The sequence below is a fragment of the Nicotiana sylvestris genome, chromosome 1 (assembly GCF_000393655.2).
Source record: "Nicotiana sylvestris chromosome 1, ASM39365v2, whole genome shotgun sequence".
NCBI lineage: Eukaryota > Viridiplantae > Streptophyta > Magnoliopsida > Solanales > Solanaceae > Nicotiana > Nicotiana sylvestris.
This window is the reverse complement of record NC_091057.1, coordinates 120222402-120344862: the sequence shown is the minus strand read 5'-3', so window position 1 is coordinate 120344862 and position 122461 is coordinate 120222402. Positions and strand designations below refer to the sequence as shown.

Sequence of the window (122461 nt, the reverse complement as noted above, 5' to 3'; positions counted from 1 at the left end):
GCTCTTGGGGTGGTATAAATTCTTGTAAGCTAAAAATTAAATGATTCTTTATGCACTTTTTGGCTTCAAGCTGAGGAGTGTCATCTTGCCTATACGCCTTCGAAAATTTCTGAATATAAGGCTCATCTACCTCTTCTGTTGACTCCTTTGTATGCTCGTAAGGATCCATTCCCATTTCACATCAGAACACAAGGTAGAGAAGTGTTTGGAATGAGGTCCAATGTGCTCAAATACATGAACGTCAAGATTTTCAACATCCTCAACACAGATCACATTAGAGTCAACTAAATTTATATCATCAATGTCCTTGGTTGTCTCTAGTATCATGTCTTCAACATCGGCACCCTCAAATTATAATTGGTTGATTTGGTCATATTCTACTCTAACTCCTCCATTAAAATGTCAATTTCTGCTAATTCACGCTCTTCTTGGCTACTATCCATAATGTCAGCTTTACAAGGTTCAACTAGTTGACTTATTTTAGCCTCCAAGTTACGCATAGTTGCCTCTTGCCTTTGTATCTGCAGCGATTTCTCATCATATTGTTCCACAAGACACTTTAGCATATCATTGATCTCCTTTAGGTCAGGATCCCCAGGTTCTTTATTCCTAGTAACTTCACAAATAAAAGCAGAACCATCATAATAAGGGGCGGGGTATGATAAGAAATATAAGCACAGCCATAAAAATGAACATCTTGACTACCACAATCATTACATACATTCAACATAAGATTGAGTTGGTGCACATAAATCGCTCTCGAAAATATTTTGACCATTTTGCCACATGTGATTTTTTCCACAATAAGCACAAGGAAGATCAACGGTAGAAGTTACCAACATCGAAACTCTCATAGTTCCAAGATGTCATGTTTCTTAAATCAACAAGTAAAACTAAAATAAAAAATATCAAACACTAAAAAAAGGTTCAAACCTGAAACTTAGCAATATATACAGCTACAACAGTACCGTTAGATCCCCAACAACGACGCCAATATAATGATCACGCCCAACTCTAGTCCTAAAAATGATAAGTAGTCGCTGCAGATATAATCCGATCTAAAAGTCTGGAGTCGAATCTCACAGAGAACTAAGGCTTAACTGTAACTGTTCAGTATTGCTAAGAAATACAAGTTCAAATAATTTTGTAGTTATAAAGATTATAATTTTTGTTTTAAACTAATTAATTAACAAATACTAAAATCAGTAAAATTATCAACTAACAAGATTAAGGGTTGGATACAAGATTAAGGAGGCCTAGAGTTATGATTTTCTCAATTGTCGGATTCCTTTCTTCTATGCCTCCTATAATTTCGCCTAAGTATTCTCTACCAATCGTGAGTATTTTGAGTGTCGTAATTTTCTTCCGAATAATTACCACAATTTACTAGAAGTATTCTTTCGAACTACGCTAGCTAGCACTAATTCACCGATAACTAAGATCGCACCAAAGTTTCGTTATTCCTAATCCCACTTTTAAACCCTCCGTATTGATTCCTCATATACGTTAGGAGTGATGTTGTTCAACAACTACCTAAATATGTACCCTTTCCCAAGCAACACATAATAAATAGGCACAGTCAATTGAGAGCTCTTCAATCAACTGAAATAAGCATGTAGTTAAACACGTGGAGAAGTCCAACGGCTCAATTATATAAAACATAAAAAGAATTTATCCTACAAAAGGTTCCATCAAAATCCTAGACAACAAATTAGCTATTCATAATAGTATGCACAACTACGATACTAGAATTCATAATCAATAATGGAAATAGAGGAAGAAAGAGGGGAAAACGTGAAGTTTAATCCTTCTCCTTCTTCCTCCTAGTGTGTTCTTGCCTCCCCAAAGTCTTTCTCCTTCCAAAGTAGTGTCTCTCCATCAAAAGCAGTTTTTAGGATATATTTATAGTGTCTAGGGTTTGTATGGGGCGAATTTTCCTTCTCCTAATCCGAATTGGAAAAGATGATTTTTTTTGTTTCGGTCCCGGTCTGGCGAAGTGAACCTCGTTCCGCTGTCCGGGACTCTTTTGGTTTCTTCAGCTGCGGTCCTGGTCTGGCAAAGTGAACCTCGCTTCGTTCCGGGACTTTTCTCGTCAGCTCTATTTTCACCAATTTTTCTCTTATTTGATCCTTTTTCGGATAAGTTTGTTCCTACACATAAGAAACACGTAATGAACCTATTTTCACTTTAAAAGCAGTGTGAACTTCTGTAACTCACACAAAAAAATGATATACAAACACACTCAAAACATGCACTTTTGCACCATTTATCACTGCTTATTAGTTTCCATTAATTTCCGTTCCTATTTGCTTTGAAGACTTCATATCTAATCATTTACGTAAACAAGAAAGAAAAAGTTGAAAGTAATCTAAAAGATTGAATGTTGCTTATGAAGACAAAAGGCTGCAATGTAACCAACCACAAGCATATATTTTTCGTGAAAAGAAAAAATGGATGGAGTACGTATGCATTCCTTTTTATTCGTTAAAGAACGTAATTGATACCGTTATTGCATACTTAAGTAGCTTCATTATCAGTCTATATATCCTTAGTTTGATAAATAAGTCCAAGTATATGTCTTTAACCATAACAGTACCAACGACTTTAATTTTCTTAAAATATTATTATAGATTATAGATAATCGGTATTGTCCATAATGAATATATTAGTAACTTAGAAAATGAAAGCAAACAATTTGTTACAACATAGTATTAATATATATATATATATATTAACACAAAATTTATTATTATTATTATTATTATACCTCTGTCTCAAACTCATGGTGATTGACAACTAACTAAAATTGCACCAAAACTTAATTTTAAGCACTGTTGTTGTATGTATTGTATTCCTTTGTTTCTTTTGCATGGTGATGGTAGTTGAGGAGTCTACTTCTTCCAACTTCAAAATCCCTTGTAACTTAACCTTCAAACTGCAGTATCTCTATATCCATCTCTTCACCAGCTAGCCATTAGAGTACTGGCCTGGCTAGCGTATGTACATATCTACGACCCCTCACCCTGCCTGCACCACACGCACTAGATCAATCCCCATTTCAAAATCTCTTCTGAATATTTGAAGTAAAAGCAAAGAAAACTCTCATCAAACCAACCTTATAGCAATCATGATCTAATAATATTTTCTCCTTCCATTTTCACCTCACAGAAAAGAAAAAAACACCAATATGGAAACACCAAAAAAAGAAGCTGTGGATTTTCATTCCAACGTGGATTCTTCACGGCCTTTTCGTTCAGTCAAAGAAGCTGTAGCCATCTTTGGGGAGAGATTCTTGGCTAAAGAAATTTATTCTCCCAAACCTTTCACGTTTCCAACTCAAGAAAGTCCGTGGAATAATAATTTTTCTCCAAGTCCTCGAAGTGTTAATTATTCCCAAGAAATTATTACCACCGCCACGTCATGGAAATCTGCTTCATCACCAAGTCCTCAAGATTTCAACAATGATCCTCTTGTTGTGGAAGCACTGAAGAAACTTGAAACTGAGCTGGAAGAAACAAAGACAGAATTGAAGCTTTTGAAAGCAAGAGAATCTGAGACTGAAATTGCGTTAGCTTCTTTAAACGCGGAGCTTCATAAGAACATGTCGAAACTAGCACAAGCTGAAGCAGCTCATGCAGGTTAGAGGCCAATTCATGACTTTATCTTAATTTAGTTTCAAGTTTTGAGTTTTCTGAAAATATGAGATCATAACGGGAGTATATATGACTGGAATTTTTCATTAAAGGAAAATGTTGTCGGTAAGAAATTCATTTTTTGGAGTTTCGTTGCTAGAAAATGTTCTTCCTGCAGGAGTTATTTTTCTTAATTATTTTGACTTGTAATTTCAGATTACTTGCTCTTATAATACTTTTAGCGGAAGTCGTTTTTCTTAATTATTTTGACTTTTAACTTCAGATTAATTGTTCCAATATTTGATTTCACCAAAACGTTCCAAGATGCAAATATTACTATTACTCATAGTTTAATATATATTTTTCTAAAAATATTTTTCACGCCATATCCTTCCTTTTTTTCCGAAAGAGAAGTGGGGTCCGTACAAAATTGATGAGGAAGAAATCCTAATAAATGGAACGGACAAATTAAAGAATAAATTTCAGTGCTCTCACCTTATTGAGACAAGCTATAACAATATTAATACTAATAGTCCAATTTATGATTAGAGGATTGTTTATGTTACACACTAGCCCGTTTGGACATAAGAATTTTTTTTACTTTTTTCTGAAATCAGCGTTTTATAAAAAAATTAATTTTCACTTGAAGATGCATTTTGAAAATTTTCGAAAATTTGAAAAATTCCACAAAACTGATTTTCAAAATTTTCAATCAAATCACTCTTAAAACTTCAAAAACAACCCAAAATTATGAAGCCGTTTGGACATAAGAAATTTTTTCCTTTTCTTATTTTCACTTTTTTTTAAATCAGCGTTTGTTCATAAAATTTTCAATTTTCACTTGAAGATGCATTTTGGAAATTTCGAAAACTTGAAAAACTTCAAAAAACTGTTTTTCAAAAATTTCACTCACAAAACTTCAAAAACAACCCAAAATTATATTCATGTACAAACACAACTCTAAATTTCAAATACCATTTTCAATTGAAAATTTTCACCTTGTTTTGAAATTTTACAATTCTTATGTCCAAACGCCCACTATATTCATGTCCAAACACAACTCTAAATTTCAAATACCATTTTTACTTGAATTTTTTTCCCTCTATTTTGGAATTTTACAATTCTTATGTCCAAACGCCCACTAAAAGACATTGTTCACAAAATAGAAAATATTATAGGGAAACAACTTTTATGAAAATGACTTCTATCGCACTATACATATACATAAATATATATATATATATATATATATATATATATATATATATATATATATATATATATATATACATTTTTTTTTCTTGTGGCACTCAATATTTGTACTAAATTTTAAGATTTATCACACATACACTTTAATTTTATTGTCTGGATTAAGAATTGTGAGTTCACTTGACTACATCCCTGCTATTAATGCAGGTGCAATGGCGGCGTCAAGATCAGTGAAAATTAACAATGAAGATTATTACGGTAATATTAATAATCATCCTAAAGGGGAGGATAATAAGCTGAAAAAGGAAATGAAGGTGAGGTGGGAGTCATCACCAACTTTAGCAGAGATGTTAACAATTGGAGATACAGATCTTGGGTTGTTTGGATCATCTGGTAAGAAAAAGGATAAGAAGAAGACAATGAAGAAGAAGCCTATCATTCCTCTTGTGGGAGACTTGTTCTCAAGGAAGAAAAAATCTCCAACTACTATGGATAATCCACTCTTTTCTTCTTCTCATCTCTTCTGAATTGAAAAAAAAAAAAAAGAGACAACAAAACAGAATAAGAACTTCATCATTTAAGTAACTTAATATTTTTTCTATGCTCTTTCTGCTGAGATTTAAGAACAACGGACCAGCTGCTTGTGGGTGTCGAACATCATGAGAAAACACCGTCTCTTTAATTCGTGTGTATGTGTGATAATGCTAGTTTTTTGTTTGTTTTTTTCCTCTCCAAATTTTTATGTATATTTCAATGTTCAATATTTCTGTGTCAATGATTTTACTTACGTTATTCTAGTATTATTATTAATTACTGTGAGCACGTAATTTTTCCCCTATATGAATTACTCCTACAGAATCCTAGAGAAATAGATTTTTCTTTTAAATATTTGTCATTTTAGGAATTTTTGTGGAATTTTCTTAATTATTAGCATTTTTCTGTGCATGTTTATTTTTTATTTAATTCATGAAAATACAAAAATACTCTGCATTTGTATTTAGGAATTATTTTTACATTTTTAGGTTAATTGGTAAATTAGTTGTTTTATAAAAATGAAAAATCACAAAAAAAAAATGATTCACTTTGCATTTTAAACTTTTTAATTTTTAATTTTATAGTTCTTCTTTTAATTTAGAAGTTAATTATTTTTTGTAAATACTATGACGAGTAATTAGCTTAATTGGGTAAGTTAATTAATTTAAGAGTTAATTTAGGTTTTAATTTAATTTGAAAAGAAAAGGAAAATTGAAAATTGAAAAGAAAAGAAAAAGAATCAAAAGAAAGGCTGTGATTTTAGGCCAATTCATCACAGCCCAATTGAATTTCCCCAAACTCGTTCAGATCCGGCCCAAAACCCACGCCAATTCAAACGACGTAGTATGGGGCCAATACTACGCCGTTTGGAGTTCGTTTGTTTTAAGTCAATCCTGGCCTTCCGTCTCATCTCATCCAACGGCCAGGAACACTTCCCCCATTTTCATGTATAACTGTCCCCATGCCATCAGATCAAACCTAAGATCAAACACATCTCTTCAGTCTCTCTCATCTCTTCACCTAAAACCTAGCACCGCCCTCAAAAACTTCCATCATTTCCACCGGCAACAGACCTCCAAACCCTCTCAAATTTCGACCACACAGCCATCACTCACCCCCAAGTCCCAAACCATCGATATATCTCCCCAAAACCTTACCAAATCTAATCAGTTCTGGATCTTAAAAAAAAGGAAAAGAAAATCTTCCAAATCTCTGAGTTTTCCTTGAACGATTAGGGTTAAAATTGGTATAATTCATCTGTTCTCAACGAGAACACACGATTAATGCCAATTTCGGCTCAAAATCGAAGGCGTTGGAGGTCCAGTCAAGTTCGCTGGCAACCCGCCTATTCTAGGTATTTTCCGGCCATGTTTCTTTCTTTCGTCTTTCACTTTATTCTCATCTTCATCTCCTTCTGATTCTTTCTTTTTCTTTCTTATTTTTCCTGTTTTTCAATCGTTTTGTGTATGTTAATTTCAAGTTTACCTTAGTGAACATGTCTTAGTTCTTTTGATTTTATTGTTTGATTTTTGATCAAATTTCCTCGTGCTTTTGTCTTCTTTGGAATCAGGGCTTCAGGAGTTTTCTATTACTCTGTTGGCCCAGTTTCTTGATTGATTTTCTGTTGGTTTTGGAATTAAACTTGGGTTCTGTTAGTCAAAAGCCCAAAGAGGGAAAGGTCAATCCGGGTTCGCAAGCTCAGGGTCTGTGGTTTGATTTTTGGGTCAGCTTGACCCATGTTTGGTTCTTGAGAGTAATTAACAGGGGCCTAAAGGGTAGTTTAGAAAATTTAACAAGGGAAATCTTTATTAACTGATAGGGAAGCATCCAGAAAAGTGGGGAAAGGGGCTAGTTTAACAAACGAGTTAAAACTTGGGGTTTGAAATAAAAGAATGAAAAATCAGGGAATGGGTAAATGGAAAAGCTTAAAATCAATTTTGCTGCCCTAGAATTTGTCTATAAAAGGCCCATTTCCTGCATTTATTAGGCAGAGATTAGGGTACTAAATATTGAAAACGGCTGAAAGAGTTCCAACCTCCTTTTCTCTACATTAAACTTCTGAAAAGCCCTTGATATTCTAGAAAAAATACTGAAAAACAATCCTGCGTCCTTTGGTTGACATTGGTCTGGGTCTTGTTCTTCAATTTAAATTGGTAGTCAGATTTTAAAAGTTCCAAGAGATTTCTGTGCTTCTGGGTTTTAGAAATGGTTTAAAGTGAGCTGAAGGTTGTTATTGATGAGCTGATCTTTATTGTTGCTGAAATCCTTATTCTCCTTGCTTTATTTTGATTTTCAGGTATGCTTTGGGCCCTGAATGACATGTTGAAATGCCAATATGTAGTCCAACATGGAAATCTAATAATAATTGATACCCATTAAATCCTCAGTATTTTGTTTCTTTAAGTTTAGCCTGTTGTAATAGTTTAGATTTTCTATGTTCATGTGCATCACTGATTCGAATCTTGTGTATAAGTTGGGCTCAGTACTATACTCTGGTAGTTTGGTTGTGAGTGAGTTAAAGCTATATTTGTTAGACATGAAGAATGCTTGATTTCAGGTAGCATGAGTCCAAGTTAGACTGAATATTTCTCTTTTGGTTTGTTTAAGCTTGTCAAAATCAGTGTGAGATTTCCAGATTCAGGGGTTAGTCATAGGACAATTTCTGGTTTATTTTCTTATAAAGTTTGACTCGAGCATGTTGTTCTTGAAGGGTTATAGGTTGAGTGATAAATTGTTATTTTGATAAGTGTCGACTATTCCCAGCTGTGAGCATTTCCATTGTTGTTTATTAGGTTGTAATCGAGGTTTGAACCTCACACAGTGTGTTTATAATTTAGCTTGGGTAAAAATTGGGATTGGGATGCTGCTTCATATGATTTATTCAGTTAAATTCAAGTAATTGTTTATATTAGATAGGTAATATGATTATTTGGGTCTTGTATCATTTGGGGCTTTGTATATCAATTCACGCATGTTGATCATAGTTAAAGAGCTCTGTTCAATTCCTTGGGTTGCAGATGTTCCCTCTGTTCTGTGGGGACTCGATGTTGAGTCCCATACCCCTTAAACATTTATTCTTTATCATATTTAGCCTATCTTGAGCTTGGGATGTGAGGCCTTTTGGAAATGGGGAAATTATTTGCTTTACTGCCCTTTGGGCCTGCTGTCGAGCCCAAAACCATCACTTAAATGTTGCTGCCCACTACGTCTATAACAGGCGTGCTCCGAACGCCTGAAAGCCCAGCGCGCCCTTTAAATTAATAGTTGTGCAAATAAAGCTTTAGATTTCGTTTGGTTAGATTAATTTTTTTAATTATAGTGAGGTGTGCCAATAGTAAATAAGACTTAATATTTATGGCCCTCAAAAGACTAGATCAAGAAATTATTTTAAGAGAGAGATTTGGGGCGTGCCATAGGCCAATTAAATCATCTATGGTCCTCACAGATGTTAATTTAGATATTAAGAATGAACTTCGTAGTGTGCTTTAGGCGCATTAATTATATAATTATCACAACTATTTCTAAAACCCGGGGGTACATTTCATGTGGCCCGGTTCTAATTTTCAACAAGGCTAAATAGAACGTGTCATGAACCACGGGTGGATTTCATGTAGTGTGGCTTACGATATGTTTTAAATGACCTTAAATTAATTTTTAAATAAATAAAAGCAGTATTAAAGCTGAAAAGGCACATAGGTTTGAAAGTGTTTAAAATCAGATAATTAGGCCAATAATAACAGTTGAGCAATCGTGCTAAAACCATGGAACTCGAGAATGTCTAACACCTTCTCTCGGGTTAACAGAATTCCTTACCTAGATTTCTGTGTTCGCGAACTGTAAAACGGAGTCAATCTTTTCTCGATTCAGGATTTAAACCGGTGACTTGGGACACCATAAATTATCCCAAGTGGAGACTCTGATTCTTAAATAAATAGTCTTGTTTCGATCGTCACTTAAATTAGAAAAAACTCCCTTATACCCCTTCCGGGTATGGTAAAAGGGAGGTGTGACAGCTCTGGCGACTCTGCCGGGGATCGAACCCAGAATCTCTGGTTCATGGTTCAAGAATTCGAGCTTAGAATAATTATTATATTTAGCTTTATTTATTATGTGGTTTTCTTCACATGTTTGAGCCTAATGTGCTAAATATTGCTTTTTACCGCTTTGATATTGTTGAACTGTATATAAACTGTTGCGAAACCCTCCTCTCTCTGAGTCTTCTAAATTATCTGGGAAGTGTGCACTTCGTGTGATCTATTAGAGTCATATCCAAATTTAGAACGAGGTTCGGACAAGTTGCAAAGTTGGTGAAGCTTCTGTATTCCCGGTACGCTGCCCCCTCCCTCGGCTCGAGCTGTCCGCTCGGGTAAGCCAGGTCTAGAACAAATAAACCCAGTTTTTTCAAACTTAGTATAACATAGCCTCGTGCCGGATCCCTAGTAGGAATGGTTGTTTGCATCACGTGCATTTGACTTTGGGGACTCAACACGGGAGTTGGGTCTGTCTAGGACAGGTACACCCAAATTCAAAAGATCATCCTGATGCATTTTACTTGCTACTTGTGCATTTATTCGACTCGGATTGCATGTTGACCGACTTCTAGAATAAGGGAGAAAATTGAGAAAAACCCAAATTGAGGTGAGAGAGAGGAAATTACCCGCCTGTGAAAAACCTGGTGTCCAAAATACCCCGAAACTCTGCAGAAATTTTCAGAAAAAGAAAAAAAGTAAAAGAGCTATTTCAAAAAGTTTGTGTTTTTTGTTGCGTCAAAATTGATCGAACTACGTAAGTTTGATTCTCACCGGATGTGGGATACATAGGCAACCCTCATCGGGTCCAACTCTTTTTGCAAAAATAACCCAAAAATATGAAGTGTCACTGTTTTGTCATAAATAAATTAGGTGGCGTCATTCTTGTCCAAAATAGCCAAAAATGCCCCAAAAGGCGCCAGAAGGCTATTTTGCAAGAATAGCCACTTAGGGTCATTTTTCAAAATTTTGGCTGATTAACAAAAACAACCCTAAAATTTTTTTCTCTTGAGGTGCTGAGGGGCTGTATTCACGAAAGTGTTTTTTGTGTTAAATTTTGTAAAAATTGGTGTTTTTATCTTGAGTTAAAGTAAATCACAGTCTTTTAATCAATCACCTTAAACAAATATGCAGGATGAGCACAATTGAAAATGAACCTTTCATAGTCCTTGAGGAAATCCCGTTAGAACTACATATGTGGTGGAATGACTTGGGAGAAATCAGTAGAAAAAACTGTGATAAAAGCTTTGGGTGGTCTTTTTGGGCCTCTGAAGATTAAGCCGAGGAAGGATATAATTGAGGCTTTGATACCCTTCTGGGACCCAACACATAATGTGTTCTATTTTGCTGATTTTGAGCTAACTCCTACGCTTGAGGAAGTAGCGGGCTACGCTGGTTTTAGTAGGAATATCATAAATTAATACCCGGTGGCACCTAGAACAGTGAATCCTCACAAGTTTCTAGATCTTCTAAGCATTAGTCGGGAAGTTCAAGACTCAAATTTGTCCAAGGAATTCTGCACATTCTACTTCTTGTACCGACGTTATGGGAATTCTCGCGGTTTTGAGATGCCAGATATTGGTCTTACTCAATCGGGGAACAAAGATAAGTGGGAAGCTCGGCGGGGATTGGCTTTCATAGTGGCCTTCCTGGTGTTTTGATTTTTCCAAGAAAAGATGAAAACATAGAATTGGGGCTTGTGGGGATAGCCGACTTCATGACTAAAAAGGAAAATGGCACCATTGTACCGATGATCTTGGCGGAGATCTACCGAGCTCTAACTGTTTGTCGCGAAGGAGGAAAGTTTTTTGAAGGATGCAATATGCTTCTACAACTCTGGATGGTGGAGCACCTTTGCCACCGTCCGGGGTACATGAACTGCGGTATGACCGGTCTTCAATGCATTGAAAAACATGAACTATGGGTGGAGAACTATGAGTTTCCGGATGGTACGGAAGCGTGGTTTGCACACTTGAGCTCCCTTACTGCAAACAATATTGAATGGACATTCGGGTGGCTCTCGGTCAGTGAAGTCATTTATATGTCGACTGAGGTGTGTTTTCTTCTATTGATGGGTCTCCAGAGCATTCAGCCTTATGCCCCACATAGAGTTCTATGCCAGTTAGGCAGGTACCAGACCATCCCACATGATGAGGATTTGAGTCGACAGGTCATCGAATTGGAACCAAAAGCTGCTTTCCCAGAAGAAAGGGTGCGTTGAATTTGGCATCAATGCAGGTTCTTAGAGCCAAAGACTCAGCTACGAGATTTATCCAGAGGCGAATTGGAGCCTAGTTACACAACTTGGTATGGTAAAAGGTCCCAAGTCCATCAAGAGCTCGAACGGCCCGCAAAAAGGCCCCATGCCCAATAATTCACTGATGGAGCGTAGGAGCAATGGGATTGGTTGGCAAAAGAGGCAAACTACAGAGCCACCATAAGCAAATTGGAGGGACAGATCGGGGATCTTAAATTTGACAAAAGTGTACAGGTCGCGGCCGATGAAGGGAGAAGAAGAAATTGGCTCAAGAAAACAAGGCCCTTCGAGCACGGATCCAAGAAATGAAAATAGTTGCTGAGAATCAGGAAAGGAGCCAAAAGGATGAAAGACTCATAAGTGGTCTCAAGATGAAAATAGTTGAGGAAGGATGATCTGGAAAAATCCGAGGGTAGTTTGGCAAGGGCCCGGGCACAGTTAACAAAGAACGCAAAGGGACGAGCAGAGTTTGTCCGGCAACTAAAAAATAAATATGAGGGAGAAGCCACCAAGTTGAAGAAACAACTAACTACCCTCGAAAATGAGATGGCCAAGAAAGCTAAGAGCTTTAAAGCAGAAAGGGAACATTGCTATCCATTAATGTCCCAGCTGGAGGAAGATATGCAACAGTTGCAAGGTCAAAACCATCGTGATGCCCAAGTGCTAGAAGCTAGGACTCAGCAAATAGGGCGTTTGCTCCAAGAAAAGGGTATCATCAGGGAGAGTGTTAGAGCCATTGCTGACTACATCGTCATGAAGTGCCATGAATGTGAAGACATGACTAGAACCACCTTCTTTAATGCGGTAATGACCTTTGTTCGCCAAATAATGAGTGACCTGGAGCATTTTCAAGGAGATCTTGCGCATAGGCCCGTGGCGAGACCGACTGATGTCCCACGGGCCCCTGAAGCAGTTAAGGCATTGATATATTCATGATTTTCATTCGAGACTATATTTTCATTTTTCTTTGTTGGAGTTTTGTTAGTCTGTTTTTGAGTCAGTATTTTCATCTTTCTGTTGGAGTCTGTTAGTCCCCCTTTTCGAGTCTATTAGCTTTTATGATTAAATTCTATAGGATAAGTCGTTGTAATCAAGACGTTTTTATTTTATGAAAATTTGAAAATCCCAAAATATTTTTTATTTTTATTATTTTTATTTATTCCCAGAACTACGCTTGGTCTGATTCATGCGGCGTCATGATACATAGGCAATCCCCATAGGATTCGATCATAACCATGAAAAAAAAAAGAGAAGAAAGAGAAAAAAAAAGAGAAACAAAAGAAAAGAGAGAAAAAAAGAAAAATCGGGAAAGAAATAATGGAAAAACAAGAGAGGAAGATGAGAGAATAAAGAAAGGCAAGAATCAAACAAAGAAAAGCAGGAATGAAAAAACGAGAGAGAAGTTGCAAAATGAAAATTAAGTAAAGTCGGGATGACGCAAGCAACCAGTCAAATGCATAATAGAAATGGTTAACTGCTTAGGTGCATCGCATCTCCAACATGTGGTTACCTATCTGTCAAGCCCTAATCACTAACAAGTTTGTTGTTGTCATCAAGTTCAGGCAGGTGGTTAGTTTGTTTGGCATTCTGGCAACTCATCCGTACAACACTAGGTCCAAAGACAAGTTGATCATAGCTAACCAAGAACTGGATGCAAGTGTTATTGACCCATCAAGAGAGGGGGAGGAGTCTGATGTTAACCTGAAAGAGGAGTTGTATAAGTTGAAACACCAGATGGCAGAGATCTACCAGGCATGGGTAAAAGGGAATCCACCACTATCCTACCCCGCTAACCCTGCTTTCGTCCCGCCGCTGGCTCAATCCCAAGAACCTCCCACTATTGATTCATCTCCAGGCTTCACCATTTACCACCACTACCAAGGCACCACTTCCCAAACACCACAAGCTCCACTACCCAAACCAGTTCCATACCCTTCTCCTCCACCAGCCACCCTTGTTTTCGTGGCACCCCCACCCGCAAAACTCCATCGATCCTCCAGTGAGCCTTTATTCCAGACCCAAGATAACCAATACTATCCCCCGGAACCTTACTCCTACACTCCTCGTTTTGACCTCCCTGTTGAGACTGAAAAACCACCTAAAACCCAGAACATGAGGAGATGTTCAGGAAGGTTAGAAGCCTAGAATAGTCGTTCAGAAACATGCAGGGATTGGGAGTCCAGGTGAGCATGGCCTACAAAGATTTGTGTCTATTTCCTGATGTTCAGTTGTCGGTGGGATTTAAGATGCCGAAGTTTGATTTGTATGATGGGCACGGAGACTCAGTGGCCCACTTGAGGGGATTATACAGTAAAATAAGAGGAGTCGGCGGGAAAGATGAGCTATTGATGGCATACTTTAGCCAGAGTCTTAGTGGCTCAACATTGGAGTTACACTCGTCAGGATCACAGCAGATGGTATACCTGGGATGATTTGGCCCAAGCATTCGCTTACAATTTCCAATACAACATCGAGATCGTCCTAGATCGTTTGTCTTTGACTAAGATTGAGAAGAAACCTAGTGAAAGTTTCAGAGAATATGGTTTTCGCTGGAGAGAACATGCGGCAAGAGTTAACCCCCCCATGGAGGAGAGCGAATTGGTGGAGTACTTTCTGCAGGCCATAGAGCCCACTTAGTTCGGCCATCTGATATCGGTCATAGGCAAATCGTTCAATGAGGTAGTAAAGATGGGTGGCATGGTGGAAGAAGGGCTTAAATCAAGCTAAATCATGAGTTACTCGGTTATCAAGGCAACTACCCAAGCCATCCAAAACGGTACTGGGGGAGTGATTGGAAAGAAGAAGAAAGAAGATACGGCAACAATTGATTTAGGATAGTGGTTTGGACCCAGGGGCCCGTCACACCAATATACCCAGCCTCGACCCCATCATCGAACCTACTCCCAAACCCCATATATTCCACCCCAACACTACTTCCCATCACCAGACCCTTATATTTCTATCCACCACGCCCAGACATATACTCAACCTCCTGACTACTCACAATGGCGTGCCCCAGCACCACAAAACACCTACCTAGTTCCACAAAATGCTTACCCACCCCTACGATCCTACCGAAACCCTACCGGCCCAAGTTTCCGACCTAATCTAGCATTCAAAAATGAGAGGTTACAGCGGAAGAAAACTTTCACCCCGTTGGGAGAGTCTTATACCAACTTATTTCATAGATTGAGGCAGTTGGATATGCTGAGGCCAATTGAGTCAAAATTGCCAAACCCTCATCCAAAGAACCTTGATTACTCCGTGAGCTATGAATATTATTCTGGTACTCCGGGGCATGTTACAAAGAAGTGTTGGCACTTGAAAAATGCCATCTAAGAGCTCATTGACACAAACCAGATTGAAGTCCAGACTCTAGAGGCACCCAACATCAACCAGAACCCATTGCCAACCCATCAAGAAACAAACATGATTGAGATAGTACATAAGAGATGGGAACCCAAGAAGCCTTCACAGACTATCATGATGATTCGGTCCAGTGAGGTCAAGCCAGTTAAAAAACCAACAGTTGAAGGACCAGTGAACAAGTTGAGCAGGACAAACGGTGAACCATCTACGGTAGTCAAGAGAGGATCCCCAAGTGATGTTGCGGCAAAGAAGGAAAAGTCAAAAGTGGTTGTGCTAGGAATGGCAAATAAGCCTATCATAATTGTAGAGGGTGCCCGTACGGATCCTGTTGTCATCAAACCTATAACCCAGTTGCCGTTAGTCAGCACCAAGGCCATCCCATGGAATTATGAACGGGTGATAGTGACCTATAAGGGAAAGGAAGTGAAAAAAGAAGTCAATGAGGCCCAGAGATTAACTCGTTCGGGAAGATACTTTGCCCCGAAAGAGTTAATGAAAGCTAAAAGATCCAGAGATAACCCAGTTCTAGTGAAGAAAGTAGTGACTGAAGAAGACGCGAAGGAGTTTTTGAGAAAAATAAAGGTACAAGATTATTCCATCGTGGAGCAGTTGAGAAAGACGCCTGCTCAAATTTCATTGTTGTCATTGTTAATCCACTCAGACGAGCATCGTCGGGCCTTGATGAAAATTTTGAACGAGGCTCATATTCCCAAAAAATTTCAGTAAACCATCTGGAAAAGATTGCCAACAAAATATTTGAGGTGAACAGTGTCACCTTCTCTGATGATGAGTTGCCTGTGGAAGGTACTGAACACAACAGAACTCTCTATCTCACGATAAAATGTGAAGATTTTGTGGTTACCAGGGTATTAATTGACAATGGTTCCAGTGCAAACATCTTCCCTCTCTCTACTATGAACAAGTTGAAAGTGGATGATGAGAGGATTCACAAGAACAACATCTGCTTTCGGGGATTTGACAGTGGAGGGAAAGATTCGGTGGTGATATAGTGCTTGAGTTGATGATAGGACCGGTGGAATTCACCATAGAGTTCCAGGTGCTGGACGTAGCTGTCTCTTACAATTTGTTGTTGGATCGACCATGGATTCATGCCACCAAGGCAGTCCCATCCACTCTGCACCAGATGGTCAAGTTCGAATGGGATAGACAGGAGATCGTTGTGCATGGAGAGGATAATTTGTGTGCTCATAGTGATGCCTTTGTCCCGTTCATTGAGGTTGAAGATGACAAAGGGCCTTAGGTCTATCAAGTTTTTGAAATAGTGCCGGTCGAGAAGGTTCCAGAGGGGAAATGTGTTCCAACTCCAAAGATAGTCTCTGCGTTAGTCATGGTGGCTTTTGAAATGCTGAAAAATGGCTTTGTGCCCGGTAATGGTCTGGGTGCATCTTTGTAGGGTATCATATAGCCAGTTTCCCTCCCTGAAAATTTGGGTTTGTTCGGTCTTAGATTCAAACCTACAGCGGTAGATGTGAAAAGGGCTATAAGGTTGAAATATAAGGCATGGTACTTCCAACGCCTATTCCGCGTCTCTCCAGGTCTTTTGTCAAGCCCGGCGCTAGGAAATGCCCAGTGACGACAGTTCCAAGTTCTGTGGTTGACATTGATGAGGAATTAATTGAAAGGTTCCAGAGGTTATTTGATGATGTGAACATGGTGGAAGTTGGAGAAGTTTCTAGCAAAGCGGATGTGCAGTTCGTCGGGCCAAATGCAAATCTTAACAATTGGAAGGCTACTCCTCTCCCTACCCGGAAGGAGTCTTGGCAGTTTGTTTTGTTTCCCTTTCTATCAGGGTCATTCCAGGGTTGTGACCCAGACTTTTATCTTTCGTTTGTTGATGTACAAACCCTGTTATCCTTTATTTTAATGAAATGCAATTTCCTTTTCCATCACTCCTGATAGTTTTATTTTTGTTTTTTTTTCTTCTCTGTACAGTTCTTTTTATGCCAGTTCCAATGACATGACATGCATGAGGAATCTTCGGCCCAGACTTAAAAGTCAATCTAATTCTAAAATAATAATCCAAGAAATAGAGTGTGATGATTAATCAGAATATGATGAGGATGAGGCCTTTGAAGATATTAGTAAGGAACTAAGTCATTTTGAAGGAAAACCCAAGCCTAATTTGAATGAAACGGAAGCAATCAATCTAGGGGATCCCGATAATGTCAGAGAAACTAAGGTAAGTGTTGTCGCGCCCCCTTTTTCTCGCGAAATCGGGTTTATGACATTTGGGAGGACAATTCGTTCCCTTTTTGGGAATTGGGTTTGAATTGAAGAGTCGCCACCTAATGATTAAAGTGTATTAGGACACTAAGAAGGGTTTGATTTAGAAAACCAAAGTTTGGGTAAGGGCTAGAAATTATCCTGAGGAGAAGGTGTTAGGCACCCCTCAGGATCCACTAGTGTGGTTCCCGGCCATGCTACAATTGTGACTTTAAGTACAAGTAACAAGTAAGCAAACAAAGGTTTCAAATATGAGGGATTGTCACATTATGGCCGCAAATAAATTAAAGTTTGAAGAAACAAAGAAAGCTGAAATTTTGAGGAAATAGTTTGAAAATTCTGAAAAGTAATAAAATAAACAAGTAAAGGGAAGGGAGTCCTAGGTTTACAAATAATATGGATCACATCAATGCAATACCCGATAATCACTCCTCAGAATAGGGGTTACACGTGGTTAGCGCACCGGTCATCATATCCATATCAACCATTTCCCACCCCGTTAAGGTATTAAAACGCGAAATAGTTTCGTTACTTATTGCATGCTCTTACCCGTCTTAATCCTATCAGTCCTGGAGGCATTTGGGACTACTAGTCCTAAAGGGAAGGGAGATTGGGCTTTTATGGTTTAAAGGACAAAATCTAGGGCGACAAACAAAACACATAGAGCAGATATAGGAAAACACATAACATTTAAAGGCTCAAACATGCCTCCTCAACTTAAAGACATATTGTTTAGCATGTCTTGCATGTACTGGTTATGGTCTGAATTAAACTTAAAAAACATTAAAGCAGGCTAATTTATCACGTATTTTCAGATAAAAAGTCCGAATTAGGCCTGCCCGCTGGTTGTAATTATCAAAGACTGGTGCAGTTATAACCTTTACCCTAAATCTTGACTAGGTAAAACCTATAGGCATGATATCTATGCATAAAAGAAATATACTGATTTTAAAGAAAAGGATTTATTAATTGCAGGAACATAAGTTCTGCAAATATTAAGCAACGTTACTACTGATTTTTAGACTTATAAGCGAGATAGACGATTCAGATTCAGTTGATTACTCCTATAGGCATGCTTTCTAACCGTTATTGATTTAAAAACGATTATAGTCGAAATAAAAATGCAGGAGTCCTATAGGCATGGTATCTAAAATGTTGCTTGTTATTAAAACCTGTGAACACGTTTTCCTAGTGATAGATGCATATGCAGAATTCAAGAAGTCCTATAGACAGGTTATCTATATGATATGCAGCGTTATGAAATGTAGAACCTATAGACATATTTTCTAGATAATACAGAAATGCAGAAATATATAGACATGTTTCTATATGAAAATGCAGGACCTGTAAACATGATTTCTATATGAAAATGCAGAACCTATAAACAAGATTTCTATATGAAAATGCAGAACCTATAAACAGGATTTCTATATGAAAATACAGAACCTATAAACAGGATTTCTATATGAAAACGTAGAATTGAAAGCAGGACATGATTGAAGAAGTATAATAAATACCTATGAACATGATATCTACCCCTTTTGCATGCATGGTTTACCCTCCCCTTTTCACTAAAATCCCATAAGTTATTACAAATTATTACAGCCCAGAATGAATAAAAAAAGCAAAATTACATCAGAAATTAAAGTACAACCAAGGGGAGCCTAATTCAGACTCCAGGTCTGAAATATGAGATGAACCAACTTTAAAGATCAGGATCCAAAGCCTTTCTCTTATTTGGATGTGTTAGAGTTCCCTAAGAGACTCAAATGGACTCCGGGCAGTGCTCACACCCAAACACATATAGGATTAAGAACATAGTGCAGTGTGGAAAGGCCAGCCCTCAAGTATCCAAGTTCAGAGGGAACTCAAGGTCCCAAGGCAAGGCTTACAGGAGGGGGCAGAGCTTAGAATCTAAGAGTAAGTGTAAGTGCAGAGTTTGAAAAGGGGAAAGGGGAAGTGGTAGAGAAACAGGGACTGGCTAGTGGGCATACCTAGCAATGGGAAGTGCTGGCACACCCCACAAGCCTATTAGAACACATTATTTTGGGAGTCAGGATCCTCTAAGGGATCAAGTCCAGACATGAACAATAACTTGCATATTGTCATGTCATGAACTTCAACTCAAACCACATAGAGGGGAATAGGGGTACAGGGATTCATAGCAGAAACAAGTAAAAGAAATTAACATGCTAATTAAACATTCAACTCTATATAGACAGTAAAATGGGCATGGATGTAAAGGCTATAAGTGAACACATTGAGATGATTCTGAAGCTAAAACTAGAACATACCAGTCTCAAAGAAACAAGTGAAAGAAAGCAGTAGTCTTGCAAAGCCAAAGTGCACACAGGCAGTCAGAATGCTATGATCTTAGAAAAGAATCGTGAGATTGTAAGGGTGAAGTATGAAGTGTAAAAGTGTTGAACTGAAGGTGTGTTAAAGTGCAGAAGGGTCGTGCCCTTTTATAGTGTAGAAAGCAAGCAGAAATAGGTAAGAAAATAGTTTGAAAATCAATTACACAAGGTTTCCCACTAATTAAGGGATTCTGATTTCAAACGGGCAAAACTAATTAAGGAAAGGGATTCATCAAACACTTTTTCAAAGCAGCATAAAAGGGGTAAATACATAAAGGTATACTTAAGGACAAGGTCTTGACAGCACACGGTTTGTGCAAATAAGGAAAGGAAATCAATTAACAACCAGTAAATCACAAATTCTGAATTTTAGTATGAATGAATCCAATCAGAAAAGGTGAAGAAAGGTTTTACTTAAGGAAGTGTGAGCACGTGATTTTTGCCCTAAGCCAATTATTCCCAAAAATTCAAACAAAATGATTTTTCTTTATTTTTATAATTTTTGTGCATTTTGGTGCCATTTTCTGATAATTGTTGCATTTTATTTGTGCATGTTAATTCATATAAAATACAAAAATACGCATTTGCATTTAGGTTTTAATTTCATATGTTAGTATTAATTAGGGATTAATTTTTTTTAGAATAAGATATGAAGAAAATGACAAAAATAGTTCACTTTAGCACTTTTATTATTTTAATTGTGAAATTGTCGCAAAATAGTTTTTAAAGTAATTTTAGGCATTAATTAGTTTAGTGTAATTGTTATTTTAATTATTTTTTTTGCCCCTTTATAAAATCAGAAAAATAATAAAAAAATACAAAGTGGAAAAACAAACAAAAAATAAGGAAATAAAAAGAAATAAAAAGAAAAGCTTTTAATTAAAAGAGTTGGTCTTGCAAAAGACCAATCTTGGGCTGGTTTGTGAATCGAAAATTGCCTTGGCCCAAATTAAATTTGTCCATACCCAGGCCCAATTAGTTCCCCTAACCCGGTCCGTTCTTTAAGCCACTAAAACGACGCCGTTTCTCAGTGCACCAGATCTCAGCCGTTGAGGTTATTAGATCGAACGGTCCAGAAGCCCCCACTCTTAACTATATAAATGTCCGAACGTCCCCCCCACCCCCATCTCGTCTCCTTCGTCCCCCCCCATCTCTCAGAGAACAAATGAAACCCTAGTTGCGCCGACGCCAATCACTCCCAAATTTACACCCCTCGTCCTCCACACTCTCCTTTATCCATCCGTGATAATGGCTTTCTTCGAATCAAACCCATGCCTCTCGAATATGAGTTTGAATTTCTGATCTCAAAACACAAGTCCGTCCAAATGACTCCAAATCTTTACCAGACAGTCCCCTCGTCTTCCTCTTCACCATTCTATGGGTAATTTCTTTCGAAGTTCACCAGGCCGCCTCCAAATTCAGATCTAGGGTTTCAAAGTCTTCTGCTGCTTAAGAGCTTCACTCTCGGAGGATTTTGATTAATATTATGAGTTTATTTTGGTAAAGATAAACCCATAATACTAATTAAAATTCATTCCAAAAATTCAATTAGGCTTGGATTAATCAGTAAGTTATTCTATCATTTTAGTTTCGATTTAGTGTGTCACGTTCTATCTTTTTAAGCATGGTTCTAATTAGAAATTTGTTTGTGATAGAATTATGTCCGTTAATTGTTAGTTGTAGGTCTAGGTTAATCTCAATTCTTATTCTATTTTATTACTTAACTGATAATTGGTAATTAGATTTTTTTTGTGTCTTGGTTCTGTTCATATGAAAACTGGATCGGGAATTTGATTGGGAATGATTTCAGGTATCAGTTTGATTAATTGTTGTTCAATCTTAGTGTTAACTGAGGTAGTTTGTTTGGATATAGCTGAATAATTCTTTTGTTAGTTAACTTCAGTTAGTTCTTAGCTAAGGGTAAATGGTTTGGTGTAGTTAACTGGGGTTAGTAATTTCAAGAGGTAATAGGGGTAGTTTGGGCATGGGAAAAGGGTAGTTTCTTTAAGAATAGTAATTTTTAAAGTAGGGAAAGGCTAGTTTAGGAATTGTAGTGGGTATAGGACCTTCTAGAATGGGGTACAAGTGTAGATTTTAGTAGATGTGATGCATTTACTTGTTTAGCAAGTCAAGAATAGAGGGACTAAACTGAAAATAAGGGAGGGACTAAAAAAGAAAACCTAACATCTGATTTACCCTCTTTTGTCACCTATAAAAGGGCATCAAATGCCTTGAGGAGGGGTCTTTTTTTCAACCAAAAATTCACTATTTCATAGCTAGTTTAGCTTCCAGAAAATTTTCCTTTCTAGTTCGAGATTCAAAGTAGAAGTTAGAAATTCAAAAACCAAAAAAAAAAGCAAATAGATTCATAAAAATTCAAAAACATGTACTGTTTCATTCAACTATGAAATTGATTTTCTAGTTTTAGTAGCTGAGTTACAAATCTCAGTTCCTTTTCTGGTGATTTGAGTATTCAGAGAAATTTCTGGTTGTTTCAAGTAATATTGGGGTTTCAGTCAGTCTGTTTTGGTTCCATTTGTTGAGTTTTCGAGTTTGGGGTGTTCTGGCTATTTAAAAATTCAGTGTTGAGTCAAAATTTTGGATTCTGAGTTGCTGGGTTGTTGATTCCTCTGTTTGGATTGCTGAATTTGCTCCTGAACTACACTGTTGCATTGCAGCTTCTGATCCATTCTTCTTCTGTTTCCTTTCAAATCTCAGGTACACGTTCTCAGCCTGTGTTGATGTAATTTGAACATGGAATACAATTGAAGTTCATGGTTGTCTTGGAATTGCAATACAAAAACGGATTAAGTAGATATTTCCACATCTGTTTGATATTCACAGTTCTATTAATTGAATTGTATATTCGAGACATTTGACTGGGCTGTATAACTGTATAGTTGATATATGGCATATAGACATGGTGTATTGTAATTGAGTCATCATGATGGCTAACTTTAGTTTTAGAATGAATGTTGTTAGTATAGTATATTATGGATTACAGAAAAATAGGAATGAGGCATCGAAACAGTAGTATTTTTAAACAATGTCTCTGTTGCAATTGTTAATTTTAACAGGTGTTTGTTAATGACTAGTTTGTGAGTTTTAGTGCCTTAGTGACATAATTTGAATCAGTATGATAAGTTCAGGATTACATTTGGCTTAACTTATCATTTTAATAATGCTCAAGGTGACTCAATAGTTGAATAGTTAAATGGTTGCCTGCATTTCGTCATTTGTAGTATAATAGCATGTTAGTTCACTGGGGGTATGTAATATGGATTTAATTAAGAGATGAGTCCAAATTGGTGGTCTGTCAATCCAGGGAATCGATCCCCGGACCTCCGCAAGCTCAACTGCTATGGGCCACTCCAGGACCAACGCATGCATTCACAAGAGTCTTCGTCCCAATTGTGTTGGGCCCTTTGAGGCCCAAAGCCGGTTGTCCGTTCCTTCTGTTTTGGATATTTGGATCCGGGTTTGAATTCGAAGCCCGAGTTCGGATAATAATCAATTAGGATTTTCTTTTTCTTTTAGAGACAACCAAAAATAGAAAATTGTAGTTACTTTTTAGGTTGGCCTTTTAACAAAAATGATGAGACGAGCCTCGCCGAATAAAACTACAAATGTGGGGCCCTCAATAAGTGGTTATTAAAATACTTAGAATTCGGGAGGGCCGTTTAGTGAATTTCATGGCCTTCCCCAAAATAATATTGCGTTAGACTCTTTAGACGCGATTTAATTAAAATTTAATTCCTTAAACTCGGGTGTGCATTGATGCGACCCAAATCCAAGTCTCGGCGAAGTCGAAATGTGCTGACTACCATGGGTGCATTGATTGCGACGTGGTTCGAAGTGCATTTTCACGACGACGCGATTCTTTTAAAATAAACGATGATAAAAAGAGGCTTACGAATAAAAGGCACATAAGCTAGCATGTATTAAACTCAGATAAAATCAAATGCAACAGTTAAGCGACCGTGCTAGAATCACGGAACCCAGAAATGCCTAACACCTTCTCCCAGGTTAACAAAATTCCTTACTCGGATTTCTGGTTCGCAGACTGTAACAGAGTCACATTCTTCCTTGATTCGGGATTCAACCGGTGACTTGGGACACCATTAATCTCCCAAGTGGCGACTCTGAAGTCTTAATAATAAATCTCATTCCGATTGTCCTTTAATTGGAAAAACTCTTTTACGCCCTTCCGGGAGTGTAGGTAAAAAGGAGGTGTGACAGGAAGATCAGTAACAATCAATCAAACCTAAAAAAAGGATTCTGAATCAATCATAAGTTGGAAAACCTTTTCGGAAGAAAGAATTCATCATACATATAATAACATACGGCCATGCTTAAGCACGAAGAGCTATCATGCTAATCAATAGAAAAGTCTAGCATAGAAGAGAAAGTTCAGAGTCGTAAACAAATAAATTCAAACTTAGTTCACAGACTCAGGATGAATCTGAGAGAGTAAAGGGTTCCAAAATAGAACCCTAGTCCAAACACAAGATCAAAACTCGCCAAAACCCCCAAATTCTAGGGTTTCCCAACTCGAATCAGACACAGAGACGAGGAGGCAAATAATTGAAACAGGCTCAGAGGTCTCTTTCAGAGACTCATGAGAAAACAAACAGATACAATAGCGAGTTTGAAGCAACAGAGTGAAGAAACTGATTCGAAGATAGTGAGAGTAGAGGGAACATGTTTAAGAAAGACCTTGAAGGGACTTAAACAGGGTTCGAAGGAGAAAAGAGATAGTATAGCATTTAAGAAAATAGTAGAAGAAACATGTTTAAAGGGAACTCAAACAAAGGTCCGTAAAAGGCAAACAAAGAACTTAAGAACTCAGTAGGAAATACATACAGTAGGAGAACACAAAATATCAGAAAAGTATATCAACAAGACATATAGGAAAACACAGCAGGATGAACATGCGAGCATAGTGTAGAAACACAGTAGAAAGACAAGGCCTAGAAGAACATATATAGCAGGAAAAAAAACATAAGAAAGCAGTAGAAGCACATACGTGACAAATACACACAAAGAAAAAGGAACAGAAATGTCGGAGAAACATTTTGAACTTTTTAGAAACCCTAAATCGATGAGAAAAATTGGGGAAAACGTTTAAGAACTCAAGTAGAGCATAGATATAGAACTGATTTAAGAAAATAATCAGAGAAAAACTCAAATAGCTAGGATTTCAGAGGAACCCTAAAGCAAGAAAGGCTTGAAAAAGGTCCGATCTGAGTCGGATAAGTCAGACATAGGCTCATAATGCTTGGATACACCGGAGCAAGGCCGGAGGGGCCATAGAACCTTGAATCGGAGAATATCTGAACGGACACCATCGAGGTCAGACCTCGAAACTTCTAACACCAAGCGTTTAAGAGTTGAGGGAAGTGAGTATAGGCCATCCATTGCCTGAGAGGCCATAGATTCAGGTGAGTTTGAGGTTGAAAATGGTAGAAAATGATTAGGGTTTCAAGAACCTTCGAGAGAGTTTGAGAGAGGGGGGTATTCAGAGGCAGATGATAGAAAGCAAATGAGGTAGGGTTAGGGGTGTGGGCGGATTAAAAAAGGAAAGGGGAATTCGTGGCCGTTGATCAAAATGATCAAGGGCCTAGATTAAAAAGTGGTCAGGGGTCGGGTTAAATAGAAATTGGGACAGTCCGTTTGGGATTCAAAATTAGGTCAATTAGGGGGATCAATTTGGGCTATAATTGAAATGAAATAGGGCCAAATTTTAAATAGCCAGTTTTCCCCTTTTATTTTATAAAAATAGTAAAAATGACTTCTGAAAATAAATTAAAAGTACTAAGTCAATTAATAATATATAAATATTAATTTAAAAATATTGAAACCAATTTCATAATTATAAAATGCTATTAATCTTAAAATAGGCTAAAATTGCAATTATATGCAATTTAGATTTTAAAATACCAAATAAACTTGTAAAAAATGTATAAAAATTACCCTAATAAATATGAGAATAAAGTAAGTTATTCACCTAAATGATAATTTTGGGAATAATTATTGGTTTTTGTACTGCTAAAATGGGCAATAAATAAGTTTAAAAATCTTTTAGAAATTAGAAAAATTATTGAAACACTTGGACATACTTATATATGCATATATATGCTATTTTGAAAGTATTTGCATGTAAAAATACATAGGAAAAATTGGGTATCAACAGTTGCCCCTCTTTACCCGGGAAGGATGAAAGAGTTGTCGGGTAAAGATATGATGGCCAATTTGACCGAACGAAACAGTTTGGAGAATTTGACCATGCTCTGGTTCCTGAGCTGCCTATATATCCTTGGACTTACAAGAATTATGCCATATGTAGTTCAGGATCCGTCGGCGGAATATGCCGATGGAGATTTCTTCAAAGACGGGCGCGATATTTAGGTTGGGATGGATGGTTAAAGTCTAACAGGGCTGCGGGAACTGGAGCGAGATCGCTCCTGCTGAGACGGTTGTTACTAGCCGGTTTACCTGCAAATAAGCAACACAATTGTATGGTGTGCGAAAAATTAAACATGATGCAAGTTCCCGTCGAACCATGAATGTTGTCTTTGGACGGTTAGGATGACGTTCTCATACCATGACGTCCTGGGCCATGAAGCGTATGATAAGGATTCGCAGGCCATGAAATGATGTTCTAGGGCTATGAGAATGATGCCTCCGAACCATGATGCCTTTGAATAATGATATACAAAAGATAAAAGGGGTCCTCAGGCCATGAAATGGAGTTCTCGGGATATGAAAATGGTGCCTTTGAACAATGACGCCTTTGGATAATTTGCCGATCTTTCAGCCTATGAGATGCAATAGGTGGTGATCTTTCAGCCAATGAAATGCAATAAGTGGTGATCTTTCAGCCGATGCAAGGTATAAATGAAGCGGCGATCTTTCAGCCGATGAAATACAATAAATGGCAATCTTTCAGCCGATGCAAGGTATAAATGAAGCGGCGATATTTCAGTCATGCAGATGTAAATAAAGCGGCGATCTTTCAGCTAATGCAAGGTATAAATGAAGCGATGATATTTTAGCCATACAGATGTAAATAAAGCGGCGATCTTTCAGCCGATGAAAGGTATAAATGAAGCGGCGATATTTCAGCCATGCAGATGTAAATGAAGTGGCAATATTTCAGCTATGCAAGGTGTAAATGAAGTGGCGATATTTCAGCCATGCAGATGGAGGTAGAGCTTAACCTCGGAAGGCAGAATGGTAGCCTTATGCGATGCAGAGAATGCAGATGGAGGTAGAGCCTAACCTCGGAAGGCAGAATGGTAGCCTTATGTAATGCAGAGAATGTAGATGGAGGTAGAGCTTAACCTCGAAAGGCAGAATGGTAGCCTTATGCAATGTAGAGAATGCAGATGGAGACAGAGCTTAGTCTCGGAAGGTAGAATGGTAGCCTTATAATGCAGAGAATGAAGATGAAGACAGAGGTTAGTCACGAAAGGCAGAATGGTAGCCTTATGCAATGCAAAGAATGCAGATGGAGACAGAGCTTAGTCTCAAAAGACAGAATGGTAGCCTTATGCAATGCAAGATAAAAAGTGAATAGTAGTAAAATTTCTTAGCTGATTGCGATATTGTGGTTGCTGGGGATGTTGTGCGCGGATAGCAAACTGTGAATAGGTGTGACGGTTCTGAGGGTTGTATTCCTGAAAAGTATGAGTGTATAAATGTGTTTGATGATTTCGCGACTTGGGTGCCTGCATCCAAAGAAAAATCGTGAGTTTTGTAAAGGGGGAAGGTTAGTTCGTATTCCTGTTGACTTTGCTTGCCCTGCTTGGCTCTGTTTCGGTGATACTGTATGCATCATTGGGGCAGCGTTGCTAAAAAAGCAATTTTGATAATAGACATGCATGATTTAGTAAAAATATAACATAAATAGTTTTCTTTAGATGAACCGATGACTGCGACATGGTTCAAGACATTGCAACCTCTCTTGCTCCGGAATTTTGAGGGTCCTCCTCAAAATTCTGCCCTATTTTACTGGGCTGGTACTTCTGACAGATGCCTGCGGTAAATGGCTGAAATCAGCTTCAGAATTTTGAGGATCCTCCTCCGAATTCTGCCCCAGTTTCCAATTGTGGGAGGGAAATGAAAATTTTATTGCATTGTGGCCGAACCCATAGGGATGCTTACATATCCCCTCTTAAATGGGAATCAGGTCAGGCGTAGTTCAAATTACATCATAAAGGAAAGCATAAAGGTGACACATAGTATCGCTTGACTGCGCCTGAATTGATCGGTTTTGGCCAAACTTCTTCGTCCATTTCTGCAAGTATGAGGGCTCCTCCTGTTAGAACCCGATGAACCATGTACGGACCCTACCAGTTGGGAGAGAACTTCCTTTTGGCCTCATCCTGATGCGGGAATATCTTCTTTAACACCAGCTACCCCGGTGTGAATTGTCTCGGCTTGACTCTTTTGTTGATGGCTCTGGACATTCTGCTCTGATAAAGTTGACCGTGGCAAACTGCATTCATTCTTTTTCCATCTATAAGGGCCAGCTGCTCGTAACGACTCTTTACCCATTCTGCGTCGTCACGTTCTGCTTCCTGTATGATCCTCAAGAAAAGAATCTCTACCTCGGCGGGAATGACCGCCTCTGTACCATAAACCAGCATATAGAGAGTTACCCCGGTTGATATGCGAACTGTGGTGCGGTACCCCAATATAGAAAATGACAACTTTTCATTCCACTGCTTATGCTTCTCTATCATTTTCCTTAGTATCTTTTTGATACTCTTATTAGTGGCTTTTACGGCTCCGTTCATCTGAGGTCTGTAGGCTGTAGAATTCTTGTGTTTGATCTTGAAGATTTCACACATGGCTTTCATCAAATCACTGTTGAGATTGGAATTATTATCGGTAATGATTGATTCTGGAATTCCGAACCGACAAACGATACGGTCGCGGACAAAGTCTGCCACGACCTTCTTAGTCACTGCCTTGTACGATGTTGCTTCAACCCATTTGGTAAAATAATCAATTGCCACTAGGATGAACCTATGCATGTTTGATGCGGCAAGTTTAATTGGTCCAATAACATCCATTCCCCAGGCGGTGAACGACCACGGTGAGCTTGTTGCATTAAGCTCGTTCGGAGTCACCTTTATCATATCTGCATGTATCTGACATTGGTGGCACTTTCGGACATACTGGATGCAGTCCGTTTCCATAGTCATCCAAAAATAACCAACTCGGAGTATCTTCTTGGCTAAGACAAAGCCGTTCATATGCGGACCGCAGGTTCTGGCATGGATCCCTTCTAGCAATTTAGATGCTTCCCTTGCTTCGACACACCTTAGTAATCCAGATCCGGAGTCCTCCTATATAGGATTCCTCCGTTGTGAAAGAAATTGTTAGACAACTTTCAAAGTGTGCGCTTCTGAGTAGTGTTTTCAAGTTCTAGGTACTCTCCTTTTGCCAAGTATTCCTTGATATCATGAAACCAAGGCTTTTCGTCTGCTTCTTCCTCGAGATGAGCACAGTAAGATGGCTGGTCATAGATCTTTACCAGAATAGGATCAATGAAGTTCTTGTCTGGATGCTGTATCATGGATGATAGGGTAGCCAATGCATCGATAAACTCATTTTGGACTCTGGGAACATGCTGGAACTCTGTCTTTGTGAACCTATTTCTCAACTCCTGTACGTGATGCAGATAAGGGAGTATCTTGGAGTTCTTGGTCGCCCATTCTTCTCGGACCTGATGTATAAGCGAGTCTGAATCCCCGATCACTAGCAACTCTTGAATGTTCATGTCAATGGCCATCTTGAGTCCCAAAATGCAGGCTTCGTACTCGGTCATGTTGTTGGTGCACGGGAACCTAAGTTTAGCAGACACCGGATAATGCTGGCCAGTTTCTGATACTAAGATTGCTCCTATGGTGACTCCTTTGAAATTAGCTGCTCCATCGAAAAACATTCTCCAAACGTCACAGGATTCTGCAATATCTTTTCCTATGAATGATACCTCTTCGTCAGGAAAATACGTCTTTAGGGGTTCATATTCTCTGTCCACGGGATTCTCGGCAAGATGATCTACCAGAGCCTGTCCTTTTATTGCTTTCTAAGTTACGTAGACAATGTCAAATTCGCTCAGCAGGATTTGCCACTTGGCCAGCTTGCCAACGGGCATGGGCTTTTGAAAGATGTACTTCAACGGATTCATCCTTGATATGAGATACGTAGTATAGGCACAGAAATAGTGCCTCAACTTCTGAGCTACTCAAGTCAGAGCACAACAAGTGTGTTCTAACAGAGAATACCAGGCCTCGTACGGGGTGAACTTCTTGATGAGATAATAGATGGCCTGCTCCTTCCTCCCTATTTTATCATATTGCCCAAGAACATAATCGAACGCTCCATCCAGTACTGCAAGGTAGAGTAATAGGGGTCTACCCGACTCGGGCGGGACCAAAACTGGCAGTGTGGATAGGTACTCCTTGATTCCGTAGAAGGCCCTCTAGCATTCATCAGTCCATTTGGTAGCGGCGTCCTTCTTCAATATCTTAAATATTGGCTCAAAGATGACAGTAGATTGAGCTATGAACCGGCTGATGTAGTTGAGTCTCCCCAAGAAACTCATTGTTTCTTTCTTGTTCTTTGGCGGTGGCAGTTCTTGAATAGCTTTGACCTTTGATGGATTCAGTTTTATTCCTCGGCGACTCACAATGAACCCAAGTAGTTTTCCGGCAGGAACCCCAAATGCACATTTCGCGGGATTCAGCTTCAAGTTGTACCTTCTCAATCTATTGAAGAACCTCCTCAAATCTTCCATGTGATCAGTGGCTTTATTGGATTTGATGATGACATCATCTACATACACTTCGATCTCTTTATGTATCATATCATGGAAAATGGTAGTCATGGTCCTTATGTATGTGGCCCAGCATTCTTTAACCCGAACAGCATCATTTTGTAACAATACATTCCCCACGGCGTAATGAAAGCCATTTCTTAGCGTCTTCTTCATCCATTCAGATCTGATGATACCCAGCAAAACAATCCACGAATGACTGCAACTCGTGCTTGGCGCAATTGTCAATTAGGATGTGTATGTTTGGCAAGGGGAAGTCGTCTTTTGGATTGGCCCGGTTGAGATCCCGGTAGTCGACACAGACTCTAACATTACCGTACTTCTTTGGCACTGGCACGATGTTGGCTAACCATGTCGGATATTCTACTACCCTGAGAACCTTAGCTTTGACTTGCTTAGTGACTTCTTTCTTGATTTTCAAACTCATGTCACGCTTGAACTTTCTGAGCTTCTGCTTTACCGGTGGGCATGTCGGATCAGTCGGCAGTTTGTGTGCCACAATAGATGTACTCAAACCAGTCATGTTTTCATATGACCAGGCGAATATGTCCTCATATTCCCTTAGAAATTCTGCGTATTCTTCCTTTTCTGACGGTGATAAATGAACACCGATGCGCGTTTCTTTGACATTTTCTGCATCTCCCAGGTTAACAATTTCAGTCTCGTCCAGATTGGACTTAGGTCTATTCTCAAAATTTTCAACCTCTTTAACAATCTCTTCCGGTATATCATCTTCCTCTGAATCTATATCCATTTGTTGCGTTGTCTTATTGCATGTCACAGTCATCGATTCATCAAGATAAGTAATAGTAATGTTGTATAAATAAAGTAAATGAGAGAAAGTAATGAGAGTAAGATTTATAAGAAACTGAAGTGCTTTGATAAATTTCATAACTGTTTTGAACATTGGAGCTCTTTTTTTTTAAAAAAATGCGAAAAGAAAGTCAACTAGCAAAAATAAAAGATAATGCATGGTGCTTTATTCAGCCTTGCTACCCTGAAGCTTTTCGGGCTCTAGTGGTTCTGATGGTCCAATTGTTGAGGCAAGATCCTCGGCTTACAGCTTGTATAGAAGGGCCTTCCTCCCCCTCCTCCTCGAAAATGACACAACAATCCATGTCATCATCTTTCAGGAACAAATTCCTCATCGCTGCCAGTGCTTCCTCTTCTTCCGACCCATATATGACATCGGATGGCTGGAAAGTCTATTCCAAATGCGGTATTGGCTACTCCAGTGGGTATAAGGACTATGCCATGGTGGCGACCAGTTGTTGAGCTCTTCCCAAGTGTACTCGTATCCCAGACGAAAGTGGTGCCATATTTCTTCAGCTTGATAGGTTTGGTGATTCCTTGGAGGTTCTTTCCAAGTCCCTTGCCATGTTCATATCCACTCCAGTTCAATATGCTTTCAATTTTGTTGCCCCACCATTTGTCTTTATCAACGGTGTTGACTCGCTCGATGTGGTGGTAGGTTTCCCCGCCTATCTTTCTTCTACCTCTAATCGCTGAGATGGTTTGGTGACTACATATGGGATTGCTATCGTCGCCATGAAATTATCACCTTTTGGTGATTCCACTCAAACTTCACTGCTTGATGTACGGTTGATGCTACAGCCCCAGCGGCATAAATCCAAGGCCGTCCCAAAAGCAAGTTGTAAGATGTTGGCACGTCTATTACTTGAAATTCAACATCAAACCAAGTAGGCCCCATCTGCAAACACAAGCTAATTTCCCCAATAGTGGACCTTTGGGAACCGTCGAAAGCTTTGACATTGATGGCCCCATCCTTGATCTCATGCAGCCCCTTTCCCAATGTCCTGAGTGTTACCAATGGACAAATATTGAGGCTGGACCCTTCGTCAATCAGGATTTTGGTGATGAAATAATCCTCACATTGCATAGTGATGTGTAGCGCCTTGTTGTGACTCAACCCTTCTGGTGACAACTCATCTTCATGAAAAGTGATCTTGTGACTCTCCAATATCTTCCCTACCATGTTTGCCATTTCTCCTCCAATGATGTTGCTTGGTACATATGCCTCACTCAGCACCTTCAACAAGGCGTTCTTATGTGCATCGGAGCTTTGCAACAAGGCTAGGGTAGAGATCTGTGTCGGTATTTTGTTCAACTGATAAATGACTGAGTACTCCTTTGCTTGTATTTTTCTCCAGAGATCATCGGGCCCAGCTTCAGTGATGGTCGGCCGTCCAAAGGTCTGCTTGCTTGATTCAGCCAAATGTTCCGGGGTGTATACTCTGTCGGTTCTTGTCATACCCTATGTCGCGACTGCTTCTTCGTATTTGGGTTTTCCTTTCCTTCTTGCCTCGGCTGTGTAGTCCCAAGGGATGGCCTTTGTATGGAATGGTGTTATAGCCGACATTGCTACTGGAATGGGCGCCTTTACCCCAAACGGAGCATGTATTTTGGACGGTAAAACCATAACTTTAAACGGCGCGGGTGTGTTTGCTGGAGACCCAAACTCGACCTCAATTGGTGTTGGCATCTTTGTGGGGGAAGGCACTTCAAACTCAAGTGGTATGGACATATTCACCTCGGTGTCCCCAGAAGGCTGGATCTGGACTACAACCGAATTAAGGGTGACTGACGGTCTCTTTAGATCGTCAACTTCCGCGATCAAACCGATCGATCCCTTGGGGTCCCAATCATCTTCCATCTCAATCATGTGAACGTTTCCACCCTTGTGATCGGGCATAGGGTTGTTGTGGACATCCGAAGCAGGCTCCTTTGCCATAATAATCTTGTTATCAATCAGTGCCTGGATCTTATCTTTCAGAGAATGGCATTCATCAATGGCATGCCCTTTCATGCTGGAATGGTATGCACCGGATTTATTTGGATTGACCCATTGGGAAGGGTTTTCAAGGTTTATAGCAGAGATGGGGTGACATAACCAGTAGTTTTGAGCTTTTCATACAGCTGGTCAATTAGTCCAGCAATGGCGGTATATTATTTGGAAGGTCTGCGGTCGAAATTCGATCGGGGTCTAGGAAAGTTTTGGCGAGTGGGAGGTGATTGATAGTGAGAGGGTTGAGCATTGTAGGGTTGGTAGACATGTGCGGGTTGGGAATATTTGGGTGAAGTAGGCTAATATGTGGGAGGTGGAGGTGATTGGTAAGTAGGTGGTGGAGTTTGGTAAGAGGGCGAGGGTGCTTGGTAATTTGGAGTAGGTTGATATGTGAGTGGAGGCATCGGGTAGGTTTGGTATTTGATAGGGGATTTGGTTCTCTGTGTAACCATTACGGCACTCATGTACTTTTTCTTGGACGTGCCACCAGAATGTAGAGCCTTGTTGGTAGCCTGCAAGGCTTCAAAGTTTGTGACCATACCACTTTTGATGCCTTCCTCGATCCTCTCACCTAGCTTGATGAAGTTAGAAAATTTCTGGCTTTCAATCAGCATCAACCTTTCATAGTACTGTAGGTCTTGAGCTCAGATGAAAAACCTGTTCATTTGTTCTTCTTCTAAAGCCAATCTGACCTTAGCAGCTTCTAATCTCCAGCGAGTAGCATACTCGCGGAATGTCTCCGCGGGTTTCTTCTTTAGGTTCTGGATGTAGAACACATCTGGCGCATTTTCTGTGTTAAACCTGAACCTGTCCATGAAATCGGACACCATGCTTACCCAATTCAACCACTTCTTCGGATCTTGGTTAATGTACCAAGATAGAGCATCTCCCTTCAGACTCCTTATGAAAAGTTTTATGTGGATCCTTTTGTCATTTCCTACTCTGACTAGCTTGTCGCAGTATGTTCTCAAATGAACTCACGGATTTCCTGTGCCATCAAACATCTCTAACTTAGGAGGTTTGTACCCCTCAGGCAGTTCGACATCTGGTTGTATGCAGAGGTCTTCGTAGTTCAACCCTTCAATCCCCTTGCTTCCTTCGACGCCCTGAATTCGGCTAGTTAGTTTCTTGAGTTCCTCTATCAGGTTCCTGAAAAGTGAGTCTTTATTATCAGACTCGGGCGTGCTTGAGATGGGTTGGGTGGAGTGTGGCATGGTTTTCACATAGATGGGGGTGTTATGGTGAGTGTGGAGATGGTCGTTTGTGGGGCTCAGTGGTTTAGGGATAAGCAGTGGAATGTTGTTGGAAGTGTGGCAAGTATTGCAGTGATAATGGGGAGCGGGATGGTTTTGTGGTTTCGGAATATTTTGTGGAGGTGGGGTTCTGAGCGTTAGGAAAATTGACGCCTGGGGTGGTGAGGGAAAATGACAAGTTTGCCAAATTCCGGACCTAATCAAGTTCCTCTTGAAATTTTAACAGTTTCTGCTCGAGTTGGGATTCACTTTCTTTGGAGGCCTGAGTACCCTGAGTGTTTTCTACTCGTTCAACCGAGTTTTCCTTTCTGATGCTGCTCAAATCTTCCATCTTTCCCTTGTTCCTATTTCTGACGGGACTAGGAGGAGGAGTGGGTGGAGGGCCCTTTGATCTTGTGGAATATGATGATGAAGCCAGAGTGCACGAACTAACCTTTGCGGAGGGGAATAAAAATGAAAAATAAAACAAAAGGTAACAAGTTAGTGAGGATTATAAGGAAAAGATGTTGCGATATTTAAACATATAGTGTAAGAATGTAAATCGTGTCCTAATTTGGGAGCCTCATTGTGCCCGAGGTAGGCCTAGCGACAAATTGATTTGGAGAACTTAGAATGCTAAATGCTTCATTTTATTGATAAAAGTAGACGAATCCCAAAACGACACTAAATAACAAGGAATAAAATGTCACTAGTGGCCATTGGCCTTATTATATTTCTTAGAGCAAAAAGAAAAGATTCCTATCTACTTGGTCCCTGCAAAACCTTCCTCAGGTTGAATGCTCTCATTAATCAAATCCTCTAGCTCGTGTAGGTTCACCAGTAGAAATGCCTTTGCCATGTATTCTCCTTCATTTCCTTTAGCGTTCTGGCAGTCGGTGACTCTCTTCCTTACTTTCCCTTTAAATTCCAGCAGATTGTACTCCAGATATTCCAATTTTTCGCTAGCTTTGGCGGCCCTCTCTTTCCACTCATTGATTTAGTCATTTGATGGAAGACTCCTCCACCAGTCCAGCAAGAGTGAGGGTGTGTTAACCATATCGAAGTTGGGGACCTCGTGCCTCATGTTTCTGCAAGACAAAAGGGTTAGGCCCTTACCCCTACCAGACTCGACTATTAAATATCAATAATCGGCATAAGAAGCATTTAGTTCTCCAAATAAATGCACAGAACGTGGTAGTGTCCGTTTGGGTTTCAAGGAAACCCAGTGGACTTTGGACAAGGCTATCTTAAAGAGTCATTATGCGGACAACATAACTGACTCGGCTAGGTTTGACAATGATGCATGCACAATTAAACAGAGTAGGGTTTCTATGGGGTATTAGACTGGTACCCTTGAGCGGACAACTCAAGAGGGAAAGGCATTGAACCATCGAATACACCGTTGATCGACTAGTTTTACCGCAAATATAACTTTGCTGGATTTAAGGGGTGATAATATCGGAAGGGTGCAACCACTCATTATAAGCGTTGCTATGGTATTTTGTTTGGCACGAGTGGAATATGATGTTGAATATGCAGTTACAATAGTTAAACAAATTGTCACGTATTTGCACATTCATAAAGTAATAATTATAATAATTCCTCAGAATTTACAACGGTAATGAAGGAAAGCAGTAAAGAAATAAAGGAAAGAAACAAAGAGCCAAGTCAGTTTCGTAGTAGAAGAAGGGAAGTAAATATTTAAAGGCATTAAATAAAGACATGTAAAGTAGCATAAAATCACAAATAGCATGAAATGGTAAAAGCCTAAAAGGTATCCCCAGTGGAGTCGCCATGCTGTTGTGCCCCCTTTTTCTCGCAAAATCGGGTTTATGACATTTGGGAGGACAACTCGTTCCCTTTTTAGGAATTGGGTTTGAATTGAAGAGTCGCCACCGAATGATTAAAGTGCATTAGGACACTAAGAAGGGTTTGATTTAGAAAACCAGAGTTTGGGTAAGGGCTAGAAATTATCCCGAGGAGAAGGTGTTAGGCACCCTTCAGGATCCACTAGTGTGGTTCTCGGCCATGCTACAATTGTCACTTTAAGTACAAGTAACAAGTAAGAAAATAAAGGTTTCAAATATGAGGGATTGTCACATTATGGCTGCAAATAAATTAAAGTTTGAAGAAACAAAGAAAGTTAAAACTTTGAGGAAATAGTTTGAAAATTCTGAAAAGTAATAAAATAAACAAGTAAAGGGAAGAGGGTCCTAGGTTTACAAATAATATGGATCACATCAATGCAATACCAGTAATCACTCCTCAGAAGAGGAGTTACACGTGGTATTAGCGCACCGATCATCATATTCATATCTACCCTTTCCCACCCTGTTAAAGTATTAAAACGCAGAATAGTTTCGTTACTTATTGCACGCTCTTACCCGTCCCAATCCTATCAGTCCCGGAGGCATTTGGGACTACTAGTCCTAAAGGGAAGGGAGATTGGGCTTTTATGGTTTAAAGGACAAAATCTAGCGCGACAAATAAAACACATAAAGCAGATATGGGAAAACACATAACATTTAAAGGCTCAAACAGGCCTCCTCAACTTAAAGACAGATTGTTTAGCATGCCTTGCATGTACTGGTTACGGTCTAAATTAAACTTAAAAACGTTAAAGCAGGCTGATTTATCACGTATTTTTAGATAAGAAGTCCGAGTTAGGCCTGCCCGCTGGTTGTAATTATCAAAGACTGGTGCAATTATAACCTTTACCCTAAAGCTTGCCTAGGTGAAACCTATAGGCATGATATCTATGCATAAAAGAAATATACTGATTTTAAAGAAAAGGACTTATTAATTGCAGGAACATAAGTTCTGCAAATATTAAGCAATGATACTACTAATTTTTAGACTTATAAGCGAGATAGACGATTCAGATTCGGTTGATTACTCCTATAGGCATACTTTCTAAGTGTTATTGATTTAAAAATGTTTATAGTCGAAATAAAAATGCAGGAGTCCTATAGGCATGGTATCTAAAATGTTGTTTGTTATTAAAACCTGTGAACACGTTTGCCTAGTAATAGATGCATATGCAAAATTCAAGAAGTCCTATAGACAGGTTATCTATATGATATGCAGCATTATGAAATATAGAACCTATAGACATGTTTTCTAGATAATACAGAAATGCAGAAATTTATAGACATGGTTTCTATATGAAAATGCAGGACCTGTAAGCATGATTTCTATATGAAAATGCAGAACCTATAAACAGGATTTCTATACGAAAACAGAACCTATAAATAGGATTTCTATATGAAAATACAGAACCTATAAACAGGATTTCTATATGAAAACGCAGAATTGAAAGCAGGACATGATTGCAGAAGTATAATAAATACCTATGAACATGATATCTACCCCTTTTGCATGCATGATTTACCCTCCCTTTTCACTAAAACCCCATAAGTTATTACAAATTATTACAGCCCAGAATGAATAAGAAAAGCAAAATTACATCAGAAATTAAAGTACAACTAAGGGGAGCCTAATTCAGACTCCGGGTTTGAAATATGAGATGAACTAACTCCAAAGATCGGGATCCAAAGCATTTCTCTTATTTGGATGTGTCAGAGTTCCCTAAGAGCCTCAAATGGACTCCGGGCAGTGCTCACACCCAAACAAATATAATAAGAACATAGTGCAGTGTAGAAGGGTTAGCCCTCAAGTATCCAAGTTTAGAGGGAACTCAAGGTCCCAAGTCAAGACTTACAGAAGGGGGGCAGAGCTTAGAAGATAAGAGGAAGTGTAAGTGCAGAGTTTGAAAAGTGGAAAGGGGAAGTGGTAGAGAAACAGGGACAGGCTAGTGGGCATACCTAGCAATGGGAAGTGCTGGCACACCCCACAAACCTGTTAGAACACATTGTTTTGGGAGTTAGGATCCTCTAAGGGATCAATTCCAGACATGAATAATAACTTGCATATTGTCATGTCATGAACTACAACTCAAATCATATAGAGGGAATAGGGGTACAGGGATTCATTGCAGAAACAAGTAAAAGAAATTAACATGCTAATTAAACATTCAACTCTATATAGACAGTAAAGTGGACATGGATGTAAAGGCTATAAGTGAACACATTGGGATGATGCTGAAGCTAAAACTAGAACATACCAGTCTTAAAGAAACAAGTGAAAGAAAGTAGTAGTCTTGCTAAGTCAAAGTGCAAACAGGCAGTCAGAATACTATGATCTTAGAAAAGAATCGTGAGATTGTAAGGGTGAAGTATGAAGTGTAAAAGTGTTGAACTGAAGGTGTGTTAAAGTGCATAAGGGTCGTTCCCTTTTATAGTGTAGAAAGCAAGCAGAAATAGGTAAGACAATAGTTTGAAAATCAATTACACAAGGTTTCCCCCTAATTAAGGGATTCTGATTTCAAACGGGCAAAACTAATTAAGGAAAGGGATTCATCAAACACTTTTTCAAAGCAGCATAAAAGGGGTAAATACATAAAGGTCTATTTAAGGACAGAGTCTTGACAGCACACGGTTTGTGAAAATAAGGAAATGAAATCAATTAACAACCAGTAAATCACAAAGTCTGAATTTTGGTATGAATGAATCCAATAAGAAAAGGTGAAGAAAGGTTTTACTTAAGGAAGATCATTAACAATCAATCAAACCTAAAAAAAAGGATTTTGAATCAATCATAAGTTGGAAAACCTTTTCGGAAGAAAGAATTCATCACACATATAAAAACATACAGTTATACTTAAGCACAAAGAGTTGTCATGCTAATCAGTAGAAGAGTCTAGCATAGAAGAGAAAGTTTAGAGTCGTAAACAAAGAAATTCAAACTTAGTTCACAGACTCAGGATGAGTCTGAGAGAGTCAAGGGTTCCAAAATAGAACCCTAATCCAAACACAAGATCAAAACTCGCCAAAACCCCCAAATTCTAAGGTTTCCTAACTCGAATCAAACACAGAGACGAGGAGGCAAATAATTGAAACAGGCTCAGAGGTCTCTTTCAGAGACTCATGAGAAAACAAACAGATACAATAGTGAGTTTGAAGCAACAGAGTGAAGAAACTGATTCGAAGCATAGTGAGAATAGAGGGAACATATTTAAGAAAAACCATTTAGAAGGGACTTAAACAGGGTTCAGAAGAGAAAAGAGATAGTATAGCATTTAAGAAAATAGTAGAAGAAACATGTTTAAAGGGAACTCAAACAAAGGTCCAGTAAAAGGAAAACAAATAACTTAAGAACTCAGTATGAAATACATACAGTAGGAGAACACAAAATACTAGAAGAGTATATCAACAAGACATATAGGAAAACACAGCAGGATGAACATGTGAGAATGGTGTAGAAACACAGTAGAAAGACAAGGTACAGAAGAACATATATAGTAGAAAAAAACATAAGAAAGCAGTAGAAGCACATGCGTGACAAATACACACAAAGAAAAAGGAACAGAAAAGTCGGAGAAACATTTTGAACTTTTGGAAAACCCTAAATCGAGGAGAAAATTGGGGAAAACGTTTAAGAACTCAAGTAAAGCACAGATATAGAACTGATTTAAGAAAATAATCAGAGAAAACCTCGAATAGCTAGGATTTCAGAGGAACCCTAAAGCGAGAAAGGTTTGGAAAAGGTCCGATCTGAGTCGGATAAGTCATACATAGGCTCATAATGCTTGGATACGCCGGAGCAAGGCCGGAGGGGCCATAGAACCTTGAATCAGAGAAGATCTGAACGGAAACCATCGAGGTCAGACCTCGAAACTTCGAACACTAAGCATTTAAGAGCGGAGGGAGGTGAGTATAGGACATCCATGGCCTTAGAGGCCATAGATTCTGGTGAGATTGAGGTTGAAAATGGTAGAAGACTAATTAGGGTTTCAAGAACCTTCGAGAGAGTTTGAGAGAGGGAGGGTATTCAGAGGCGGCTGATAGAAAGAAAATGAGGTAGGGTTAGGGGTGTGGGCGGATTAAAAAAGGAAAGGGGAATTCGTGGTCGTTGATCAAAATGATCAACGGCCTATATTAAAAAGGGAGTCGGGCAGGTTGGATAAATGGGTCAGGGGTCGGGTTAAATAGAAATTGGGCCAGTCCGTTTGGGATTCAAAATTGGGTCAATTAGGGGGATCAATTTGGGCTATAATTGAAATGAAATAGAGCCAGATTTAAATAGTCAGTTTCTCCCCTTTTATTTTATAAAAATAGAAAAAATGACTTTTGAAAATAAATTAAAAGTACTGAGTCAATTAATAATATATAAATATTAATTTAAAAATATTGGAACCAATTTCATAATTATAAAATGCTATTAATCTTAAAATAGGCTAAATTGCAATTATATGCAATTTAGCTTTTAAAATATCAAATAAACTTGGAAAAAATGTATAAAAATTACCCTAGCTATATTTTGGTATAAATATGAGAATAAAGTAATTTATTCACCAAAATGATAATTTTGGGAATAATTATTGGTTTTTGTAATGCTAAAATGGGCAATAAATCAGTTTAAAAATCTTTTAAAAATTAGAAAAATTATTTAAACACTTGGACATACTTATATATGCATATATATGCTATTTTGAAAGTATTTGCATATAAAAATACATAGATAAAAATTGGGTATCAACAAGCGTCCATCTTGAACCGCAAATCAGGGAAGAAATAATTGAAGCATTGTTTGAATACAAGGATATTTTTGCATGGTCGTATGATGACGTGCTAGGTTTGATTACCGATTTGGTGGTCCATAAATTTCCAATTGATCCAGCATTTCCTCCCGTTAAGCAGAAGTTGAGAAAGTTCAAAACCGACATGAATGTGAAGATTAAAGAAGAGGTCACAAAGCAGCTTGATGCAAAGGTTATATCGGTCACGCGATATCCCACGTGGTTAGCCAATGTTGTGCCGGTGCCAAAGAAGGATGGTAAGACCAGAGTGTGTGTTGATTACCGTGATCTCAACAAGGCAAGTCTAAAGGACAATTTCCCACTACCAAATATCCACATTTTGATTGATAATTGTGCCAAGCATGAGATTGGGTCTTTTGTGGATTGCTATTCTGGGGTATCATCAGATTTTAATGGACGAGGAAGATGCGGAAAAGACGGCATTCATCACGCCGTGGGGAACATACTGCTACCGGGTCATGCCTTTTGGTTTGAAAAACGCTGGGGCAACTTACATGAGGGCAATGATGACCATATTCCACGACATGATACACAAGGAGATTGAGGTTTACGTGGATGATGTGATCATAAAGTCCAGTAAGCAGTCTGACCACGTCAGGGATTTGAGAAAGTTTTTCTAAAGGCTCCGCAGGTACAATCTTAAGCTCAATCCTGCAAAGTGCGCATTTGGTGTTCCATCGGGGAAATTGTTGGGATTCATAGTCAGCCTGTGGGGGCATTGAATTGGATCTGTCAAAGATCAAGGCTATCCAGGAATTACCACCGCCAAAGAACAAGACCGAGGTGATGAATCTGTTAGGGAGGCTGAACTACATTAGCAGGTTTATTGCTCAGCTCACGACAACTTGTGAGCCCATTTTTAAGCTGCTAAAGAAGGATGTTACGGTCAAGTGGACTGATGAGTGTCATGAAGCATTTGATAAGATAAAGGGGTATTTGTCAAACCCACTTGTGTTGGTCCCACCGGAACCAGGGAGACCTTTGATTCTTTACTTGATAGTCCTGGATAACTTATTTAGTTGTGTGTTAGGTAAGCATGACATCACTGGCAGGAAAGAGCAAGTCATCTACAATCTCAGCAAGAAGTTGACATCTTACCTTGAAAGAATATATTGCGACCTGACTTGGGTAGCACAGAAGTTGAAGCATTACTTGTCATCCTACACTACTTCCTCATCTCTCGTCTGGATCCTTTGAAGTATATCTTTCAGAAGCCCATGCCCAAAGGAAGACTCGCAAAGTGGCAGATCTTGCTCACGGAGTTCGACATCGTATATATGACTCGGACGGCGATGAAAGCCCAAGATTTGGCTGATCACTTGGCCGAGAACCTGGTGGACGAAGAATATGAACCTTTGAAGACTTATTTTCTTAATGAAGAGGTAATGCACATTGACAAGGTCGAGAAGGAGGAAAAGCCCGGTTGGAAACTCTTCTTTGATGGGGCTGCTAACATAAAAGGCATTGGGATAGGAGTTGTACTCATTTCTGAAATAGGGCATCACTACCCTGTTACGGCTCAGCTTCGTTTCTATTGTACCAACAACATGACTGAGTACGAGGCATGCATTTTGGATTTAAGGCTAGCTGTAGATATGGAATCCAGGAAGTTTTGGTCTTGGGAGACTCGGACCTTCTGGTGTACTAGATTTAAGGAGAATGGGAGATGCGGGATTTAAAGCTTATACCGTATCGACAATGTCTGCATGATCTCTGTCAACGGTTTCGATCAATAGAATTCAGGCACATTCCAAGGATCCATAATAAGGTTGTCGATGCTTTGGCTACCTTGGCATCGATGTTACATCATCTAGATAAGGCTTATGTTGACCCTTTGCATATTCAGGTCCGGGATTAGCATGCTTACTGCAATATGGTTGAGGAGGAACTTGATGGTGAACCATGGTTTCATGAAATCAGAGAGTATATCAGGATGGGGGTGTATCCAGTGCAAGCCACAAGTGATCAAAAGAGAACAATTCGTCGTTTCGCAAGTGGATTTTCTTTAGTAGAGGAGTTTTGTACAAAAAGACTCCAGATCTTAGATTGTTAAGATGCATAGATGCTAGATAAGCCACGGGTATCATGACCGAAGTGCATTCCGGAGTCTGCGGACCGCATATGAGTGGGTATGTTCTGGCAAAAAATATTCTCCAAGCAGGTTATTATTGGCTCACCATGGAGCGAGATTGTATCAGTTTCGTGCGCAAGTGTCATCAATGTCAAGTACACGGAGATTTGATTCATTCTCCGCCATCTGAATTGCACACAATGTCCGCACCATGGCCGTTTGTTGCTTGGGGTATGGATGTCATCGGACCAATTGAGCCAGCAGCATCTAATGGACACAGGTTTATTCTGGTGGCCATCGACTATTTCACTAAGTGGGTTGAAGCTAAAACTTTCAAGTCTGTGACCAAGAAGGCAGTGGTCGATTTTGTTCACGCAAATATCATTTGTCGGTTCGGAATCCCAAAGGAGATCATCAAGGATAATGGTGCTAATCTTAACAGTTATTTAATGAAAGAAGTGTGTCAATAGTTTAAGATTACTTATCGCAATTCCACCCCATACCGCCCCAAGGCGAATGGAGAAGTCGAGGTAGCCAACAAGAACATAAAGAAGATACTTCGAAAAATGGTGCAAGGTTCCAGGCAATGGCATGAGAAGTTGCCTTTTGCGCTGCTAGGTTATCGCACTACCGTTCGCACTTCAGTAGGTGCAACTCCTTATTTGTTGGTGTATGGCACTGAGGCAGTGGTACCCGCGGAAGTTGAAATTCCATCCCTTCGAATTGTTGTTGAAGCCGAAATTGATGACGATGAGTGGGTCAAGACCTGTCTGGATCAATTAAGTTTGATTGATGAGAAAAAATTGGCAGCGGTGTGTCATGGCCAGTTGTATCAAAAGAGAATGGCGAGAGCGTACAACAAGAAGGTGCGTCCCCGGAAATTTGAAGTGGGTCAGCAAGTATTGAAACGCATCCTTCCACATCAGGATGAGGCGAAAGGTAAGTTCGTCCCAAATTGGCAAGGGTCGTTCAACGTAACGAGAGTGTTGTCCAACGGTGCTTTGCATTTAACAGATATAGAAGGCAAATGTGTAGACATGGCTATCAATTCTGATGATATCAAAAGATATTATGTATGATTTATATGGTTTAAATTGTGTTTGTTTGTACTTGGCATGTTTTGAAGATTGGAATGACGAAAGCATTTTGTTCCGTTATCTAAACACTTTATCCTTTGTTACCCCTTTTGAGCCTTATTTATTTCCTTTCATACCCCTCTTTTGGAATAAGTAGCGAAATTCAGAAAATACGAACGCAAAAGGTAAGTAAAGAAGTAAAAAAGGAAAGAATAGAGAAAAGAAAAGAAAAAATGGAAAAAGAATGAAAAGAAATAAAGGAAGAGAATAGAAAAGAAAAATAAAAGAAGAAAAAAAGAAAAAGAAAGAAAAGAAAGGAAAGAAAAAGAAAAAAGAGAGAAAGAAAGGAAAGGAGAGGATTAACAACCACAAAGCAATTCCTATAACATGAACTATGTTCGACCTGATTCCTTTTAAGGATACGTAGGCAGCCTCACGGTTTGGTCCCATCAAATAAAAAGTCAAAAGTCCCCAAGCAAAGAAACTGGGGCAGAAAGTTGTGGTTGTTGTAGGAAATCTAATTCCCAAAAGTTGTAATTTTGAACTCATTCAAGCTGTTTTGAGCCTTTACTATACTTTTTCTTTCCAACCCTTTCCAAAAAACCACATTACGGTCCAAAGAAAGACCTTCCGATCAGTTTTCGAGAGATGCCAACTCAAGTAAGTAGGGGTGATTCATATCGGGGCAACACTCCGTTCTGAGCAGGAAAAATGAAAAAATGAGAGAGTCTTATTGGTAAAAACCCTCACGGGCACTGTAAGGCGATGGGAAGCTGAGAGAAATTAAAATGAGAGTCTTATTGGTGAAAACCCTTGTGGGCACTGTAAGGCGACGGGAGTTGAGAGATAAACAAATGAGATAGGTTTGTTGGTGAAAACCCGTCAGGGCACCGCAAGCCGAACAAGGTCAGTGATTTGGCGAAGAAATTGGGTTATGGAGATCTCGGGGCATAAAGTATGACAACTGAAAGGCGATTGGTTGAATAGGTTGGGCTAATTAATCTGAAATGCATGTCATGATCATTGGCGCCAGTTGTTCCACTCAGATAAGTCTATTTTATTTTTCCCCTTTTAAACAGTCATCCAGTTTTAGATTTTCTTTTATCCATAACTCTCAAAGTCAGTGCATTTCATTTCTTTCGGGTTTATTTCTCTAAGGTTTTTCCAATGTCAGCTTTGTTTAAGCAAGTAAGAAAGGATTTCAAAGCTTACTACTAATTTCTAAATTGTACAAGGCACAGTGCGGCCAAAGCATACCAGAGATAGCATGATGTAAAGTGGGAAATAAGGTATCAGTGAAAGTTCCATTGGTCGAAGGGTTTAGTAATCTTGTGGGAGATACAGAGGTTCAGGTAGAAAGGTCAGAAATGTAAAGCAACGGTTTGGGCGTAGAACACTCGGGTCATCCAAGGTCCTGCGGTTGAGAGTCAGTTAGAAAGTCAAACGGTTCTTGGCCAGTTCAAGGCAACCAATCAAAGCAAAGCACGGCAGTGGAGAGGCCACCTTCAGCAAAGAATGCCACAAACTAACCACCACATTTTAAACTGACAAGATTTTTCTTTGATTTGAAACAGGGGCAGGAAATTTTGTTTATTTCGGAGAAACTTTCCGTAAAGAAAGCAAGTACCAGACAGGTTCGACCGTAAATCCTCAGGACTCTCATGGACAATGGGACCTAGTTAAAATGCAAAACATTCATGCATAACAAGATCTAGCATAAGTTTTACCTTGAGGAAATATAAATTGGCTTTAAAGTTTCATTCTTAGGATAAGATTCAATTCGAAATTTTCAGGACCCTTCTGAATAATGGGACTTAGATTTAAGACCTCCATTAGATAACAAGATTTAGCGTAAGCTTTGCCCGAGGAAAATATAATTTAGCCTTAAAGTTATCACTCTTAAGATGAGATTTGATTTTAATTTTCAGGACTCGCCTGGATAATGGGATTTAGTTCAAGATCATCGCAGAATAACAAGATTTAGCGAAAGTCATACCTTTAGGAAATATCATTTAGCTTAAAAACTGTCAATTAACTAGGAATTTTCAGGACCCTCCTGGATAATGGGACTTAATTTAAAATTTTCAGAACCCTCCTGGATAATGGGATTTAGTTTTAAGTGTTCAGGACCCTCCGGGATAATGGGATGTAGTTTTAAGTTCAGAGCCCTCCTAGATAATGGGATTAATTTAAAGTTTTCATGACCCTCCTGGATAATGGGATCTAATTTTAAGTTTTTAAGACCTTCATAGATAATAAGATTTAGCATAAGTTTTACCTTTAGGAAATAGAATTTAGCTTTGAAGTTGCCACTCTTAAGATGAGATTTAATTTTAAATTTTCAGGACCCTACTGGACAATGGGATTTAGCTTGTGAGTTCTTATAGCTCTTTTGATAACAAGATTCGATTAACACTCACAGATGTTCCCAATATCAAACTGGGGCAGAAAAATTTCTTTTGTTTTATCTGTTTTGTTGGAAATCAGGAGCCCACCTGGAGAACAAAGGGAAAGCAATTCAAGTGTTGGAAATCAGGAGCCCACCTGGAGAACAAAGGGAAAGCAGTTCAAGTGTTGGAAATCAAGAGCCCACCTGGAGAACAAAGGGAAAGCAGTTCAAGTGTCGGTAATCAGGAGTCCACCTGGAGAACAAAGGGAAGCAACAATTCAAGTGTCGGTAATTAGGAGCCCACCTGGAGAACAAAAGGAAGATAGTTCAAAGGAAAAACAGTCCTAAGAGGAAGTAGTTCAAGTTCAGCAATCAGGAGCCCCACCTGGAGAACAAAGGGAAAACAAATCAAGTTCCGAGGAAAAGTAATTAAAGTTTTGGCAATCAGGCGCCCACCTGGAGAACAAAGGGAAAACAATTCAAGTCTCAAAGGAAAGGAATACAATTCAGGTTCAGCAGTTAGGAGCCCACCTGGAGAACAAAGGGAAGAGCAATTGAAGTTTTGGTAATCAGGAGCCCACCTGGAGAACAAAGGTAAGAGCAGTTGGAGTTTTGGTAACCAGGAGCCCGCCTGGAGAACAAAGGGAAGCAGCGATTCAAGTGTCGGTAATCAGGAGTCCACATGGAGAATAAAGGGAAGCAGCAATTCAAGTGTCGGTAATCAGGAGCCCACCTGGAGAACAAAGGGAAGCAGTTCAAGTTTCGAGGAAAAACAGTGCAGATGTTGGTAATCAGACACCCTCCTGAAGAACAAAGGGAGAGCAATTCAAGCGTTGGTAATCAGGAGCCTACCTGGAGGACAAAGGGAGAAGCAATTCAAGTGTCGGTAATCAGGAGCTCACCTGGAGAACAAAGGGAGAAGCAATCCAAGTGTCGGTAATCAGGAGCCCACCTGAAGAATAAAGGGAGAAGCAATTCGAGTGTCGGTAATCAGGAGCCCACCTGAAGAACAAAGGGAGAAGCAATTCAAGTGTTGGTAATCAGGATCCCACCTGGAGAACAAAGGGAGAAACAGTTCAAGTGTCGGTAATCAGGAGCCCACTTGAAGAACAAAAGGAGAAGCAATTCAAGTGTTGGTAATTAGGAGCCTGCCTGGAGAACAAAGGAAGAAGCAGTTCAAGTGTTGGTAATCAGGAGCCCACCTGAAGAACAAAGGGAGAAGCAGTTCAAGTGTTGGTAATCAGGAGCCCACCTGGAGAACAAAGGGAGAGCAATTCAAGTGTCGGTAATTAGGAGCCCACCTGAAGAACAAAGGGAAAGCAATTTAAGTGTTGGCAATCAGGATCCTCCTCGAGAACAAAGGGAAAGCAGCAATGTTCAAAGGAAGACGGTTCAAAGTTCAGTAATCAGGCGTCCGCCTGGAGAACAAAGGAAAAGCACCTCAGAATACAATTCAAGTCGGCAACAAAGGAATTTCACCTGTAGAGAGTACAAGTCAACAGAGCAACAGAAATTGCAAGATCAAGTTTGAGGATATAGATAGGATTCTTGTAATTCATAGATCATAGTTTAGTCTAGCTTCTTTATTTTGTCTTGGTGTAATAAGGAGTTCAGCAAGCAGTAGCAGCAACAACAACAACAACAACAGTGAAATCACAACTTCCTGATAGTCCCAGCTACCAAAACTTTCAGAACTACACTAACCTGATTCATTTATAGCCAAGGATATGTAGGTAATCTCTGAAGCAAGATTCGATCAGGCTTTTTCAAAAAATGTTTCTCGTGGAGTTTCAAACGGGCAAAAATCCCTCATAATTGCTCATTTTATCTTTGCCCGAAAACCCTTCGTGTCTCCGAGCAAAGAGGGGCATCTGTGAGCACGTGATTTTTTCCCTATATGAATTACTCCTACAGAATCCCAGGGAAATAGATTTTTCTTTTAAATATTTTTAGGAATTTTTGTAGAATTTTCTTAATTATTTGCATTTTCTGTACATGTTTAATTTTTATTTAATTCATGAAAATACAGAAATACTCTTCATTTGCATTTAGGATTTATTTTTACATTTTTAGGTTAATTGGTAAATTAGTTGTTTTATAAAAATGAAATCACAAAAAAATGACTCACTTTGCATTTTAACCTTTTTAATTTTTAATTTTATAGTTCTTCTTTTAATTTAAGAGTTAATTAATCTTTGTAAATACTATGACGAGTAATTAGATTAATTGGGTAAGTTAATTTAGTTAAAGAGTTAATTTAGGTTTTAATTTAATTTGAAAAGAAAAGGAAATTGGAAATTGAAAAGAAAAGAAAAAGAATCAAAAGAAAGGCTGTGATTTTGGGCCAATTCGTCACAGCCCAATTGAATTTCCCCAAAACTGTTCAGATCTGGCCCAAAACCCACGCCCCATACCCGGTCCAAACCATCCGGTCTTTAGGCAATTCAAACGACGTAGTATGGGGCCAATACTACGTCGTTTGGAGTTCGTTTGTTTTAAGTCAATCCTAGCCTTCCGTCTCATCTCATCCAACAGCCAGAAACACTTCCCCCATTTTCATTTATAACTGTCCCAATGCCATCAGATTAAACCTAAGATCAAACTCATCTCTTCAGTCTCTCTCATCTCTTCACCTGAACCCTTGCGCCGCCCTCAAAAACTTCCACCATTTCCACCGGCAACAGACCTCCAAACCGTCTCAAATTTTGACCACACAACCATCACCCAACCCCAAGTCCCAAACCACCGATATATCTCCCTAAAACCTCACCAAATCTAATCAGTTCCTGATCTAAAAAAAGAAGAAGGAAAAGAAAATCTTCCAAATCTCTGAGTTTTCCTTGAACGATTATGGTTAAAATTGGTGTTATTCTTCAGTTTTCAACGAGAACACATGATTAATGCCAATTTCGGCTCAAAATCGAAGACGTTGGAGGTCCAATCAAGTCCGCTGTCAACCCGCATATTCTAGGTATTTTCCGGCCATGTTTCTTTCTTTTGTCTTTCACTTTATTCTCATCTTCATCTCCTTCTGATTCTTTCTTTTTCTTTCTTGTTTTTTTTTTTGTTTTCAATCGTCTTTATGTATGTTAATTTCAAGTTTACGTTAGTCAACATGTCTTAGTTCTTTTGAGTTTATTGTTTGATTTTTGCTCAAATTTCCTTCTACTTTTGTCTTCTTTGGAATCAGGGCTTCAGGAGTTTTCTATAACTCTGTTGGCCCAGTTTCTTGATTGGTTTTCTGTTGGTTTTGAAATTAAACTTGGGCTCTATCAGTCAGAAGCCCAAAGATGGAAAGATCAATCCGGGTTCGCAAGCCCAGGGTCTGTGGTTTGATTTTTGGGTCTACTTGACCCATGTTTGGTTCTTGAGAGTAATTAACAGGAGCCTAAAGGGTAGTTTAGGGAATTTAAAAAGGAAAATCTTCATTAACTGATTGGGAAGCTTCCAGGAAAGTGGGGAAATGGGCTAGTTTAACAAATGGGTTAAAATTTGGGGTTTGAAATAAAAGAATGAAAAATCAGGGAAGGGGTAAATGGAAAAGCTTAAAATCAATTTTGTTGCCCTAGAATTTGTCTATAAAATGCCCATTTCCTGCATTTGATAGGCAGAGATTAGGGTACTAAAAATTGGAAACGGTTGAAAGAGTTCGAGCCTCTTTTTCTCTACATTAAACTTCTGAAAAGCCTTTGATATTCTAAAAAAATACTGAAAAACAATCCTGCATCCTTTAGTTGACATTGATCTGGGTCTTGTTATTCAATTTCGATTGCTAGTCAGATTTTAAAAGTTCCAAGAGACTTTTGTGCTTCTGGGTTTTAGAAATGGTTTAAAGTGAGCTGAAGGTTGTTATTGAGGAGCTGATCTTTGTTGTTGCTGGAATCCTTATTCTCCTTGCTTTATTTTGATTTTCATGTATGCTTTGGGCCCTGAATGACATGCTGAATTGCCAATATGTAGTCCAATATGGAAATCTAATAATAATTATTACCTGTTGAATCCTCAGTCTTTTGTTTCTTTAAGTTCAGCCTGTTGTAATAATTTAGATTTTTTATGTTCATGTGCATCACTGATTCGAATCTTGTGTATAAGTTGGGCTCAGTACTATACTCTGGTAGTTTGGTTGTGAGTGAGTTAAAGCTCTATTTGTTAGACATGAAGAATGCTTGATTTCTTGTAGCATGAGTCCAAGTTAGAATGAATATTTCTCTTTTGGTTTATTTAAGCCTATCAAAATCAGTGTGAGATTTTCAGATTCAGGGGTTAGTCATAGGACAATTTCTGGTTTCTTATAAAGTTTGACTCGAGCATGTTGTTCTTGAAGGGTTATAGGTTGAGTGATAAATTTTTATTTTGATAAGTGTCGACTATTCCCAGTTGTGAGCATTTCCATTGTTGTTTATTAGGTTGTAATCGAGGTTGAACCTCACACAGTATGTTTATAATTTAGCTTGGGTAAAAATTGGGATTGGGATGCTGCTTCATATGACTTATACAGTTAAATTCAAGTAATTGTTTATTTTAGATAGGTAATATGATTATTTGGGTCTTGTATCATTTGGGGCTTTGTATATCAATTCATGCATGTTGATCATAGTTAAAGAGCTCAGTTCGATTCCTTGGGCTGCAGATGTTTCCTCTGTTCTGTGGGGACTCGATGTTGAGTCTCATACCCCTTAAACATTTATTCTTTATCATATTTAGCCTATCTTGAGCTTGGGATGTGAGGCCTTTTGGAAATGGGGAAATTATTTGCTTTACTGCGGCCTGCTGTCGAGCCCAAAACCATCACTTAAATGTTGTTGCCCACTACGTCTATAACAGGCGTAGCCCGAACGCCTAAAAGCCCAGCACGCCCTTTAAATTAATAGTTGTGCAAATAAAACTTTAGATTTCGTTTGGTTAGATTAATTCTTTTAATTATAGTGAGGTGTGTCATAGTAAACAAGACTTAATATTTATGGCCCTCAATAGACTAGATCAAGAAATTATTTTAAGAGAGAGATTTGAGGCGTGCCATAGGCCAATTAAATCATTTATGGCCAACACTATAGGCGCGTTAATTATATAATTATTACAACTATTTCTAAAACCCGGGGGTACATTTCATGTGGCCCGGTTCTAATTTCCAACTAGGCTAAATAGAACGTATCGTGAATCACGGGTGTATTTCATGTAGCGTAGCTTACAATATGTTTTAAATGACCTTAAATTAATTTTTAAATAAATAAAAGCAGTTTTAAAGCTAAAAAGGCACATAGGTTTAAAAGTGTTTAAAATCAGATAATTAGGCCAATAATAACAGTTGAGCGACCGTGCTAAAACTACGGAATTCGAAAATGCCTAACAACTTCTCTCGGGTTAACAGAATTCCTTATCCGGATTTCTGTGTTCGCGAACTGTAAAACAGAGTCAATCTTTCCTCGATTCGGAATTTAAACCGGTGACTTGGGACACCATAAATTATCCCAAGTGGCGACTATGATTCTTAAATAAATAATCATGTTTCGATTGTCACTTAAATTGAAAAAAACTCCCTTATACCCCTTCCGGGTGTGGTAAAAGGGAGGTGTGACAATTACTACATCATTATCTTTTGCATTCTTGCCTTTGATATTCTATGTATTTCTTAATTTCATAGATAATCATAAATAAGTAGGATTAAAAAGTTTTTTTATTGATTTTGAAATTAACAACTTTGTAAAGATTCTCGAATTTGTATTTATAAATAATGACCAGCAGTTTGGGAAGAAAAACGTGTTCACAAAAAAGGCCGGATATTCAAATGGGGTGCTGTCAATTAAGCATCTCAGCAGCTCGGCTGACATTAGGATATGTTATTCTATTATATGAATATTTGTTAACTTCGAATTTAATTAACTTTTTTGAATTTTAATAATGGAAGTGTATACAGTTTAAATCAGTTCGATAATAATCAACTCCATGTACTTATTTAGAGATTATTGACGGGGTATTAGAAATAGTATAGTACATATCTAGAAATCCGCATTTTTGCAACTACCGAGGGATTGAAAAGGACAATATAAATCAGCACTAGGGTGGAATTTCTAAGTGAGCGTTTGGACATAAGAATTATAAAATTTCGAAAAAAGTATAAATAAAAAAATAAAGTAAAAATAATATTTGAAAATTAGAGTTGTGTTTGGACATTAATACAATTTAGAGTTATTTTTGAATTTTTATGAGTTGTTTGAAGTGAAAATTTTGAAAAATAGTTTTTTGGAGTTTTTTAAATTTATGAAAATTCCGAAATTCAATTTCAAGTGAAATTTAAAATTTTGATAGCCAAACACTAAAATAATAATTTTTTTTATGACCAAACAGGCCCTAAGCATTGCATTATCAATTAACTTCATCACTAATTCCTCTTTAATATATATTGACTAATTTTGCATTTGCTTTAACATAGACGAATTTTATTTAGTTTTTCGATAACAAGTTTAAATTGTTAATTAGCACCATAAGAAACACTACCAACCACAAAAAAATTGGAATAACACATTAAGAAAGCTCAATGCACAAATCATTTACAACCAAATTGATTTGCTCCGGGTATGGTAATTAATCAAAATTTGAAGGACGAGTATAAAACTTTTGTTTTTCAAATATTGAAATACTTATTTATGAGAATGTAATAATTGTGAAAAAATAAAGTTAATTTTTTGGAATAATATAGAATTCTCTAGAATGTCCTAGTTTAGTATCTTTGATATTTATTTAGTGGACATATCTAGATGTTCTAGAATATTGTGGGAAGATAAGACATATCTAGATATTCTAGAGTGTCGTTAGAAGATAAGGTTGCTAGAATCTTCTTTGTACATTATCTAGAATCATCCCTAGTATAAATAGGGGGTATCTTGTTTATTTGTAAGCAAACCAAAATCAAGAAACCCTTCTTTTCTAAATAAGTTCTCCTATTTAAAATCTCTCTTCTCTTTTCAAGCTTCCTGTTCTTTAGTTGAATCCTCCAATCTTGATTAACAATCTTGGGCTAGCAGAAGGTCTCCGAATAATACTTTCCTTCTGCTATTTTTTACAATAATTTCTATTCTGACACTAACTAAGACAAGAGTTGGAAAATAATGAAATTTATATAGACAAATAAAAAATATTACGCTTACATTTTCAGAAAAATAACAAAACGAGTTGTGTTAAGCTGCAACATTAATATATGGTCTACAGTCGCCACGACCATTTTTCTTTTAAGAAAACACAAAATAATAAAATTAATAAATTAATGATATTCACGAATCACGCAATTGACAAAAACAGATTGACACACCCAAATAAGAAATCAATTTCCGGTCCACAAGAAGAAGAAAAGGAAAAACAAGACAGGAAGCGAGAAACTCAAGAGAAAGCAATCAAACTGGATTTTTATGAAATTCACAACAAAAGAAAATCAATCATCAGTTTGATTATATACTTTTTCAGTTGCTGAATTTGAGTTCGTTGATTGAAGGTTTTTCAATAAAGATAAAAAGAGATGCAATCAGCTATGTTATTGAATCCTCCATCTACCTGTTCTTCATACCCTTCTAGAAGCTTCCAAACCCTAGAATCTTCATCTTCCTCATGCTCTCCTTCTTCTTCTACCACCACTCTCTTTCTTCCTCCTCCTCCTCTTCTCAAGGTATGCCCTTTTTTTTTTGCTTCTTATTGTAAATCTCTTGTTTTACTGTCAATTTCTGTCCGTTTCGATTCTCTTAATTATCTGCTTTTGTTTTGCAGATTTCCGGCTTCTTTGGAACTCGATTTTCCGTGTTGACGAGGCGTAATGCGTCATCGCGTGCCGTTCGTAGTGCTTCACGCCAGCAAGGTGTGATTTCTGTTTCCGTTTACCTTGTCGTTTTCTGTTGTATTACCTTAATGAATACAATTTTTTTTTTAATTTAGGAATTTCATAACAAGTCAAATTGATTTAGCTTTAATCAATAATTTGGTACATATTTAGTTTGTTACCTTTTTTTAGTTGGGAATTGTGCTTAAATCAGTTTTGTGATAAGAACCAGCTCCACAAAGAAATTCATTTATTTAGCGAATTTGGTTTATTTTATTTTATTGAAAATTATTAGCTTGTACTCGAAGTCAAATCATATGGATATGGGGCCTATTGAGCTTGTTACCTCTTTTAATCGGAAATTTTGCTTAAATCAGTTACATGGTCAGAACCAATACGTTAAAAGATTTTAGCTTTTTTATTTGGCAAATAACCAACTGTTATTTTATTGAAATCGATTAGTTTGTAATGAATTTTCCGATAATCACTTATTTAGATTATCAGAAAAGTCTCGGAAATCAAAAGGCCCTAAAGTTATCTTTTCTATTTGATATATGCAGATAGGATACCACGGGTTCCTTATTAGCTTTGTGTGTTGGTTTTTAAGCTTAGATCGCAATGTTTCTGTTCTTAGTTCGATGACATAGACGTACTAAGTGCTGTCGGTAGTAGTTTCCGCGTTGCTAATAAATATTTATCGGCTTTATGTTGATCTGAAATGATTTGCTTGTTGGCTCTTGGTGCAGTTGTAAAGGCTGTTGCAACTCCAAATTCAGCAGTAGAAGAGTTACCACTTACTGCAGAAAACATTGAGAGTGTGCTGGATGAAATTCGACCATATCTGATTGCAGATGGAGGAAATGTTGCATTGCACAAAATTGATGGCAATGTTGTTAAGCTAAAACTACAAGGAGCTTGTGGCTCCTGTCCAAGTTCTGTCACGACGATGAAATTGGGAATTGAGCGTCGTTTGATGGAAAAGATCCCAGAAATTGTTGCTGTTGAAGCAGTACCAGATGAAGAAACTGGCCTTGAGCTTAACGAAGAAAACATAGAGAAGGTAGATGCTTCTCTCTGTTATTTATATGTTGCACATACAACTGGGACAGTCCTTCCAAACCTGTAAACTTGAACTAGATGATCTTCAACACATTGTGGACAAATTAAGTCATGTTCTAAATTACTTTGTCCGTTCGTCGTCATCCAAAGAGATATTGGATTCTATGGTTTCTCAACCAGTTAAAGTTAGTTATCATGCATAGGTATGTAGCTCATAAGAAAAACATGCCATTTTACTTTCAAAGTTGGTTGATCCAGCTAAATTCCCTTCCTTGATAGGCTGACCATGTGCTTGAGTCTCCTGTATTAGTGCCAAGACCTGACCATACTACTCCGTGGTTAGTCTAGGGCTGCTGCATAAGATTGATTGTGTTCATTTTTCTTTAATTTGGCCACAGAAGCCTTCACCCGAACATGCAGCTACCTTTTTTCCTCTATTAGACTTGAAGTTTGGTTTATATCCATACAACTTGAAAAACCTATCAATACTGTGCCAGTCTTCTTGCAATAGCTGCAATCAGCAATGGCATTTGTTATTATTGATCTCTAACATGAAATCCAGCATTGAAAGAGGCATTGCGTCAGGCTGACCCAGTCATGAATCGAATAGTAGGTTGTATTTCCATTTACTTCTCGTCCAGAATGAACAGTGGAAGGCAAATGTGACGTGATTAAATTGTTGCTTCTGACTCCAATATAAGATTTATCCAGACACACAAGTAATTGCATGTCATTTATTTTGTTTGAGAAGCTTAAGATTAGTATTCGTTAATTCTGCATGATTTTCATTGATAATATTTGGATGATGGAGTTGCCCGTGGAGCTTTGATGTAGTGGTAAGAGCGCAACACGTGATGTCTGGGTAGGCGCATGTCACGGGTTCAAAGCTGCCACAGTCAAAGACCTGGCATTTAAGTGGACAAGGGTAGAAGAGCGTGCCCCTTATCCACTGAGTTTTAAACCGTGCCCACTGGCCATCGGTGATTTCTCGGTTTATTAAAAAAATAATGGAGTTGAAAGAGCAATCTGTGATTCATAGGTACTGCATGATTTTCTTAATGTGTACCTCTGTACCTATATGTGGCACAGGATAGAAACTACAGTCATAATAAATGCTTGTTCGTCTTGTCTGTGAGTGAGAAGCAGTATTTATGGCATCTTCATGTTCACGATGTCATCTTAGATTCATTTAGCACTTCAGCAGCTATACTCATTGCTCAAATTGTCAGTAGCTCTGATCAATATAGAAAATGTGTGTTCAATTGCTATGCTTGTTTTTTTGTTTTTTCCTGCAGATCTTGCTTTATTGATTTTTATTTGTAACTATTAGGTTCTTGAAGAGATAAGGCCGTATCTCGTTGGGGCAGCTGGTGGAAGTTTGGAACTTGTGGCAATTGAGGAGCCAATAGTTAAAGTTCGAATCACAGGTCCTGCAGCTGGTGTAATGACTGTTCGTGTGGCTGTAACTCAGAAACTGAGGGAAAAGATCCCAGCAATTGCGGCAGTTCAACTCTTACAGTAGAAGTGTTTGCACAGCTATCTTTTAGTGGTGCGTCTGTGTCATAAGCAGACTAAATAGGAGCATGATTGGCTCAGTTAGCGTGAAGCCTTCATCATATACTATACTGCCTATGTACCAAAAAAGGAAATAGTAAGCTCTACTTTGTACAGTTGCGCTGCATTTTAATTTTTCAGTCTATATGTTCTATATTGTAATATTTGGATATGGCACCCCGGAGAGGGAATTGCAATACCCAGTTTGTGGATCAAGATGACCCTGACGATTTGAGATGTCAAACACGGAATGTCTAGGATTTTGGGATCCGAACAACAGTTTAGATAATCAAAAGAGAGGTGAATTTATATTGATGATTCAATCCTTCTGCAGCAATAGAACTGAAAGAATACTCCTATTACACGTATCATAACTACATGACCATAACTAATTTGGCTAACCTTCACATTACCTAGTAATATATATCAGTTATACGTGCGCTTTGGCTCTTTGCAAATTTTTTATCACTTGCTACCTCGCCGTTTTGCCGGTTTTTGTTAGTCTGTTATGTTTGGGGCGGTGGGCATCTTGTAGTGTTAGGTATATAAGACTTTTTTTTGATTGGTTGTGAAATTGCGATCTCTTTACTGTGATTTTTGGGAGTGGTGTCTTCTTAGATTTCTATACTTTAGTAAAATATGCCTGAGCTCACTATATTTTCAAGTGTTTTGCGTAGTCTATGCAAAACCTTGACGGTTTAAGCTAAATATCTCATCTCTCTGATAACCTGAGCTCTTGGATAAATCAATTGGTCACCAACAAATTTTAAGGTTTAACCACCACCAAGAGTAATAGTTTGGATAATGTTTATATGTACATAGTGCAAATACCAAAAGATCAATCAAAATACCAGCACTAAAATCTGGAAAGTATATCACTCAACAAACCATCTTGAACTGTTAAAAAGAGTTGGTTCATTATTCTAGTCAAACAGGTTAGAAAATGTCCAACCAACTACCAATTACTATTTTGGAAGAGGTAATCACCAAAAAGTTTCACTGTATCAGGTCAAATAACATTCCAAAACAGGCCAAGAACAGTGGAGATTACTATTAAGATCCACTGTAAAATTTCCAATAGTACCGAAATAGCATTTCTTCCATGCATAAATGACAAGTACAATTAAAAAAAATGTGAATATGTGATAACTCAGCTTAAAGTATAGAATAATGGGGCTCTGTTGTGCTCTCACTACTTCGCCAAGATGCCCTGTAAAGCTCTAGGGAAAATGATGATATGAAAATAACTTGGACCAAGTTTTCCTCTCATTAGAAAGCCTGCTAAGGGGAATCTGTATCGAAACACACCCACTCGAGAGAGGTGGCCACCATGATAATACGAACAAAACTGTGCCAAATTCTCTAGTCTCTATATGTGGAATCATTGTTCCCAATCCTACCTGAGAAAGAACACGAGGTGGCTTGAGATGCTCCTAATAAACCTTTAACCTCCCTTCTCCCAAGCAGGCAACTTCCCAAATTTCCTCACAGCAATGTATACAGTGCAATGTACTGTCATGCTCTTCTCAGATTAACGAATCCACTTTGGAGTAATCTTCTTAATGGCAGTAGAGCTTGATCACAGAGTCAGCACCTGCAGTAAACAACCATGGTTGCCTAGGATGGAACTTGCAGTCCATGACACCTGAAGACAGTTGCAATCAAGAAATGTTAACAAAGTGGTAGCATGTGTTGTAGACCACTACCATCAACATAATAAGCCATCTATAAGAATGAAATCCACTTTTTCTTTGGTATAGCTGCATTGGAGATAAACTGAAGACTCAAGACCCAACTAGCTTTGGCTAATAATAATCCATCTATTTGGCTTTGTTTTACAGATGATATTGAAATTAGATCTGCCTATCTGGCGATTTTCATCACAGATTAGTTTAACTTCCAAAACACCTTGGGGATCCTTTAATTCAAATCTCAACTCCATCAACCTTAAGTGAAATACCAGGATGTCCATGATTGAGTTCTACCATTCTGTTGCCAGCTGTCTTATTCTGTATCAACATTAGCTGTTTCTCTAGATGCCTCTATGGCCTTAGTGCAAAATATTTACCTCAAAAGGGCCCTCTTGTCTGATGTTAAGCTCTAACCAGACAAAAGTTCCTAATACACTATTATATTGGCAAACATATTGTATCAAAATGCATTCGAGGGTAAATAAAACCTAAAGAGCACTAATTGCTGCAGCTTCATCAGATTAACACTTCTTTCTTCCAGTGTAAGATGGGATGGCGATTGGGGACTAAACTAGAATCGTCATATGATGGGAAAAAAAGGGTAATAAGGTCATACCTCTTCCATTTTCACTGGCATGACCACGAAGAATCTCCAGAGGTACAATCAACGGATTCTGGTTTAGATCTGAATAAACCATGCCATGGAAAACGTATGCAGTACAATCATCAGAAGACGAAGCAAACAAAGGATAGGAGCGATGAAAGGCCACTTTGTTGATGTCCTTCGGATGACAACTGTAACATGGAACAACCTCCATATAAGGGCAGTTATGGATCAACTAGAGCAATGAATGAATAGACTAACCAATCACACTTGCAGAGAATTAGAGAAGAGTAAGTGAATATTTTCATATAACACATCTAATGCCTGCAACCTCCTTTTATTTTAATGACCGAGAAATCTGGGGCCAATCCTTAGGATCAACCGCAGCTTTCGAAACTGGGAGATAACTGGCCTGCCCTTCTCCACTTAAATATCAGCCTTAGTTTGCATTGCGCAGGGCTCGAACCTGTGACCTAAGTCACAAGTCTCTTAATCTTTTCCACTTGAACTAAGCCCTGGAGGCATCTAATGCTTGCAACTTAACTCAAACAAGATCCTACCCCCAAGCATATCAGATTAAGATAGCAGAAATGCAAATTATGTGCACCAGTTAACATGTGTCAGCACAAAACACAAATCCACAACAGGCAAACATTAGTTCACTAGACTGATTTCATAAAAGCAACATTAGATATGTCCAGAACTTTCAAAATGACAAATCCGTTGCAAGTACATACTTGAGAACTCTGTAAGGCTGAGATGAAAGGTAAATGTCAAACAACCACACACCAAATTAGCATAAAGGCAAAACCGTGTGTTGCTGTGTGCACAATTTAACATGTGTCAGGCTGTCAGCACAAAACTTGAATGCACAATAGGCGCATGCTTTAATTCACCAGACAGAGTACATAAGAAAACCAATAAGATATGTCCAGAAGAGCTTTTCAAAATTTAAAAATATCAATTGCAAGGACATACTTGAGAACTCTGTACGGTTGAGATGAAAGGTCCATGTCAAACCAGCACAGTTTTCCATCTCTACTCCCTACAATAAGATTGTCACCTGCACACATAGTTTAAAAAGCTTATTAACAAGTTGAGTACCGTAACTAACAGTCAGGATTATCAAAAGAGCATCCACATACCACCAGGATGAATAGCAATAGACGAGACTTCACGAACACCAGTCTCTAGCTTCTTAATGAGCTTTTGATTCAAGAGATCATAAACACGAATATTTTTCTTCGTTGAAATAAAGAAGGCAGAGCGAGAAGGATGGAAAGCAGTTGAAACTGGAAGTCCATGAAGCTTGAATGGTATTCTTTGAGTCTGTTTCTTTGAGAGCAGGTGAATCAAAACTGCTTTTGATTGGCGTAGGCAAGAGTCAAGGAATGACATCAATCAACCAACTACAGTCTCAAAGTTTCACGTTAATGAGGCAATAAACACACACAAACACCATCCCACCCTGATCTTTCTGTTTCCGCATCTCTTCTATTCCAAACAAACAGAACAGTTCACTTTAAAAAATGAAAGAAGACAGCCCTCACAGATATGCTAAGGATGATTTGCCAAAACATTAACAAGGCATGCAAGTTAGTACCACCACTAGAACTTACAAATTCATATAGCACCAACAGAGTATGCTATATTTTTCACATCAGATGACTATAAAAAGTTTAGTTTTTATCAGACACTACAACACATCAAGACATGGGCAGGAGTGGTGAAGACTGGCATTCAAGTTAGAAGATCAGGCCAATAATGTAAATCAGATGAAGGATATCAGAGGGCATAAGAGTTGAGAAATAGTCGCCCTTCCGATGCCACTCAACTGAAGAAACAGTCTGCATAGACAAAAACATTTGAGCTACACAGGAGGATTTCATAGTAATCATCACTTTAATACCTGAGCCATCACAAAGATCCAATGGGGAACACGAAAGGTACCTTAAAGTGCTTCAACCTGATTCCTCCATTCTTATCATCTTGAACCCAATTCACATTGGTTTTATCATGATCTAAGGAAAACAATTAAGAGTGAGGCAACATAATGAGTAATGAACCTCAAATAAATTCCAGCTTCTTCAAATGAAACTGACCAGAGTCATCCGCTGATGGTGTTTCAACACTCAAAAGCTCTTCAAGACTATTCTGTTCTTCTGCATTGCCTAGTCCACTGTTCAAAAGATATACATCTTCTCCCCTGCAATATTTATGTGATAGCAATTTAAGATCTGTATCAATGTTATCTACAATAATCATAAGCTCCAGTAAATCACTTACATGCAGACTGCCAATATAGGACGTTCAGGCATAGGATTCCACGAAACATGCCGGACGGATTCCCCCAGCTCCCAGATCCTTATACACCTTCCAGTTTCAACCTCCCAAATGCGCACTGTCCCATCGCTTGAACCTTCACATGTACGAATCAAAAATACCTAAGCACTTCAATCACAGTATTTACCAACAAAGACGCATAACATTCCAGGACTAAAGACCATACCAGAAGCAATCCACTGCCCAGTAGAGTCCGTAGAAATTGACACAACTGGACCTTTATGACCTTTGTACTCCAGATAACACGACGTTGGATAAGGTCTGAGATCCTTGCGACTTGGCAACTTGGGCTTTAAAGACTCGGGATCGATATTAATCTGCAAAAGAAAGAGAGATTTATTGCGGAAGAGACCAGATGATAGTCTGACCCAGTTAAACAATAGCAAGACAAAATGAAGGGAGAAGGGATCAAATCATTCACGTACACGTTTTTTCCGAACTCTTGCACATAAATAAAGATCCATACAGCGTTCAAAATTTTCCTTGACAGCTTTCTCATAGGCTGGAACATTTCTCAGCGATGTGAACCTAAAGCAGTGACAAGCTTAGCATGAAGATATTAAAAATTATAACAGCTGTACAGAGTACACTATAAAACAATCAAATAAGCCTAATACCGTTTCGGGATGAACTTTGGTCGGTCTTCCTCAAACATAAGCTGATATGAGTTGAGATCCTCTTGTGTAGGAATATATTCTAAAGAAGGGTTATAAGACTCATCATGACCTGAAAATAGGCCAGGTTTTTAGATATGCAGATAGGCAGTAAACTTTCTCCAAAAAGGGAAAACACAAAAGATCCTACATCACAGAAAAGATAATATACACAACCGTCATCAAGAAAAGATGGTCAGGTTGCATACCAGGCAATTTTGGTTTTGGAGCAGGAATATATGCCAACCCCTGTCTATCTATTGCAGTGGAATCATCTCCCCATAAGAGATAGGCGCTTGGCTCTTCCTTTGGCTTCTCGTCAAACTTTATAAGTCCCTTTCGAATTGCTCGCACATACTGGACAACCTGTAAGTTAAAAAGACACCACAGATCATGAAAACCACAAACAAATATCAATCACAAAAATACACCATGTACGTGAAAACCTAGAATGTCATTCTCCAGTTTACAGGTAATTACTTCTATTTTTGTGTAACCATATATGCCCTCATTTGGGGCTTTCGGGCAAGGACGTAACAGAATTAGCATTTATCTTTTGATATGTAAATGTTAGCATCAATCTTGAGAGAATTGGAGGCAAGGACGTAACAGAATTAGCATTTATCTTTTGATATGTAAATGTTAGCATCAATCTTGAGAGAATTGGACTATAAGAACTGGAATTAAAAGAGAACAAGAAGAGGAACACTAGACAATAATATTTCTAAGAATATTTGCAAAATTATATCTGCTAGTGCACATGATTGTATGCACTGCCTTCCTGTAACACCGGATTCGAGCAAAAAACGAGAAAGCAATCAACTAATCAGTGATTTTGATATTCTCCCGAAAGTCAGTTTTTACAAATGCATCTGAACAACTAGATTCTTATAAGTGATATATTAAGCAAACAAACCATGTACACTATTATCAAGACATGGACGAGTTAAATCAGAAACGTAGATACAGATTCTTCCAATAGCATCAGAGTAATATCCACAAAAGATACCTAGTCAATGATTGGAGAAAAGAACAAACTGCATAAGCTAGATATCGTGAAAAAGCAGATTATACACTTCCAACATTACTCCAGACTAGTGAGCAAATAAAGCAGAAATAAAAGGAAGTGTCAAAAGACCTTACCTTTTTACTCTCCCATTTTGAAGGGATAAAACGTCTCTTTGGTTCTGGTGCACTAGAAAGAGGATGCTTGGAATCATCCCAGGAAAACCAGTCAACATAGGGCTGCAGAACAGAGAGACAAAATAATAGTACGAGTTAGATAAAGGTAAGAACAAGTATCCCTCCTAGACACTCCAGTGCAAAATGGTAATTCCAGAGCACTAACCGCATGTGGGTCAAAATCAGCATGAGGTGCCTTTCCTTTCAGCAATCTTTTGACCAGCTTAACTTCATCTTTCGTGAGCTCAACCTCTTCATCGTTATATTCATCATAAATTCTACGCCTGAATTCAACATACAGAAACATGAAAAAACACCAAAACAAAATGGATCTACAGATTACAAGACTAGAGAAAAAGAGACTTAGCTATGTAACATAACACGAAGAGTGAAGCACATAGAGGAAATGGAACCTTCTTGATGAGGTGCTAATTTGGTTGCCCTTTTCTTGTGGTAATTACACATTAAATAGTCGGGTACAAACTTACCAACCATGGTGAATAACGAAAGAGGAGACATGAACTATTAACATTCCAAAAGGAGGATAATACTAGTCTGACACACAATGCTTAGGTGATTATCAACAAAGCACGCAGTATTAAACACTCACTTTTATTAATAATTTCTTTTGTAAGGACTTCTATTAAAAATTATTAACTAACCAATTCTTCGAATCATCAACACTGGCAAGAAATGAATCCAATTTATCTTGTTTCTCTTTTTTCTTGATCTTCTTCCCTGCAAGGTCATATCCAATATGTTCCTCATCTTTGTACCACTCCAATGGAACATCTCCAACTGTATTACGAGGAGCAACCTGACAGGACAAAATATAATTGAATAGAAAGACACAATCTACAAAAAGTAAGCAGAAACATCAGAGACGAAGTTATCCTTGGACCACCCATGCATGAAAGAACTGGACAGCATATAGCATCATCATCTTTTAGGTTCCAACAGGGTATTAGTTTATCAATTTGGAGTTTGGACACCAACACAGTGGTTTTAAAAGCCAAAAGCACAAAAAACGACAAGTACCATGGCGTTTGAAGCTAAAAGCGAGAAGTGAAGTTCATACTTCTTTGAAGTAAAGCAGATAAGTTACAAATCAGAAAATTTAGCACTACAAAAATTAACTAGCAATTATAATAAGTAAGTTTAGCAACCAATTTACAATAATGATGGTAATAATCAAACTCCCTCGAAGTTGAGATTCAACAATCGACCATTTCTTGTTATGATCACTTTGCCTGTCATTATTTGAAAAGCACACTTTTTTGAAGCTCATGGTTTCACCAACGAATCGATAACCGATAACCCTTCACTGTTAATCGTTTCTTTGCTTTAAGAAATGAACTGATGGCTTTTAATAGCACTGTTTGGGCAAGGAATAATAAAGAGAAAGAAAAAGGAACGTGTACATGGAAATTGATAAAAGGGTACTAGATTCACCGATACTGCTATTGTTCGACTCTTTCCGTTTCTTAGTCCAAAAAGAAAAATCAAAACAGACCTCATCTTCGGATGAATCACTTTCTTCAACTACTGTGCGGGAGTCATCGCTTCCAGCATCATCACCTTTACCGTGTTCAACATCATCTATACCACTGCCACTTGCACCATTACCACTGACATTGTCACTTTTGGCATCAAAAGAATCTTCACCATCACTTGATACAAAAACATCCTGGAACAATAGCATAATATTGCCACTCGTAAATTAAGCAGCAAACTTTTTGAAAAATTATACCATAAGTATAAAACATCTTTGATTAGTAAAAACTAAAGCATAAAACAAAGATCCAGTTAATTGCAATCCTATGAATGAGGCACGCATGTATGCCGGCTTATCTTACACCAACCTAACAAAAAGTGGAAATTACCATGTACCTCTTCCCCAGATAGATGACTATCTTCTGATCCAGATTCACTTGGTGAATCATCAGAGAAAACCTGAAACCATCATGCACAGTATTCAAACTCGGAATCATCAATTTCTCCGAATTAATTAAGAACAAATCTTTAGATATATTAGGGGAATAATGCGGTTGTCTCAATTACCAACACAAGGCCTAATTGCTATTCAAAAATAGGTTAATTAAGCCCTGATGCTGAAAGACCAATCCAATTCTTACCATTATACTACATAAGCTAATCGCAGTCTTTGAAACTCAGGGATAATGCCCCCCCCCCCCCCACAACCCCCCACAACCCCACATCTATCCTTCTCCGTTATAAATACTAGGATCGAACATGTGACCTAAGTCACAAGTCTCTCACCCTTTGCCACTTGAACTAAGCCCTGCCGTGCTTACCATCATAGTACAACTTAATTAAGGGCATTTTCAATAATTAGGAAAAAGGATGCCATCCCATATTTTTAAAAGAGTCGAAGCTTTTTTAAGTCAAATTTGCTAACTAAATTTAGGTACCAGGAGCTTAACCCAATGCTTAGAGTCATGCTACACCGAAGCTTTGAGGCATTTTCAATCATCAAGGAGAAAAAGAAAAAAGAAGCAATCCACTATTGCTATGATAAAAATTGAATCTTTTTACGTTAAACGTAGACCGAAAATAGTTAGCTTTGATTTCTTAAATAGTGATTTCGAATTATTACCTCGTCATCAGCGTCAGAGACAACAGGAGATTCTACGGAATTTTCTTCTTCTGCTGCTTCTTTGCTTGTTTCTACCGCCTCTTCAATCTTGTGCTTTTCCAATAAGTTATCTGTTTCTTCTTTCTTTACACCTTTCTGCAGCTTTTTCTGAAGGCTACTCTTCTTTGGAACCTTCATCTCTGTTACAGTATCTCGAGAAGAAGCAGAGGAGTTATAGTTATGGAGCAAAGGGTTTTAAGAGGGAGGTGATAAAGAGAAGAAGGCTAGGGTTTTAGAGCCGAGGCGAGGAATTCCCGGTAATTATATTATATTATTTCATTTTGTTGAAGTGGACCCTGTATTTCTATACCTCTCAAATGGGTCCTCTGACTTATTAACAGTCAATTGGGTTCAACCCTTTCTCTTGGAACGTGCGTGAAAGATTGATAGGCTTTGTGAGCAAGGACATTCCCTTAATTTTATAAATTTCAATATGTTTATTTTTTAACTTTCATATTATCTAAAATTAACATGTAAAAACTCGAAAATCATGTAAAAATATGTAACCTTCTCGTCGTATCACGATCCCCTAATGCGATTTATATCTACTGGGTGGTTTGCGAGCTATTGCATAGTGAGCATGTTACTCGGTGCGCACCCGAAGAGTAACGACGGGTTTCCCTAAAAAATTTCAAAAAAAAAAACTCAAAAATAAAAAGATTTTCTCCAATCACAGTTTGAACTAAAATTTGATAACCAAGATTTTACGGAGTTCTAAAAGAAATGCTACAACTTATAAACAAAATTGTATAGTTAAGTGTTAAGTACAATTAAGGCTATCATAAAATAAGACTTGAATGACAAAGTCATTGTTCATGCAGGAAAAAATAAACTCAAAGTTACTCATACAAAAAAAATTAGAAGCTACAAAACTACCATTCCACTATGGCCTAAACTTGCCGCTTGATTTAAGTTTTCAGTTGCAAGAAATAGATCATATTACTGCATTTTGCTTTTTGGTGAAACTTATTACTGATTCTATTTATGAAATGGGAAAATTTCACATAAGAATAACTTGTAAAAATTGCACGGGGTGCCCTACTTGGTCGCCCCCATTTAACATATACATATATTTTTTTTTTAACTTGTACCTACTTTTTAAATAACTTCAGCCTCTTTCTCTTCCTCATCCTTCTTCGTTTTCTGCTATTTTTGAGTTGCTAACACACTCCACTTCAACTGCATCTCTTTTGTTAGTGTTTAGAGACGCAAAGGTACGGTTCAGGATTTTAAAGTTGTGAGTTGTTTGTAATTATGTAGATATAATACTATAATATAAAAATTTAAATTAAGGATAATGGATTTTTGATCGAACTCAACTTACAATGAATTGGAGTTTGGCCGAAGAGTGAAGAAAATGAAAGAGAGAGAGAATGGACATATGGTTTATGCTTGTTTGAGACAAAGACCAAATTGAATGTGGGGACTTAAACTCTAGAGCTGAAGTTCGACAGTTACAAAACAAAAAATTCAGCTCTAGAGTTGAAGTTCGCCAGTTACAAAACAAAAACTTCAGCTGAAGTTCGCCAATTACAAAAATAAAAACTTCGCGAGTTACAAAACAAAAACTTCAGCTGAAGTTCGCCAGTTACAAAACAAAAACTTCATCTCTGAAGTTCGCCAGTTACAAAAACAAAAACTTCAGCAATTACAAACAAAAACTTCAGCAAATAGAGAACAAAACTTCAGCTACTATGCTTAAGTTCAGCAATTACAAACAAAAACTTCAACACACTTGCTACTTCAGACTTGTCTACTAGAATGCTGAAATTTTGCGTGATTGTCTCTGCTACTTCAGCCCCGTATGCTGAAGTTATGCGAAAAAACGGGTACGCTTGCAATATTTTTTGCAAAGCGGGCACAAGTTAAAACGTGACACAAAAAACGGGTATAGATGCAATTGCCTCGAATAATTGGGATCCCTATTTTTCAATTTTATAGCCCATATTTCAATTTACAACCAACTAGCCCAAAAATATTAGGCTAAGATTCAACATCCAACTCTAATAGGTTCTAGAAATTATTATTTAATTTTTTAAAAAGATTGCTCAATCTTTTAAGTTAATTTTCGAATAAGTAACTATGACTCAAATATTAGTTCAACAAACCAAATATATTTGGATGGTGAAAATTAGATTTTTAACAAGCTTAAATATGTGTGTCTAAATTCCGAATTTAATTTTGTGAGAAATTTGGAGTATATGTTATTTAGACTTGTTAGCAATAGTATAAGGAGGTTCTATATAAAATCTGAAGTCATTTAATGGAGATTTGGACTGTTTTGAACAAGAATTGCAACTGAAAATCGTGGAAGAAATTCGTCTACATATGTTTGTATAAAGGTATATAAAAGTGCATAGGATGTGTTTCTACACTCATATACACTACTATACAAGATTATACATAATTATACAAAAAACTGACTTCATCTCCTTCCTTGCGTCTTTTCTAAAATTTAACTCAAATCTTGCTCAAATCACTTCAAATCTAAATTTTGAACTCCTTTTGATATCTTCAATCAATTGGAACATCACCTAATCCAAACAACTAACAAACTCAAAAAATCCTATTTTCGAAAGCAAAGCTTTGGATGACCTTCAATGGTGGACTTCTACTCTTCAATTTTTTTATATTGCAATCATGTGACACAGGGTAAGAAACAGCAATGGCGGACGGCCCCTTGAAGCATATGTAAAATATGTGAGAAGAAGAGAGAGAGTGAAAGCAATGATTGTGAGAACACATATTTAATTCCATAGCTTTTAGAAGCAATGGTTGTAAGAAAAAATATTTTAAATTTGCTAGTGCTTTCAAAATATGTACAATATGACTATGTTGGATAAATTTAAAAATATGGGTCATTTTTTGTTATGGTGCAAAGTCATATTTATTTTTTGTAATTCTTTCTTATCAAATTTGTACAAAGATTAGGCTTAACATTTGTTCCCTTATTAACTGGACTTGATTAGCGCTTAAAACGCCACCAATTCAAGCTATTTACCATTTTGAAGCAAGAATTCACGGGACAATCAATGCGTATTCATAATTTCATATTTTAAGAAGATGTTTAACTTTTACTTTTAAATACAATTGCAAAAAGAAAAGACAATAATTTGAACTAGTGCCTTGAAAGAAAAATTTGAGCACAATATGAGATATAGGAGATTATTGACCTTCAATGTAAGAGACTGCAATGTGGTAGAAAAACCAATGTTCTTGCTCGAAGTTAAAAAATGGATGCTTAAAGGCAATTATGACCTTGGAGATTTTGGAGATACTAAGTCTCGATGCGGATATGGTAGAAAAAAGACAGTCTGATGCACTAAGCTTTCGCTATGCGCGGGGTTCGGGGAAGGATCGGACCATTGTACCACAAGGGATGCGGATATAGTAGAATGGGGAGAAATTCAAAAATACCCAGATTTACAAGTGGTCATTCAAAAATAGCCACAGTTTCAAAAGTAATCGAAATTTAGCCACTTTTTATGTAAAGATAAATCTGAACGAAAGCACTATTCAAAATCCGCAAAAATACTCCAGTGTAATATACTGGAACTCTAGTATAATATACTGCATAATATTACCGGTACAGCATAATATACTAAAGATTGAAAACACCGGTGCTCTAATTTCCAATACATTATACTGGAACTTTCCGCGTGTTGGAGTTTCAGCATAATATGCTGGAAGTTCATACACAGGTACATCGATCTCCAGTATATTATGCTAGAATTTTCTGTGTTGCAGCAAAATAGTGATTATTTTTCAATGACTTTATAAACGCTGGCTATTTGTGAATGACCGGTCCGAAAATTGGCCAGCCCGTGCTATTTGTAGAATGTTCTCAATATTTGTAAACAAAAACTATAAAACATAAAACCAAACAGCCACCTTCATTGCATAGCTGGTCACAAGAAAGAAACAAACCACCATAAAGAGGTATAAGAAAACAATAACCATGCACATAAAAGTACTACTTTGGTTAATTTGTTGGTTTTAAGTGTTCTTATGATATACTTGGAGGGCTAATAGAGATCATCAGATAAAGATAGACACAGTACTGGGTTTTGGTGTATCTTTCCCATAGACTGGATAGTGATTTCATGCTCCTGCTATTGAAAGAAGAAAGACGCAGTCTCCTTCATTCTCATCTGAAATCAGAAATAAAAATAAGAAAGAAGAGGGAAGACCATCGCCTACCCAAAACTATCTTATTGACAGTATGCTCGATGCTAATAGAAACACATTGAGAAACTACGCCGGGGAATCATCAAGAAGTATCAATGCCAAAATAAACTAGGAATATTAATTATATATAAAAAAAAAAAAAGAAATACATACGCAAAACTTAAATGCATCGAGTAAAGCAACTCTGAAAGACTTAACTAACATGTTCTCACGATGACCATTCAGCATGGCATAGTAACAGAAAGGACAGACAAGAAAGGATGTGCCTTGGTGAAAATCACGCTTATGCAATCTTGGAATTGCCATTAGCATCAAAATGAAGACAAAATTATTGATACAACAAGAACTGATATTAATCTACAGCAAACTGATATAAGAAGCCTAAACGTCAATACAATAAACGTTGGCCCAGCTTATTGACAACACGGATTTCCCCAACTATGTCTCCCATATGGAGTCCCAGTTCCATCATTTTGGCTTCTCTCGAAAAAAGAATGCACTGTGGTTGTGAAAAACCAATTAAGCGAGGCACTCATTAGATAGATCAAAGCCCCAACATTGAAAGGAGCTGACGCCACCTTGGTGTTTCTTCATCAAAAATATAGGTCAATGGAGAAATCAGGACCCCACTCCCTCCAATCTGTAGAAGACATTCAATAAGCAAAAATTATGACCAGAACTTGGATGCCTTACACATGAAAGAATCAATAGACAGGAAGAGTGCTTGTATACAATTCAGTTCAGTCTGACAAAATGATCATAGGCTGAATCAAAGGACACTCAAATATGTAAAAGCCAGAGAATAGGGAGAAAACTGGGGAAAAAGTAATGGAACATGTATAGGCGCATTTATGTGTTCCAATACTTCTAGCCTCTCATTTTCAGTTTAAATAGGATAAAAAGCCAAATTTTGAAGCTGGCAAGACTCAAAACCTTCCAACATCACCTGCCGCCAGCCAACACCCCAAAAATCAGAAATAGACCACCACACAAATACGAGCAAAAAAAACAAAGAAAGAATATGCTTCATCATGAAGTTTGTTGAACAATTGAAGCAAGAAAATACAGCATAACAGACCATCCAGGGTCCAATTTCGGGGCTTGGTTAGCAAGAGATTGGAAAATTATTGGATGACCTTTAGAGTACATATCACTTAGACAAATGGTCAAAATACAGGAAGGAATCAGTATTTTACCGCTCTCAGCTGCTGAACAGACTTGTACAGTGCTTTCTTTGGTACACATATGACAATGGCAAAGTAATCAGCGGTAACCCGTCCATCCCGCTTGCAAAAGACTGGACTTACAGTGGGCCCCTGTATAAATACAAGATAAACATTTAATGAGCTGTCAAAATATTTAACAGAACAGTACGAGGAGCTTGAGTGAAAAATCTTGGGTGAAATGGGTTTGAGACTCACTCCAGATCTCAGCCATTGATCTCATGCTATAGTGATGAGATCAAAGGCTGGACGGAGTAGGCTTAGAATACCTGTTCCACCCAAGAATTGTTCAAGCATAAGAATGTTTGCTTGGGATCTGTACAAAGGTTACACTATGGTCTCATATTAATTTTATTTTTCAATCATTTTTCTTAATAGTTGTGGCTCAGTCAGAATTCTTAGGTTTTTTAAACTACTAATTTATGCGTATGTCAGGGACTTGGATAACCTGCAATCCAGATAGTGACGTTTGACTCAATATTCGCTCAGCCACTTCCTCTGCACTGCTTCCTCGCATATTAGCAGTTACCTGCCATACAATTTGTTAGGCAACCACTACAGGTATAACAAAAATCTCAACAACATTAAAGAAGGTACACCCACGGTGAATTGACCAACAGCTCTCAGATGTGCCTCCAACCTTTCTAGCATTTCATGTGTTATATCAAGTACACCTTTTCGCTGCATTAGGGACTTTCTGCCAGCGACAAGGACAGCCTAAAAGGATGAAATAATATCAAAGAATAGCCATGAAGCCTACTCAAATTGCATACTAAAAGAATGTCAATAATACATCGCAACAGGAAAGAATAATCACCTGGCTTTCCAAGATAATTCCACCTTCTATTTCCTTCAGATTGTTTTCTCTCAGTGTGGTTCCACTACTCACTAGATCCACAATAGCATCAGCTATTCCCATCTGAATTATTATTATTACACAGGGACAAGGAATAAGGATACATGACTAGCATGTCCAAAGGAAATTCATAGTAAGATTATCCCAGTCTCAAAGAATCAAATCTCAAGTGGCAGACTATTTTATTTCATATGTTAGAAAGGGTTTTGCTATAAAACATAAAATTCCCCAGAATATAACATGTAACATGAGCAATACTAAATGCCAGATGACCACTAGATTCAGAGTAAGAGGGATTCTGTGCCATTACACTATTTTAAGTAGTGAAGGAGGGAACGAAGAGGGCAGAGAAGCAGAAGTCCTTGACTTACTTCTCTTAGAGGTAACCTTCATTTGTTCTCTTCCAGTTGTATGGACAACAAGGACATTCTTGTTAAAAAAGGTATTAGTTCTCCTTTCTGTCCAACTCTGATGCGGTTAACATAGCAGAGAGGTTGGCTCTCACCTTACACGTTTGGCCAAATTAATGGCAGTTGATTGAACCTTTGAAAAGTTTATAAATCTAATATGCAAAGCATTCAACAAAATACTAATTGCGTCAACTAACTGAACACAATAAATCCACATTTTACAGACATGGTTTTAGGGAAACTATTCCTCCTTTCCTTCCAACTTCGAAATGGTTAAAACAGCAAAGAGGTTGGCTCTCCAGTTATACGTTTGACATGGTTATCAAAAAAATAATGGCAGTTGGGTGAAAGTTTCATAAATTTGAAAACTAAAGTGCAAAGCTTTCAACAAAATAACTGCATTGAACTAACTAAACACAATAAACTCTTTTCACAGACATGGTTTATGGGAAATTGTTCCTCTTTTCTGTCCAACTTCGAAATGGTTAAAACAGCAGAGAGGTTGCTTTACACTGACACGCTTAACCTAACTAATGGCAGTAGACTTAGCTTGTCAGACTTTTAAAATTTAATATGCATTGTTTCAACAGAATACTAATTCATCAACTAACTGAACGCAATAAATTCACAATTTACAGACATGGTTTAAGGGAAAATACCAAAGCTGTCTTTACACAAACTAGTAGAAGTAACAATCTCAATCAAAGTGGGCAAGCAAGGTCAATTAAGCAAAGTTCTAATTGTATAACCTAAATGCGCTACCACAAGGTGGAGAATTATCAGTGTGCACACGAAGTTTTTTTTTTTTACACCAAGTATGTAATGTCTTGGTGTGCACACCAAGATATTACATACTTTTCAAGCAAACTCAAGATAAATCCATTAGCTATGGTATGCCAATAGCCACCAGCCAAGCACAAGCAAAAATAGGAGCATGAGGCCAAAAACTAAGGAAAATACCCAAACAAAACAAAATACCAGTATACCAAGAAAAATGCACCAAATCCCAATTCTAAAGCAACACAACTATCTTAAAGTTAGAAGGTCTTAACTCTTATCTACAAAAGTTATTCTTACCGCAGGGGCTGCTTCCAGGGCTCCATCAGCAGTTGAAAAAGTGACATGCTTCAACCCATTGTCTTTCATAAATTTAGGACCCAACTGCAAATAGTAATTACTAATGAGCACATCACAACAAGGAAAAAGAATGAAAGTAAAAGGAGCACGTAAAAAGAAAGCATAAGCAAAAGTAACAGCATTATACATATGTGAATCCTGTTGCAACTCTCAGTGGCCTTTCAGGTGTCCATTGTGGCATCTCTGCTAATTCCTTCATCGAGTTCACGTTCTCAAAAATCCCATATTTTGGTATCTGAAAAACGCAGTAGATCTTACTGACAAGAAAAATATTATCGCAAAAAAACAGAAAGAATGGTACAATAAGCATGTTACAGTTCTCTTGTAAAGCACTACGACTTACAGCTAGAGATAGACGACAATCACCATAGTCAAGGGAATCATGGACAATGATGAGATCTTCATTCCCCTGCCAAAGAAAAAGTCTTATATTGAGCATCCATTCTAAGGATTTTGCTTGTAGCCTTGTATAAATACACTAGCAACTAATAGAATTAACATAAGATTGGACCATAATCGACTCTTGCTTATGCTTCATATGAACAAATAAGCTGAAACACTCAGTTCCTACCTGCCCAAATTCACTGACTGTGTCGAGACCAACGATGCCAAGGTCTAAATCTCCTGATACCAACTTCCGAACAATGTCTTTTGGCCGTTGAAACCAAACTTCCAGATTGGATATCTGCAACACACAAAGAAAAAAATGGTGTGCAACCAATGTAAATCATGTGTTCTCCTGAATAAGAAGCTCTAGATTCCAAAGAGAAAACCCAAAAAATGCAATGCTCAAATGAGAGCTTTCATTAAGTGTGAAAATGTCAAATATTCGATAGCACAGTCCTCCATAATATTTCCCCTCGAGTATATACAATATAATGCTTGTATTGAAATGATATTAGGGAAAAACATCCATGATGCATGTAAAAGATAGAACTAAGAAATAGAAATTCTAGCAGTTCATGGGAGAACTAAAGGGTAGGGAACTAACCAGAAAGGAGAAATAAGAAAAGATGAAAATCATGGAATAGATGGGCGCAGTCATTAAACAAAATCTCCTTCAGTGACGTAAACCATATAGGGATCCATTTTTTCTTCTGTTTTTAGGGTTTAAACATCTTTCTCATGAGTCATGTCGAAAGGGTATGTAACGGCATGTTGTTGAAGCACAGAATGCGAGACAACAAATAGGTTATAATTACCAGACAATTATGAGTTAGAATCCATCCACACACAGAAGGCAGCACCTGCATTCTTCCTAATAGCTAACATGAACTTACTGAATCCAAACAGCTAACTTAAAATCCACATTATTTTCATTTAGCAATTGCAGAAAAAGCAGAAACGCAGACTCATGCAATTCAGTGACAAATGTATTCAAAATTTTGCTGAAAGTAAACATTGCTGCACACCTGTGGAATTTCTGCAACGTACTGCCGAGGATTCACCTGCCTAACTGATAGCTGGCAATCCTGTAATTCACCGAATATGAAGATAAACAAGATAAAATTTAGCATTTCATTATAATTACACGTATACATCTATATTATTATAAAAGCATGAATAAAATGTCGGTTTACAAAAATAACCTTAGAATATTAAGCTAATAATTCACAATAAAAGGACATAACCGGAATTCTAGACATTAGCTTTGTAATCCTATTAGTTTTAGGACATAATACTACACGTTAGGAATCCTACGTGATTACCTTTATTTGAAGTCCACTAACAAAAACTCTTTCGCCTATATTAATAACCCTTTAACTTTGACGACTTTTAACACTTTTTAAAAAATTAGATGAATTATATCTTCGCATAAATTTATGTCAATGACAAAAATGCCGACTAAAAAGTTTTATCTTAGAAAATAAATAACCTGGAGTTTTCTACTTCAATGAGATATGTAATTGAATTCAAGGAAGTTTGTCTTAGCAGACAAATAACTTTAGGGATCTGCTACACTCAATAAACATGTAACTCAACTCAATTATTATAGCTTTATGGATATGCAAATTCAAATATCTGTCAAAATATTCACAAGTATACATCTTAATTTCGTGTCTAAGGTTTTTTTTTTTTCTTTTCTGATTGCGCTATACGTTTGTCATTTTAGCCTTGTATATACTTTGAGTTATTTTTTCATATGTTTTTGCAGAAAAATAGGAACTTAATTTGAAGGGATGTTCTTGCTAATTTGTAACTGCAAACATTGATTGCAACATAGCTCTTGCAATAACAAAAATTCTTTCCGGACAACGTTTTCTAAATTCACTGTGTGTCTTATAACTAGATTGTATAGATTTACCAATTGATTATTTCAACTTAACATTAATATTAAGCTCAATTTAATGGTTATTACAATCTAATAAGTTGGAACTTCAACAACATTTTAAAACTTTGAGTTTTACAAAAATTATTATCTCGAAAACTAATAGTTAGGACTACAATAGTTCGGATTAAAAGTGCCCTTTATCAAACGAGATATATAAGGTTGATATTCTTGTGTATTTTTACGTGAAACTATTAATTAGATGAAAATAGAGAATTCCTGTGTTGATCACTTGCAAAATAGATAAGTAAAATTACTTGAAATAATAGATTTCTAGCAACCTGTTTAGAAACCGTAAAAATAATATAAGTAACACGTTATAAAAAGTTAAACTACAAACTTTTACACTGTCAAGATATATATATATAGAGAGAGTGTGTGTTTTTTCTGATTTATCGATTTTAATCATTCAAATTGATTTAATCCAACTAAAAAAAGAAACTTATTTGTTTCTTTAGTTTATTTCATAATGTTAAAAACTTATTTTTGGCACAAGACTTTATAATAATGGCTTGAACATATTTCACGTGCCCAATAATGTTGAATAGACAAAGCGACAAGTAAGACTAGATTAAATTTAATTACTTTTACAAATTGAATTTGGTTGAACTCATAGGTTAATGATCATATAATATGGATCAAAAAGTAGATTTTGGCCTCTGAAAATTCAAACGGAAATCATTTTTCAAATATTATGACAGTTAAAAATAGTTATTTATATGAGTTATCACAATTTGTCGCCAAAAAAATTAGGTAAGACTCAAAATCTAAAATAATTTATTATGTAAAATCAAATTCCGTCTAAAGAATAATCTTTTTAGGGAAGAAGATTAGAGCTTTAGATGAATTCTGCTACCTATCAAAGAAGATTTGTAAGGTGACTCGCATCAAGTACTACAATTATTTTTTAAATTAACAAGAATAAAAGAGGGTAAATATATTCTTTATAGAATTATATTAATGACATCAAATTGAAAAGATGCAGCTAACAAATATTATAAAAGCAAGAAAATATCCAATATTTAGTGACTTATTACTTCGTGTAAGAATAACAAATAATTATAAGAGGTGATGTGGCTCTTATTCTAGCTCAATTGGTCCTCGAACACAATGGTGATAGTAGTTAGGAAATCTCATATATGAATACGTGTATGGAAGCGGGCAAGATCAAAAGTCAAGTTTAACGTTTTCTGAATGTGATTGTAAGTTGTAACATTTTATAATATAGCTCTAGCTAGCTACATATAGTTTGTTAATGAAAATCATGTACTTGCAGGTTCTTGATCGTGGGGAAAAGTTGATTTTTTGGTTGATAAAGAGAATCTCTGCTCGCATATATGTATGACAATGACCATTCACGACTTTATTTATAAAAAAAAAATTAACTTTGAGTTACAAATAGATGAATCTTCATCCTCTGTTATACGAGTAGAAGCAACAATCATACAAAAATTTATTTTTTGCCTCTTTTGATTGGTAGCACGTGCAGAGAAGGCTTATGGCTTACTAAAAATTACCCATTGATAAAACTCGGGATACTCAACATATATTCGTAAAATTTCACATGGTAACACTTTCTAGCAATATTTTTTTAAAATGTTCTGAAAATTGCTAAAAAAAATTAGTTTGCAATGATTTTAATGACTAAAGCTTCTTACTGAGTTTGCTGGTTAATTTGCTAATGTCTTCAATATTAGCATACCACCACTTTATTCTTTCAGACTTGTGACGTATTACACAATACCAATTGCGTTTTTGCAAATAATTTTTTCTTCTTGCGTATGTTTTTAATTGATACAGTATTAATGTGCAACGCACATTCATATAAACTAGTTAGCTCAAAAGGGGATAAAAAGCAAATGCACAAATGAATTCGAATACCTTGAGAAGATCGAGAGTATCAGTAGCCATTCGGCCTTTGCTAGGTAAGCCAAGACGAATTTCATTTCTATCGGAAGATCTTTTCTCCACGTTACCGTTCACGATGGTCACCGGAGACGCCGCGGAGCAACAGGAGACTGTGAATTTAACGGAAACTTTGCGACAAGTGGTAACAGACGGTGAAGAAGAGAAAGATGAAACGGAGCCTTGAATGAAAAACGTCTGAACAGCCGACATGTTTTACTTTTGTTTCGCTCGAAAGAAATGCCGGCGGAAATTGAGACGGAGATGGAGGTTGACGGTGGGAAGAGATAAAATCGCCGCCGCGAATGGGTGATCTGGAATGGTGGAAGCGAAGTGAGAGTAACAGGCGCGTGTGGTGTACGGAAGATTCTCTTGAGGCAAAGAGAACGATTCCCTTTAATTTGGAATTTATACGATGCAGCCGATTGTATTTTCACTTGCTGCAATTCAACTGCTATTTGCTCACACGTGTGGGATTTTTGTGAACCTTCTTTTCCCCCCTTTTAGATTTGTGACCCTTCGAGGTCCCTTGGGGCAAAGAAGCTAATTAAGATGAGAAAATTGTTCCATTTATTGGAGTTTTAATTTTCTTTTTATCTTTTGTTTGGCCAAGGAAAAAAAAATATTGTAGTAAAGCTATATTTTCGAAACAGGTGTTGAACCTATGTGACATTTGATAATTAACTCTGCTATCAAATATAAGGGTTAAAAAATAAATTATTTAATATCAATTTTAAATTTGGAACACGTTAAAATATTTATGAATTATGTAGTAAGTGGTACATATTTATACAAAAACTCTCAACAACTTAGGCCACATCCACCCTTACCCCATTCCCCATAGTGGGGGTAATTTCTAGGGTAATCTAGCTCCAACTCTCTCTCATTTTTGTTCCCAAAATGGAGAATGAATAGTGTTCCCTCAAATATGGGATACATTGTTTATCTTCCCATTACTATTCATCATTTTTTTATTATTATTTTATTAGTTAATCTTTTAATTTATCTCTTTATATATACCTAATTATGTTTATGTAATGTCTTTATAATATTAATTTTATATTTTAACTTTGGTGTATAATTTTGATACATTAATTTTCGTGCATTTATTATTTTTATATAAAATTATAAGTTAATTTTATTATAAGTTATAATTGTACAAAAAATATATAATTATCTCAAAAAAATGAATGGTGCAAATATAAACAAGAATCATGTCGAGAAGATGTTGAACGTGCATTCGAAGTTTTGCAACAACGTTTTGCAATTGTTGCAGGACCCTCACGTTTTTTGCAGAAAGAAATGCTACATGATATAATGACTACATGTATTATACTGCACAACATGATAATCGAGAATGAGCGTGATCTTAATATACAAATTCAAGATGATTTGGAAGGTCCAACTCCAACAGTATAAATGTTAGTAGATAAAAATCAACGATTTCAAGAATTTTTAACTCGACATAGAAGAATTAAGGACAAATATGCTCATTTTGCACTTCGCAATGCATTAATAGATCATTTATGAGAGAATACTAGAGGTTGAAGTTGAATATTTATGTAGTATTTTGAATGAATTTAATCGTTATGTAATATGTATTTAATTAATCTTGTATCGCAATGATTTTACTTTTATTTGAATTATTAGTTAATCTATAATAATTGCTTACAAATTATATTATTTAAAATTTTATGAAATTGTTTTAATGGAAATTACAAATTAATAAAAATAAATTATGGAATTTGTTTAATGGAAATTAAAAAATGAAATTGAAATGAAAGATAATAATATATTATGGAGGATGAAGAAGAATATAAAAAAGTTTGAGGGGAAAAATAGGGAAATGGTTGGAGTAAGTTGTCCCCAAAATGGGAAAATCCTCATTTTGGGGATCAAAAATGGGGTAAATGTTGGAGATGCCTTTAGGTGGTGCTATAAAACAATAAAAGAAGAAGAGGAGTATTGAATAGAAAAGTATGGGGAGAGAATTCTTATTGATTTGAGATGAATTACAATATGATAGAATCACTCTATTTATAGGAAAAAAGTGACTTAGCCACCAAGTAACACACCCTAAAATATCTCTAAAATATAAACAATCACCTTAAATACAATTCTATTTATAACACTCCACATTGAATGTCTATTCAGGAAATAATGTGCCTCGTTAAAACCTTAACTAAAATAAAACTCAGTGGGAAAAAAAATCTTAAGAAGGAAAAAGAACACATGTTTAGAATACGCTTTTTGGTTGCCTCGTTAAAAACCTTGGAAGAAAAACTCATTGGGACAAAACCTTATAAGGGAAAAAGAGTACAATGTCTATTAACTCCCCCTAATGAGAGCATCAATTCACATGCTTGAGCCTTCACATTCCAATCTTGTGCATCATCTTTAAAAGATCGTTGGTAGATATTTGATAAACAAATAAGTCATACCAACTTGAATGAATATGTTGCACTTTGAAATCATCATTCTTGATAGATATGTAGTGTATGCATATAATGTCGTGGAATGACCTTTCAATATCTCCATAAGGTAAAAATTATCGCTATCACATTATCATGCTTATAGTTATAGCAACTATTAAGATATATATGTGCACGAAGGGTGATGCCGTACGTGATATTTGTGAGTGAGTGTTAATGCACGAAGGGTGATGTCGTGCCGATATTGTAAATGTAAAAGCACGAAGGGTGATGTCGTGCCATGATATGAGTGATAATGCACGAAGGATAATGTCGTGCCATAATTATATGAGGTAAAAGCACGAAGGGTGATGTCGTGCACTTGTCATTGATTTCCTTATTCTTGCTTATAGTTGAACTTTGGTGTTCCGTATGTTTCTTTACTGAATTTTTGTTTGTACATGATATCCCCCGAGCATGTTTCCCCTTCCCATTTTTAACTGCTAGATTCTGTCATTTTTACTTGCTGTATATGATATAACTACACATGTTTATTTGGTAGTCTTGTCCTAGCCTCGTCACTACTTCGCCGATGTTAGGCTCGACACTTACCAACATATGGGGTCGGTTGTGCTGATACTATACTCTGCACTGTGTGCAGATCCCGGTGCTGGAGCTTTTGGACCACAGTGAGGTTGCTACCTTCAATCCAGTGGCGGAGACCCGAGGTAGTCCTGCAGACGTCCGCAGGCCTTGGCGTCCCCTTCTATCCTTTCATTTTGTTTTTATGTAGTTCAGAGACAGATTTGTATTATTTTCCTTCATACCACTGTTTGTAGTATTCGTAGATAGTCCGTGACATTGTGACACCAATTATGGGTAGAGTTGTATTTTAGATTTTCGTATTAGTATTTAGTGATATTACCAGATTTTGTCTTCCGCATTTATTTTATTATTATGGTTATTCCGCTGTTGGTCGCCTGTTATATTGAACTGTTAAAAGGCTAAGTAAAAGGGTAATAAAATTTGTAACACTCGGCTTACCTAACTTTCATGAGTAGGCGTCATCACGACTTCCGATAGTGGGAAATCCGGGTGGTGACACTGCCACTCTTTAAAATTTATCCTTAGGTTCTGCCGGCACAATCTTATTACATAAAACACCCGATGCGAGTCTCCACTTAATCCATCATGCTCCAATATGATGTGTGACATCTTTGTCGATCTCCCCATTACCCTGTATAATAGATCCGAGATACTTCTTATATTGAAAATTAAAACAAAAAAAAAATATTAATAATTCTAAAATTTACACCGAAATTACGAAAAAATTGCCAAACAACCCCAGAACTTTCAGATTATACACATGCAAATAGCTATATAAGCACATGCCAATTGCCATGGCAGTCGATACATCACTAATGTTTTTGTCTCGCTACAATCCACACAACATATACAAATAGTACATTATACAATGCTCGTGAATTTTGGACTTATCTTCTAAAAATTATGCGTAACATATATATGTAGTATGAAATTTATGTTACATGCAAATCATATTCATATGCTTCCAAAGTTTCATATTTATACAACCGGTCTCAAATTCTCAAGTATATCATTTTATTTTATTTTGACATTTTAAATATTAATTGGCAGAAAATTACATGGATAACTGTAACATTAGCTGCAACAAAATTAAATTCTAATTAAAGCTGATTTAGCATTCTCTGCCATTTAATGTTGAGAAAGAAGATGCATATAAAACTCAATGAAATCGAGAAAGAAAAACATATTACGTAGGCTAAGTGCATTTCAAACAGTTAGTGCTCATGCTCGCAGAATTACTGATTCTTACATCACGTTAATTTAACCTTCCAGAGTTAAAGAGAATCGTATAGAAGAAGATTTAAAAAATAAAATGTATTATCTTCAAAAGCCAACAAGAAAATAAATAAAATATTTCTCTTATTTTAGAACGCGCAAAATATTTGATATGATAATTCTAATAATGAAACTATTTGTTACATCTTTTATGGTCTTAACTATTCAGCTTGTAATTTTTTTAAATTATATATGTGCTTTTTTTAAACTCTATACAGTTAACCAGTGACACATAAAATAAAACAAAAGATAAAGATAAGTACTATTTATTGCAGAAATACTTAGAGCCCGTTTGGACATAAGAAATTTTTTCTTTTTTTTTTCGAAAAGTTTTCACTTTTTTTCCGAAATCAACATTTGTTTGTAAAATTTTCATTTTTATACATTTTGGAATTTTTCGAAAATTTGAAAAACTCTAGAAAACTATTTTTCAAAATTTTCACTCAAATCACTCACAAATCTTCAAAAACAACCCAAAATTATATTCGTGTCAAAACGCAACTCTAATTTTCAAATACCATTTTCGGTCAAAGTTTTTTTTTTCACTTTTTAAAGTTTTACCATTCTTATGTCCAAACGCCCCCCTTATACTAAAGCCAAATCGGAGAAGAGTCCTAAATTCCGGTAAACCTTATACAGTATGAAGTATTAAACTCTTTCGTTCCCCAATGCTCAGCGATCTACCAACACAACAAATCAACATTGGTCTTTCACTACACCCGTAAAAATTCCCAGCTGTTAACAGCCACCCCACATTCATCTTCATTCCGTGTTTCTCCCTTCTTCACCTTCTCTCTCTGCTTTAGCACCGACAGATCTTCAATTCCCACTTCCCCATTTCCATTTCTTGATATATCACAGATCCTACACTGCACACTTGTTGCAGTGTATTTACCCCAGCTGGGTCTTTTCCCTTTGTCATTGCACTGATCAATTAATTACCCAATGTGTATAATGGAATAGTGAAGTTTAGGGTTTAGGATAAGTTTTCTTCTTCTTGATTTGGGTTTAATGGCGTCGGAGGTAGTGGGTAGTACTAGTCAGAGCTGGAAAGATGTGTACAAGGGCATGTCATCTGATAATATCAAAGGATTGGTACTTGCATTGTCTTCAAGCATCTTTATTGGTGCTAGCTTCATCGTTAAGAAAAAGGGGTTAAAGAAGGCTGGTGCTTCTGGCGTCAGGGCTGGTACCTTTTCTCCTTTTTTGAAGGCTTATACGTTGTTTTTACGTTTAATTTAGTAGTGGGTTTAGGTTGTATGTGGTAGTGTGTTAATTTGATCTCATGAATGGTACGTACTGTTGCTATAGCTGTAAAGGTCTTTTCTTGGCTGAGATCTTGAGTTATCATGTAGATATGTAGATTGTAGAGTAAGCAGATTTTCAGATTTTGTTATCAATTACTGGAACGGAGTGGGCCCGAATAGAGCGAATGTATGTATGTATAACTCCAACTAGTTTGGGATTGTGCTTAGTTGATTGATGTTTTTATCATCTAAGTACGCGGAGATCATTACCTGTCATATTTAGTGTTTTTTTTGTGTGGCTATATTGGTAATCAGACTAGTGTTGAAGTATAATGTGGTATGAGGATTGTAAGTTTTTATGAGTCCTGATTTGACTGATGAAGTTCCGGATGTGACTGTAAGTCTCATTTACCTTGCAAAATACTCACTTCGCTAAATCAACTAAGCAGCTGGAAGTTAAAACGTGAATAAATGTGTTTTAGGTAGTTAAGCTCTAGACATGTCATATGTAGAAAGTATAATGCAAGAGAAAAAACTGCTATTGTTTAACTAATTGACAGGAGCCACTGTTAGAATGTTTTGCGGTATTCAGGCAGAGACTGTTTCATTCGATGCCCTTCAGAGTTGTACATGAGTGCTTAATTCTTCCTTTAGTTCCAGCAAGAAACACATTTGCCAAGCATTATTCCTATTCTGGGAATGATGTTTGCCTCTTCGAATAATAGACTCTTTGCTACTTTAGCCATGATTGCATTGTATTTATCTTTATTATGCTGTTTGGGTCTTGGTTGTCCATTAAAGATGAAACAGTAGTATAAATCTCGTTGTTTCAAGTGAACATTGGACACAAAGCGGTACTTTTTGAATTCATGGATGATATCTAGCCTGATACGAATAACCTGGCCCATCTATAAAACACTGCTGATACTGTTTGTATTTGTTTTCTTTTACTAAAAAAGGTTCTTGGTGCCAGTTCTTTACCTTAACCATTTGTTTGAATGATTTTATATTCTTTGCTGCTTTGGGTCATAATTAGTGGCAAGATGCTTAATGCTAAATAGCCTGTTAACTTATGCTTTAAAAGTTTTGACATGTGATGTTCGTTTTTTAATTTGGCAGTCAAAATAGCTTTTCCAGATTATACATTTTATTAAAGGGTGTTTGGTAGGCTAACTGCTTGTGCAGAATGGTATAAGTAAGATGTGATTATATGCTTTTGCATCATCAATATGGTTTACAATTCATGATGTTTTTATCTCCACTTTCAGATGCACATTTTCTGTGACTTGACATTGATATTTTTTACAGGAGTTGGAGGATACTCATATCTATTTGAGCCACTTTGGTGGGTGGGAATGATAACAAGTGAGTTGGCTACTATTATTGCATGTGATATGTAATTAAAGAGTCCTTTTAACCCGCCTTTTTAAAGATTAGAGAGAGTGGAACAAGCCCCCTTTTGCAACAAGCTTGGGGCTGCTGCTTCCCCTTAACTTGCATATTTTTTACAATTAAATGACATTCTCTGGTTTGGTTCATTTGGGTTCATTTGACCAAAATCTGGTGGCCCTTGTTGTTGGTTACCCTCTCTTGGCAATATCTGAAGGAATATGGAATAGTAAAGTCATGACTGTTTTAAATTTGACCTTAATTAATAAAGATGCTTTTGGTCAAACACTCCTTTATGGGGCAGCTATGTGGCTGCTCTTTACTTGGTCATCGGCCAAAACTATATACAGATTTATACGAAGTGCTGCTTATATGCTCATGATATGTACATTAACTAATTGCAAGGTGCAGTCCCCTTCCCGTCTACTAGGTTAATTGCTAACTTAGGCTTAGCTAAGGTTTAGTTAAAAGACTTTCTAACTAAACTAAGAGAGCTTTTGTACTCATGTTAAAAAGCACGATTATGTACAGCACCCAAACGGTGGCCTAGTGGTCAATGAAGTGGGTTGAGAAGGTCTAAGGTTCAAGGCAAAAACACTAGATGATTTTTTTCCATACGTCCAAACCTTGGTGGACAGAGTTACCTGGTATTTGTTACTGGATGGAGATAGCAGATAGCCCGTGGAATTAGTCGAAATGTGTGTAAGTTGGCTCAGAGGCCATGGTTATCAAAATAAAAAGCATGATTATGTCCATTCTTAAATAAACACAAGGAGAACTATATTAGAAAGTTAGGTTTCATCAGGAGTTCGTTGCACCTTGTTTCTTAGTGTTCTTTATGCTTTATCGTTTAAGATATAGAGTCGATCTATGAAACGTTTATTTCTCTCTTCATTTTATCTGGACTTTGTCTAATCCTATTGAAGATAGACTTCTAATGTTTAGCTGCTATTCCCAACAGTGATTGTTGGAGAGGTTGCTAATTTTGCAGCTTATGCATTTGCTCCTGCCATTTTGGTGACTCCTCTTGGTGCTCTGAGTATTATTATAAGGTATTGCATAATTTTAGTAGCTAGTTCAAATTTGACTTTTATGGTTTTGAGTATTGATGAGGCTGTAAATCCCAGTGCCGTCCTTGCGCGCATTATTTTGCGGGAGAAGCTACATACATTTGGAATTTTAGGTTGTGCTTTATGTGTTGTGGGTTCCATCACAATTGTATTGCATGCTCCACAAGAACGTGAGATTGAATCTGTGACAGAAGTGTGGGATCTTGCTACTGAGCCAGGTAGTTTCCTGCTTCATATGGTTTATGATGTTAGTTGATTCTTTTGTCTTTAATCTAATCTTCTAGAGCTTAAGCACTTTTCAATTTTCCTGCAGCTTTTCTCTTCTATGCTGCTTTGGTGGTAACAACTTCCCTAGTTCTTATATTTCACTATCTTCCGCAATATGGGCAGACACACATTATGTTTTACATAGGAGTTTGCTCGCTAGTGGGTTCTTTATCGGTATGTGTCTGTAACTGTCTGACTTTGTCCTATCTGAATGATATTGCTTTTTTTTTTTTTCAATTTTCACACACAGCAATTTTCTAATTGAAATTTCAGCTGTGGTATAACAGGTTATGAGTGTCAAAGCAATTGGCATTGCTTTGAAGTTGACATTATCAGGAATGAATCAGTTAATATATCCACAGACTTGGGCATTTACTCTGATTGTCATTGTTTGTATTCTCACCCAAATGAATTACTTAAATAAGGTGAGAGTTGTTCATTCTTTTTATCTCCTTGTTTTTCAGCAAATTTCTTCCTAGTAATTCTGCATGCTTTAGTCTTTACTTGCTATTGGAGCATAGTTAATGTGGGTGAAGAGGGTGGGGTCACACATTATTGGTTCATTGCTGAATTGAATATAAGCAATTAGAATGTTAATTTGCTTCATTTTCATAAAGGAGAATATCGCCTCTCTGCTGTACTTTCATTTCACAGCTCTTTATGATTTCATGACTTATTTAATGTTGTATAACATTGTACTTTATTGTTGTTTTCTTAGTCGACGTTGCACTTTATTGTTGTTTGTCTTTTGTAGTATTGGCTCAAAGTTTAGGTGTACTTTTATCTTCCTAGGGGATGTCTTGTGATCTAAGAATGCTGATAATATAGGTTAGGATCATGCTCGCTTTGGATTGAGATCTTACTTCTATGATGAAGCTTGTGGTAAAGGCAAAATATCAAAGGAAAATGAGCTAGTCAATTACTTTTACATGGTACTGTGAGTCAAATCACAACATTCATTATACGTAAGAAATACGTTGGAAAGACAGAAATATACAGTACAAGGATGGAGCCTCAATAATGTCAGAATAGATATACATCTTACCACGTGTGCACTGGCTTGTACACAGATGCTTGTGTTGTAGTGGAAACAGTAAATTATAGCCCACTTCAGATATTGCTTTCGAGAGGGATAATCAACTCTGCGAATATCAAATATTACGCTCACATTCAACATTAACCCAAAACCTGTGCAGAGCTTAGTAAGGCTTTACTTTAGATTGTTTGGTGTATCAGCTAGTGTATTAGGATCAGATTCAGTATGCTTCTACACATGAAGCAACCATCTCTCCCCAAATAACGCAAAATTGAAGCTTCTGATTGTTCACATGTAAAAGGTAGATACCCTGTTGCCATTGTGATCTTCCTCACCCCTTTTTGGTGAATCGTCAATGCAGGCCCTTGACACATTCAATACAGCTGTCGTCTCACCGATATACTATGTCATGTTTACTTCGTTAACAATTTTGGCAAGCGTCATCATGTTCAAGGTAATTTCTCCACTCAGTCTCGATAATGCTTATGTCCACGTTGCAAAACATTAGTGACATATCAAGTTTCTCCTGCTTGTCCTGGTTGTTTCTTTATAAATTGATTTTTCTGTTACGGCCAATCTATGTATTCTGAAGCACGATATGAGTCCTATGCCTTTTCCATTTGGGAGTCATCAAATATGGTTATCTTTTCGAATTTGTTCCCTTTGAGGAATTATAGACCCGGATAAGCATTAAGTTGACCATATCCAATTAGCAAACCATTTAGACTTTCTGAGATCTTGGGTGTTGAACGTAGGAGGCCAGTGCTGCTTGAGCAATGTGGTCTGTTTTTCCCTTCTATTTTTTGTGCTTTTTAAATACCCTAAATTCTTGGGATATGCTACAAATTTTCTGATTCTTCTCGTTGCTCGAGTGAACAGGACTGGGATAGGCAGAATCCAACACAAATTGTAACAGAAATGTGTGGGTTTGTGACTATTCTTTCCGGGACTTTCCTTCTTCACAAAACCAAAGACATGGTGGATGGTATGCGATGCAGTTTTTCTTGTGGGTTTTAAGTTGATATGGTTGTAGAAGTTATGCTCGATACTTTTACTTTCCAAAAGTTCCTAACAGTTCAAATATGGAATTCTATACAGGTCCGCCCATGCTACCTGTGCGACTTCCCAAGCACACCGATGAGGATGGTTTTGGACAAGAAGGTATTCCTTTGAAGCGGCAAGAATCTTTGAGATCATAGTGTGATATTTGTTTTCCTCTTTTTTCCTTTTCCTCTCTTTCTTTTCACCCCGGTCCAGGAAACAATTCTTACCACACCCAAATTCAGCTGCACAATTCCCTCATTTGTTCTTCTCGTTCTTCCAAGAAGAGACCACACACCAATTGTATTCCATTGGACTGATTTTGTCATGTGTAGTGAGTAAAAAGGAAGAGCTATTCTATACATCTTTAAGCCATGAAAACAGCACCAACTGTGGAGTTGCAATTGTTCTATACTTTATTACAAGTACAAAATCAGTGATGCACTCCAGAGCAGAGTGCTAGTGTAGAATAGCAATTGTTTCTGGAATGATGTGTGTTTCATCACTTAATCTTTACTGTAAGAAATCACAAGAAAGAGAGCTGCTCGACTTTAACATGACGATGCTGACCCTTTAACAGGGTATTGCAATGTACAGGTTAAATACTCATTAGTTTAAAATTGGACCTATTGAACTAGTAGTTAATACAAAAAAAAAAAAAACAGTTAATACAAATGGGCTGGCTCGACTCCAGCATCAAATCTGCCAATAACCAAACTTGCCCAAGTTATTCACCTTTTTAATAGGAATGATACATATTTGTGGCAAAAAATACCAACCTATTCGTAACGAACAAGCAAATGAGTGTTCTTCGGTAAAAGAAATTCAAAAGCACTGGCAGTAGGGCACACTAGTGCGGCAACAGTAACAGCTTGCTCCGTCTATACAAGCTGGTCAAATGAGATAATGCAGTCTATCTACAGGTTTAGTGTGCCACGGCCATCATCGCCACAATTTATTAAGTATGACGCAACTTGTGAGGTTCAATAGCTATGTTCCCTATGACATACTGCTGAAATACATCCATATGTTCGTTCGTCCTCAATATCTAAAATCGGATTTCTAATGGATTTAAAACAAAATTAAAATATGATACGATTACATTATGCAGTGACCCAGCTTTCTTGATTGCAGTAGAAACGTTCAAACAGGTTCTCAGATCTTCTGAAAAGCAACTCACTTTGGCTCCTCTGGTACGGAGAACAACTAGGATATAGTATTATCTGTGGTCTTCTGCCAACTGTAGCCATTGAACTCTATTTTTTCTGTATTTGCTTTAGAAGCCCAGAGACAGAAGCACAATGTGTTGATTTGTATTCACATTGCTCACAACAGTACTTTAGTGCTTCGATCACCTTTACACACCTATTAGCACAAGCAAGAGTTAGAATAAATATTCCACAATAATTCTGTAGTCTGCTTGAGCTAGTAGCTCCCCAACCCAAATTGTAGCTGACAAAATAAGCATGCACTTAAACATTGTTTAAAATGCCTAAGATGGAACTCATAGAAGTATTGCATTAGAGAGGCAGCATGTCTAGTACACGAACAACTATTACAACCACTGCCGTTTCAATTCTAATCTAATTGTGATCAACTATATGGATCCTTAATATCTGTTCTGCTCTATTTGGATCGTTTCAAATACTCAAAATTTGTCTTCTCAACTAGGACTCTGGAGGTTCTTTTTTATTTTATTGATAAATGTAAAGAACAAATAGAAGTTCTCTATTCTACTATCATACAAATTTCAAAACCAACTAAAAAGCTACCTACAAATCAAGACCTAATTTAAGTGACCAGATGTAGTAGAGTAAGGTTAGAAATTTTGTTCTAGTACTGCCATATAAGAAGCCTTAGACAATGAAGCAAATGAGTATACAGAATGACATCCATTGTCAGGTTTTTCAACTATGTCTAGGAAATGATAGCCTCATTATTGCTATAACGTCTCTTAATTCAGTTCACAAAATGACTCAAAGGAATATCTCGATTTCAGAATGCATGTGAAGGATTGCATATCACGGTTGATGATAGCTCCAACGATCACTTGGGGAAAATATAAGAATAATATTTTACTGAAAATTGATCAAGTGTAAATAACTAGACAGCCCTAATGCTGAGCAGGTGGAGTTTACCATCTGCTTATTTTGGGAGAAAAACAATCTCTAAGGATTATCGTCTGTTAGCTAAATCACTACGTAGGGGAACAAAACAGTGGAAAGAAGGGACTTTGAATTTCGCTTTCTTGTAGAAATGAAGTGGCAGCTCAGCTAGAGTATGCAAACAAACAGGCTACACTTTCACATGATCAAACACAAAACTACCTGAAAAGCAAGTAATGTGACTTTACCTCTCAATAAATTTGCTTTACTAGTGCACCAAACATTTAAACTTTCTATCTAATCTTCCTCCACACACATTACAACAACTACTACACATCAATCTCCCCTATATGAATCCTCAACATCCATTTTGCTCCATTCTTGTTTCATTGAACCCTCAATAACTTAGTCTAAGACAATTAGGGGTCCTTCTCTACATCTTCTACTAGCATACATATCTCTAAAACAATACCGAAAAGACCCCAGTAATATTTATATACTTTTTTACGAAGCCGAAATAAACATTTGAGATTTTATTTATTGTTGTCAAGAAAACATCAATTTCATATCACCGCCATTGCAGGGTTTTATAGATTTATGCATATTGGTACAACCAAATTCCTGAGATGCACCAACTTGTAATTCAAGAACCATATAAAATGAGGTCCATCAGTAAAGCACCAATTATATTATAGTAATAATAAGACAGCAAATATAGGAATAAATTACGTATTGCAAAAGAGACAAAAAAGAAGAGGATAAAGAGGGAAACACACCTTTGAGAAAGGAAATTGTTCTTGGAAAGGCAAGTTTGAATGTCGCAAGCCTGTTTCTTACATGGCTCTTTACTCGGCTGTGTCATTTCTTCTTAATTCCCTTTCTGTATTTGTAGCTTTAAAGCTTAAAACCCTTAAATCTGAATTCTTATTACTGTCAAATGAATCTATACCAATAGAAGGTAATTGGGTATCAGATTCTTGATGTTTCAATTTTCCAATGCGTTGAATTGAATTTCCGGGGAACTGCTAGCCGACTACCTATATATAAGTAAGGTTTTATTGGGGCTCCGTTTTGGATTTGGACTTCCGTTGATCTGGGTTTTGCCCGTGTAAATGACACCACGTTGCCACTTTTAATCCCGTTGTTTAAAATATATTTATAGTTTATAATAAATTTAAAAATTAACTAATTCGCTTAAATTTCAGGACACGATACCCTAAACTTTAAACCTCAAAGTTCAAACTTTAGGGTATCATGCCCTAAAGTTCTAAAATTGTAGCCAGAAATTCGAATCTTATGTCTAAAATTTTAAATTAACAGTTCAAAAATTCAGAACATTAAGTGGGGCGTTTGGACATAAGAATTGTAAAATTCCAAAAAATGATGAAATTTTTTTTCAAGAGAAAATAGTATTTGAAATTTAGAGTTGTGTTTGGACATGAATATAATTTTGGGTTGTTTTTGAAGTTTTGTAAGTGATTTGTGAAAATTTTGAAAAATAGCTTTTTGGAGTTTTTCAAATTTTTGAAAATTTTCAAAATGTATCTTCAAGTGAAAGTTGGAAATTTTATGAACAGACGCTGATTTCGGAAAAAAAGTAATTTTTTTTGGAAAAAAGGAAAAAAATTTCTTATGTCCAAACGGGTAAGTCTCAAATTCCAAATTCAAGATATTTAGTCCTGAAGTTTGGGTGAATTGACTACTCTTTAATATATTGTAAATTATGAATATATTTTAAACAGAAGGCCTAAAAGTGGCTATTGGTCACTTCGCCCGTTTTCTCTAATGTATTTTCACAGGGGTTTGCATCTATACCCGCTTTTTGGGTCACGTTTTAACTTGTGCCCGCTTTGCAAAAAAATTTGCAAGCATACCCACTTTTTCGTGTAACTTCAGCATACGAGGCTGAAGTAGCAAAGGCAATCACGAAAAACTTCAGCATTCTAGTAGACGAGCCTGAAGTAGCAAATGTGCTGAACCAAGTGTGCTGAAGTTTTTGTTTGTAATTGCTGAACTTAAGCATAGTAGCTGAAGTTTTGTTCTTTATTTGCTGAAGTTTTTGTTTGTAATTGCTAAACTTAAACATAGTAGCTGAAGTTTTGATCTATATTTGCTGAAGTTTTTGTTTGTGATTGCACTAAATAAGCTGAAGTTTTTTTTGTCATGGATTCATTAGTTTTGTCATTAAGCTTTTTCAAAAACTTCAGCCTTAGATGCTGAAGTTATTTAGTTCATTTATAAAAACTTCAACACTAAATAAGTTGAAGTTTTTTTGTCTTGGATAAGCTTTTTCAAAAATTTCAGCAGAAGATGCTGAAGTTATTTAGTTCATTTGTAAAAACTTCAGCGCTGAAGTTTTTTTAATTAGCATTGACATCATCTACACAATATGAATGGTTTTTCCCAAATGCAACCATACAGTGATGAAGGTAGTTTTGTTTAACTGTAAGACTATGAACTTCCTGCCTTAATTAGTTGCCTAAAAGCGATTCCTACAGCAAATAGTGCTGCTAAATCACACTTATAAATTGAACCCACTACTATTCATCCACTTTCTGAATATGTAAATAAGAATTGTATTGGAAAATTATCCAAGTGGGATGAAACTCGTACTCTCATATGCATTTATGCCTATAAAATAATTCATCCTTTGTTTATGTCTTTGCTGAACATATAAGTGCAAGTGATATTCTCCGAGCTGGAATAAAATCTGGTTCCGCCAGAAAGTTCACAATTACAGAAACATCTGGTTCCACTTTCATCATACAAGGAACTATTTCAGAAGAAGAAAAAAAAGCAACTGAATATAAGAAACTTTGAAAAATTGTACAGTTGCTTTAGCAGCACCAACAGCAGAAGAAAGAAGAAGAAGAAGAAACCGAAGGAGGAGACAGATGGCTACTGCGGGGGTGGCGGTGGCGATGCCTCTTCCTCCGCCAGGCGAGACTCCAGCAACTCAAAATGTAAACCTTTAAAAAAAAATTGAAATGCGTTTGCTGAAGAGCCTTTTCCCCTTGACATATTGATTCGGTAGGGTTGTGCATAATTTGGTAGATACCGAATTACTGTATCAAAATCGAAAATTTTGGTATTTGGTATTAAATATTTTGGTATTCGATTTAAGTTTTAAAAAATATTGGTATTAGGTATGGTACTGTACAGAAATCTATATTATATTACACAATACACATATTATTAGTTATAACATAAATATAAAAATCTAAAATTTAACTTTCCTTTATTCTCTAAGTTCATCAATTAACTCTAAGCAAGTAACAAGATATTTCTATTGATCAATTTTATTCTTTTATGTATATTTTTCTCTCTCTAAGTTGATATTTGCTAGTTTTGTACAAAACTTTTGTCAACAAATGTTTTTAGTTTTGTACTTTTGAGTACTTTAATTTAGAATATTACAGTCTATGACTTTATGCACTAGTTAGTATTCAAATCGAATAAACCGAAACCGAAAGGAGAAAAATAGAACCATACCGAATTTAATTGGGTACGGTATTGATATTGCATTTTAAGAAACCAAATACCGAACCAAAATATCTAAATATCGTACCGTTTCGGCCGACGAACACCCCTAGATTCGGGTGTTTGTGGAATGAAAAATTCCTTTACATATTAAAACCATTTAAGGTGACTTGAGCATTTATCATTTCCGAAACTTAAATACTTGTGGTTTTATAGCATGTTTGACCAAGTTTCTAAAAATTATCTTATTTTGAAAAGTGTATTTTCAAAAATTAATTCTTTTAAAAGTATGTTTGAAAAATCAGTTTGTGTTTGACTAATCAATTTGAAAAACACTTAGAGCATCAATATGTGTTTGGCCAAGCTTTTCATAAAATGTTTTTAAGTATCAAATTACAATATCAACATGAAAAGACTTACTTAATATTACTTAAGCAAATAAATAAGTTTAAATATTTATTATTAAAAATTATGTTTTTAAATTTTTATTTATAGTAAATAAAAATAAATATTTAAAAGTACTTTATACTTTCAATATTTTATTAATCAATTTTTTTTAACAAAAATATAAAAGTTTTCACCTCAAATGTCACCATATATTTGAAAAGTATTCTAACAATAAAAAACAATACCTATACATTAGGAGAAATTGCATTTAGAATAGTTAAATACTAGGAAAAAATGAGTAAGATTATTTTGGTATATATAATTTTTGTAAGGGTATTTTTGCCCAGAAAAAAATTAAAGACACTTTTGCTTTTCCTCAAAAATATTTTTTCCTCCTAAAAGCTTGGTTAAACACTTCAACTTTAAAAAATAAATATTTTCTTTAAAATAAAATACTTTAGCCTTAGAGAACTTGACTAAACAATATTGGTATAATAGACAAAGTTAAATTGTATTTTCTTCTAAAAATCTGAGCAAATTAATAATCTAGAATATAATAGTAATATAGAAAAAAAAAGAAGAAAAAAAAGAAAGTCAAACCAGATGATCTTTTTTAGTTTAAACTTCTTGATTGCCAATTTTTTTGACACATTGATAAAAGCCTATAACTGAATCCTTTCCACACTACTTCACCTTAGCAAGGAATATAATCTCCCCATTATAATACATTTAGGAATAAAAATACACCTCCATTAATGACCCAAGGAAAAGCCACAAATTCACAAATTAATTGCTCCAATAATCACCCTAATCTTAAGGACCGCTAATTTTCCCTACACTCTTATTAGGTTATAATACTCTCCATCTTGACATGAAGTTCCCACAATATAATACTATTACTAGTAGTGAAACTCTCAGTTTTCACATTGAATGCAACTATATTAATTGCATTTAAAACTCAATTGAATATATAAATAACTTCATTGATGCGAACTTTCTCCTTCTTTCGTTTATGCAAGGCAAGAACTGATATCCTTATATACATTTCTGATCAGAGAATGTTAAATTCTTATTCAAGAGTCATGAAAATAACTTTAATAAATCTTTACTTTTAGTTTAAAACCTAATGAATATTGATAGTCCATCCAAGCAAGCCGCGGTACTTTCCTCCAAAGAAGATTAGGCCGTTCACGCGAGGTTGTCGAACATATGCCGAACTTCATAAACCTTTCGAATTTTTCTTGAAGCCAACATCCACTCACATATCCTTTAAGAGCATTCTTGTATATGTCTAAGTTCTTCTCTAAGTTACTTTCGATGTACTTCTCCCATCCTTTATGTTGACCCATTCAAAAATCTACAAATTAGTTTCTCCACTAATCAACCTATTTTAAAGAGTAAAACCACTAAAGCTGTTGGTTTAGACTCCAGGAGTTAAAAGCCCCAAAATAATAATAATAATATTATTATATATAACTAGTAAATATATGTACTATAAGATCAAAATTAAAGTATATGAAAAATTAATATTTTGTATATCCAATGTTAGTGTGGAAAAGGGAACTCTTTATTTGCTTTCATGTTTATAATTTATAATAAAAATATTCTTGAAGAGATAAAACTTTTAGTTAAATATCTACTATTAATAGTTTTTTATATTGGTAAGAGTTTTTTCAAGTTACTAAAACGTTAACTATTTGTTTTAATACACTACATTAGTTCTTGTTATCAAGAATCTTTTTGATATATATGAAGACGTGAGTAGCTTACCTCAAAATTCCAAATTATTAGGCAAAGTTCTATTGGTGAAAATTTGAAAAATTAAAACAACTTAAAAACTTAGAATAAACATTTTTCTGCGTTCATAATGTCATGAGCAACAAGGAAATTCTTAAAGAGGCACGACCGTTGGAGAAGCAGAGATGAACAGAGGAGGAAGAAGAAAGAAAGAGAGCCGCCTTTAGGAAAATATCGAATCTCATATTAAGCATGTACTGTACATATATATATATACATACATCACTAACTACTAACTCCTTAAAGAATAAAATATTAGCTGTTGATAGCTGTACACTAACCCACTAACTAACTTCTAACCGTCTAGCTAACTTCTACAATGTACATACTTCTCAACACTTCCCCTCAAGTTGAGGGATGGAGGAGGTTCTTCATTCCTAACTTGCTAATCAAGTATTCATGTTGTGGTTTGCATACACTTTTGGGAAGCAGATCAACAGGCTGTTCCTTAGTCCCAATATGTTGAGTTTGAATTTGACCACCCTGAGTTTTTCCCCTTACAAAATGACAATCAGTGTCAAACTATTTTGTCCTTTCATGAATATGGGGTGTGTATTGCAATTTGTATAGTAACTTTGCTATCACAGAATAACTGTACATGAGTATTCACTGTAACTCCTAGCTCTCCAAACAAGCCAACTAGCCAAGTAACTTTAGCAACATTAGCTGCCATACTTCTAAATTCCGATTCAGCAGAACTCCTAGAATCTGTGCTTTGATTTTTGGGTTTCCAAGAGATTAATGCTCCACCAAACTTAACTATATAACCAGTGATAGACTTTTTTTCCTCCACACATGAACCCTAATCTGAATCACAGTAGGCAACTAATTGCTTGTTTCCTTTTGTTGGCATAAACAGTCCCAGTCCTGTAGTTCCCTTGACATACTTGACCATTTGTGTTGCTTCTATAATATGTGACTACTTGGGAGCATGCATATGCTGGCTAAGTACTTGAACAACAAAGGCAATATCTGGCTTTGTCATTGTCAAGTGTAGCAATCTGCCTACCAATCTCTGATAGCTACTTGGATCCTCAAGTTGTGCATCTGTAGAGGCTTCTCCCTTGTTCATAAATTTGTCAAATGCTACTGAGGTGAGTTTGTGATTGAACTCCAGAGGTGTAGCAACAGGATTTCTACAAGCTAATCCCAACTCTGACACTAACTCAACAACATATTTCCTTTGATTCATAAGAATTTCTTCTTTAGATCTGGAGAACTCAATTCCTAGAAAGAATTTTAATTCTCCCAAGTCTTTCATTTTGAACTTAGCTTGCAAATTTGTCCTTACTTGATAAATACGCTCCAAGTTATTCCTCGTAACCAGAAGGTCATCAACATATACCAGAATTACTATCAGATCACCATCTACCCTTTGTGTGAAAAGAGAGTAATCATAATGAGACTATACAAATTCTATATCCTTCAGAGCAGAAGGCAACTTCAGGTTCCGCTGTCTAGGGGCCTGCTTGAGCCCATAGAAGGACTTATGCAGTCTACATACCTGTTGATGACACTCCCTTTGGCTGACAAAGCCATTTGAGATCTACACATAGACCTATTCAAGAAGATCTCCTTGAAGAAATGCATTGTGCACATCCATTTGGAATATAAACCAGCCAGATGCTGCAGCCAAAGCCACTACAGACCTCACTGTGACCATTTTGGCTACAGGATAGAAAGTCTCTTTGTAATCCAGACCTTCAAGCTGACTATACCCCTTAACAACCAGTCGAGCCTTATACCTCTTTACCCCCTAATGGACTTATATTAACCTTGAATACCCACTTGCAACCAATAGGATCCTTGCCAGGAGGAAGGTCCATAATGGACCAGGTCTGATTCTCTTCAAGAGCAACGATCTCAACCTACATGGCTTCTATCCACTTAGGATCATTACTTGCCTCAGCATAGGAGGTAGGCTCAGACATAGGTGAGTAGGCAGCAAGACAAGCCTGATATGCAGGAGACAACTTATCATAGCAAACATACTTGGAAATGGAGTAATTATAGGCTGCTCCTTTGGAGGGTACAGCATAATATTTCAACCATATAAGAGGAACATAAGTCCTAGATGATTTCCTAATAGGAGGTGGATCAGCAGTATTAGAGGAGCTTGACTGTAGATGATGATAAAAAACCAGCTGACTTGGACCAATAGGCTGACTAGAAATAGAAGATGGTGACTCGGCTGTGGTGTTCCCCGGAGTAGGAATGCAATTGAGAGAAGAGCAATCAGCTTCTGATAGATCCAAAATAGGAAAAAAAAGAGGAACTGGATATAACATGCTTGAAGGGAAAAACATCCTCCTTAAAGACAGTGTACATGCTTACAAAGAACAATTTAGAGTGAATATCATACAAAATGTATCCATTTTGCACAAAAGAGTAGCCTAGATGTACAATAGGAATGACCTTGGGACTGAATTTATTAGCTTTTCTAGCTGAGGTGGCATAACGCAGGCTACCAAAGACCCGTAAGTGCTAAAGAGAGGGAACCTTGTTATAGAGTTTCTCAAAAGGAGAGGCTCCCTTCAACAAGACTTTCGACAATCTATTCAAAATATAGACTGCTGTAGAAATACACTCACCCCAGAACTGTAGTGGAACAAATGCTTGAACTATCCAGGCCGGTTACGGGTTGGGTCTTATCGGGTTTAACGGGTTCGGGTTCATTCGGGTAAAAATTGAACTGTAAGGGTTACGGGTTGAGGGAGTCGGGCTGGGCCGGGTTTAGTGTATTTTGTTTTTGGTATTTTGTATAACTATTGTAAGTTATATTAATACAAAGTATTAACATAAAGAATACAAGGAAGATGAGAAAAATTGCACTTTTAAATTGAAAGTGCTACATTTATTTCGAAATTACAAAATTAAAGTTTTCATTTAAAAAGTAAATTAACAAAAAAATAGTTAAACTAAATTTTCATGCATAATAAATTAATAATACTTCATATTAATCTAACAAACTAAAATATTAAACATAAATACGTCTAATAATTTTAAAATACCACAAATTGTCTTAAAATCTTAAATACGAATTTCCGGAGGATGCTCAAAACAATACTTTATATGCCTCCTTAAACTGCCTGTGCCAGACCCTGATCGAAGATTTAAGACTTGACCACAGTTCTTGCACTTTACTTTCTGACCTTCTTCATTTTCTTCTTCCACCTCAAAGTGTTGCCAAACATATGAGCGCACTTTAGAAGTACGAGGCATGATTTAACTTGAATTGAGATTTGAGAATTGAGAATTGATATTGAGAAATGAGAATTGAGAGATGAGTGAAGAAATGAGGAAGAGGAGGGGGGTATTTATAGTTTTAGAAAAGGTTAATTTTGTAAATTGAAAAAAGGTTAAATTTTAAAGAAAAAAGAGGCTATTAATGCAATTAAGGGTGTTAAGCAACAGATCCCTGCCAGGGGTGACCGTTGCCAACGGTTAGTGGGCCCCACAGATTTCAAAAAAAATTTTTAAAAAGAAAAAGATTTAGCCGTTGTACCGGTTCTGTCCGGGCCGGTTAAACCGGTACACGGTACTGTTCACGTGGACCAGGTTTGACCGGTCCGGTTAACCGTTAAAAAAAAATAAACGGACCAACCCCCTCTACCCCTCCTACCCAGCCCCACCCGGCCCCTATGTATCGGGCTGGGCCGGTTCCGGTTTTTTCCGGTCTGGGCCGGTACGGTTACGGGTCAACCCGGCCCGTTAGACACCCTTAGTATATGCAAATGACCTCTGGTGAATAATTCCATGTAGCACTAAGAAACTGTTGACCTGCTCATTGAAGAACTCAGTACCATTATCAGACCCGAGACACTAAATTTGTTATCAAATTGAGGGTGAACTAGTGTTATAAACATTTTCAACACAACAATAGATTCTACTTAGTGTTCATTAAAAATAGCAAGGTGTACTTTGAGAAATCATCTACCAATGTCATAAAATATCTCTTACCATCATGAGTTGGGACCCTGTATGGCCCCCAAACATCAGCATGCACAAGTTCAAAAGGATGAGTAGAACAAGAAGTACTGTGAGGAAATGGTGATCTTGCATAGGAACATGAGGTAAAATACTAATATTTTGTAGAACATTCATAGGTGCATGCTCTAGTCTCTTGTGCCACAAATACTAAATACAATTCTTAGTAGACTTAGTATGGACTGCCTTATTGTTACTAGAACTAGAGACAATATTTACAGAAGATACTAGACTGGTACTTTGCTTTGCATCCTGCAGCTGCACTGAGTCTTTAGAGACATCTGACTTCAAGATATAGAGCCCAAACTCTTCCTTACCAATCCCCATTACCTTCCCACTCAAGAGATCCTGAAAAAGACAGATAGCAATCTGCTCACCATTAGGAAGATGAACCTTATTACTATCCATAGTAGTCAGATCCTTGATTTCACTTAGTAGCTTAGAATTATGTACCATATGATTGGGGTCTCGTGTGTCTACCATCCGGTTACTATTAACTAGATGAGACATGAAGGCTATTATAGTACCTGTGTTGTTAATAGTTGCTGCATTTGCCACATATTCTACATGTTTTTCTTTGCTCAACATTTGTAGGATCTGATCATATTGGTCTTGAGTAAAAACTGCAACAGGGGAGGAAAACTGAGGAGTAGGTTGAGGAGGATCAAGAGTTTGGAATCCTCAAGCATTGTATGCATTGTTCACCTGAGGACCTGAATAACCTCTTCTTTTGGCCTTGAAATCAACAGGATATCCATAGAACTTATAGCAAGAATCCTTGGTATGACCTTTCAGGTGATAGTAGTCACATTGTAGTGTTGACCACCCAAGATTGTTTCTAGGTTTGAAACTACTATTTCCATTCCCAGAGTTAGCCTTACTCATTAGTGTTACAGAAACACCAATGCCGTCACTTAGAGCTGCATTGTTTCTACTTTGACTCTCAAGATTAACTATCATAACATAGGGTTGTTTAACATTTGAAAGTGGCCGAATCATAATAATATGATATTTAGCATTATCAAAGGAGTCATTTAGACCAGTCAAAAATTGATACAATTTCTGTAATTGATAGTGTTCTACATACTGCTTGGATTCAGGGAATCCACATGAATGAAGAGGAGCTAGGCTTCATATTCATCCCATAACTCCCTAAGTTTAGAGAAATATTCAGATACAGTTAGAAAATTTTGAGTTAGCTTTGCAATTTTCTTGTGAAGGTAGAATGATCTAGAAGCATTTACTTTATCAAATCTCTTACGAAGATCTTCCCAGACTTGTGTGCATTAGAGGCATAGATCATAGTACTCAGTAAATTTGGAGCAATAGTGTTCATTATCCATGCCAAAACAATAGCATTACATCGATCCCAGAGTTCATGAAGACTCACATCAGATAGCTCCTTTCTACAGGTTCCTATCATAAAAGCTAACTTGTTTTTGCCATGCAACACAATTTTCATAGATCTACTCCAAAGAGAATAATTTTTCGAACCTCGAAGTTGAATCGAGATAAGAACAACACCTTGAATATCATAAGGATGAATATACAAAGGATGATTGTGATGAACTAAGTTGAGGTTCTGAGTATCTGATGGTGACGATGTAACAATAGTCGAAGTAGATTCATTTTCATTAATTGCCATAGTAACTTCACAGATTTGTAAATAGAAGAGAATTACTCACTCAAATTGTTGCAGGAATTTAGAAAAGTTGTTGAATTTGCTCAAAATCAACAAACCCTAGCTTGAAGAAGAAACTGTATCTTCATCTGTAATTTGAAGTAAATGAAGCAAATTATGGATTTGAACAACTCAATTGTACTTTCTCCTCAATCGTCCGCCATTGTTGAACTCTCCGGAGTTTAGCCGAGCTTTGATATCATGTTAAAGAGGCACAATCACTGGAGAAGCAAAGATGGAACAGAGGAGGAAGAGGAAAGAAAGAGAGCTACCTTTAGGAAAATATCGAATCTCACATTAAGCATGTACTGTACATGTATATATATATATATATATATATATATATATATATATATATGCATACATCACTAACTACTAACTCCTTAAGAATAAAATAATAGTTGTTGATAGTTGTACACTAACTCACTAACTAACTTTTAATCATCTAGCTAACTTCTACAATGTACATACTTCTCAATAGAAATAATGGAGTTTATAAAATTAGTTGTAATTTTTTAACAAAGATGGTAGTTTTTTTGACATTAGAACCTACCCATTAGTTTTATTTTTTTTTCTTCATCAGAAATCACTAAAGGAGCACTTTCTGGCTCATGAGTCTGAAAGGAATGGAGCTTGATGGAGGGTCATAAGAAGCAAGAGTTTCATCATTAGAAATCACGCGTCTCCTAACGCGTGATTTTCTCACTGAAGGTCCTTCTTCTATTTTTCCCTCATCATCAGAGCCACGAGCTTCATCAATTTTCCTTTTGGAGGAAGTAGCACTAAAAATTAGTTCCTGAGCAAGATTCACAGAAACCTGGTTAATGGAACAGATGCGGGACTAATACCACGAATAGAAAACCCTAACAAAGGAAAAAAAGGAGGATGAATTTTTTTATATGAACAAGTAAAAGAAGAAGAAGAAGAAGAAGAAGAAGAAGAATGAAGGCAAAGAGTACCGTGTGTTTTCACTTTCCAGGCAAATTTTTGAGAAAGAAATTTCCATGATCTTTGTCTATAGGAGCAGAAGTTAACATCTTTTCTACCCAAGTACGGAAGTCGGGAATCTCATCAAAGACTTCCATGGTTGCTGAAAAATAAGTGTGTGATTACATGAAATAGTTTGAGACATGTAAAAAAAAAACTTACATGCAAAGTTTTATTTTTCTGGGAAAAACATGTTTTCTTTACCCACTAATCCACTAGTGGGGAAAGCAACAAAGCGAGCATAATAACCACGATCTCGGTCATCTTTGGGGATAATCAACACTCTCTTACTTCTAGCTACGAGAGAAAAACTCCTTCATGAAATAACTTGAGGGAATAAAGATAAAGCAAGTGTCGAAAGGTAAAAGGGGTGGAAACCAAATTCGACAAGTAAAGAAGGCATGCAACAACCCTCCACACGATGAGGCCAATATGGCCAAGACACACGTTGACGTAACGATAAAACTCAATGATTACTGGAGCAATAGGAGGCTTGAACCCTAAAGTAAAAGGGTAGGTATAAACAAAAGAGAAACCGACATGATAAGAGGTGATTCTTTGGTTGGCAGCAAGAACTATAACCGAGAAATTTGGTTTCCAATAACACTCTCAATGAACCAAGGAAAGAAGACCGGTAGTAATTAAACTCGAGTAAAGTTTAGCAAGGTTGAGGGAAGTTTTAGAAGAAACTTTATTCCTCATGGTTTCACTGTCAGTTACAAAAGAAAATTCTTGAGGAACAATCACTGTAATTGTAGGTTCACGCACATGTTCATTTAAATCTCTATTCGTAGAAGAATATCTAGGGGGTTAGAGGAGTCCTAGGTCGAGAAGAAGATGGCTTAGCGGAACTACTCTGAGAAGAGGAACCACGATTGGATAGTGAACCAAGGTTATGAAGTCTACCACCTCTCCTACTTCTAGTAGGGGCAATAGAAGGAGCAAGTTCATCAACAATCACAACTTTTCTGGGGTCTGGTGTTGACGAAGACATGGTTATCCAAGGAAATAAGGAAGAAAGGGTGCAGAAATACAAAGGAAGAGTAATGTAATGGATATGGAAGAAGGAAGACTCCAAGAAATAAAAAAGAATGAACTATTTACAAGAAGATACGACCGTCGTGTCATAATGGAACTGTCACTTCGTGACTGACGCAACTGCAGAAAAATCCTAAAAAATGCTGAGAAACTGCAGATCCAATTGTGAGTAGCCACATGTCATGGGCATTAAATAGACGTGACATACGTCACATCGATTTTGAAGGAGACAGGATGATACTCGAGAAACGGTGGCAAGAAATTTCCGCCATAACAACTTACCACTTCCCGAATATTCTGTTGAGAATATTCAGAAATTGTAGGGACTATCTGTCTGGGTGGAAAAAAGACATGACACGTGGAACATTGGTAAGCTGACAAGGCATGACGCGTGGAGCGTCGATATAGCAACAAGTGGCACTCTCAATTAATTGAATTAAGAATGCAAGGAAGGTACGGGAAAAATACCCACTGGGTAGCATAGAGAAAAGAACCGAGCCTGACAGTTTTCAAAAGAGAAACGGGAATGAAATGAATGAAGGCTGCAAAGAAAGGAAGACACATGAATCAGGAATAAATAAGGAAGAGGAATCAGATCAGTTATGAGGAATCATTAGTCATAAATATGCCAGTTATGATTATCTATGGTAACGGGCAATCAATACAATTAATGCCCTTAATAAGTCCAAATTAAGTGAGAGAATCGTTTTGATTATATGCTCCTATATAAGGATAAGAATTTCATTTGTAAAGGCAGGTTATGATTATTACTGAAATACATACTATTATTCTCTGCTTACTCTACAAGTTTTGAATCTTGGTTTTGAGTAGTGATTGCTAGTTCCTTCTCTAATTTTTCTTTGTTAGTCATTTTCATACTTTGATCTATTCTTTCTAAAATTATTAGAAAGGTGAAGTAAATCTTAGTTATCAGTAACCTGTTTTCTTCTAAATATTGGCTTTGACCGAGAAATCTATTTTTGGTTAAATACTATTTCTGGCTTTAGGCAATCGATTCTATTGAGCATATCCACATTCGTGTGTATATTTTTTTTACACCATTGATTAGTAAATACATGTATCTTGAAAAAAACTTTATAAAATGAATAGTCAAACAAAGGTTACGAGATTTTCACACACGAGCAATTTGGTCCAGTTGTTGAATTTGACAAGATTAATATGAATTAATGTGAACATTTGAAGCCTCTTTTTTGGAAGAAATTGGTAGATGCATTTTTCATGCATTTAAATTACATGATCACACTTAATATGATGTCATGCATGACATTATTAAGGTCATTTCCCTTCCATAAATAACAAGGGTTTTGTTCATTTGTAAACATCTCTCACTTGCCTTTTTATCTCCTAAGGCATTTGAATCTTCTTTCTCACTTGTAGTATTTCACTTGTATTTTTGGAGTAAAATAAAATTTAAGTTGATTGAGTCCGAGGACTAGGAAAAAATCAAATTTTGCTGAACTTCGTTAATTTTTGGTGTTCCTTTTATTATCATCTCATTTACTATTTGTGCTTTAGATATAGTAGTTGTGATTTAATCAATCTCTATATATTCGGCTTCCGTAATAATTGGTATTAGAGTCAAGGTTCTATCTTAGTATGTTCTGTCGTTGCAGCATAGTCTGAACTTTCACATCAGAAAAGAATTATTTTGATGTTTTGTATTGTCAGTAAATAAATAGTGTGAGCACGTGATTTTTGCTTTAACGAAAACAACTCCAAAAATAAATCAAAAAATAAATAAATTTCTTTTACTGTGTAATTTTTGAATTTGCGTGGTGTTAAATGTTTGTGTTATGTCCGTAAATGTTTATTTTGTCAAAATAAATCAAAAAAAATAAAATAAAATACATGTTGCATGCATATAGGATTTAATTATGCATTTAAGAGTTAATTTAAATAAAATTACAAAAAATATGCGTTTGTTCTAATTTTAATGTTTCACTATGTGATTAATATTTTTTGTCTATGTGTTAAATTGTTAAAGGTTGATTAATATTTTGAAGGAGTAATTTTTTGTTTTTATAATTTTAATTAGGATTTTTAATAATTGAAGAATTAAATTAGAAATTAAAAAGAGTGGTATTAAATGGGCAAAAACGGATCTGGGCCAAATTTTCTAAACAAAATCAGGCCCAATCCAAATGACCATGTCCGGTCCAATTCAAAACAGAATCAAACGACGTCGTTTGGTTACCCCTTATCAAGGGCCGTTGGATTAAATCCAACCAACGGCCAAGATCTCATCACCCTAACCCAAGACCCTTACCCGATCCGATACCCGGTTCAACCCGTCCCCCTAACCTAAACCAAACGACACCGTTTGGTTAAGTGAGTAGATCTCATCCATCCATTCTACTTGATCCAACGGACGATACCAGTCCACCCCACCCCTATATAAATCCCAAACCTCTACCCAGCCCCTAACTGAACACCCCCCTCTCCGCTCCTGTTCATCATCGTTCCAAACAGACCCCTAACCCTAGCCGCCCCTATTCCCCTTCGCCTGAAACCCGGCGGCATCAACGCCGCCGGTCACCAACTTAACACCCTAGGACCTCCTGAACCTCCCCTACACGAATCCAACCTTAGTTTCCTTCGAATCAGGCCACAACTCTTCGAATCTTAAATCGAAGGTTGGCCTGAAAACTTGATCTAAACCAATCAGCCCCAAATTAACACCATGGCTTCCCCTAGTCATCCTAAGTATGGATCTGTTGGTTGTTTGGTTCGAATCAGTTCGGAACTTCTCGAATCTTCTTTTGAAGATTCGGACCAAACAAGAACAAACTCAGATCCATTTCAAACTAACACGAAATAACCCCTAGGCTACCCTCACCCTTGTATCATGTTTGGTTCCCTTCAAATCTGCCCAGAAATGTTCGGATTTAAGATCCAAGAACCTGGAACCCTAAAAATTTCCAATCTTGGAATTTTTCCGATTTCAAGTAAAAGATTGAGGTTCAATCGACCTTAGTCAAAGTATTTTCAGTGGAAAATACTTCGACTAAGGTCTGTTTGATTTCAAACAAAAATCCGAAGCCGAGTTGAGTTCGAGTCTGATTAAAATTCAGAGGTATTTTTCTATTATTTTGTGTATTCTAAGTGTATTGTTGTCTGTGTCAATAGCTTTTTGATTTTTCATATTTGTTTTGATCAATTCTGTCATTTCTGTCTCCTACCTATTTACTTGATCCGAATGTGAATTGTTTCTATTGGTTGTGATTATTTACAATGTATGTAATCGACTCGATTAAGTTCGTCGATTAGTTATATTATGAATTCTCGTTTATGATAAATACTGATTGAAACAATTTGTCTACCTATTGTTTGTTGACAATTGTTATAGATAGTTAGTTAATTAGTCTTTTAAATCATGTTTGTTTATAAATTCAGTGAGTCCGTCAAATGGATGTTGTGTATGTATTGATTTCTGGGCAGTTAGTTTCAGGTAATGCATATACTGTCAATACCCCTGCACTTATGCTAAATTCAATTTCAATTCAGATTTTGTTCTGTTAAGTTCTGCGTATTGTTAAAATGTTTGTATACAAGTTCAGTGTTCAAATCTGAATTTAATTTTGTCCATTAGCTATTAGACATTGGGTGTTGGATCAATTAGCTATCATTGAATAGACAGAATGTTTGTTTGATTTAGGACTTGGTTATTAGCTGCTAAACAGGTTTAATTCAGATAATTTGGTTAAGGTTTAAGCAATTTTGGTCTGGGGCAGTAATAACAGTAGTATTAAGGGATTTTCAGTGATTATTTGAGAAATGAAACAGTAGGGTAATATAATAATAATAGTGTGCTTATAATGGAATGTTAGTGGCTATAATTTAGGAGATAATGGGAAACAAAGGGTAATGGAATGCTGGAAATCAGGAAAAAGTTCACTCAATGGGATTTAAAGTAGTTAAAAGCAGATTTTAGATATGATTTTCTGTTTTAAAAAAGATAAAAGGGGGTCCAGGCAGCACAAAAAGGAAGGAGGCATACCTGTATAAATACAGGGGCAGATTTCAGGAATAAGGAAGAGGGAGACAGAGAGAATTTTTAAGAGAGAATTTTGAAGAGATTTTGAGGGTTGAGATTTTAAAGGAAGAAAACAGAAAATAGAACACTCACATACACACTCACACACAGATACAGCAGCAGAAACAGAAAATCAGAAACAAACTGAATTTGAAACTGAAGAAAAACTGAAATCTGAAATGTTGTTTTTTTGTTGAATCTGTTCAACTTTATGTGATTCCACTGTTCAGTTAAAATCCGAAGTGTTTCTTAAAAGTACTTTACTGTGCATCTGGGCTCTTCGAATCCTATTCTTGTTCAAATTTACTGGGTTATCAGTATATTCTACTGAATTTGTTACTGCTGTAACTGCTGAAACTTACTTCTTCTACCTCCATTTCAGGTATATATATCTTTTAAATTTTAAGTTGGAAAGAGATTTCAGCATGACCCATCAATGAAGCTTGAATTGAAATGCTATTTCCAATTGTCCAAGTTCATTATTTTCATTTTTTATGTTAATTAATTAGTAGTGAACTCAATTTGATAGCCATGAGTTAAATTGTCTTATTTTGAAATTCATATAAAACTTTGTAATAATGTTATCCATGTCAAATTTCATTAGTTTAGTTATCTATGAGTTGTGTAAATAAGAAGCATGGCAGAAAGTTGGTTTTTATTTACACTTCATGGTGTTGTTAGATAGGTATAGCATAATATAGCATTATCAAAGAAAATATGCTATAAGTTTATCTTGTTAGTTAATTAGTTGTTGTTTAAAGCTAGATGATGATTAGCTGCAATTTGCCATCTTTTGGCATAACATTGGTGGTGTTCATAATTTATAGTTGAAAGATGTATTAGTATAATCCGTATGTTCAAAAGTGTCAAATATAGTAAGTAATATATTGTATGCAATATCATTTTATTAAGTCAACAAGACTTATTCTCTTTCTTAGTAATAAAGGGCTTAGGAACTTATACAATGTGAAAATTAATAGTTAGTAATAATTCACATAGATTGAGAATCAAATTGGTTTGATTATATCTATATCTATCCTAACTCAATCATAGGCATAACTAAGTAAGTTAATTTCATCTATTAAGATTAAAACGAGTATGTGAGAATAAGTTGAGTTGTATATACACAAATGGCAACACTTTAAATCAATGGTAATTAAAATAGAATTTGCATTAAGTAATAATGAAAATTCTTGGAAAATATTTCCTTCCTTTATGAATCATTCATTTTCAGTTTCATATGTAATTTATTCCTTGGCATATATATATATATATGTCATATTTGTTTTAAAGTTAGTATTAATCATATCTTTATTCTGTCCTTTGAATTTGAATAATTGGAATGAATATGATTTATATTCGGAAATTATAATCAATGGTCAATATTTAATAAATTGTGGATTATTTTCCAAAAAATTAAAGAATATCTTAAAACGAGATTTCTTGTGATGTAACAAATATTTTTTTTTGTGGAAATTCCATAATATCATTACAAATATGTTGCGCAATTAGGGATACGTTCGCATACCTTGATTATACTTCTAAAAGCAAAAATTTCGGATTATGCGTACGCGCAATTTCGAGCGAATGTTTAATAAAAGGATTTTTCTAAAGGCGTTAAATCAATTTCATAAAAATCCGATATGTACGGTTCACTATTCAAGAAAAAATAATTATTCTTGATTCAACACAATCTCGAAAAAAAAATGTGCTTAATAAATATATTGTCAAAAGTAATTGTGTACACGTGCGCGTGACACAGTTCCGCATCTTTTTAATTTATAACACGAATATACGTACGCGTAATTCGATTCAAAGAAGGGTTCTCAATCACAATAAGCATAAGCGGTAGTAAAATCAGATAACATCAATATATTTAATTATCAAGATAATTAAGCCAATAATAAAAATAGTTAAGCGACCATGCTAGAACCATGGAATTCGGAAATGCCTAACACCTTCTTCCGGATTAACAGAATTCCTTACTCAGGATTTCTGGTTCGCAGAATAATAAACAGAGTCATATTCTCCTCGATTCAGGGATTGAAATTGGTGACTTGGGACGCCTTAAAATTCCCAGGTGGCGACTCTAAAATAAACAAACAAATCCCGTTTCGACTGTCCTTTAATTGGAGAAAACTCCCCATGCGCCCCGCGGGTGCGGCAAATAGGAGGTGCGACAGCTCTGGCGACTCTGCTGGGGATCAAAGTGTTACTATAATCCAGAACCATTGGTTCAGGGTTTAAAGAATTCGAGCTTAAAGTATCTATTTTTATTGGCTTTACTTACTATATAATTTTCAACTGTTTATATGCTAATATGCTAAATTTTTTTTTACCGCTTTAATATTATTTGAATTGTGAATATATACAACTGCTACGAAACCCCCTTCTTTCTGAGTCTTCTGAATTTATGGTGTACACGTGCGCGTGACCCACCTTTCTGTTAAAGTCATACCAAATAAGACGGAGTTGGGACAAGTAACTAGGCCGGGCAGACTTTCGTGCTCCCGGTACATTACCCCCGCTTCGGCTCAAACTGTCCGTTTGGGTAAGCCAGGTTTAGAACAATCAACCTAAGGTTTTACACTTAGAATAACTCAGCCATGTACCGGATCCCTAGTAGGAACGAATATTTGCATCATATGCATTTGGCCTTGGAGACTCAACACAGGGGTTGGGTCTGTCTAGGACAGGTGAACCCAAAATTAAAAAGACCATCATGATGCATCCTATTTGTTATTTGTGCATTCATTCGCCTCGAACATGCTTGTTGACCAGCTTAAATAAAATATTGATAAGGAGAAAGGAATAAATTGGGTTGCTTTAAAAATTTCGAAAAAATGTAGTTTTTAAATTTTTTTTTTTTTAATAAATAAAAGAAAAAATTTCGAAAATGATTTTTAGTATAAATTTTGACTTTATTAAAATTAAATTTCAGATACAAAATGAGCACTACACAAAGCCCCTCATCCACAAGTACGGAGGAATTTCTATGTCAGCTTCAAATGTGGTGGTATGATTTAGGCGAAGACGGTCAAAAATGGGTCGTCAAGCATTTGGGAAATCTCACGGACATTATGAAAGTTGAGCCTCGGGATGATCTGATTACGGCATTAGTAACTTTCTGGGATCCTGTTCACAATGTTTTTCGTTTCTCTGACTTCGAGCTTACTCCTACATTAGAGGAGATAGCTGGCTATGTTGGTTTTGACGGAAGTTTAAGAAATCAAAGCTTGATATTCACAAAGGCTCCTTCAATACATCGATTCTTCGGTCTTCTGAACATCAGCAGTCAAATCAGGAAAAGCAATGTCATCAATGGATGTTGTTCCTTCAATTTTTTGTATTCCAGGTTTGGAAAGTCAGATGGGTTCGAAATTCATGAGAAAGGCCTTACTAATAAGCAAAACAAAGACACTTGGCAGATGCACCGTCGATTTGCTTTCATGGTGGCTTTTCTAGGAGTCATGGTCTTCCCAAATAAAGAGCGAACAATTGATATTCGCACCGCAAAAGTTGTGCAAATCCTCACCACTAAAGAAAATCACACCCTTGTCCCCATCATTCTATCAGATATTTATCGGGCTTTGACTTTATGCAAATCAGGAGCGAAAGTTTTCGAAGGATGCAAAATTTTGTTGCAAATGTGGGTGATTGAACATCTCCAACAACAACCCAAGATCATACAGTATGGGTCGAACAAAGCTAATTGCATCGAGAGCTATGAGGAAAGAACAAAAAATTACCAAGCTCCAGAAGGGATAGAAGCATGGGTATCTCATCTAAAGGCTTTAACGGCAAATCAAATTGAATGGACTCTGGGATGGCTCCCGATGAGAGAAGTAATACATATGTCAACCTCAAATAGTTATCTACTACTATTGGGATTGAGAAGCATTCAGCCGTATGCACCACTAAGAGTCCTAAGGCAACTAGGGAGATATCAAATAGTTCCTGATGAGGAAGATTTGAGTATGCAAGTAATCGAATTACACCCAGAAGCCACTATTCCCGAAGCTTTACTTCAGCAAATGTGGAATGGGTGCCGATACTTGAAAAGTGATACTCAAGTCCTAGACACTACCAAGGGTGAGATAAATCCTGGATATGCGAGGTGGTTCGAAAAGCGGTCTCGCGTGGATGATGTACCAGAACCTGAGCTAAAAAGGCCAACAAAAAGACCCCACGTTCAAAACTTCAATGATAAAATCCAAGAGCGGTTGATCTGGGGAGAAAAAGAAAAAGGGTACAAAGCAACTATCCATGCCCTAAAAGAAAATCTAAGAAGCCTCAGTTTGGAGAAAGATTTGCAAGAACAAGAAGCCAAAGGCGAGAAAAAGAGTCTAGTTTGTGAGAATGAAAATCTTCATGCTCGATTCCAAAAAATGAAAAGAGTCTCTGAAACGCCAAAGAGGAGCTGGAAGGATCAAAAAACCATCGCCAATCTCTTCGAAAAAATGCAAGATTATGATTCCATTCTTGCGGAAAACGAAAGGGCATTGAGCAAAGCAAAAGAAAGGATCCAACAATTAAACGAAGAAGCCAGATCTAACAAGGAACGCCAAGATAGGCAATCCGAAAAAGACAAGGCTCAATTCAAGAAGGAAAAAGACTATTGGATGCGATCAGAAGACCAGCTTCGTGCACAACTAGAAGAGGCAAGAAGATGCAACAGAGAATACCAACAAGCAGACCTCGACAGGGAAAGATCGCAAGCAAGATTAGAGCAGGCCAGACTCCGAGCTCTATTAGAATCAGCTTTAGATCGTGAAAACCGTGTCAGAGACATAGCCACCACTCGTCAGCAGCAATTGCAAGACCAAGACCAACGTCTCCAAGGTTTCAGGGCACAAATCCACGACTTGGCAGTCTTCACATCTCAAAGTTATGTAAACTGCCAAGGAATGGATTATGAAAGGTTTACAGAGCATGCGCCCACTTTTGCTCGTCATCTAGCAATGGAGTTGGAAAGGATGTATCGTACGCTGGGAGGCCATCCAGGTCAAGCCCCACATTGAGCAGATAATCCAATATTAGAGAACAAAAGTGGAAAGTGGGGCATTTTGTGAGATGTTATGAATTGTATCTTTTATTTTGATTTAAGTGTGTGTGTTTCAAGCTATTTTCTTAAAATTTTCAAATGTAATTCCATCTTTGTGTAATAAATAAACATGATTGGCTTTGGTCCGAACTATCGCAAGGTCTGATTCATGTTTGACATGATACGTAAGCAATCTCTAAGATTCGACCACCACGATAAAGATACATATAGTAAATAAAAGCGAATGACAATTTTTCAATTTCAAGAAAGCTGGGACGACACAAGCAACCGAGCGAATGCATAATAGAAAGGGATTATATGTCTAGGAGCATTGCATCTCAACGTGTGATTATATATGTGTTAAACTCTCAAAACTAACAAGTTTGTCCATTTTCAGAATTCAACCAGTTAGTTTCTCTAAAGAGTATACTGGCATATTATCACTATCACACAAGATCAAAAGGACCAATACCCGAAAGTATGTCTATCCCAGATGTTGACACAAGTATGGAGATAGAAGAGATGGATGTCGGGAAAATGAAAGAAGAAATGCTTAAGCTCAAGCAGCAAATGGCTGAAATGTACCAAGCTTGGTCTACAGGACAGTTACCCCCATCTTACCCAAATAACCCTGCTCCATCAATGATCCAAACTCAGGATAATATCACCACTGAATTATCCCCAAGTTTCCCCATTTATCAGCACTACCGAGGCACCACCTCTCAGACACCACAGTCTCCACCTCCAAAACCAGTTCCGTACCTTCCTCCACCTATGACTCCTGTTTTCGTAGCACCTCCCCCTGCTACATTTCACAAATCTCCTAGTGAGCCTACATTTCAGGCCCAAGACAACCAATATTACCCCCCGGAGCCCACCTTCAAAGCCTCCGAAATCAATTCAACTGCTCCTCGGTTTGATCTCCCAACCGAAATTGACAAGCCAGCCAAAAATGCTGAACAAGAAGAGATGTTCAGGAAGGTCAAAAGTCTAGAACAATCGTTCCGAGACATGCGGGGATTAGGTGGGCAAGTCAGTGTAGCATACAAAGATTTATGCCTATTCCCTAATGTACAATTGCCATTTGGCTTCAAGATGCCCAAATTTGACCTATACAGCGGGCACGGCGACCCAGTAGCCCACTTAAGGGGTTTCTGTAGCAAGATGCGAGGAGCTGGGGGAAAGGATGAATTATTGATGGCTTACTTCAGTCAAAGTCTAAGCGGATCAGCTTTGGAGTGGTATACACGCCAAGACCATGGAAGATGGTACACCTGGGATGACCTGGCACAGGCATTCGCATACCATTTCCAATACAATCTGGAAATCATCCCAGATCGATTATCTTTGACCAAATTTGAGAAGAAACACAATGAAAGTTTCAGAGAGTATGGTTTTCGGTGGAGAGAACAGGCAGCAAGAGTGGATCCTCCTATGAAGGAGAGCGAAATGGTAGACTACTTCCTCCAAGCCTTGGAACCAACTTACTATGCCCACTTGGTTTCAGCGGTTGGAAAATCATTCAACGAGGTAGTGAAGATGGGAGGTATGGTGGAAGAAGGCCTCAAGACAAATAAAATCATGAGCTATTCAGCAATTAAGGCAACTACTCAAGCTATTCAAGGCGGGGTAGGAGGAATCGGAAGAAAGAAGAGGGAGGAAGCAGCCGTAGTTGATTCAGGAATTTGGCCGGGACCCAGGGGTTCACCGCTTTACTATAATCAGCAACGACCTCGCCAATCAGCTTACCACCATGATTCATCCCAACATTACTATCACCCTTCAGAGCCTCATTTCGCCATTAACCACGCTCAAGCATACAATCAGCCACCTGTTCACACCAATTGGCGTGCTCCTGTCACACCAAATACCTACCCCCGAGCTTATCCCGGACCAGGTTTCAGGCCTAGGCCAGCATTCAGGGGAGAAAGGGAACAGAAAAAGAAAACTTACACTCCATTGGGAGAGTCTTACACTAGTCTGTTCCACAGGCTGAGACAGTTAGACATGTTGAGACCAATACAATCCAAGCTACCCAATCCTCCACCAAAGAATCTGGATTACACCATTAGCTGTGAATATTGCTCCGGTGCACCAGGCCATGATACGGAGAAATGTTGGCATTTGAAAAATGCAATACAAGAGCTGATTGATACTAATAAAATCGAGGTTCAAACCCCCGAAGCTCCAAATATCAATAGAAATCCAATGCCAGCCCATCAAGAGGCTAATATGATAGAAATCATACAAGCTGATGGGGAGACAAAGAAGCCGTCACAAACTGTCATGATGATCAAGTCTCATGAAACCAAGCCAGATAAGCAGTTAATGGAGGAGAAGCCGGTGTCTAAGCATAACAAGAATGGTGGTGAACCGTCTATGATAGTCGATGAGGGATCATCGAACAAAGTTGCCGCAAAACAAGAGAGGACAAAGGTGATAGTACCAGGGGTTGCTAACAAACCCGTCGTAATTGTGGAAGGAGCACGTACAGATCGAGTTATTATTGCACCTGTAATTCAGCTGCCAATCATCAACAACAAAGCCATCCCATGGAACTATGAACGGGTGACCGTAATGTACAAAGGCAAAGAAATCAAGGAAGAAGTGTGTGAGGTACAAGGCTTGACTCGTTCGGGAAGATGTTTTACTCCCGAAGAGCTGAGAAAAACTAAAAACAATCCAATGCCCACGAAGAAAGCTGTGACGGAAGAAGAGGCGGAGGAGTTTTTAAGAAAAATGAAGCTCCATGATTATTCTGTTGTGGATCAATTAAAGAAGACCCCCGCTCAAATTTCATTGTTGTCATTACTGATCCATTCAGAGGAACACCGTCTGGCATTGATGAAAATCCTGAATGAAGCTCATGTTCCTGAAAAGATCTCTGTAAATCATTTGGGCAAAATAGCCAACAGAATCTTTGAGACGAACAGGATTACATTTGCTGATGATGAATTACCTGTGGAAGGTACCGAGCACAACAGAGCTCTTTACCTCACCGTGAAATGTGAAAACTCCGTAGTAACCCGGGTATTGGTCGACAATGGGTCCAGTGCAAACATATGCCCTCTCTCCACTTTAAACAAATTAAAAATTAAAGAGGAGAGGATCCAAAAGAATAGTATCTGCGTACGAGGATTTGACGGTGGAAGCAGAGATTCATTTGGCGACATAGTGTTGGAACTAACTATAGGGCCAGTTGAATTCACAATGGAATTCCAAGTGTTGGACATAACTGTCTCTTACAACTTGTTGTTGGGTCGACCATGGATCCATGCTGCTAAAGCAGTCCCGTCAACACTACATCAGGCTGTCAAGTTTGAATGGGACCATCAAGAAATAGTCGTGCATGGAGAAGAAAGTTTAAATGCTCACAACAGCACCATTGTACCAGTCAAGGGAGCAGAAATTGACCAAGGACCATGGGTATACCAAGTGTCCGACACGGTGACGGTAGAAAAAATTCCAGAAGGGAAATATCTTTCGAATACAAAGGTATCCTCTGCATCAGTCATGGTAGCTTATGAAATGCTGAAGAATGGCTTTATACCCGGCAAAGGTCTGGGCTTATCTTTGCAAGGAATTGTACAACCAGTATCTCTCCCCGAGAACTGGGGAACATTCGGTTTAGGATTCACACCAACCGCCAATGACGTGATGAGAGCCAGGAAGTTGAAACACCAAGCATGGGTTCTTCCAAAACCAGTACCACAGCTGTTGAAGTCTTTTGTCAAGACCGGTGCTAAAAATCGCCCGATAACAACAATTCCTAAATCCCAGGTCAATCCTGAGGAGGAATTAATTGAAAGGTTCGAGAAATTGTTTAGTGATGTAAATATGCTGGAAGACGGAGAAGGGTGTAGCAACGCAGAAGTTCAATTCGTTGGACCAGAAACAAAGCTCAATAATTGGAAAGCCACTCCTCTCCCAATTCGAAAGGAGTCTTGGTAGTTTATTTTGATTTTCTTTCAGTTTGTTTGGGTTATTTCAAGGTTGTAATCCCAAAGTTTATTTTACAGTCGGTTTGAAGTGTGCAAAACCTTGTTATCTTTCATCATCCAATAAAAAGCAGTTTCCTTTTTATTATCATTCCTAATAGCTTTCTTTTCCTTTTTCTTCTTTCTTGTACAGTTCCTTTTACGCTGGCTCTAGTGATATGGCATGCATGAGGAATCCTCAGCCCAGTCTTAAAAATCAATCTGGTTCCGAAATATTAATTCAAGAAATATATTGTGATTATGAATCAGAATATGATGAAGATGAGGTTTTTGAAGAGATTAGTAAAGAGTTAATTCACTTTGAGGAAAAAATCAAACCTAACTTGAGTGATACCGAGGACGTCAATATAGGGGACACGAGTAATGTCCGGGAAACTAAAATAAGTGTCCATCTGGAACCAAAGATCCGAGAAGAGTTAATTAAAGCACTCATAGAATTCAAAGATGTATTTGCATGGTCGTATGACGACATGCCAGGCTTGAGCACTGATTTAGTGGTCCACAAATTGCTCACCGATCCAACGGTACCTCCTGTCAAGCAGAGGCTGAGAAAATTCAAGCCTGATATGAGTATGAGAATTAAGGAAGAAATCACCAAACAATTGGAAGCAAAGGTCATTCGAGTCACTCGATATCCTGTTTGGTTGGCTAATATCGTTCCTGTACCAAAGAAAGACGGCAAAATTAGAGTATGCGTCGACTATCGCAATCTCAACAAAGCAAGTCCAAAGGATAATTTCCCATTACCCAATATCCATATTTTGATCGACAATTGTGCCAAGCATGATATAGGGTCTTTCGTGGATTGTTATGCCGGGTATCATCAAATTCTAATGGATGAAGAAGATGCAGAAAAGACGGCATTCATCACACCATGGGGAACTTATTGCTACCGGGTAATGCCATTCGGTTTAAAGAACGCCGGAGCAACCTATATGAGAGCAATGACCACAGTGTTTCATGATATGATACATAAGGAGATTGAGGTATACGTGGACGATGTGATCATAAAATCAAAGCATCAGGCCGACCACGTTGGAGATTTGAGGAAGTTCTTCTTAAGACTTCGCAGGTACAACCTCAAGCTTAACCCTGCCAAGTGCGCATTTGGAGTTCCATCCGGAAAGTTGCTGGGATTCATAGTCAGTCGACGAGGCATTGAGCTAGATCCGTCAAAGATCAAAGCCATCCAAGAACTGCCACCCCCAAGAAACAAAACTGAAGTAATGAGTTTGTTGGGAAGGTTAAATTATATCAGCAGGTTTATTGCTCAGCTCACAACAACCTGTGAGCCAATTTTCAAATTGTTGAAAAAGGATGCTGCGGTCAAATGGACCGATGAGTGTCAAGAAGCGTTCGACAAAATAAAAGGGTACTTGTCAAACCCACCCGTATTGGTCCCGCCAGAGCCAGGAAGACCTTTGATTCTTTACTTGACGGTTTTGGAAAATTCATTTGGTTGTGTATTGGGGCAGCATGACCTCACTGGCAGAAAAGAACAGGCCATCTACTACCTTAGCAAGAAGTTCACAGCTTATGAGGTTAAGTATACTCATCTGGAAAAGACATGTTGCGCCCTAACATGGGTAGCTCAAAAATTGAAACACTATTTATCATCCTACACTACTTACCTCATTTCTCGGTTGGATCCATTGAAATACATTTTTCAAAAGCCTATGCCAACGGGAAGACTTGCAAAGTGGCAGATATTGCTCACGGAATTCGACATCATCTATGTGACTCGAACTGCAATGAAGGCTCAAGCACTGGCCGATCATTTAGCCGAAAACCCGGTCGATGAGGAATATGAGCCGTTGAAGACTTATTTTCCCGATGAAGAAACCATGCATATCAATGAGGTGGAGCAAATTGAAAAGTATGGCTGGAAACTTTTCTTTGATGGGGCCGCCAACATGAAAGGGGTTGGAATAGGAGCTGTAATCATTTCTGAAACAGGGCATCACTATCCTGTTACGGCTCAACTACGATTTTATTGCACCAATAATATGGCTGAATATGAAGCTTGCATTTTGGGTTTAAGGCTAGCCGCAGACATGGGTATCCGAGAAATCTTAGTCATGGGAGATTCGGATCTTTTGGTACATCAAATTCAAGGAGAATGGGAAACCCGAGACTTGAAGCTCATACCATACCGACAATGTTTACATGATCTTTGTCAGCGGTTTCAATCAGTGGAATTCCAACATATTCCAAGAATCCATAATGAGGTTGCCGATGCATTGGCTACCCTAGCATCAATGCTGCACCATCCGGACAAAGCTTATGTAGATCCGATACATATTCAAGTCCACGATCAACACGCTTATTGCAATATGGTTGAAGAAGAATTTGATGGTGAACCATGGTTCCACGACATCAAGGAATATATCAGAATGGGGATATATCCCGCACAAGCCACAGGAGATCAAAAGAGGACCATTAGGCGATTGGCAAATGGATTCTTCTTAAGCGGAGGAGTTTTGTATAAAAGAACACCGGATCTTGGATTATTAAGATGCATAGATGCCAGACAAGCTACAACTGTCATGTCTGAAGTACATTCAGGAGTTTGCGGACCCCACATGAGTGGATATGTGTTGGTAAAGAAAATCCTCCGAGCTGGTTACTATTGGCTTACCATGGACCGAGATTGTATCAGTTTTGTACGCAAGTGCCATCAATGCCAAATACACGGAGATTTGATTCATTCTCCACCATCCGAGTTGCACACAATGTCGGCACCATGGCCTTTCGTTGCTTGGGGCATGGATGTGATTGGACCAATTGAGCCGGCAGCATCCAATGGACACAGATTCATTCTGGTAGCTATTGATTATTTTACCAAATGGGTTGAGGCCAAGACATTCAAATCAGTAACCAAGAAAGCTGTGGTCGATTTTGTCCACTCAAATATCATATGTCGATTCGGAATCCCGAAGGTGATCATCACAGATAACGGTGCTAATCTCAACAGCAACTTAATGAAAGAAGTATGTCAACAGTTTAAGATTACACATCGTAACTCTACCCCATATCGGCCCAAGGCGAATGGAGCAGTAGAAGCAGCCAACAAAAACATAAAGAAGATACTTCGGAAAATGGTAGAAGGTTCAAAACAATGGCATGAAAAATTACCATTTGCATTATTGGGATACCGCACTACTGTTCGCACTTCAGTAGGAGCAACTCCTTATTTGTTGGTATACGGCACTGAAGCAGTAATTCCTGCAGAAGTTGAGATTCCTTCCCTTCGGATCATCGCCGAAGCAAAGATTGATGATGATGAATGGGTCAAAACCCGTCTAGAACAGTTAAACTTAATTGATGAAAAACGATTGACCGCAGTATGCCATGGTCAATTATATCAAAGAAGAATAGAAAGAGCATACAACAAAAAGGTGCGTCCCCGGAAGTTCGAAGTAGGTCAGCATGTGCTGAAACGCATTCTTCCACATCAGGTTGAAGCAAAAGGCAAATTTGCTCCGAATTGGCAAGGACCATTCATTGTGACCAGAGTATTATCGAATGGTGCACTATGTTTAACAGATATTGAAGGCAAATGCATAGATATGGCGATCAATTCTGACGCGGTAAAAAGATATTATGCATAACTTTTTGAATGTTTGTATTTAGCACTATTTCGAAGATTGGAATGACAAAGGCAATTTATTCTGCTATCCAAACACTATACCATTTGCTTCCCCTTTGAGCCAACTTGTTTCTTTCCTACCCTCTCTTGGAATCAATAAAAAATCAAGTATTACATAAAATAAAATTTTTTTGGAATAAATCGTCAGGCGATACGTAAAAGAACTACGTTTAAGAGTCTTATAGGTAGTGAACTACGTTTGACCTGATTCCTCAAAGAAGGATACGTAGGCGCCTCACGGCTTGGTCATAGGGTGCACCACATGCACAATGTGCACGGAAAAGAATTTAAGAGACCCCAAGCAAGAAACTGGGGCAGGAATTGTATTGGAAATAAGAAAAGATTCCAAGAGTTGTAATCTTAAACTCATACCAAAGGTATTTAGCTTTTAATACCGCTTTCATTTCTAACCCTATAAAAAAAAAGACCTTTCGATCAATCTTAGAAAAATGCTGAGGCAAGCAAATAAAGTGGTTCATAACACTCTCGTACAAACAAGGAAAAGAAGTAAAAATAAGAGAGTCTTATAGGTGAAAACCCACACGGGCACCATAAGGCGACGTAAGTTGAGAGAAAAGTAAAATGAGAGAGTCTTATAGGTGAAAACCCACACGGGCACCATAAGGCGAAAATGAAATGAAGAAGTGAAAAACGAGAAAAATTTATCGGTGAAAACTCCTTGAGACAATTGAGAGGAGATTGATTAAAAGATTGGGTTGATTAATCCGAAATGCATACCCTGATCATTGGTGCCAGTAATTCCAATCAGATAAGTCCTTTATTTCTTTTCCAACAGTCATCCAAAAATTGGATTTTTCTTTTCATTCTATAAATTGTCGAAATCAGCGTATTTCGTTACTAATAATCTTACTTTCTCCAAGCTTTGAGATAAGTTTTATTCCAAACAAATAAGAAGGAATGTCAAGGTATACTACCAAGATTCAAGGTTACAAAATACAGCCACGAAAGGTGGGAGATAAAATACGGGTGTAAGAAAGATGAAATCAAAAGTGGATCAGCAAAGTCAAGAAGAGGCACATGATTACAGTTGAAAGGTTTTGAAGGAAAACACACAGAGGGGAATCCTATAGTCAAGGATCAATTACAAAGACAAAACAGTCTTTTCAATCATTCCAAGGCAATAAAGAGAGACGAAGAGAAACATCACCATCTGCAAGAATACCACAGCCAACCACCCTGCTGTAAACTAACGAAGTTTTCTTTGATTTAAAACAGGGGCAAAAACAATATTTGTGTTAGGAAATACCTGGTGAAGAATTGAAAAGTCAGGCGTCCACCTGGAGAATGAGGATGAAAGAATTAAAGAAGTCAGGTATCCACCTGGAGAATGAGGATGAGAAAAGAAGAAGTCAGGCGTCCACCTGGAGAATGAGGATAAGAATTGAAAAGTCAGGCGTCCACCTGGAGAATGAGGATGAAAGAATTAAAGAAGTCAGGCGTCCACCTGGAGAATGAGGATGAGAAAAGACGAAGTCAGACGTCCACCTGGAGAATGAGGATAAGAATTGAAAAAGTCAGGCGTCCACCTGGAGAATGAGGATGAAGAATTAGAAGAAGTCAGGCGTCCACCTGGAGAATGAGGATAA

At 37.2% G+C, this 122461-nt stretch overlaps 7 protein-coding genes across 9 annotated transcripts; 3 read left to right on the top strand and 4 right to left on the bottom strand.

Annotated features, from left to right (window-relative positions):
* Positions 1 to 3085: 3085 nt before the first annotated feature.
* On the top strand, positions 3086 to 5651 carry LOC104236715 (WEB family protein At1g75720). The gene is made up of 2 exons (XM_009790699.2): positions 3086 to 3638; positions 5049 to 5651. The coding sequence occupies exons 1-2, from the start codon at positions 3188 to 3190 to the stop codon at positions 5366 to 5368; spliced, it is 771 nt and encodes a 256-aa protein (XP_009789001.1). The 5' UTR covers positions 3086 to 3187; the 3' UTR covers positions 5369 to 5651.
* Positions 5652 to 53977: 48326 nt separating this feature from the next.
* LOC104248752 (nifU-like protein 2, chloroplastic) lies at positions 53978 to 57451 on the top strand. Its single transcript, XM_009805064.2, has 4 exons — positions 53978 to 54368; positions 54467 to 54554; positions 55262 to 55575; positions 56905 to 57451. Exons 1-4 carry the CDS (start codon positions 54222 to 54224, stop codon positions 57094 to 57096), a joined length of 741 nt encoding a protein of 246 aa, XP_009803366.1. The 5' UTR covers positions 53978 to 54221; the 3' UTR covers positions 57097 to 57451.
* Positions 57452 to 58108: 657 nt separating this feature from the next.
* On the bottom strand, positions 58109 to 66522 carry LOC104248751 (ribosome biogenesis protein BOP1 homolog). Of its 2 annotated transcripts, none has more exons than XM_009805062.2 (18): positions 66219 to 66522; positions 65492 to 65554; positions 65115 to 65288; positions 64264 to 64418; positions 63768 to 63885; positions 63563 to 63664; positions 62629 to 62785; positions 62384 to 62492; positions 62192 to 62294; positions 61933 to 62083; positions 61710 to 61842; positions 61526 to 61629; positions 61374 to 61444; positions 61210 to 61270; positions 60569 to 60796; positions 60402 to 60486; positions 59436 to 59614; positions 58109 to 58773 (listed from the first exon to the last, which is right to left on the bottom strand). In XM_009805062.2, exons 1-18 carry the CDS (start codon positions 66393 to 66395, stop codon positions 58688 to 58690), a joined length of 2256 nt encoding a protein of 751 aa, XP_009803364.1. In that variant the 5' UTR covers positions 66396 to 66522; the 3' UTR covers positions 58109 to 58687. The 2 variants fall into 2 exon arrangements, with proteins under 2 accessions (XP_009803364.1, XP_009803365.1); XM_009805063.2 differs by having other exon boundaries at positions 65485 to 65554; positions 66219 to 66353.
* Positions 66523 to 70708: 4186 nt separating this feature from the next.
* Positions 70709 to 78684, bottom strand: LOC104248750 (ATP phosphoribosyltransferase 2, chloroplastic-like). The gene is made up of 11 exons (XM_009805061.2): positions 78282 to 78684; positions 75484 to 75543; positions 74643 to 74756; positions 74415 to 74480; positions 74199 to 74306; positions 74012 to 74095; positions 72486 to 72587; positions 72272 to 72385; positions 72117 to 72197; positions 71642 to 71761; positions 70709 to 71085 (listed from the first exon to the last, which is right to left on the bottom strand). The coding sequence occupies exons 1-11, from the start codon at positions 78516 to 78518 to the stop codon at positions 70990 to 70992; spliced, it is 1182 nt and encodes a 393-aa protein (XP_009803363.1). The 5' UTR covers positions 78519 to 78684; the 3' UTR covers positions 70709 to 70989.
* A 4529-nt stretch (positions 78685 to 83213) lies between these two features.
* LOC104248749 (probable magnesium transporter NIPA4) lies at positions 83214 to 89011 on the top strand. Of its 2 annotated transcripts, none has more exons than XM_009805060.2 (9): positions 83214 to 83786; positions 85153 to 85209; positions 86195 to 86285; positions 86361 to 86521; positions 86617 to 86744; positions 86858 to 86995; positions 87968 to 88060; positions 88486 to 88591; positions 88705 to 89011. In XM_009805060.2, the coding sequence occupies exons 1-9, from the start codon at positions 83609 to 83611 to the stop codon at positions 88803 to 88805; spliced, it is 1053 nt and encodes a 350-aa protein (XP_009803362.1). In that variant the 5' UTR covers positions 83214 to 83608; the 3' UTR covers positions 88806 to 89011. The 2 variants fall into 2 exon arrangements, with proteins under 2 accessions (XP_009803362.1, XP_009803361.1); XM_009805059.2 differs by having other exon boundaries at positions 83484 to 83786; positions 88486 to 88612.
* A 743-nt stretch (positions 89012 to 89754) lies between these two features.
* LOC104248748 (uncharacterized) lies at positions 89755 to 91747 on the bottom strand. The gene is made up of 2 exons (XM_009805057.2): positions 91529 to 91747; positions 89755 to 90012 (listed from the first exon to the last, which is right to left on the bottom strand). Exons 1-2 carry the CDS (start codon positions 91612 to 91614, stop codon positions 89904 to 89906), a joined length of 195 nt encoding a protein of 64 aa, XP_009803359.1. The 5' UTR covers positions 91615 to 91747; the 3' UTR covers positions 89755 to 89903.
* A 9337-nt stretch (positions 91748 to 101084) lies between these two features.
* Positions 101085 to 102048, bottom strand: LOC138874074 (uncharacterized). Its single transcript, XM_070152580.1, has 2 exons — positions 101648 to 102048; positions 101085 to 101532 (listed from the first exon to the last, which is right to left on the bottom strand). The coding sequence occupies exons 1-2, from the start codon at positions 102046 to 102048 to the stop codon at positions 101085 to 101087; spliced, it is 849 nt and encodes a 282-aa protein (XP_070008681.1).
* Positions 102049 to 122461: the final 20413 nt, after the last annotated feature.

Coding starts and splice junctions, on each gene's coding strand:
- LOC104236715 (XM_009790699.2), top strand. CDS start 3,188: ATGGAAACACCAAAAAAAGAAGCTGTGGATTTTCATTCCAACGTGGAT. Junction 3,639..5,048: donor AGCTGAAGCAGCTCATGCAG/GTTAGAGGCCAA, acceptor CTATTAATGCAG/GTGCAATGGCGGCGTCAAGA.
- LOC104248752 (XM_009805064.2), top strand. CDS start 54,222: ATGCAATCAGCTATGTTATTGAATCCTCCATCTACCTGTTCTTCATAC. Junction 54,369..54,466: donor CTCCTCCTCCTCTTCTCAAG/GTATGCCCTTTT, acceptor TTTGTTTTGCAG/ATTTCCGGCTTCTTTGGAAC. Junction 55,576..56,904: donor ACGAAGAAAACATAGAGAAG/GTAGATGCTTCT, acceptor TGTAACTATTAG/GTTCTTGAAGAGATAAGGCC.
- LOC104248751 (XM_009805062.2), bottom strand. CDS start 66,395: ATGAAGGTTCCAAAGAAGAGTAGCCTTCAGAAAAAGCTGCAGAAAGGT. Junction 62,084..62,191: donor CAAGAGTTCGGAAAAAACGT/GTACGTGAATGA, acceptor TTTCTTTTGCAG/ATTAATATCGATCCCGAGTC. Junction 58,774..59,435: donor TGCCAGTGAAAATGGAAGAG/GTATGACCTTAT, acceptor AACTGTCTTCAG/GTGTCATGGACTGCAAGTTC.
- LOC104248750 (XM_009805061.2), bottom strand. CDS start 78,518: ATGTCGGCTGTTCAGACGTTTTTCATTCAAGGCTCCGTTTCATCTTTC. Junction 74,307..74,414: donor ATTGTCGTCTATCTCTAGCT/GTAAGTCGTAGT, acceptor TGCGTTTTTCAG/ATACCAAAATATGGGATTTT. Junction 74,096..74,198: donor TTGCAACAGGATTCACATAT/GTATAATGCTGT, acceptor TACTATTTGCAG/TTGGGTCCTAAATTTATGAA.
- LOC104248749 (XM_009805059.2), top strand. CDS start 83,609: ATGGCGTCGGAGGTAGTGGGTAGTACTAGTCAGAGCTGGAAAGATGTG. Junction 83,787..85,152: donor TGCTTCTGGCGTCAGGGCTG/GTACCTTTTCTC, acceptor TATTTTTTACAG/GAGTTGGAGGATACTCATAT. Junction 86,745..86,857: donor CGCTAGTGGGTTCTTTATCG/GTATGTGTCTGT, acceptor GTGGTATAACAG/GTTATGAGTGTCAAAGCAAT.
- LOC104248748 (XM_009805057.2), bottom strand. CDS start 91,614: ATGACACAGCCGAGTAAAGAGCCATGTAAGAAACAGGCTTGCGACATT. Junction 90,013..91,528: donor AACAATTTCCTTTCTCAAAG/GTGTGTTTCCCT, acceptor TTGTGCTAATAG/GTGTGTAAAGGTGATCGAAG.
- LOC138874074 (XM_070152580.1), bottom strand. CDS start 102,048: ATGGCAATTAATGAAAATGAATCTACTTCGACTATTGTTACATCGTCA. Junction 101,533..101,647: donor TTCGTAAGAGATTTGATAAA/GTAAATGCTTCT, acceptor ATGAATATGAAG/CCTAGCTCCTCTTCATTCAT.